Here is a 144,179-nt window from a genome sequence, read left to right as displayed (position 1 = left end):
CTCCAGAGCCACTCTGTCCTCCACGGAATTTCCCCCTCAAGTCTCTAGGAAAGATATCTCCTCCCTGGTCATCTTGCAAAGACTGAAAAGGTTTCGTGTTCTTGCAAAGGGTTTTGTGTTCTGTCTTTGGTGCTCAATCCTCTTGTACTCTGTAGCTTGTGGGTCTAACTTAGTCTGTAAATTACACTATAAGCAGAACATGTAACAGGAAGGTGCTACCATAATTCAAATAATAAGGCTGAAATCTTCTTGAGGAGTTATCTCAAAACATAATTTTACTCTTTTTTTTTTCTTCTTTTCTTTTTTTTTTTTTTTTTATAGGAATGCCTAGTTTTCTAATACCAAAGATTCATAACTGCAAAACCTAATTTGTTTTTTGAACTGGTGATGTTGACATAGTTTAGTTTTCTAAATTAGCCTAAGCTGAAGTCTATAGCATGAATCCTCCCTTTTCTCAAATCATCCAGAGTACCATAGAACCAGTCCAACAAAACTGAACAGTCAGCAGCAAGGTTTAACCCCATGCAAAGGACTAGCAAAGCATGTACAGTACTGCAGGATTTGTTATCAAAGACAGGTCATCTCCTTCTAATCCAGCCTTTTTGCTCTGTTTCCTTCTACTGCACTATTGTCTCTCTCTTCAGAATGTGATAAAGAAAAAGAGTTAGAGCAGCTATCCTCTATAAGCTTATTTCCTTTCTAGTTTAAAAAAAGAACAACCCTATTTTACTTTCCTTTTAGCTCAGAATAGCAGCCTCAGGCTCCACTACTTTGTCATGCTATTCTCTAGCAGTATAAATACTAAAAACCACATTTATTCTAAAAATTATTTTAGAGCTTGATCTTCATTTTAATAAAGAGCATGGTTTGGTTCCTATTTTTCACATAAATCAACTGTTATGATTTCCAAGTTTAATTTTATTTGGTATATTTATTTTTGAAAATACCACAGTGAAAGCAGATCAGATATCAGAAACTGCATTCTGTTTCATCACCTTACAAATGCCAACTGCACATATGGATGTTCCATAAGCTGCTATCACCAAAGCAATCATCTGTAATGAGTTGCCTTGTAAACACAAGTTGTGTTGTGTGTATTTTCCTTTCTGAAGTCAGGTGAAGTTCTTTCATCTCAGTTCAGATGTGATTTACTGTAAATAACTCTGATGTTGCTAAGAGACAAATCTTAAAACAAGTCCCAACTACAAAAGGATTAATATTAAAAACCTTAAATAGGTGTTCATAGTGTGTAGAACACACATTTACATCCTTTGATAAGGCCAAGTAACTTTTTATGGGTGGGAAGCTGACTTGCCAACACTGGCGGGTCAGAGGGCAATAGGTCTGACATGTTCCATACTGTACCTGTCACACACTCCAGGGATCCCCGCACTCCAGGAGCTGTTTCTCTGTAAGCCTCAGAGTGTGGGCTGCTCAAATCCAGAGCACTAGTGCACTTGAGAGGTCTAGGGGAGGAACTTTTCTTACACGTAAAAATTGCTCTGTCTTCAAAAGACAAGATCATTCTCACTATTAATGTGGAGGATGATTTCTGCAACAAGGTTGTTTAACAGGAAATATGGGAATTAGACACTAAAAATACATTGTAAGAATCTGTCTGGTGCAAGGAGAAAAATGACACTATAACTTCCAGATGGGGGCATTATATTCTGGTTTTTGGTAAACAATCTAAAAACAATCCTCCCTCATTTTAGCCTTTCCTCCTTTTCCAGTATGTGTGTAGCTTTGCCTGACCTGGGTAGGGAATAAGGAACCACCCTTTGACTACCTTATGGTGACAATGTAGATGCTATTCAGGAAGAAACAACTCTTTAACTCTTGAATAAGATGCATAGTGACACACTGATGGGAAAGACAAGAAAAAGATGAGTAAACTTTCTAGGTGTCTGTGTGAGAGTCTTCCAGTGATAGGTGCTTTATCTAACACCATTATAATATGTATCCATTTTTTTTTCATGTATCCATTTAGCACTTATTGAATTGCAGTTTCACAAGACACTCCTTTTAATTCATCCAAAGGTCATAATTGGCTCTTGAGAGAATGAAAAATTAACTTATCACCAAGAATTTGAGAGGGCACTGAGGAAACAGAGTGCTGAGAACCAAGGGAGGTTCCTGAAATCAGGCTGTGGGCACTCCGAAACTTAACAATCCTGTTGTGCCTCAGTTCTTTTTGGAAGTTGTTGTTCATGCTTGACCTAAATTACAGACACAATTCACTTCACCATGTTACCTTCTTTACAGATTATAGAATTTGAACTTCTAAAAGGCAAACAGACACTTTAAAATCAACATTTTTATTAGTGTTGGGGCCAGGCAGATAATATGGATGCTGGCCAAGGGAGGGTGCAGCTGCAGCCAGGAGATCTGGAAAGACTTGGTTCCCCTGTCGTCAGAACAAGCACATGGAAAAGGATGTATAGAAGATGAAGGGTTCAAAGTGATGAGAAGGAAAAAATTACAAGAAAGATAAAAAGAGGAGGAATGGGAGGGTCAGACAATGTTGCCATGATTTTAATTACACTGTCTATGGTAACAGTAAAATTAATTGGCACTGCATGCAATTTGTGACTTTGGATTGTCTTATGCCTAGAGACAATGAAGCAGAGGAAGAAAAAGTGTATGCAATTTTGGAGTGCTCAAATATCACTACAAAAAGTACCTGGAAATACATGAGAGGCCAGAAAGATTCTCCACTTTTTACTGTGGCAACAAACTTCAATTATAGTGTTCAAGTCAGCTGTGAAAAATGAGAATCAAATTAACCCAAGTTAATAATATTGGACAGACCTGCTCTGAGAGACATTCCTGAGCTTTAACAAATTTTGGTGAGCAAGTACTTGCAGCCACAGTGATAGAATGCTAACCACACCGAAGTCTGGTGTATCCTTTGGCAAGTGCTCCTCTACCATATGAAATGTTCAGGCTGTTTTTGAATGAGCAAGATTTCATGACAATCAGAGTGAAACTAATTGCATCTGTTTGATGGTAGGACCTACTTTAAGATAATTTGCAACAAGCACCCTAGGAGAGTTTTCCCCTTTGAAGTGCTTCTTACTCCAGGGTTGCCTTTTGAAGTAGCTCCCCCTTTGGATTGCTTTTGAAGTGCTACTTTTTCCTTTCTTAGGTCTTTGAGTTCTGCTGTGTTGCACCTTTCACATTGGAGGTTAACAGCTGAAGATCACTGAGTAGAAAGAGAGACTTTGATTTAGACCAGTTTCTCTCTCACACCATGCAGGAAGACCTGCCTTCATCTCTCCAGAAGTAGCCATACAGGGAGGATTAAGAAAGCTATTCTTTCTCCTCCTCACTGGCACCAGCTTCATATGTAAACTGGCCATCATCCAAACCAAGGCACAGAAATGTCTCCAGCTATCTGAAATGCCTGTTTTGCATGATTGCAGAAAAAAAATCTTCTTTTTATTTCTTTCCTTTCTCCCATCAGCTTAGATATCTGATTTTCTCCTCTACTTCCTTATGTGATATAAATCTTCACTGGCCACCTGGAAAGCCCTTAATTCTCAGTGAGTTTGTAAAGCCAGAAGCTGTGAGGAATTATTTGGAAACAACACTTTACTCTAGCAGTGAGACATTCCCATCACTAGAAAGATATCAGCTCCCACACCTTCATCCTGACTTGAGGGTTTGGAAATGCTATGAACAGAGAGAAGGAAGCAAAGATTTGAGGCTGCAGAAGGTTTTTAGGTCAGATAAGGCTGAGATAAGGCTGAGTTTAGGAGACCTTTAGCAGAAACACGTGAGATATACCAGTGACCTTTGAGGAGCCTCTCTATCCCTCCCAAGTACCCTATCACACTTCACTACGTGCTATACACAGTACTGTGGGGACAGATTGAAAAAGGGGAAATTTAGGTTAGATATTAGGAAGAAATACTTTACTCTGAGTATGGTTAGGCACTGGAGCAGATTGCCCTGTGAGGGATGTAGTGACTGCCCCAACCCTGGCAGTGTTCAAAGCCAGGTTGGATAAGGCCTTGAGCAACCTGGTCTAGTGGGAGGTGTCTCTGTCTATGGTGGCAGTGTTTCAGACTAGATGATCTTTAAGGACCATTCCCACCCCTTAACATTTTATGATTCAATGGTTCTATGCTGCAGCAGGAGCTCACAATGTTTATGTTATTCTGCACGGTGTATCCCAACCAATTCTTATCCCAGCCTTTATGCCCCAGTGGTTTTGGTTTTCATAGTTTGGAAATCCCTTTTGTCTCCAGATAAGATATGATGGTGGGCAGTTTAGAAGCCTGTGTCTACTTTCCTCTCGCAGAGTAGAAACCAGCTGTGGAAACTGCTGCTTCCCTCTGTGACCAGACATGACCCCTGGATACCACTGAAACTGGCCTGGGTCTGGAAGCGCTTGACACTGCTGCTTGACACTTGACACCCCAAGGCCAGAGGAAATGGGATATTTTTGACATGGCCAGAGATATTTCCTAGGCAGGAATTGAGGACAGTTCCTCACGGTTGTGATCCCTCCCTTGTTCATCTCAGGAAATCAAGGGTAGGTAAGAAGGCATAGATGCTGTGTGGGGATAGATCTTAGATAGCTGTCCCCTAAGGCATCACTTCCCCTCTTCCTCCCACCAGTCCTGTACTGCAACCTCCTGAGCCATTTCTCTCTCTTGTCTGCAGGGGCACCAGTGTATGGTGTACTGACCACCCAACCCTCCACCCACAGCCAGCACTGATGTGAGGGAAAAGTCTCTGACCATGCCAGTACAGAAGGGCAAGGTTAACCATGGAATTGGACCAACACTGCTGACATCAGGCACTTTGCAATCTGGTCAGAAAACCAGTATGGAAGAGCAATGCACTTCTAAAAGAAAAACTTCTCTTTGAATGAGACAGTGAAGTGACCACCTGTCAAAACAGCAAATGTTTTAGGGATTCACTAATAACACTTTGCCCAAGTAATTTAGAAGATATGAAATTGGGCTCAGCAGTCTAGGTTGTAGGTGTAAGAACACGAAAAGCTGCCTAATGTTAATTTAAGAACATGGTGCTGTCTAAACCAGATTTTTACAAGTTACAAAATGTTTTCATTTTAACAAGGTCATAATTGAAACAGAAACAAATGCGCCCCATGAGCAAAGCAGTCCAAAAGAAGTGAGAACTGGAAATTTTTTTGGCTCTGCAGAAAAATCAGGTTAAATTAAATCATCATAGGTGAAAATACTGAAATAAATGGCAAAGAGAAAGATTAAGTATTATTTAAAATGACATGAGATCAGTGGAAATTCCTCTGCATCACTGTCATTCGCATTATTATACTAGTAAAACACTATTCATGGAAGTGCCAGGGCCTTTGAAACACAGAAGGATGCTAACAGCACCACACTGTGCCTCAGTCAAGGCAGCCTTCCCTTTTCTGCTACACTGCTATCTTCCATAACTCAGAACTGAGAATCTTCTAATTCATCTTATCAGACACCATAATTAGGACCAGTATAAAATTGTAGATAAGTTGTTATCTTTCTACCATCATAATGACTATTTATTAAGGTGTTTCTGTGCATGTGTCATAGAAAGATTAATCATTAAGACTTCTGTATTTAAACTGTAAAGCTTTAGTTTCATGTTATGTTTTCCCAGTACTAGTGCTAACATGAGGAGACTATCTCCTCCTGTCACTGCTACTGCCCATGCCTTTATACACTCTCACTAAGCTGAATGAAATATTTGCAGGTCCACAAGAAAGTCAGTGAAGTAAACTGATGCTTTTGAGTTGGGGTAAATCTGAAAAGCTTATCACTCTGACAATGCCTCCAGGGAAAACTTCCTACAAATCCATAGCCTCAGAGATTATTCAACACTCTCCATCAGCATTTGTCAAGCAGGGATATGTGTGTGTATAATGAATGAATTATCTATTGTCAGGGAAATTATAACACTTTATGGGCCACCCAGGTTGAGGTAGAGTTTCAAAAGCATTTTTACATATCAAAAGCTAACATTGAATCAAGCAGCTTTTCACTAGCAAGATCATAAATTGATATAATAATTAAATGAATTATTGAGTCTTTAGGCTACAGGAAATTCCCAGTGTGGCATTTATACTCTGTTGAATTCCCAGGGAAATCATGAGTTCACTGAGCTTTGCTCCAAGTCCAGGGGGATGACATTAGAGGGACAAGACTGCTCAGGGGCATGGTTGCAAGTGCCTCTGGGCTGAGCAGAGGAAGGCAGAAGGCAGGCTTTGCCACCCTGCATCCTGTGTCCACCACCATCCCTCTCTGCTCCCTTCCGCAGCTCTGATAACCTCCGGACATCCTGCCAAGCCAAATGACCTAACTGAAACTTCAGACAACTGTTTACTCCCTTTCCTCCTTCTGGGATTAGTTTTCTGCTGTTTTAGTGAGTTGGCTCATGAAAAGCTCAAGGAAGGTCCAGAGCTTGTGAAAGAGATGCACAGATGAGTGGCCAGGGGCAGACATGGGGATGGGCTGTGTGAGGTCAGAGCAGGATATGCTCCCTGATTCTTTTTTGCACCTGCTTTCCAAATCTAGAATGCTTTTAAGAACTCTTTCTAGCATAGCACAATAAAAATTGTTTTATTTTTTCACCTTAGCAGGATAAGCAGTGAAATGCTGCAGTGTCACCTTGCACCAGGAGTGAAGTGCAAAGAGGAATCCTCTTAGGAGTGTAAGACATGTATTCAGGAATTTTCCTGCCACTGGGCTGACAGGATCTCCTTAGAGGTCTTCAACACTGACAGCCAAGTTGTGGGGAGCAGACCATCACTGAGATTGCTTAGGCAAACTCGGTGGCATGAAATCAAATTACAGGGATGAGTAGCAACACAGAGCATAAGGATCCACCTACTCAATTGTGACACTACCTGATCAGCTGACAGATGGCTCAAAATGCTGCTGTTGGCCCTCGTGCATCCTGTCCTTGCTGTTACCTATACATGTGATGCTGGAGCAGTAACAGCAGCAGGAAGCCTTAAGTTAAACATTTTTCAGATTCTGTGCTACCTAGGTGTGTAGTTCTGAGTCTCATATTAAGTGTTAGTAAGCTCTCTTCACAGAGTAGATAGACAAAACAATCCTTTTCCAGCTTGAGACCAAGGACAACTGTTACAAGTTTTCAGGCCCAAAAGCATAAACAACAGTGGATTGAAGAGAGAAAACAAGGGACTTCATAAGCTGAAGCTGTAATTGAACAATTAACCCCAATACGCAAATGGACCAAAAAGTGTGAGACCACAAATGGTCGTCCATTTTGTAAACATTTTGGTTCCATCTTAGGTCTAGCCCGGGCCAGGCTCTTGTACTGCCCAAGCTGTATCCTGAAGGCTTTTCAAAAAATATCTACTTTATTCTTTTAGCTCTGTTCAGTCTCTGTTCCAGGTCAGCCTTCCCAAGGCATCAGTTGGACTGCAAATCTTTCTGACTGAGTGGAACTCACCTTAATTTCAGCCCATCTGGGGTTAAGCACCAATTTCTTTGACTTCCTCAGTCACTGATCCATGGGCTCTTGCATTAACTGCTGAGGGGGCCTTGGGAGGCAGATCAGACTAGAGATCTGCCAGAGGTCCCAAGGAGAAGAGATGTTTCCTGCTGATTTTTACATGTATTCCCATTCTGCATCTTCAGAACATCTGCACTGCAACACAACACAGCAAAATTTGCTTTCTTCTTTTTACAATCATTGACACAGAAGCTGAAGCAAGTTGCAGTCATCCCTTGGACTAAGCACTAGTTAAAAGCAGAGAGTTTCAAAGCCAAACAAAAAGATCCTGAATCTTTTCCTGATGATGAAATTATTTGAATTTATGAATTTGAGTTATTTCACAAAATGGTTCCAAATGTATTTGTTATTTATCTCAAGATATTGTGAACCAGTGAGCTGCTGACACAGACCCTGTGAGACATCACTCACCCTGGCCATAAAAAGCTGCAGAACAAACAGCAGCGCTCATAAAGCATATCCACTGGGCTCAGGCCAAGCAGTGACTGTGATAAGGGAGGTGACTGAGTGGGAAAATTAGTCTGATTAACTTTATCAGCAGGAAGGTGAGGAGTGGAAAATCCCTAAGCAGGAGAACAAAGGGGCAGAGGTGATAGAGCAGCAACTTGAAGAGCAAGGCGGCTTTGGGCAAACAAGAGGAACAAAGGCGGGTGCCTTCATGGAGAGGATTTTCCTCCTCTCCACCATCAGCCAAAGAAACAAGGAACAAGCTGGAGGAGATTTTCTCCATGGGAAATCACCATGTGGAGGCTGGGGAGAAGGAGTGGATAAAGGGAGATGAGGGCTACTGGCCTTGGTTGGTTTTCAAACACATCTCTGGATTTTCCCAGGCATGCCCACTTTCACTCATTACCCAGAAACTTTTTCAGGAGAAAGGGTGAGCTTTTTGATCTATTAAACGTCTGGCCATGTAAAGAGAAGGACATAGGTAAATAATGTTAATGGAGTTGCCAGGTGTGTGTAAGTCTCAGACACAGGGCCATCACACAGGCCAGATTGACTACACAGAACATAAAATGTGGCACTGCGGTCTCCCAGACAGGATGAACTTCAGAGATAGGCTCTGTATGGTTACTCTGTAAATGAACTCACCACCAGCTCAGCTCATGCTCCAGAGTGTGGAGGTATCGAGTATTGTCCCGGCAGATGCTTGGAGGCTGTTTTACAGGATGCTCCAGGGAGATGCAGAATTCCAGGGGTTGAGATCTGTTTCTCCTGAGCAGTCTACAGTTAAGTCAGATTGTGTCAGAGTCCTTCAGAGAGCCTGGGTGCCATCAATTATTTCAATTTTCTTCAAATACTGTACTTCTTTACCCATCAAATTAGAAGTTTATAAATTAAAATTCTAATGCTATTTCTTTGGTAATTAATGTTTTTCTGTCAAGAGTATATGGTGGGATTTAGGATGAACAGAGTGTTATGGTCCATTTTTATGAAGACTAGGAGCATGAAGACTTTGCTAAAGAAGTATAAGAGAGAGGTTAAGAAAAACAAAAATAAATAGTGCCTCAGTGCACCTGCAAGCATGAGAGCACATAGCTTGAACATTCTCTCAGCAGATAGCAGGCTGACAGATAATTAGGAGAGGAAATTGTGTTACAGCTTAGCTAATTGCTTTTCATCAAGAAATATTAAATATCTCTTCTGACATATGAGGAGAGTGAAGCATGGAACAGAGAACAAACTCCTCCAAGGTGACCCACTAAGTGAGATAAGAATAGACTCCTCATTCCAAATTCTCACACAGACTGACCTGCAAAAATCCATCATGTGTGCAGTCACCTAAGCAAGGCTAAGGACACATTAAGGTCACTGTGGGAAACTAAAGGTTCAAGGGGACTTGAAAGGTAAGTGTGACTGTGACTACTGAGGCATCAGGCTCATGGATTTTTTCAGACATTGCCATGGAAAAGGAGATCTCAAAATAACCATAATTAAAACAAGAGTGGACTATAGTGCACTAGCAAAAGAAATAAATAGAAGCACACAGAACAAATACACTGGAGAGCATGAACTTGTGTTGTGATGACTTAACCTGCTATGGGGAAAAGTGTTTCACTGTCTAAGGCAAACTGCTGCTATGACAGATGTGCTCTGTCTCAAAAAAATAATTTCCCAGGCATAGTCCCCTTCTGAGGAGGATACTGGTATGTGGTCAGTGATGTTGCTAGGTTTTTTCAGCCAGTTGCCAGGAAATTTTGTCTTTCATCTTGTAGAAATGACCACAGCACTGCAGTCACCTGATTTCAGTACTTTTGAAAAGACATTTCACTCCTGAGTAGTTCTTAACTGACCATGCACATACCTCACATCCATTCCAGCCTGCATGTTTTTCTCTAAAGAGAGCTTTATTCAGCATAGTTCTGGTTATACAGGAAAATAAATTCTGTTCTCTGCCACTGCTGAATCTTGGCTTTGGGGACAGCAAGTTGCAGATAATTGGCACAGAATGTGATAGAACAAGCAGTAAAAGCAAGAATACATTCAAGACCAGGATGAAAACGAGAAAGACACAGCAAGCAACAGGCCAGAGAAATACAGAGGGATATGGTGCAGTTTACATCTCTGTGGCTCCTGATTTGTATGAAGACATCTAAAATACATACAGTTCCTCTCTGGTTTTGACAAAATGAGTGTTAGAGGAATGTTAAAGCAACAGTGGATTGTAAAGGAAGGTCCCAGGCTGGACCTTAAAGAGAACAAGGAGAGCAGAATGACAGAGACAAATCAGAATAGTAAATGACTGGGTGAAGCTGGGGCCTCCATCAGCTCACAAGAGAAGGAGATGGGGTTCGCAGTCTCATACTGCTCATCAGATGTGGTGTGCACTGACCTGCAGTTCTGATCTCTTTTTGTAAATGGGTTGCTCAGAGAGATTGGGAACACTTACTGCAGAAAAGGAGTGAGATCATTTATTCCTGCAATGCCATTGCATGACACCACAAGGATAGTGTTCCTGCAGCACAGCCTCTTTGCAATACTATTCTGCTATCAAACACCATAAATCTTTTTGATGAAATTCAAGATATTAAATGTGTGGAGCTTAGCTAGAAATGCACTAGAAGTATATAAATGGGTGGTGTTCCCTGCTTCCTGAGTTCTTTCCTGGGATGCCTGTGTAACCTTTCCTGGTGTCAGTTTTCCTTCAACCTTACGGTATCTTAGCAGTAAAATGAAATATTGTGTAGTGACTTCATTCATTGCCTTTTACCTTTGGGAGTCTCCAGTGAATTTCTCTCAAGTCTAAATATGGCCTTCTTGGGGGATGGATGGAGAACAGGTGTACTAAACCCACCCTATTCTCCTTTACGTGCTTTTTCCTAGAGCTGAAAGTGTTCAGCTTGGAGCTGTATGTCAACATCTCAAACCACGAAAATCTGACAGTCTGGGAATCACACATGCTTCCAGAATAATTGGTTAGCCATGGTGATTATGCATGTGCTGTGGCTGGGAAAGGGACTTACAGGGACAGAATTTGGGAAGTGCAGATGATTTTCTAGGAATCTCTCAAATGCACAGCATTTTGTTTCGGGTAGCAGAGCTGGTGCTGAGAAAGGAAGTAATTTTAATGCAAGCATTGGCTTCTGAGACTGTTCAAATAATCAGTCCAGAACCTTGGCCAATGCATCACTTGAATTACTCTGGCTTTGTCCAAGTGAGTAAGTACACTGTTGAGAATGAGGTCTTACCAAGAAGGATGGAAAAAACCTATTTTAAAGTAGTTCTTTCAACCTCTTTCATTCTTGTGCAAAGCCAAATGTGTTAACATAAATTTATTAGCAAATGTATTAGCCAAATGTATTAGCATAAATATGGACTTTCCATATTGATTCCTTCAGCTTTGCACTGGGCTGAAATAGATACAACTGAAAAGAGTTTTCAGAGAAAATTTCTGCCCCATGGCTACTACTGAGCTTTAGCACTCCTTGCTGTCCAGACTGCACACAGGAAGTTCTCCTGTAAAGGTTGGCATTTTGCTGGTGCTTGGCTCATGCTTGCTTAGCAGGCACCATGAAAGCATGTGGCAGAATTGCAGTTCAGAGGTTGAGGAGTTTGTTTGGGTTCAAATCAGCAGCTAAGCTGGGGCTTAACCAAGACTGTGGGCACCCCTTTAGCTTCCTTTAGTGGCCTACAGGTGTGTGTCATTAACAGGGATATGTGTGAGAGAGTTGGGCTCTTGCAAATGGAAATGGAAATAAATAACTTAAAGTAAATTTTAGCCAAATGTAAAATAACACAACAGAGTTCAGGAAATCCTGCTTAGAGATCATCTGTTTATTTTCTTCTGTAAAAATTAAAGAAGATGCAATGGGTCCTTCAGAGAATTCTCTCATAAATGTAGCTTTAAAATTACTTTCCCTGAACTATCTGAAAGAGGTCTGTACCTTCACAGTGGGCCAGCTCTTGCCTGACTGACAGTGAATAAGCTGTGTGGCTCTGCAGGAGTGGGAAAAGAAGGATGGCTCTAAGCCTTCAAGATCAGCTCAATTTTCAGTATAGATCAGAGAAGCCTGTTCTGATCCTGCTTAGTGGATCACCAGGGCACAGAAGTGACACATGTTTTTAATCTTGAAACTGCACTGACTGTGGGGATGCAGTTTATTTGAGGAGAGGTAGAAAGCCACCACCCTTGTGGTGTTTAGAGGCCTCTAGATAAATTTACCTGTCTAGATAAATAATTTAGCTTGCTAGGTAAAATAATTTAGAGATTTACCTGGAGTAAAACCATCTGCTCATGTCTGATAAGGTCACACACATTTGCCTCATCAATTTGGACAGTATATTTGTTTTGAAGAGCCACACAAAAATTTTCATTTTGAGCCAGCCACATTTAATGAAAGACTTAATTACTTACTTAAAAAATTTTAAATGGGAGCACTCATATTAAGTAATCTTTTGAATGTTAATTTTCAAGTAAACTGAACTGCTATGCAACATTGCAATTGTGCAAAAAGGAAGTTGGTTAAAAATAGCTGTAGCACTATATCTGTAAATAAAAACCATGTGGTTACCACCTCCATGTCCAGCATGACTGTGCCATTTTAGCCACATCATTTCAATGCCAGATGGTCTGTGCAAGCACATGCTTGTGCTGAATGAGGGCTAGAGTCCCAGAGGTAAGGGAATCCCACAGCTGAGGGTGGGAATTCCACTGCAGGAATTTGAGAGGTGTGATTTGTGCAGGGAAAATGCCACTGGGAGAGCAGAGATCGGCGACTGTCAGGGAGTAAAGACAGTCACACAGAGGTGGGGAAGGCAGTGCTCACCTACCACAGGTCTGATTGGGAAAAGGATGACTGAACAGCTTTACCGTCTGTTCCCATGGTAGATCCTCCACATGCCTGAGGTCTTACACAACTTTGGGATGTAAAACTCCGTGTTGAGGTGGCTCAGTATCTCACAAAACAAGACTAGGCTTTGTCCAGCATCAATAGTCACCACACCATTCTCCTCCTCTACAACAAGAGCTAACAGTTATTTCTTGCTTCACAGCACTCTTAAGTAATTGAATTTTTTAGCAGATGCTCACATTCTAGCATCAAGAATGTTCACACACATGTAGAAACAGAGGAAGATAGAATTGTGTTCATTACAGTGTTTGGATTATATGCTCTTTTGATGGGAAAACTATTTGACTTCAGTTTTATTTTCATGTTTCCTTCTCTTATTGCTCACTGTTCAGGACATGCCAAAGCCACCACACTGTTTAAAATACTAAAGTCTTGCATGTCATATCTAATGATCTAGTTAATAATCTAACAAATAGACAATTAAAAAACTCTACTGTACACATTTGTGTTAAGGAGATAGAAATTGCAAGCACCATCATTTTCATTTTTTGTTTTGTCTGAACTGAAAGCATTCCACCTTCTCCCTCCTCTTTAAACACCAAAGGAAAAAAACCACATCTCATCGTGTACCTCAAAAGTCCCAATACCAGAGAGTAAGGGAAGTTAGCTTCTGGTCAAAAGCAGCTTAAAAGATTTATGTCATCAAATACATAAAGAGGGATCTTGGGGCAAGAAAATGATGGGTTGTAAGAAAATGTTGGTTGTAAGAAAGTGTTAACACATTTATTATAGCTCTGGGGAAAGGTGTGCTTTACATTCTTATCAGACCAGCTGTTAAACTGCAAAGCACTAAATTTTGCAACCGGTTTTGAGTATCCAGACAGAGTCACATGACTGACGCAATACTGAGTTGATCAGATATATTTTTAACTATCAAAGGCCTTGTTATATTAGACACAAAACTGAGGAGTGTGGTCATTATGTGGTCATTACGCACAACAGTGGAATTTCGGCTTGTATTAATTTCATTGTCAAAGATACAGCTGTTGTAGGAAATATTTTGAATTTTTAGTACCATCTGGTGTGCTGAAAGAAGAAGAATTGCTTTAAACTTGGCATAAATCCATTTTCTAAGTGGGTAATACTGATGCTTTAAGAAAGGAGCTGTCAGAGCAGTAGATGAGACGAGTTGTTTATTGGGGGCTGTTTTCATTGCTCTATTGCACTACAAACCCTACCCCACCTCAATTAAAACAAACATGTTTATGACTCTTACAGGGTCCTCAGAATGACTTGTCATTGCTAACTGAATTTGCATTATCAAGCCTTTTTTTCCAGGGTACAGCATTTAGCTATCTTGGGAAATGACAGACATGGGGATTGCAGAAGGCAGAAAATGGAGAAAGCTGAGACCTTACACTGGTGCAGTTTTTGCAGCCTTCCTGTGACAGGAACTTGATGGTCCCTCTGTAGTGCCTGTACCTCTATTTGCCTCTACACACTGTCAAGACAAGCAAAAATCTTACCTCTTTAACCTCCTTTTGCTGTGCAGATAACTGATAGTGAGATTTACCTTTGCCATACGTAGTTCTATCAGAGAGAAATAACTGAGCATCTGTAGGAATGTTAGATGTGTGTCTCTGTGTAACATCTCCTGCCCAGAGGAGTCTCCAATGGGGATGACTTGGCTCAGAGGAAGAGCAGCAGCTCCGACGCAATAGCACATTTCCTCATGGGAGCCCTGAACTCTTCATTCACAGATTCCCCAGGGTAACTAGGAACATTGAGACAATATTATAACCACAGAAACTGAAGGCAACAAAAGTTAAGCAATTTGTTCCAGAGAAAAAAAATGAGATGAAAAGTCCTATGCACAAATATTTTCATACAGTCCTCAAAAGTCCTTTTGAGCAAAACACAGACCTGTGTTTCCAGGTGATTAAATCTCTAGAGTGACATTATAAACGTCAGTTCAGTAAGGGAGATTTGGCAGCTGCAGACTGTCAGTGTTGCATAAATCCTACAGAGTTTTGGGGAAAGTTGCTATAAACTCATGGAGATCAGGAGCCATGTGCATGTATGCTGCAGCTCCATTGTGGGCTGCATGTCTGTCTGTCCTGGGGGACACTCAGAAGTCGTGTCACCCAGAGCAAGGGGAGTTACTGAGATCTGGCTGCTTCTCTGTAAAAAAAACAAACCTCAAAACAAAACAAAACTACACCAAACAAAACCAAACCCCAATCCAATTAGCTTTTTTTTTGAGAATCATGCAAAAATTAAGTTTTCTTTCTTGCTTACCATAAACAACTAGTTTTGTATAATATCACCTTGTTGCACCATTAATCTTGCCAAAATATTACTTTATTTTTTTTTTTCTGAAATGCTACAAGAACCTGTTAGCATCATCTCTTGGCATTCCACAAAAGATTCTTTGTGCAGACAACTGGTTTCCTGAGACCAGACTTAACATCCTGCCTCTCTGTGGGATACTTTCTCCTTCACCAATACTGGGCTGTAATTTAACTTTATTGAGTCTACAGTTCAGAAGAGCTTCAACACTTAATGGTAAGCATATATTTTATTTTCATTTCTATTCTCCTCATTTACCAAGCTATACTTTGGAAACACATCCTTTTCACACAAATTGCTACAGTGGGGGCAGAGATGTTTTGAATACCACTTCTAATAAGCATTAGACCTGGATGTTCTTTGTCTCAGTGTTCAGTAATTTTTTAAAGACTACCCAAATGAGAGCTCACCACACCACAGAGTGGAAACCAAGGCCCCAAAAACAGGGCTGAGGCTCATCATAATTATCTCTCCTTGGAACAATATTTTGTCTTGCTCTGGCATTTTGTAGCAGCAGGAGACCATTTTGTGATGATATGCCCTTCCACCAGCATTATCACTTAATTCCTTTTTTTTTGAAGGTTTTTATAGGGATTGGGAGCAGCTGTTTTCCATCACTCCCTTCTTATTAGAATTTCTAAGAATCCTGACTAATTTAAAGCCTATTTCAACTGCTTCTTAAGGAGATTGAACATTTTGGCCTGGTTTCACAATAGCATTTGAAACATTGTGTGCAGTATTACGAATTTCCTTTTGTTGTTTTTGTGCAAATATATTCATAAATGTATTGCTAGTGGAGACCTTTGTCTTATTCTGAGTGGCTTAATTTTTCTTTCTTCTTTCCCATCTTTTAATTTATTAAAATATGTCTTATTTGTAAAAAAAACCCCATTTATTGGGGGAATAAATTTAAGCTCTGAGAGGACTGTTATATACCTAATGCTGGAGATTGAGTAAAACTAAAAAGCGGGTCAGTCACAGTTACTTGCAGGACCTTCTATGGTTTTTCTCCAGCTGGCTGACTGAGTTTTCAGGGATTTAACCTGAAGAAATTCTTAGGGGAAACTGTTTCTACTTCAGCAAATAGTGATTTAGCTATCCTGTGAAGGATTTAAATACCCTTTTTGTGTTACTTCCCTGCCGAAGATATTTTGATCTCTCCCCACTTGAAAATTGTTGTGGTTCTCTTGGTTGCTGCAGCTGAAATGGAGGAATTGTGTCTCAGGGCTACCATCTCCCAGGACCTGAACTTGAGCCTGTGGGCAGTGTTCTGAAAACCTCCTCCTGTTATTCTTGAAGCAAAAGAAGACGGGCACAGCACAGTGAGAGAGATTGCCATAGGCAGAGAGCAAAGCTGCATTGAGTCAAAGCTGCTGGGGAAGGCTGGGGAAGGCTGTACTGATTCTACACTTCTGGTGGCTTTTCAAGCATACACTGCTAGACTCCAGGCAAACCAGAGGGTTTGTGACACCAAGAACATAGCTCTGGTGTTATGGGGATGGAAGGGCAGAGGATGGTGCCTTGAAGACCAGAAAGGCTGTGGCTGAGTGAAAGTGTCAAAGAAAAATCTTAGCAAGTGCTGAAGATAAGATCCTAGAAAGCTAGTTGCCTGAAAGCAGGGACATAAATCCTAAAAGATGCCTGCCTGTGGGTCACAAGCATTTCTAAAATGTCTTTGTTTCAAATGGCAAGTAACTGTCCTTAAAAAAACCCCAAACAAATAAATAAAATATATTGTTATTATGTTGATTTCCTGCAGGTAATTTTAGGGGTAAGGAAAGTACTTTCCCTGTGGAATCTAAAGACTTCTGGTTTGGTCCTCTTTTGGTTTCTTAACCTCATGCCATAGATATGTTTCGACAGATGTAAATTCTCTTCTCCAGAAATCCTCCTGATTGCTTAGCATGGCCTGACCTTGTTCTCCCATAAAGTCTTTTGATGCATTCTCCCCAAGACCTTAAGAAGATGGTTTTTAAGCTAGTAGGCTCCTGAACTGAGTGAATTCTTCCTGAACTGAGGAGCAAGTTCACTCCTAGAATGCCTGGAAAAAATAATTCACAGAAGTGTTTCAAATACCGTGTTTTTTGTAATGAATGACATTTCTGCTATTATTTACTGTGGTTTCAAGGCAATGGGAGTTTACAGCAATAACAATGAAATTAATATCTAACTGTTAGATAAAATGGAGAAATAGCTTAATTATTAATTAGATTATATGAAAGAGCTTGTATGCCTTAACCTAGTTGTCTTCTATTGTAAAAATGCTGTATATTGCATAACCCTTCTAACAGTTTATTGGGGGAAAAGGGTGAATTAAGGATAGAACAGTTTTCTTCTTAGATTACTGTAAAGGTTATACACAACCACCACAAGATTCTTGTTTTAAATACTGTTTATGGTTTCCCTGAGTGATTCATATGTTTGGTAACTTCTTAGTTTTACGCAGGGTATCTAATCAGTCCCACACAGCAAATGTATTATACGGAGAATACAAATTGTCTCCAAAATAGGAATAGGACCATGGGACTTGAGGTTCTGTATCCTTGTTGGACACATTTGGAGTTTCTAACTCTCAGTGATATAATTTCTGCTTGACTTTTCTCCCCTAATAGGAGTCTATCTATTTTTTAAAGTGAATGCCCCATATGTCTCGGTGTTACTACAACGCTTTCATTTTCGCATTGGATTGCTCTCCCATTTTCACACTCCTGTGGAAGTTCCCCTAATAGTCACAGAAATGTGTAATACTCAATTTAACAATACATTTCCAAACCCGTCTTGTTAAAATAGGTCAGAAATCTACTAAATTAAGACTGATATTTTTCCCTTTTCAAAAGGGAGAATGTGACCCTTGAGGACGTTAACACATTTGTAGCTAGGAGGTTCCAGGGAAAAATCTGCAGTAGGACTTTATTTTCAACATTGAAGGAGTTCAATGAAAAATCCATTCCCATATGGCCAGTAAGAAAATTCAGAACTATAATGTTATTACATCTATGCTGTACAACATTTCCTTATCTAACCCAATTTCACCCTCAGGTAGTGAGTTGATTCAGATGTCTAAAGTGACCGGTGAAACTCACTTGCTTAGAAAATCCCAGTCTTAGTTTTAATGGGCAGTCTACAAAGTTGTAGCGAGGAATGGATGATTTTTGGAAGTCACAATTCAGGTTTCCTTGTGAAGCAAATACACAGGTACAATACAGAAACTGGTGTCCATAAACATGTACCTACTCCAGACAATTACCTTATTTTGATTTCACTTACTTAGTTGTAACAACAGGAGTTCTTCGTTTTTACAGCAGAGTAAAAGTGTTGAAGAGCCTGGTGCAATGATGAGACCAAAGGGAGAAGCCTACAAGAGGCACAAGAGACACAGCATGGCTCAATTTGCTGGTTCAAAATGAAGTTGAAGAGACCCTAATGGTGAGTGAAGGGCAGAGAATGGAAGTTCACTGAGCAGGCAGAACTTTTGATTGACTGATACTTCACTTAACTGAGCAAATGAATTGAGTCTTTAATAAAACAGTTGTGTTTCTGATAAAACCATTCTCTAGTAATTTAGTTAAACTATGTTAGTTAGAAGTTAATCCACAGTTACTTGATTCCACAGTTTGCAGCAGGGATATGGTTCAGCTCCAGGTGGGTGCTGGTGGAGTGATACAGGCAGCAAAAGGGACTGGTGGGGGCACAGCAAACACTGTGAGGTTTGTCCTTGCTGTCGTAACACACTCTCTGCTCCTTCCAGCCTTTGGCAGCCAAGGCTGTTAGACCATATTTATAATGCATGGTAAACTTTATTTGTCTATCTAGGTAGCTTGGGATTTTCTGCTGCTAAAAACAAAGAGGGACCATAGATGCAGGGCTAAGTTACTAACAGGATGTTTATTCTCCCTCCATCTTGTTTTACTTTGCTATCAAAACATATTTTGTTTCTGCTAATGTAGAAAATTAAGCCGCAGTAATCTAAAGCCATTTACCCTGAATGAAACCATTCACATGCAGCTTGAATATGCTACAACTTACATAAATTGACTTCACACCTTTAGCTGATTGATTTATTTAACTTTCCCAAGTGACCCTGTGTAGGCAATCCAAAACGTAATTAGTAAAATAAGGACTGCCCTGCAAGCTGTATCTCTTACAGCTTCTCTCAGCCCCATCCTGCACTTTTTCATTACTGTGCAGATGTAAATTCTTGCTAGGGGCCTGAGGCCAGCTTTAGCTCACTGCTTGGACAACACTTTGGACCCAGCCTTTTTCTCACTGCCATAGGATCTTGCTTCCAGCCCTGTTCCTGCAGCACTCAGTCCTCCCACACAGGCAGATTTATGGGGTCAGGGCTTCTGGGGTGGAACGCCAGGGTGTCTTCCTACAATACCCACCCACCCCTATTGTTTTTCTTTCTCTTTCTAACAAATTTTTCTGCTTCTTTATGGTGTTATGTTAATTTAGTATTTTTCCTGGAACCTTTTCCAACAAGGGCTCTCTAAAATACATTTCCTACGAACACAGCATAAAACAAAGCCCTGATGTAGGAAATCTATGAGTGCCCCCTCTCGTCTGCTTTCCAGTGAAACAGCTCTGACATCTTTTCCATGGAGGGAGAGTAGAGAAACAATAATTTGGCTCAATCAGTCCATTTGCATTTCTTTACAGACTGAAATGGAATAAAATAGAGAAGTTCACAGCATGATAAATGTGGATGCCTGCACATACTTGCAGACTGAAAGGCTGGGCTGTCCCTTTTCAGTGTGAAGGAGATTCAAAAGGCACGTGTAATATTAGTTTTTCTGCCTACTCCACATTCCTCAGCTTTTTCTCTGCAGACGAAGAAATGCTTTTGGTATTGCTTTGATCAGAAAGATCACAGATGATAAAATATTCCCTTTTTTCTCAGCCCTGCTTGAACCTTGGGATTCGCTTTTCCTTGAAACAGGATCTTCAAAATGTATGCACCACAACATGAAGTCTGATTTTCCAGCTAGTCAGACCCATACATATTAACATTCTTACAGCCCCTCTAGAATAATATAGGGGGAAAAAAAATAAATCTATCCTTCTGAAATGTCCTAGGTGATGAGAATGGAAGTGGCAAATGAAGGCCACAAGAACTAGGAGGAGAATGGATCCCCTGTGATTACTATAGCTGGGCTGTCATCTTCAGAGCCAAGTCTGCAGGGCAGAGCTCTGTCAGGGCACTGTGCTGCAGGATGCCTCTGGACAGAGAAGGCCGTGGGGTAGGACCCACTGGGAGGTGGATTTGCGCAATCTTCATGCTTGAGAACAGCTTCTGGCTGGGGAATCATCAGCTCCTTGCAGTTAGATTAATATGGAGGGCTTGAATACAAAACCCTAATCTGAAGGTTTAAATATTTCCCCCCAAAACCCCTGAATTTTTTTTTTATCATTAATTGAAAGTCTGCAACACAACGTGATTTTTGTTCTCTCTTTGCCTTGTTTTCATCCTCCTGCACAGCTTTTTGTTTGCTGGTTGGAAAGTGACCCCTGGAGACAAAGTTAATCTTATTTCAGGAACTGTGCCCACAAAACTGGGAGATGGCTGTTGAGTTCTGGATAATATTACATTGCTAAAAAACTGCAATGCAGCACTGAAGTCTGTGTGAAGGCACTGCTTGGGAGGAGGGCCACACTAACAGTAACAGGGAGGGAATAGAGGCTCTGATTTACCCAGGTAACATGCAAGTCCAATGCTCTGTTTTCACTCTAGCACATCTAGATGTCAGGACTTATTTTTACTATCTAATCAATATGGTGCTGTGGCTGGCCTAATTAGCTCCAGTTCTTTAATTAGGCCAGCCAGGATGCTATGCTGATGTGACCAGGCTGTGTTGGGACTTCAGCAAATGTCTGTGCACATCTTTGCACTGCACAGACCTGTCAGTTTGACGGGATTTGAGAGGCCACCCTGCACTGTGAGGGATGTGGACATTGCACTCGTGGTGTTTGTTTGTTGTTCAGCTCTTGCTGAACCCCCAGGCTTGGTCTAACTGAGCAGCTTATGTGCTTTGTTCGTGCTGGAGTTCTCTCCTGGGGAAGTGAATGATCCTGTAGCAATTGGCAGGACCAAAACATATTGCAGGGCTTTGCCTTAGTAATCTCCAAATAATTGACTCCTCAGTCACAGTTTCTGTCTCCTGGGTGGGTTCCACTGAGGAGAGAGTTCATGTCTCACTCTTATTACAACTGAGTTTAAAATCAGTCATCTATGAAAGGTGAGTCCACAAGAAATGGAGTTTGATGAGTTCCAGAGGCTTGAGAGAGGACACCTCTCCTGGGCCCACAGGATGGGCTGACACCAGCCTCCTCCTCCTCCACCTTGTCCACATCACCCAGTGAGGTGATTTCACTTGTCTCTAATCTAGTCCAGTTTTTTTTCAATGCTAACATTGTTTTTTTAAATTTTCTTTGCAGCTTTGCAATATTTACACTTTCCTAGGGTACTCTTCCCAGATGAGACTGCACTGTATTGCCTCGGATCTCTGCCAAAAAGAATTAGAGATGTTTCAAAGGAAATGTGCAGAAACCATGTGGCTGAAACAGAATAAATTATGCTTAAAATGAAGGAAATGTCCTAATAAGTGAGAAATGCACAAATTTCTCTGAGAGCTTTTTTCCCTGCCTCTACCACCTGTGTTTATTTTTGGGTTTTTTTTACTTTACTGTGTGGTACAGCAGATGGTTCTTTCACATGAAAAAGTCTGCAGTGAGGCCAGGGTGGGAGAGGATTTTTAGAATTTCTGAAATTTTCTAACTTCAGAGTACTTTATTAAAATTTGCAGATGTTTTTCTTTGTACAACCAGAAAACATGGTTCTGGAGCAGCTCTTAGAATTGCAAGTCCTCCCTGACAAACTACAGACCCAGTCATCAAGCAGAGCCTTATGTATTGGCAGAAGGGTCATCACCTTGAATCAGCAGAGTGAAATGAGTTCCTGAACTCACCTGGATGGCACATCTCATTCTCCATCTGCAACAGGCTGTAAGAGACTGAAATATTAAGGGTTATAATGACTCAAATGATTGACCTTTGCAAAAGCAGGAGAGATTTGCTGACAACGTGAGAGGTAACAGCCCAAGTGCAGGGGGTATGAGCACCCACCACCAAAGGCTGCACGATGCAGTTTGAGCCAGGTAAGGAAAGAAGCAGATCCTTCCTGGAGGGATAGTGCTTTTACCATGCCGATGTTCTCCATTGCACAACTGGCTTAGAGGTTAAAACTCCCCTCTGGGGAAGTATCAGGGCATTCCCACGTAGACCTAGACCCTCTGATGGGGCATAACTGGCTTGACTACACTGGTGCGAGAGGCAGCTCTCATGTCATGTCATGTCTCAAAGACCCCCAAAGTGCCCCCAGACTCATTTCTGAGGCCTTCAACCAGAGGACTGAATGTGATGCACCGTGTTGCATCAGATGGTATAAAACTCTCTACCCTTGCCCAGTGAGGGTACCTGGACATTCCATAAACATAAACTTATATAAACCCATTGAACTCCTGTGTTTTGTGGGCTTTCCCCACTCCTGTTGGATCAATACTGGGACCATCATTTCTACCTACAGAATTTGAAATTGCAGCAATCTCATTGCTGGGTCCACAGGTGGTGATATCTTTGGACTCTTATCTTCTTTTTCTCTTCCTTTCTTTTCCCTATAAATTTTCTTCGGTGTTATTTTTTATGCTTTTAAATCTCTGTATTTCTACAGATAATAAGCAAAATGGCTAAATACCTCTTTTCCATTTCAATCAAATCATTCTGAAATAAAGCTGCTGATCATTTCTCTCTAATCTACCCCAAAGGATCTATTATGAACAAGGACCTCAGTTACCCCTACTTCAGGGCAGGTTGTAGTACACACTGCGTTCAGAGAGGAACATTACTCATTTTTGGTCTTTCTGTAGCTGCATCCCGGGAGAAAATGCAAACTTGAGTGATGTCTCGTCTCCTTGCTTTCCAATGAGCTTTTCCCTTACTTAGCAATGACCATAGCCTGCACATATATGTACTCCAACAGTGCAAAATACTTCTGGTCAGCTATTTTTAGACTTTTCCTTTCTTAACTCTACTTGAGAAGCCTGGCCCAAAGCTTCAGAAAACCTGATTCAACAGAAGATGCCAGATTTTTACACCTTCCTTGCCAAACCACGGCTACGAATCAAATCTGATGGTATCACCATGCCATTCTGGAGAAAAGGCATTTCCACCCATTTCAGTCAGGAAAATACTCTTTAGATTAAAGTTTATCTGAAGAGGAGGAAGGTATTTTTCTACACATTTCTACTCTCTAATGGATTTTCTTCTATGTTTGGCTTATTTAATTTATCATATGCTCATACTATCAAAGCTCAGGGTCCCTGAACCATGAGAGTCACAGTAATAACATTCATGAGATGAGGTCATCTGCCCTGTTATGGAAGAAAGCTGTAATTCCACTGGAATTTCATTGTAATTTAGCATGCATTCGTGTCTGCTTATTTGAAAGTTTTTCTGGATAATGAATTGCATCCCTTAGGCATTCCATAATAGTTCTTATTTTTGTAACATTATATCTTCTATGCATTTCTAATACCCAAAAAGTCCATGTCAAGCAAAGTGATCAAAACTGAATGTAGTTTTCTCAGTGTAATTTAGCCCAAATTTGAATTCCTTTCTAGCTATGTATTTTAATTATGCAAACTAGGCACTCAAAGTGATTTTGTCATGTTAACAGAAAGGACAACTGATTTTCCCAATGTGAAAAAATGCAAATCTCTTCAGCCTTTGCTTGGTTCCCAGACTTACTATATTTTGATGCATCTTAGAACTCTGTTGTACCATGTGCATAGAGTCACCTCTCAGGATCTCACTGTCCTGAGCGTGGGTTGTAAGTATGTGGTTTGTTTTTTTGTAGTTCATGAGTAAGCTATAGGTTGCACATTGGAGTTTTTTTGGTAACATGTGATCCCTGATTGTCTGGTCTGTATTTGGGAAGAGGTTGAACTTTTTCTCCCAGAAATATATGAAACCACAGAGTGGGAATGAATCCTGAGCCTGCTCTTAATGCTCCCCACCCACCCTGTAACACTAAACAGTGTGCCCAGTTAGGGCTCTTACACTGCTGGGATCTGCACATGCTATCCTGTGTCACTTCACACACTGCAGCTTTTGTCTCCCCATGTTCCCCTCAGCAGCCACAATCATACCTTCCCTGGCTCTGCTATCACAGCCACATGGATTGTTTTCCTTCAGACTCCAATAATAAGTCAATTAGGGCAGGATTAGCCTCTGGGAAGTGAAACCAGTTACTCTCTCCCAGAACAAGGACCTTAAATGATCTTCTTGAACATTTTGATTCCTTTCCTTTTGCTTTTTTTTCCCTGCAATCTGTTGAATCCCTTCTCACTAGCTGCCAGAAGCCATCTTTCAAGCATTTCTCTAATTTAGTTACAGACAAAAGAGTCCTCTGTAGCATGTTGTCAGGCTACAGCCAAGTTTTGTGCCTGGTAGAGCTGGAAAACAAACAAACAACCCATCCCACCTCCAAAAATACTCTGCCTGATTCTGTGCTAAGTTTTCACACTGGATTTTCCTCCCTGGTTGACACTCTCATTTCACTCCTCTAGCAGTTGGGAAGAATCATGGTGGAGATTTTTTTTTTATAAACACCAGGATACCAGTGTTTAGAGAAGGGGACAAATTTCTGGTCATGATTTTCACTTCCTGGATTAAGACAGGCAGAAAAAAATGTGGTTAGCCAATATAAATGAGTTTTGGCCTTTTTCTGTGTTAAAAGGTAAGCAAATTGGAAATATCAGCCAGTTTACTGTGGCTAGAATTTAAAGGATCAGCACTGACTCCCCGAAATCACATCCAAGCCTTGCTGCAATGTCAGGAAAATCCAACCCTCCTCCTGTTCTCCAGGCTGATTTATGAAGGCAATTGTTCCAATAGACTGTCATTTGCTCTGAAAGAGTTATGAATTTGCCCACTTGTAGTTTCCCAGAGCCTCTGCTCCCCCAGGAACAGCAGCTGAGACCAGGAGTGGCAACTAGAGGAAAGGCATGGAAAGAGGCAGGGAAGCACTCCAGCTGTGACCACAGCTGTGTGAGGTCTCTCTGCATCCCCTGCCACTGCCCCAAGCCATGGTGTTTGGGATTTTTGCACTAAGTTTCATACGATATGCACGATGCAGGTTTTGCTGCAGGGCCTCAACCATTAGTAAGGAAGAAGAGGAGGCAGAGCATGAGCATGACGACCAAATCTGCTGGCAAATGAGTTTCTGCAGAGCTACTAAGGAAAAAACCTGCAAGGACCCTGGAGCTTGGCTGTGGACCTTTTTTAGATGTTTCCTCAGAGCCATAGAAAAATGCATCTTGTTTCCAAACAAATCACTGTAATTTCAATCTGGCTATAGCATGGGCCTTGATTTATCAAAGAGCATATCAGGAAAATTTAAGTGAATGATGGCATGGATTTTCTTCAAGCAAACTTTTTGAGAAAAGCTAGTTGTTCTCAAATCTGGAAATGCAGCTTCTGCTTTTGGCTTTTCTACCTGCTGGGTGCAAGGAGCCTGCAGATAAAGCGGGATGCTCTGGGTGCTTTGCTTGAGCCTATGTTCTGAATTGCAGTCATGAATCTTCATCTTCTGAACTGCAAAATGCATCCTATATTTTAAAGTTAATAAAGAAAATATCTGTTGACAGGGAGTGAGATGCTAATGCCAGGTGGAGCCAGTAAGAGAGACAAATGTAGAGATGTGCAGGCAGAAAACATCCAGGCAGTTGCCAAGCACCACTTAATCCAATCTGCTGGCAGCTTTGCACAGAGTGTTTAGCAGCACCAGTGCCTGCCATGGCTCTCCCTACCAAAGCAGTCCCAGTCATCCAGGCTGGACTGCCCATGCAACAGGCTCTTCTCAGCGTCCTCCTCCTGGCACTGGAGCTGTGATTAACAGCCCAGCCAGGCTAGGCCAGGGGCCTCTTGATATATTTGGTATTTTAGAACAAAGCCATCATTCTCCAGGGCAGTTGAATGTGCCATAATGAACTGAAATAAGGCAGAATGTAAAGGCTGGGAGATACAGGCACTCTGCTGGAAAGCAGTCATTAAAAATAATGAGCAGTCTTTCACTTCCTTCTTTTTATTAACTTTCTGCAGAGGACAACCTGGCGCTTTATTTTTAACACAGTCTCCACTTTACTAATATCTGTCAGACAGATGGCTAATTTTTTTTTTCTGTAACATGCTCCACAATATTTAGAAAAACTTTAAATAAAAAAAAGAAAACAACAACAACAACAAAAAAGAAAACCTGAGCTTCCCCCTCCCAGCTTCTTCTTCTCTATATACCTCAGAGGGTTTTTTTCCAATAACCTCTCTGAATTCAGCAGCTCCTGATTTGCTTTGTGGTGATCACATGAAAAGCAATGCAAAAGGATGACACGTCCAGCAACATTTGAATCATGTGTGTATCAACCATCAGTAACAATCGGTGAAAATTTGAATGGATAAAGTTTTTCAATCTCCTCCTTGGGACAGAGGCAGGTCTGTAGCCACAGAAAGAGCCCTGGCTTCCTGACTGGGTCTTGGTAAATCAGTCCTGCTCTGCAGAGCAGAACTGAAACAGTTGACAGGATCCACCAAGCATTGCGTGTCTTGGGTTACTTTTGAAGTTGTTGCTCAGACACAACCCCACAGCCCTTAGAAAGGTCTGATCATCAGAAACCAGGCTGTAAATCCCTCTAGCAGCTCTCTCTTCTCCTGTAACCACAGAAACCTACAGCCCTAGCTTGGAACCATAAGGTCAGATCCTTATCCCATTCCCTGGACTAACATCCTTGGGCTCCTCTGCCCATGCACACTGCCCAGGATTGTAGCCCTTTGTAAACACTGAAGTACCAACTACACTGAAGGGTTAAGCTTAGCAACAAGCAATGCTAGAACATTCCATTGCTGTAATCAGGCATGTGGGTCAATTCATTGCTCTAGATCTAAAGAACTGTAGAGTAGGATTTAGGCTTCTAATTTACACCTGCAATTTTTCTTTGTTGCAGATTTAAACTGGGGTGGTTTTTAAAATTTATTACCGCAATCCTACCATCCTGGCCAAGGCCTCCTGGAATCCTAGAAACCAAAGCCTCTCCCCAGACCCCCTTGGGTCAGATTTGTCCCTGCTCTCCTCTTAGATGGGTTCTTAATTTCTACACTCACACACGGCACTTTTGTGCTTGGATCACAAAAAATTTGCAGAGAGGCCAGAAATGAATATTTCAGAAGAGTGCAAGGGAAACTGAATGAAACATCAAAATGAATAAGCAATGTATTTGCATCAGGCTTGAGAAGCAGGTGGGTGGGAAGGGAGAGGGAGCTTGCTGAAGATAGACAACAATATCACACAGCCCTGAACTACCTGCTGGCTACGGCCTGAAGTGTTGGGAGAGCTTCAGATGTAGAGCCATGAGCAGCATTAAGTGCTCTTCTGGTCTGCTCAAGCACGTTCAACCCCTTGCACAACCTCCGATTGAGTTTAGCTTCAGGGGATGACACCCTGAGACACAGGGGCCCAAATCATTTTTTACAAGCACCCTCACAAGCTGCTGCATGGTGATTTGGGGTCTACAGTATAAAGGTCTAACAAATTTGTATAGGCATTTTCCTACATGACTGTAGAAAAGCTCCTACAGTTCATGTCAGCCACGTTAGTCAGGATTTACAGGGCTGTCATGATAACCTACTGCTGACCCCCTGATAAGAGAACAAATATTTAAGTCTGGGTTGGTTGCAAATATTTGCACTGGAGTTATGCTTCCCAGTTATAACTGATAAAATGAGAGCTGCTGTTTCTGTCGAGGAAGGTCTGGTGACATTTTCACAATACCTTCCAGAGGGATAGCTCTCTGAGTTTGCAATCCATACTCTGGGTAGTTTTCTAGTCACTTCCAGCAGCAGCAGAATGGACAAGACCATACACCGGCAGCAGGTCTGCCTTTCATATTGGATGTTAAATTTTCCAAGTTAAATATTTTTAGAATTTCCTATTTGTGTCTGTGTTTATACATACAGCTATGTGTAAAAATATGTCTGTCCTGGTTGGGACTGAGTCAAATTTTCAAAAAACCTAAACTTTTCATGAGCAGCGTGAAACAGCAAAGCCTTTGTTTCAGTCAATTCACTACAGAAGGGCAGAGGAAATTCAGTTAAGAGAAAAATATTCCTTGTGCTTATGTATCATCATGTATTAATCGTCCTCCTCCTGTTCCACAAATTGCTTTGGGCTGTACTGGTATACAAGGTATACACCAGCTGAGGATTTGTTTTTGAAATCCCTTTTGGGTTTGCACTCCAGCAGGGCCTGTGCCAGAGACTATCTCTGACAGCTCAGAAGAGATATGAACTGTAATTGATTGTGCCCCTGAGAGCTTTTCTTCCTGTTTGTCTGTGTGTGTGCATGAGAGAGAGAGGGAGAGGGAGAGAGAGACTGTCTTTTATCTTTTGCCAAAAGTGGCTTTAATCCAGCACTGAGCTTTTCTTCTTCACTCATGTTCTGAAATGCTTAACATTATGTGTTTTCAGGGTGGGATCAGAAAAAGGCAGCTTCCAGGGAACATCTTGCTCCAGAAATTTCAGAAAGAAGCCCTTTTTCTTTAGTTGAGAGGCATAGGAGGCAGCAGCAGTGATGACAGAGTTCAGTTTGAAGACATGGAGGGAACGGTATTGCCACACCACACCAGCCCTCTGTCACACTGAAGGACTCCCTCAGCAGAGCACTGCCAGATTCTGCTGGGCAGTCAGAGGGGTCACAGCTTGTCCCTTCTCTGCCCCCTTACATCCCCTTCCCCTGCCCATGGGGATGCTGTGGCATGGAGGGCTGCAGTGAGGAGAAGGCTGATCTTTTCACCAGGCTGGTCTTTTCACCAGGCTCTGATAGAAAGTGGAAGGACATGAACCACTTTCCCTGCTGCTGCATCTGCTCATATTAATGCCTGTAAATCAGAATCATAGATTCATATGAAGTTGGAAAGAACCTTAAATGATCATTTGGTTCATTTTGTGGGAAAGGGAGATTATAGATGGTAGCAGCATCCTGACCAATCACATATTGAAGTTCTCCAATGACAGGGGATTCTACCTTGTCCTGGTGAGATTATTCCAGTGAACGATTACTCTCACTGAAATAATTTCTTCTGCATACCAAGATAAAACATCTCTTAGTGCAACTTGTACCTGGTGTCTCTTGTCTTCCCTATGTGCCTCCTTGTGAAGAGAGAGACTCCATCCTCTTTGTAGCTGCCTTTTAAGTACTGGAAGGTTATGAAGCCATTCCTTCTGGAAGACATTCCAAAGAACATAAAAGATGGGAAATGTTTGGGCATAGCCAGATGGAGTCAGTGATGAACAGCCGGCTAGTCCTCTGTACTGAGGTGACTGGGAATCAGACATAGGGAAAACAGATTCATTGGATGGTGACCAGCAGAGCTTGTTTGGCCCAGAGAAGATGTGTCTTTGGAGGGACATTATTCCTGTCTGCAAAAATTTATTGGGGTGGTAGACAAGAAGAAACCATATCCTATTTGGAAGTGTGTGTGGCAACAGACATAAATTGTAACACAAAAAATTTGAATTAGATAGCAAGATAGATTTTTTTTCCTCAGTTTGAGGGTGGTCAAACACTGGAAGAGGGTTCTCAGAGACTGTGATATATCTCCATTGTTGAAGATATTCAACTCTTAAATATCCAATGGGATCCTGAGCAACCTGATCTACTTGGCCTTCTAGTTGGAAACCAACTAGGAATGAAGGGGTGGGGCTCTGCATATTGTGTAGTAATTTTCATTCACATCTTAATTATTTTTGCCCCTCATTCTTGTATAGAGCCAAGAACTAGTCCTTGTGGGTCTGAAAAAAAAAAAAAGAGTCATCTGTGGATGTTTTCTACAGTTACATTTTCCTTGCTTCTGTGAATGAAGAATCCCATAATGATTGTGCTAAATGGCCTATAGAAGCCTAAATAACTTTATAATCTTAAAACCTCTATTAACCAATCTTATTTTGATAAACCTTCTGTGTTAAAATAGCTTGAAGTATGTTCTATGTGAGCCTGATGAACTGTTTTCCGTAAGGCCAGAACAAGTGGCACGGCTGATAGCATTGAGTTGCAAAGAGAACTTTTCATCAGTAACTCTGATGTTTGGCCCAAGATTGATGGCAAGCCCAGAAGCCTGCTTTCAGATCACTGCACTTATGCCTTTAAAATAATGGCACACATTAAGGACTTTCTTACAGGCCTCTGGAAACATAAGCCAAAACCTTCCCAGCTGGATGCCAAAGACTGCGCATTTAAATGATGTTTGCAAAGACCATGGGAATGGCAGATGCTTAAATGTAGAGCATGTTTATTTATGTGTTGAACATGGGTTTAGGGATCTAGCTTCTTATATGAAAATTACGCAAGTGTGAATAGCCCACTTCCAGACAAGCGTGGTTATGCTTGTGATCATCCTCTTTGCTCATATGCAAAAACATGCTAAAAGTGGGTGTAGACAGCAGGAACTCATACAGCATGGTTGTGCCAGCAGGGGAAGGCTGGATTTCCTCCACCATGAGGTATCAAATGCAGCATCAAACAACAGCAGAGGTGTGGAATGTACAACATGAGGATGCACCTGTGTGGGAATTTGCCATGGAACAGGTATGGGATTAAGATTATGTGGTATTTGAGGAAAAAGATACAGAGATGCAAGGAGAGGGAGGGAGGGAGAGAGAGAGAGAGAGAGGGAGAGAATAATCCATAAAATTAGAGTTAAAGTGGGAAAATGATAAGTCCTGCCAAGTCCTACTAAGCTACTGCTCCTGACGACAGGACGGTCCCCAAGTTCAAACCATTGTACTTGCTGCCACTTACACTGCCATCAAAGTGTGCTTTTTCAACTGGCTGCATTCCATCTCCCAGACCAGGAGTTACATATTGCTACAAAAAAATCCGATTGAAACTCATATGTAGTGTTAAAAGAATCATGAGCATATCACAATCAGCCTGTGTTAGTTGTGGCCAAAATCCACAGGGAAGAAATTCACAGCAAATGTCTTTGCAGTGCAGAGGGTGGGAGGCGAGATTTTGGAGGTGATCTAAGTACATGCCTCAGCAGGGATGGTTTTCCTGGACAGGCTCACGTGGGTGCATCATGTCTGATAGTCAAACAAGCTTGTTTGGAACAAGCTGAGCCTCTCTGCACACCCCTGTTTTATCACAAAAGCTTTGGCTCCTGAATGCATAAATAATTTTAAGTGGTACTTCTGGCCAGAAACGGAATATATTTAGAGACCAAGTTCATACGTAAATCACGAGAATTAGATGACTGAATACCTTTGAAAATCTGGTCATGTGGCTTTCAAGTCACTGAAATCCCTCTCTAAGTCTCAGCCCAAGGACTGATATGATATTGTCACCTATTGATAGAAACTCACAGGTACAGCTGGGAATGCATTGTCTTCACAATCTTTTTCAGGTACCTGAAAGGCTGGAGCTGTTCAGTGTGTTAAACTCAGCTACCACCTTGACAAAAATAAAGAGTGTGTATTTACATTGTCCCTTGAGAATGTAATTTTTATTGTTTCCAAAACAATAGGATCCTGGGAAACAACTGTTTCTTGTTATAAATGGGCAGAGATAATATTTTTCTCTTTAAAATGCCTTTATTAATCAGCTCTTACAATGGTGGCTCGAGGGGTCTTGGCAGCCCAGTTCGCCCTTGAGGAGGAGGGTCCTGGTCAGCTCTGCAGCAGGAAGTTCAGCAGGGCTGGAGAACTCTTCCCTCGTTGGGAGTCTCTGAAAAGTTCTGAATTCTGTTGGTTTGCCTCGGGGTCTCACTCTTGGTTTGGTACTTCTAAGTTACAGTGAGTTACAAAAACTGGACTAATCAGTTCCACTGATGCTCTAGGGTATACATGGCCCAGTATTGGTACTTGTGGGTTTAAATTTTACTTAGGTTTATTTTTATAAGAGGTTTTTGGTGTTAAAAAGGGTCCCAAGATGCACCTGGGATTTCTAATCTGCATGTACGGGGTCGCCCCAGGGGCGCAGGGGCTGCAGAGGCTCTAACAGCCTCATGGCAGTTTCGCAACAGTTATTGGCGAGCTGGTTGTGCTCGGGGAGCAGGCGTCTCGGAGGTTTTGATGGTGGCGGGGTGGGGGGGTGTATGTTTTTGGCGGCTCCGCAGTGGGAGCGGTGTGGGAGCAGGGCGGGGCTGGGAGTTGGGCGGCTGCGGGGGCACATGGCATGGCTCAGGCGGCGGTGGCAGCGGCGGGGAGGCTGGGAGCGTGGCTCCAGCAGCGGTGGGGCAGCCCGGGGCAGACCCACGATGGTGGCCACTGCAGGTGGGGATCGCGGGGGCGCCGGGAGCCAGGAGCCCGCGGCGGCGGTGAGCGGGGGTCGGGGCCGGGGCGGCCCCACTCACTCTCAGCTTCTTTGGCAGCTGGGGTCTCCGCGGTGGGCATGGAGGAGCGGCAGCGCCGGGGAGCCAAGTGGGAGCCGCGCAGCACGCCAGCAGCCACGGGGGCTCTCCTGTGGCTTTGGTGGCGGGCGGGCAAGCTCCCCCTCCCACGGCCCCGGCAGCAGGCGGCCCGCTCCGGTGTCTGGGGAGGGGGGGCAGGCTCCCCTGATGACAGGCGAGCCTGCTTTGGCGTTGGGGGTGGGGGTCGCAGGCGGTCTCCAGCAACCAAGCAGGCCCCCCCCCACTGCCCCTCCAGGGGGACCACAGAGGTGGCTCTTTACTGTTACATTACAATTTTACAATTTAGGATTATTACATTTAAATATTAATACACTTATTTTATGACAAGCAAGGGTTTCAACCCTTCAAATCTTTAACATTTCTAATTTTCATTTTTATCATTTCTAATACTGGACAATACTTGTACTCTTCAAAGACCAGCAGTTTGTAATGTGGAATACTTTTTCCATCTCCAGTACCCAGTTTGATGGCACAACATCCAAGAGGCAAATTGCAGTTCAGGCCCCATGCAGGTTCCTCTGCTTGGTTGTTCAAAGAAGCAACTATCCCCAACTGACCATAGTTAAATATAAAAAGAGAGTCTAATAAAATATTTTGTGACTAAGTGTAAGGGAGAATATTTCCAACCCTCCCTAGCACCTCACTTCTAGAACCTCACTTCTTCCCCACCGTATTTGCTCCTGGTCTTGCCTCTAGAGAGCACTGCTCTTCAGTGGCTACCTTCCTTATGCCTATTGGCAGGCCTAAACCATGCCACTTTTTCATGCTTAATTCAGAAAGGAAGGAATTTATGGACCAAAAGACGTCATGCAAAAAAAGAAAAAAAAATCACAGAGGGAGGGAGGGAGGGGGGGAAAGGAAGCAGTCTGGCAAAGGGATGAATCAGAAGCAATAAAAGTACGTTTCCTTCTCCAGCATCTACAGAACTTGTAATTCCTAATGTGGAAGGACTGAAACTTGCCCTGTAGCCCTGAAGTTAATTTAAACTACAATTAACAAGGTTCTTAAAAATAATGAACATTTACCAAATGAGTAAGCCATTAAAAAATGCCCAAAGTATATTATATAAGCAGACTTTAATGCGACTGCATGGTAAGAAAATATTTGGAGTGGCTAAGTCTGTACATAGCACAAATCAAAATGTTGTGTTATTAGAATTGTTTTGTCACCACCTTGTGTGACATTAGGGTAACATCTGGCTTGCTCCTGATTTCAGTTTTTGGGTTCAATGTGTGGTGAAGAAAATGGTGAGAAAGTGAGTGCTCTAATGTTACAGTGGTGTAATATATGGAAACCATACTGCAAAATTTCAGATTACTTCAAGTGCACTTTAGGGCTCCTGTAGCTTTATTTTGCTGCTGAACAAACTTTCCAATTTGCAGGTCAAATACTTCTCTCAAAGGATGTGTGCAGATTTTTATAAAAGTTGCACAATAAAGAGAAATCAGATTGCTAACATAAACAGCTATGTCTTCTCAGAGAATGTCTCTGTTTCAGCCATCTGATTCCAAATGGTTTCCTTGAGCCCTAATTTATTACTTCAAATTCAGAAACTGTGCCTAGTCTGAAGATGCTTAAGAAATATGCTCCTTCTCTCCATTGGTCCAAGCAATTGGTGTCTGATGCAAACTTTTCTGGCTAAATGGGAACCAGATGTTTCCCAACCCTAATTTGTGAACTTCTGTCCCAGGTTTCTATGCTGAGGCAGTGCAAGAGAGCTGCACACCAGTAATGGGCTGTCTTGGTAAGTGCACTGCTCCAGACACCCTTCAGTGTTGCAGCACTTTTCTTCTTGTGCTTGGCCACCAAAACACAAATCTCTCTCTTTCTAGGGCCACTGAACAGCCCCCAGCATAGCAAAATATATTTGTAGGAACACATACACCATACTGTGTGTTTGTAGGAGAGGTGCCAAGCCTGTGTGGGCTCATTATGGCAATGCCTCTGTGCCAGCTCTGCCCGTGGACAACCACCCCACCACAGCCAGCCTCTTGCTGCTGCTGCGATAGCCAAGGACATCGTATCTGAGAGGTCAGGGATAGAGAAATCTGGAGTCACGTTGTATTTCACAATTATTAATAAAACTTCGCTTGAAATAAAAGTAGAGTATCTGGCACCAAATTGTGTTATGCAAAACCATGAATTCCCCCTCTCCCCACAGTCTGCCAGAATTACAGACTCTTCTGAAACGTCTTAAAAATTTGAAATGTTTTCATCAAGTGAGCATCCTCCCCCTTTAAAGTGCACCCAGGGAAGATTAGTGTCCCAGTTTAGCATTGCTGTTTATGAGAGAGGGAAGGGTGATATTGACACAGAACAACACTATGACAGCTTCAGGGCTGCCCATCAGCTAGCTCTGCCCTGGCCATGATATGATGGAGGTTTTGGCAGGTCTGGAATCCAGGCAGGAGTGTGATCAGCGGTGTGGAAGAAAGAGTGGACTCTTGCTTAGGTTTTACCAGGCTTTATTCCTGTCCTGACTCAGCCTCCTGTAAGTGACGGGTCTGGGCTTCAGGTTTCCCCTTTTTACTGGAGGGGCATCCCCCAGGAGAGGGGAGAACCCAGAGCCAACGGCAAGGGAGGGGGGTGTGACCCAGAATAGGAGAACTTAATAGAACAAAAGAAAAAGGTGTTGACCTCTCCCTTAGATCGAATCCCATGGCTTTCTGCCCTGAATCTTCCAGATCTAACAGGGTGATTGACAGTGTCCTACAGGGAGAAGACCATCAGGGGGTATGGGAAAGGTGTGTTGGGAATAAACCATTTTTGAACAAATATAAAACCTAACAAAAAAACCATACAGAACTACAAAAAACTCGAATTCACACCACCACACAACACCATACATTGGAAACATATTACCAAGAGTTTCATCACTACATTTATCCCACCTTTTGCAGCAAATGTCTCTAGGAGTGATGCTCTGTGGCCAAGGTGAAGAGTATAAGCTGTCTATGAGGGGAACAAGGAGAATCTCTTTACTGTTATCCTCAGGGCTGCTCCTGGGCCAGCAAATGAAACGGAGCTGGAACATGGGGTCACCTCTGTCTTGCTGGTTCTGGCACTAAATTAATGACGCATTTCTTGGTGCTATTTTGGCCTCTACTGTTCTCCGGACAGTGTGTGGGCACATTTTGGAGCAGCATGTGCCAGAGGCTCCCTGCAGCAAGCAGGGACCCTGCCTGTGAGGACTGGGGATTCATACCTATAGACACACAGAGATGAACTGTGTTGTGCTGTGTTGTGCTACTACTTAGTAGGGCAGATGCAGCCATTCACGAAGGCAAGAGTTGAAGTGATGCCTGGCAAGACCTGTTCAGTATTTCTTGTCTGTACTGACTCACATTTTCTTGTTAAGAAATACCTTTGACTCTAATGCAGGTATGCAGAGAGCTGGATGGGAAATCATCAGATCATTTCCCAGATTTTAACAGCATGACTACCTTATGTCTTTCATTGCTCAGTGTTTTACAGTTCTCCTGTCCCAAAACCTCTGGCTATATAAAATAGACCACTGACATCAGATGGAGCATCTTGTTATTACAGTAATGAGCTGGTTAAATCTGTTATATATTATATATTTTGAGCAGTCAAGGATCCTAAATCACCCAACTCAAGATTTGAAGATGGCATCTTTCATGTTTAATGTGTCTTTCTCTTTCCAAGGATCTGAAAGACTGCTGACTCCTGACCTTCAGCAGGGCAGAATGAGCAGGACACAGCAACCACCCCAGTGCTGAGCCTTGGAGCTGCACACAGGACACCTGGGCTCCTTTCCTGCACCTGCAGGAAAAACTATGAGATTGATTATAGAGAACCAGCTACCACAGTGCTCCTTGGTGATGTGGAGGCATGAAGTCTGTGCTGACTGCTGAAGCCCAGGCTGGAAACAAGCAGCTTTCTGCCTCCCACCTCGTGGCCAAGCACTCATGATGACAAAGAATCAGCACATTATCACTGGAGAAAGGACAGGGTCAATGAGCTGAGTGAGGATCGCTTCCCGGTTGAACAAGAAGGGATTTTATATATGCAAAGGAGATTCTTGGACATATTCTGTAATTCAGTAAATGGGATCACGCTGTTTCTTAGGAAGAAGATATAGATTTGAGACTCTCATCTGCTAGTTGAAGCTATCTAGGGATGACAACCTGTATCCTGCATGTCAAGAGGTCATTTTAATGTCCTCATATTTATTGTTCTGATATCTTTAGCACATACTTGCCATTGCATGATTTAGCTTTGGCTCGTATGGTAAAGGCAGCGTGAAGTAGCAGCACAGTATACAGTCAGTTCTTTAAAGCAAAATATGCCCTCAGATTTGCATGAAATTTCTGCTTTCAAAGCAAGCGATTCTTGTAGAGCTACTGGGAATTTAATTGGCAACCTTTCAAATAAGACAGAAGTTTCAAACAGCAACTTCCAATTAAAAAAAATAACACAAGTGTTAACTGTGTTACACCATTTAGCCTGTATTTCTATCAGCAATAGCACATTTTGAAAAATAACAATTTTGAAAAATAACCACATGCTTTATCTTCAACAAAATGCTAGAGGAAGGCATATGGCCAGAAACAAGCACCCAAAAAAACACCCAAACCCTGAGGTATCAACACAGGGAACTGGATCCTCATACAACATCTGTGCACCAGTGCAGAATTACATGGGTATTTTTGGGATTCAGTGAAGGGCTAGAAGTATGGCCTGCTATGCTGACCTGTGGAATCAGACCCAGAAATCTTTTCTTATACTGAAGAGTGGTCATGCCAATTCACATACTTTTTTTTTTTTTTTTTTTGTAATATACCATGTTACAAAGAAACCCAAACAACTTTGCCAGATTGGTTCTCATGCTTGTGCTGGTTTATGCCTTTTGATATGGAAAATGCCACTGGCTTGATCAAGAATGTAAATATGGGGGTGGGTAAAAATATTTAAATACTAAAATATCTGTTTGGTTGAATGTGTGTTTCTAGGGCAATATAATTAAAATAAGAGATCTTACTTTTTACTGTGAGTAAAGCAAAAAGAAAAAAATTTAAGAATTAATGTCTCTGGAAGAATTATTTTTTGGTTGGAAAAGTCAAGCACATTCAAGAGGTATGAAATAATGTTTGCAGTGTACAGAACAAAACAGAGAGAAAAAGTCGCTGAGCAGTACACAATTGCCTGTAGATACATTTTTTTTAATTAAAATTTTATAGTTCTTACAGCTTATATATAATTTAGTACGGCAGTAAAAATACAACACTGGTAACAATGGTGAGGGGGTTGGTTGCATATGGGCTAGGTAAGATTTTCAGGTAGCCAGAAGCACATTTCCTTATTAAAGTCCTCTCTCTGCCTCTGCTTAAGCAGGGTGTAAGTTAATGCTGGAAACAGTGCTTCACACTTCACTTCCTTTGCTGCTTGGGAAATACTCTGAACATTGAATTTCATATGAGGCAATGCTGTCGACAGCTGGTCAGACAAACACATTGCAGGAGGCTGAGCTTCCAGCCCAAAGAATATTTCTCTTTTTCATAGCTGCCTATCTGCATTCTCCAGAGACCTGTCTCAAAATAATCTCTCAGTAAATATTTGGCAGCATGATACCAAAAATTCACTTGTCCACAAAAGAAAAGGCAGCAATGACTCTCTAATCCTGCCTTGGAAAAGGGGCTTCTAGAAGCAAAATAATATCATTCTTTGCTGTGCACTTTCTGGTTCTGCTTTTATGCCAGCATACAGCTTATGTGGTTTCCCTTTGAGGTAGCAGCTATGAATTTACTTCTTTTCCCTTCTTTCTCAGAAGTTAGAAGTGGAAATTTAGTTAAGGAACTGGAGACACTTTTCCAGCAAAGGTAGAAATAAACCCAAGACAGAAAACAATAATTGATGGGCAAAAGAATTTGTAGTTAAATATCTTGTAAACCTTGATGAAAGGGGCTACTGGTGGCAGCCTTCTTAGCCCTGTCTGATTTGCAGAGCTTCCAGGAATACAAATGCTAGCATGTGTGCTGTTTTCTTTACTGAGGTGCAAAATAAATGTTTTTACAATAAGCTTTTCTGCAAGATGTTTTAAATACAAAACACTAAAAAAAAAATTAAAAAAAGTTTAAAACTGATTTTACAAGCACAAATTTTTGTGTTCTGTGCAACCACATTTTAAATTATTCTATCTTCCAGAAATTCATGGAGAATTATGAACTGACCATGAATGCCATTAACATAATCAATAAATGACTGCCAGAGACAGCTGAAGTGCAAAAACGGATTTCATCCCACAAGGTGTAAATATATGCTGCTGCTATGAATCACTCTAGTCTTCTGCAACGAGAAAATTCATGAGCTCTCCTTGAATGTTTCTTGCTTCTGTAAACCAGACTGCAAAATAAGCCCATACAGTTATTTCAAAAAAAGCCTTTCAGTATTCATAACTGAGAGGTTTTGCTTTCCAAAACAAAATAGTAATGATGAGCAAGACAGAAATAGCTTGTTTTATTTCAGCTCTTCAAAGAAAGTCATTTGCTACCATTTACAGCATGGATTCTCCATGTTGCATGCTTTGTTTAATTATGCAAATAAGATTTGAAAAACATATGTGGACAAGAAAGTTTTGTTGCAGAACAGAGATAAAACACACACACAGATTAAAGGGGGAAACAGTTGTTTATTGAAAAGGAAAAGGTTCTGGATGGCAGCACAGAGTCAGACATGAGACAGATGAACGCATGCACAGCTGTTCATGTTTAAAGGCAGAATATAGACATAAATACAGTTAGATCTTTGCTCTGCTCTGCTGCTACAGTATTTTCAAACAATCAACTCAAATATCTATTATAACTGAACACAAGGAGAAATTTATCAGAAACAGAGCACAGATTGTTTCTTTAAAGCCAGGATAAAAAAAGCTCAGAAAAGCCTCTCAAGCTATAGTATTGCAAAATAAACTTAACTGTGCAAAAGCAAACCACCTTCTTTGGATGGCAACATTAAATGTCAGGTCCAACTCCAAGTCAGATAGTTTGTATTTCTGTTTGAACAAATGCAGGTAGTTTACCCCTACTATCACAGTTCTGCTCTGTCTGAAGGAAAGCCAGTACTGTGAAACAGGAACACCCTTTAAAAGCAGTACCTAATTTCTGTGATCTATAAAGCTTATTTTCAAAGCACACCAGAAAAATAGAGGGCCTCCCTCCACATTTTAATGATTAGATAATGAGTAGTGAAACCATTCTGAAAAATTATAAATGCTCAGGACACAATGGCCAAATACTACAGGAGAGCAAAACAGGCCATACAAGAGGGACCATAAGCACATCTATAGGATACAAATACTTCCCCAGAGTTGCTGCTTTCTAGCCTTTAGAGGATATTATTTCATATTGGTTCTGCTGTGGTGACCCCCAGTCATACTTTACCTCCTTCAAATAAGATACCACATAACTATGCAAGGCATTTAAGTGCAGCCTTTAGAACTAGATGGTTCAATTTCTACAAAAGTAGAAGCATGGAAGCCTATCGTATCCTTTAAATTAATTCTTGAAAAATGCTTTGACAGGTTCCTTTGGTGTGCAGTAGGAAATTGTTTCAATTTATAAATAAGCCCAACATGGATTAACTGCCAACATGGATTACTTTGAAATCTCAGCTGTGATGTTTATATACAATGTTCATTTTAATGTTCCTTATTTAAATATTCAATTCTCTTCCTTCAAAGTTATTTTTGTAAATAGTTTTCCTTTATATTTTTAGTTAAAGTTAAAATATTACAGCATATTTCTGATCCACTTACAATTCAAGTTCAGTTTTGATAGCACAGAACACCAACTTTCACGTATCTGTTTCTTTATGGAAACCATAAAAACAATCCCACATACTCCTTCCTAATCTTATTTAAAGCTTTGCAAGATGTAGAAAGCACTTGCAAGACAGCAGTATTTTATTCATACTCTGAACTTCCCAGGAATCTCATGTTTTACTGCAACAAAAATGCAAAGACACAAACCCCCTTCCTCCCCTGCTACATGTAACTTTCATTTCAAATAGCCAACAAAACAGAGAAGTTATGCTGAACATATTCCAGGCTACAGAAGTGGAAGAAAACCCCAGACTGTTCCTTCATCTTGTCAAATATGTCTTGGATATTACAGCCTTTCAGTTAGATGAGAAAACACATGACTGTCCATCAGAAACCTGCACAGACACATACATATGCTGAAATCACTCAGTCACAACTCTGCCCATGAACATAGGATTGACTGATTGTACAACACGTGTTCCAAATCCAACACCAGGGCACATACTGCTTTTCTGCAGAGGGAGAGTGGCACAACAGACCAGGATGAATTCTGCTAGAACAGAGACCTCTTAGTGTACCCAGAGCCAAAGTTTGTATCTCCTCTGCCACCTCTCACATATAACCTTTGGGGAAATACAAGTAGAAGACATCTAGAGGATGAATTCATCAAGAGAAGGCACAGGTACTGTCACATGACACATCAAGTGACATTTTTTCAGAGAAATGTGAGAAACAAGGTTTTTCACATCTAGCCCCTTTTTGGCACTTAATATTCAGATAAGCATTAAATGTGTGTGTGTGCACACACAAGCAAGTTAAGTGCAGTTCTGACACCTAATATGGAATGCTGCCATTGATGGATTGAAAAGATCCTAGAAGCCATCTAACAAAGTATTGTTAAAATCCTCTTTAGCTATTACCATTTATTATTTTTTTTCTCTCTATGGAATAGTGATAGGGCAGTTAAGCATTTAATTTCCTAAGCATGAACCCAAGCAGAAAAGCTGAGTGACTGTGACCAGGCATGGGCCGCTCAGCACACACAGACCCAGGAGGTGGAGCTCACAGCACTGTCACGGAGCACCCTGCCACTCTGGCAAGCATCTTGGTTGCCCAGTGGAATGGAAATACAGAGCAATTTCAATTAAAGGATATGGAAACATCTTAGTGCAAGTACAACCTATGATCTGCTTTTTTGTTTGCATGGCCCCCTAACATGTCAGCATCATCAAGTCTCCAATTTCTTCAGAGCAGATCTTCAGGCCTATGTTTTCCTAAATTGTCCTCAGGATAAAAAGCTAAAAAGTGAAAATGGGGTGACTGATTAAGCCCTTTTTAATCACCCAAAAACCCCCCAAAAGATCCTTATGCAGGGAAGTCACAAATGTCAGAACATAATGATTACTTTTTCCCTACAGCAGGGCTGAAACTCTAAATCAAGGGTATAAGAAAGAAAAGATGGAAAAAACTACAATACAACATAGTGCTGTTTTATGCAGAAGTTGGACCACATGATATGCTAAAATGTAGAAAATAAATTTTTACTCAAAAATAATTTTTATTATCCAAGAAAAGGATGATGTACTAAATATTGCATTAAAAGTCACTTTGTTTGGCAGTGGATTTTCAGAGTGACTGTGGCATGGCAGCAGAGCCTTTGTAGCCTTTAAATGAACTGAAAAGAAAAATTCCTCTTGGTGATAGAGATGAACTGCAGTTGCCCTTCTACCAAAGCAGGCAACGGACCACGGACCACAAAGGGAGGAAAAGTATTTCAGATTTCTACATTATTTCAGTTGACAATTTACAGGACAAGCCCCCCAAAAATATAGCTAAATGCGAGAGGAAAGAGCAGACAGACATGGAGTTTTTCCCTCTGAAGCAGGATTTGCTTCTATAGAAGTTGTTCCTGTTACTATAACCTGCAGTTATTCCGGTACAAGCCAATGTACTGTAAAGAACTATTAAGAATGTAATTATTCTGTGCATAAAGAAGCTGAAGTGTTTTTTGCAACATTTTGTACATAGAATACAACACCAAAAAGAATCCAAACAAGTACCCTGGTACCATTCACACGAGCATATTTATTATATAAATATTTTATAAATTACAAGATTTTAATTGCAAATGTAAACACTTCTAGGAAAATAACGTTTTATAGTCTTATTAATGTTTACAACTATTTTAAGGCACATAGTGCAAAAATACATGTCTGATGCAGAGATCACAAAATAATTACCTATATGTGTTATCTTTAAAGAAGCTGCATACACTTCTGTGGTACAGTATTGCTTTTAATTAATACATATTGCTAATTCATGGTTAACTCTTTGTGGGTAAAAACATGATATAGCTGCCACTTGATCTACCAATTGTACTGGCATGCAAAATAAATATTTGGTTTACAGAATGCGTATAGTCAGAAAAAGCATATATAGTGATCTGGTACATTATACTTATCTGGTACAATAAAATACATTATTATGCAGGTAGAAAAATTTATTCTGAATACCTGAGAGTTGGCCCTAAAACATATTATCTGTATATGCATATATTTCTACAATTCTGGACTGTAAAGTAATGCAAGCCAACAAATCAAAGAGCTAGATCATTTTTTAAGCCTTGCAACTCTTCTTGAAATAGCTGATATTAGAACTGTATTTGCAAACATTGAAAAATCAATCTTAGTCAAAGATGGACAGCAAAACAACTGTGGGGCTTGATGCTGCCTTTGTCCAGATTTTTCACTAAGGTTATTGAAAATTATGGTAAATCAGACTTTGAAGGACTCACACTACAGCCTTTACTAATGTGCCATTGGCCAGGGTATAGGAGTAAAGTGGATATGGAAAGTGTTTAAACAAATATATATTTGTGCAATTATACACAAGATCCTATGGTAAACAGAATACACTGCTTTCACAGTATACTTGGATGAGAGGTGAGGATTTAAAATAAGGTTTTGAAGCAATTTGTTTCCCTTTTTTTTTCCTGTAACCACAGTAAACCTAAGACCTGATGTTTAACATGTGCTACAGAAACTACAAAGGTCAAACCACACTTCTCAGTATTACTGCTAGGATTTGAGCACCACAAAGAATATAATAATGAAAGGGATGGGGAAAATGCTTTCACTGACAGAGAAATACACAGATTTATAAAACTATCTCAAGCATTTTGTCTATGTACTTTTCTGCTGTTAGTTGACAGATAATCCCTACAAGTTTGAACAAAATTGGAAGTATTTGAAATTACCTGTCTCTTTATATAACAGTAAAGCTTTCCTTTCAATATTTCAGCACAAACTATCAAAAAATATCAGTAGAGTACAAATTTTACTGAATACTGCATAAAGCATTATACTGGGAAGTTACAGGTAAAGAATTACAATTATGATAAAATTTAGAGTGTTACCCATGGGAGTAATGCCAGTGCAATTTACTTGCTAGTATATACTGTACTTTGAATAAATGCTTCTCCTTTAAAACCTGAAGATTTCTGATTGTGATTTATGCACTTGCTAGCCCACAAACAGATAATACAACATTGAGTAAATCCTGAAGAAAACAGGTATTCTTACTAGTGAACATTACACTAATGAGCACTACAGACATGAAAAAAAATTAATATACAGAGCACCTACAATTTGAACCTCAATGGCAAATGTCTCTGCTTTGATGCTCCTAGTATATCAGAGTTCTCACTGTATTTGAAGCTGGAGACCAATAATTGTGCTAGGAACACATTTTCCACAAAATCCTCCACATCTTCCATATATTTTAGTACCATCCTGGGAATTAGACAAAGAGAAGAGTCAATCAAGAGAAGTGATTTAAATCACAGTTGCACAAAAGGCATCTTAAGGTTTGCACACAACAGACTTTTTGACAAATCATACCTAGAAACACTAAATCAAGAGACAGCAGCACCTTTATCACTACCACTCTACACCTTGTTGCCAGGCTTACCATCCAATGTTGTATTAAACTGTGCACACTTACTGCTCTTGTTTAACTGGTCTTTTGGTTTCCTATGATAATAAAGTTGGGAGCATGCAACAAAAAGGATAATCTGCAGTAGGATGATCTTGAACAAAATGTGGAGAGTTGGCTGTTGTGTTTGGGTTTTTTAACAGCATCTTTAAAACTTCTAATAAACCAAATTAATACAACAATAACCTCTTTAAATCAGCTAAGAGAATGGTGGGCAGGGAGTGCTGATCTGAATTAGATACTGGACAGTGTGATTGAACATTGCTGAAGATGACTTAAATAGGTCAGAGACTTTGAATGCTATTTCTCATTCAGAAAAATCACTGTAGCTTTCACTATAGTCAACACTTGCACCTCTTATCCAAGCTGTAAGAGCAAGTAAAGGAAAACAGCATTGACTCACGTGGGATTTGTGTATGTCAGCAGTTGCATAGTTGCCCTGAGCAATCCACCTCACTGTACTGGATAATCTCAGACCTGTACCAGCCAAGTTAATGCTGAACTGCCCCTAGGAAAAAAAAAAAAAAACAACAAGGAAAAGAAAGGAAAATACAGAGCTGATAAACAGAGTTCAAAACACTAAAAGAATTTACGTATTTTCACGTATCACTTAGGATATGTCTAAACATGAAGTACTCAAAGGTGCGTACAAAACATGGGCTGGTTATGCTGCATTTTGGCCTTTTTGTGGACAGACATCCACAACAAAAAACCAAGTTATTCTGCAATAAGCACCAGCTGTGCATCTGCTGATCTGTAGCATCTGAGTACAAAGACAAAACTAGCATCAGACAACTGAAATTATTTTTGCCCTTCTACAAATGAAATTTTAATTTACAAGACATACAGACTTGCAATAGGCAAGAATGAAGCTGGTTTTTTGAAAGACTATTTTTTTTAAGTTCCTGAATTTTTTGGAAATAACTTCATCAAAATATACTGTTGTCTCTAAAGACAAATCCCTTCTTGGACATCTGATTTTCAATATTTGCACACTGTCTAAACATCATCATCCTGTCATGTTCCATTGCTTTTTCAGTATAACAAATAACACAATTGAATGAGAACATAAGTGGATGCTAAAATAAATAACTATATTTTTAAAGTAGAATGTTTTGCAACACAAACCATTCATAACAGATATAGAAGCTATTGATTCTAAAACATTTTGCCTACACAAATACAGACTCTGAAAATTAGCTTCAATCAGTTCTTATGAGAATAGGAAATATATTAAAAGTAACAAATTGCACTACCTTGGTAAACAAACTGGGATACAGAAAATTATTAAATTGCATTCATAGAGAAGTGCAATATGCTACAAAGAAGTACTACCTCCACAAAGAAACTAATGATTAGTTCAGGCTGCACTACAATCAGACAACTGCACACCTCCGCATGATTCACTGAAAGCCTGGATTTCTGTATTCAGACCTAGTAATTTTTATTGCAAATGGTAGCTTCTGTGTTTTATTGCTTAATAATGTCATACATATATAAATATATATCGCTTTTATTATGATAATTCACTTAAATTCTTTTGCAAAAAATCAGTTATAATGCTCTTTATATTATGGCAGATTTATTTTGAGAGCACTTCTGTGTGAAGTTGCTGTGCTTACAGCAGTAATGTAACTCAGGATGAGCTAATAAAAACTCATATTGGTAGGGCAGATTGTTCTTCAAGTATCCACAAAGTGGAAGACTTCCATTTAATGAAGGAGGAAATTCATACAAATGGTATGGAGTGATTTCCACAATTAACAATTAAATGTCATGGTGACATCATTTTGCAAAAATAAATGAGAAATGCTTTTACAATTATAATGACAGCTCAAGAGCTGCAGCATATGCAAGGCCAGGAACACATTTCAGGGACTAAAAGTACAGGAATGGGACTGCATCAAAAGTGCTAGCTTCAGTCAGAACTTATAGATGGAAATGTGTCAGTGCCAAGCTATGTAAGCAGAATGACCTCACAACAGAAACCAAACATGGCAAACAGATTTGTATCCTACTGCACCCAAAGGATTCGCAGGTTGAGGCCATCCATGACTGTAATGAACTTCAACAGTTTTCTTGTCAGACGTTTAAGTCTGCCAAGCCTAGGCACTTCATTTGTACATAAGTTGCACATAAATTGTCTCTAGCTGTGTCCTTCCACAAAGCTGGTCCCAAGGCTTAAGTTTAGGCAACTGCGAGAGATGGACAACAGGGATTCACTTCCTAGCAAGTGTGAGCCAGTTGCTCTTAACTCCTTTACAATCAGTGAAAAGAAATTCACTTCCAGAGGACAGCTGGCCTCATCCTAAATTGTCTAATACAGTAAGATAAGCTGAAGTGTTTTCTAAGGGATCTTGTTTCTCTCAGTAGGCTCCAAAAGTTGATTAGTCCAGACTAGGGCTACATCTGCATCATCAAGAAGGGCAATGCAGTATAAGCAGTCCTGTAAATTAAAATTTGGCACAGAGAGCCCAATGTCTGTAGACAGTGCACAAATCAGAGGTTTACTTTGGACTAACTCTCCCCTAGTCCTGTAGATTGAATCCTCAATAGCATTAGAGTGTATTAAGATCCCTTCTCTGAAGCTCATTGTTGGCTTTGGTTTCATCCAGAAGGGATCCTGTTCATGGCTTTCAAAACTACTCTGATGTGAAACAACAAACAGCAAACTGGGACAATATAGAGATTAATCTAAAAAGCACCACCCAATACAACTAGAACACTAATGTAGACACAATAATGCAAACATGATTGATTTCCTCTGGTAGTCTTCAAAGACATGAAGCATCAGGAGAGAAACTGAGAAAAGATAAGGAAAATTATGCAGGATTATAGAAAAGTCACTAGAGGAGAGCAAAGAATGAGAAAGCATTAGGGGAAACAAAGGGTACATCACATCCAGAGGGAGGCAGAGCCATACATGAAACACACAGAAAGCTGAATACACATACATGCAGCCTACAGGGAAAGTGTGTAGTAAACAATTTGAGGGAGAAATTATGAGGGAAGGAATGGTGGAACAGGAGAGAAGAGAGTAAGAAAAAACCCCAATTTATTAATGTTGTATGCTGACCTTACAGAATAGGAGATTGGTTTAGAACCTTACAGATCTAAACAAGTCACACATTTTTTACCCTTCTTATGTAAACATTTCAAGGGAGTAAGAAATCATAAATACCTGTGGACACCTGGCTGCACTGTAGCAATCTCCAGCTGTAGCAAATGGTACTGCTCTCCCAAGTATAGTCTGAGCAAAAAGAAAATCTGTGGCTAGAAAACAGAAAATTACACAAACTGCTGCATTTGAAGTTCAGGGTGAAACAGTGAAAAGTGTGAACATGGGTGTTTCATTGTTTGCATTGGGTGGGGGTTTTTGTCTGTTGTTTGTTTGGAAGGGAAGGCTGTGTGTTTTGATTTGAGAAACAATGGTTTGACTTTTGGTTATTGCACCACAGTCCAACCTACAAGTCCAGATTTCTCTCTGAGATATGAGTGGCTAGGAGGAAGATGGATGTGCATCTGGACACTGCACCAAGTGACCTGGCTGTGGGCCAACTTTCCAGCTTCAGGCAGGGGCTCAAAGCACTGCAAGATTCCCTGTCCATTTATTTAGTGTCTGCCAAGGTCTGAGAAGGGACTAAGCAGAGCATAGAAATGAAGACTTCCATAAGAAAAATAAGCCATGGACTAAAATAAAATTAAATGGGAACAAAACCTTAGAAAATGAAGGTAGCTCACATACAAAATATGAATCTATGAGATCCATGCCACTTGACCACATGGGACAGATTAACAAGGTGAGTCGTGATTTTTTTGTTGTTGTTGGTTTTTTGTTGTTGTTTTTGTTTGTTTGTTTGTTTGTTTGTTTTGCTTTGTTTTTTGGTTTTGGTTTGGTTTGGGTTGGGTTTTTTTTAAGTTTTCTTTTCTTTCTTTCTTTTGAAATTGATATTGAATTCTTAAATTAAATAAAAATTTTGTTTGCCCCAAGATGGCACAGCTGGATCTGTAAATGGGTGAAAATAGTAATTTGGTAATTGTGACCAAATAAATTTCAATAGAACACTCAAATTGGCTGAAACTAAAAACAGATGCTTACTTTTAATTTGCATAGAAGCTACATCAAATCTTATTTTGCTAAAAACTGTGAAGCCAGCTGCAAGGTAATCATTTCGACAGGCACAGTCTTGCCTTCTGCTTCCATTGAAAGGACATTCATATGGATTCTGCAATCTAAAGAATAGCAAATATTTAGTTTTCTTTTTGAGATTTTTCCTCAACATAATATCATAGTGAAAAATATATGTATTGCACTATGCCACAGAAAAAATATTAAACAATCTTTACTGAACCAAAAGCACAACTTTTAATCCTGGCTCAACTGAAACACTAATGTGGATCAAAGCCATTTCAACTAAAGTCAAGACAGAAAAAAATGATAACCATTTAGTACAACTAACATAATTTCAGGCTGGAATTATCTACATTTCTGTATGTGTGCTCAAATGCCAGGATATTTAAACCAAAAAATCAGGGAAAAAAGCTCCTACTCATATTTCTCACAAAAATTAAGTATTATTTTATTCTTTTATTATGGAAGGAATAAATGCACTTCATAAAGTTACAAAATCAGTTCTGTACCTGTATCCATATACTTCAGAAAAGTTTTCTGCTTCACCTTTTACCAATGTCAAATATTCTTTGGGACTCTCTAAGTGCATGCCCGAGCAATAAATCTGGAAGAGAAAATGCAACCCTTTAGCAAAATTTTTATTAGAAAAATGCTATTTCATAAAAATATGTATTCATAAAAACTCATAAATATTAACAGTACCTTTATCATCCTTCCCTTAATGTTAAGTAGGTATTCACCATCCTTTCTAATCCCTTTTTTAATCTGCATATCTTTGCAGGTGGTAAGAATTTCACCTTCAAAATGAATGATTAAATCATATTAATATTTCAGGGACAGATATTAGCTTTAGGACTTAATTTTGCATAATTGCACTCCAAATATATTTATATCTTTAATATAAGTAACCTGGAAAAACACTAACTGCATAAAATCACAGCTATCACTTACATTTTTTCTCGTGGCAGATCTTTCTAGCATCTGGTTTTAAATGCGGCAGGCACAAGTCACTAGATAAGCCATTTTCAGTCATACATTCTACTCTTCTCTGCTTTATCCCCACTCCACAAGATGCTGAGCACTAGACAGAGATAGCCATTAAGACTTAGCTTAGAAAGAAGCAAATAATTAACATCATTATGTCAGCAAGTTATTCTTGGCATTCATTCATTTTAGAGGCTATAAAAAATGATCTTGCATATCTGTACTCACTTTGCTCCACTTCCCCACTGTCCAGGTGGCTGCTTGTGAACATCCTTTGACATGACATTTATAAATGTAGGGGGATGGCTGTACTGGGCATTCTCGGTACGCTACAGTCCAAAGGCCTTGGGCGTGCCGGCTTTGAACAGAACGGATCCCAACACAGTATGTGATCCTCTGCTGGTAACCAAACCCACAGCTTCCTGAGCACTAAAATAAAATCCCCAAGCACAGACATTATTTCTGTGAAAATTTCTGTGACATTTCTGCAGAATTGCATTACAGGTAAGGCAGCTCTGACCCTTGCTCTGGCAGAAGCCTGTCACTGGAGGCGTGCCACCTTGGGCTGGAACATCAGCATGCAGAAGTGAAAGTCTGCAATAGTTACATGTGCAAGGAGCCTCAAAGCCCCATGGTGCCCTTTCCTCAGAGGTTCCCGAGTCATTCCCTCTCAGCTGTGATACATGCACAGACATGCACACACAGGCAGTGCAGATGTGCAAGGGAAACAAAGCACTGATCAATCACTTCACTGAAATCAAGGAAAAGCTTTTTGGCTACTTCAGCAAGGTCAGCTTGCAATAGAGTTTCCTGGAAACCAGGAATCCTGTGGTAGGGGCAGCTCTCCTCTAGTTGGTGATCACAGGTCCTGGGGGATTACGAGAAAACTCATAACAGCCTCTACAACAAACCATGGTTGACTCGGAAGGTCAATGTAGAGAAAGTTTGGACAGCTATGTACAAATGCAAATCTGCTTCTTTTTTTCTCCACACATGTAACCTACATTTTACAGAAATATAACATTCTTAAATGTAAAGATATATAAAAGATGTGTGAGCAGTACAATTAGCGTACCTGTGACAGTTCTCCTGTGAGCACAACATATTTAGAGGGAGATACCCTGCAGGTTTTGGATGATGGAGGCTTTGTGGCAGGATCACAGAAGTTTTCATCCACTTGGAGCTGGTTTTCATTCACACATTTAACTTTCCGGTATATTTCCTTTCTTCTAAGTGATGCTGAGCACTAAAAGTGAGAAAATCAATCACAGTTTAACTAGATATTTACAGAATGAAGTTACCTACTGTTTGCTACACACCAGTAAAACCCAGACAGCAATACCTTTTGACATTTGCTATCAATGTCAGACTAAATTATTCACTGAATCAGAGTCTTTTACTTTGTTTTCAAAGTTCAGGTACTTCTAATCAGCTGAAAGAAACAACAGCATATAATAACAATGACACTGTAACTGTTGGGTGAGACAGAGAAAAAAATGAAAATGTCAAGCCAAGATGATAGGTTGAGTGTATAAGCCTTTCCATATGAAAAGGAAAGAGACAGAAAATTATTTCAGTGAAAGATTAATAAGTTGGTCCTGAAAACAAAACAAGTTGATCTTGAAAACAAAATGAGGGAGAGGGAGAGGGAGAGGGAGAGGGAGAGGGAGAGGGAGAGGGAGAGGGAGAGAATATTGCCTATTAATCTAGGCAGTGCCAGTGCCAACTTAGAGCAGCAGTAGTTGTAAAGCCCGTGTCTTTGCCCTGAGGGTCCTCAGACCTCCCCACATGGCAAGCTGGTGGAATGATGAGCCATCACAGCTCTGCCAGGACAGGATAAGAACCTTGCTGCCACCAGAATCCAGAAAAGTGGAGGTACAGGCCAAGTAATATATATCAACAGCACATCCTCAGCTATGGGTACCTGACCTAAGGCAACTTTTAATGGCATAGAGCAGCTCAGAATATTAGGCATATAAAGAATAATCCAGTTACAAGGTAACGGGGACAGGCAGAAGGTTTCTTTTCATGATGCTTTATATCTTAACCTTGTATGTATTCTTCTCCCTAGGATAAAAACACTTCATCCAGTCTATTGGCTACAAACTGGAGTGTTGGGAAAGATGGGACAGGAAGGACTTATGGATATGATTGTACAGTAAGAAATACTGCAGATGTAAAACTTGCAAATGAAATAGAAATGAAAGCCAGCTTTGAGATGTAGGCATAGGAGGCAGGAAAACAGTGATTAGCCGGAGATGGGTTGAAGGACAAGAAAACAAAAGGACTCAGGAATGTAGCCCTTCCACCTGCCAAGGCATCAGGGAGAAACCAGATAAGAAAGTAGTTTAGAATATAAAATGACATGGTAATATAGTAGTTCTTATAAGCTGCATGCAAAGTCTGTAGGTTTTGTATTTTGCGCCAGTTGGTCACTGTAAATTAGAATATTCAACACAAAAAGAGATACAATGTATTGTAACAAGGTGCTCTCTCTCTCTTGCCCTCGCTCTCTTGCTTTTTCCCCCACTCTCTTGCTCTTGCTCTCACTTTCTTGCTCTTTCCCCCCTGCTCTTTCTGCCCTCTTTTCCCTGCTCTCTTACTCTCCTACCCTGCTTCTACCCCTTAAATCTACCCTATCTCTCTCTCTCCCCTTTCTCTTTTAGGGCTTTGCATCAGCCGAGGCTGGTGGCTGAAGGCAAAGCCCTCTTTACCCACAATCCTTGTAATAAAACCACGTGTTTCTAGAATATCTCAGGTCTGCAGAGTTCCTTGTCCCTGCAGTCTACAGAAGCTACTACACTGGAGAAATGTTAGATCTGGATATTTTTCTGCTGTGCTGTGACTGGTGAGGTAAGGAAATGGCACACAAGCACCCAGAGCTAAGACAGTTGGGCAAAACATTACAAGTTTGGTGAAGGGCATCCTGCACTGGGAATGGCACGCAGATGGATAAACACTTGAACTACTAACACTACATGTACAGGGCTGTGTATGAATGTGGTAAGAGAAGAGAACAGAACACAGAAATTTCAAGAAAACAGTAATATAAATGTGGAAGAAATTATGAAATAGCTGGAGAACGTACTGAAACACAATGTGTTTGTAGTGGAAAGCTCAAAACACCCAGCTGGAATACACAAATGTTTGCTGGCAAAGGAAAATTCACCCTCATTCTTTTAAAGTGTATATTTGTGCTAAAAGTGCATTCTGAACCACTTCCCCTTATTCCTGATTTTGACAGCTACATATGAGAATAGAACACTTGAAAGAAACGTGTACTTGTCAGCTTTCCCTCAATATAGATTAACAAAGGAATATATATGTCTGAACTGCATTAATATAATCCAAGTTTTGCAGAGCACCAGCCAATGTTCTACATATTAACAGTTGTCACTTCTATAGTTCTGTGTCCCTGAGACTTCAGTCTTCAAATTCAAGGAGGGCTGGCCTAGAAAATTTAGCGTGGCAGATTATTAATATGACAAAAATGCACAAAATGTTTTTTTGTTTAATGTTAGAGAAAGGCTCTTCTGCACCATTTCAGGTATACATTTTTTCTCTCTTCCCCATCTTTATATGTTTGCATATTTGAAAAAATAGCAAAAGTTATTACACTTTCAGCATGTAGAAAATAGTAATTACACCTTTAGAAATGACAGCTCTCTCCTGAAGATATCTGCAGATTTTCTTAAATACGAAAAACCATACTTGGTAAGAGAATGCTGAGTTTTATTTCCTTACTTCCTTCCTCTTTGGTAGGAGAATAATGAGATTTATTTTGCTTCTTATCTTTTCTTTAACAAGAAAAGATGCTTCAAGTTTTTAAGATGCTTTAAATCTTCCATACAGAACTTCTAATAAACACTATTGTCCAAAGATTTTATCTCCAAGGTGTTTAATTCCACATGACATTTCTTCTGAATTTCTGCTCTTAAAAAGCTGCTTTTAAAAAAGATATTTCATATTAAGGATTTATTAAATATATGCACTATGTAGAGAAGTATGCAGAGACAGTCCTATCAATAAGTACCTGCTCAGAACCCCACTAGAGCTTTTGTCTACAACAATAGACAAGCAAATCCTGTAGAGATTATAAAAAGAGTATAAATAAAGTATTTTACATTTTTTGTCACATTTTAAGTTTTGCAAGCTTGACCTTCAAAATTTCCAGCATGGTCATTTGTTATTCTGCAGCATAACAGCTACTAGAAAAGCATCCAAACGTGGCGGGGGGGGGGGGGGGGGGGGGGAGAAGAAAAAGAAAAAAAAAGAAAAAGAAAAAAAGAGAAGAAAAAGAAAGAAAAAGAAAAAAATCCAGAAAAACCTAAACTTATTAAGCTATATTACATAACTCAATTAAGTCACACAAGTTAAAAACCTTACTTACATTTTCCCACTGCTGTGCCAGCCACTGGTAGGACAGGCAGGTGGGCAGGCGGCAGTGCCTCGAGGCCACGGGGCGCAGGTCACGGCTGCACAGGGCGTCACTCACCCGCCCCAGGCCTGCCACCTGGCAGGAGACGTCCCTCTGCTGAGTCCCCACTCCACAGGATACAGAACACTAAAATTGATCAAAATTATTTGTGGCACTCTGAAATGAGACAGTCCCCGGAAGGGAGTACAGCTCCTCATTAGAAGTTCTTGGGATATTATTTAAAATATACTTCACAGCCCTTGTGATATGAGTACAGTACCTAAAGAAACTTACATTAAAAATGCAAAAACACAATTAAAATGTTTTAAAAATATGGAAAATAATTGCATCTGAGGTACCTAACTGAGCTCTCTGCCTACCTTAATTCACAGTAGGGACAATCAGTATAGGCATATGCAAAGCAAAAATTTACATTTTTGCAAGATCAACACTTGCTCTGAGTTTACATCTTGTCTTTATTAGAGACTGACAGTCTTTCCTGTTGTTTTAAAATGCAAATACTACAATAAAGGAGAAAAAATCTCAGTGTTTTTGCAAAGTAGAAAATTTTGGGAAAAGTGTAACATTCTGAGGACACTATCTTTTGCAGGCATTACTAAGGTATTAGTAAGGTAATTACTAAGGTATTTGAACCTTGAAGAGCTTAAATGCCAAATTACCCCTTTTCTTTCTTCCTGTCCAAAGGAATTTCACTATACCACTAATGCCTACTGAGATACACAGTCCCTTTTTACCCTAGGCAGAAGCACGATTAAATCCCAAAACTTACCTGAAGGCCCAAGCTCAATCCTAAAGTTCATATTGTTCTATCAAGTGTGGCCAAAACGTGGAGAGTGGTACTGTGCCTTTACCAATGTGGGGAATCATGTGTTGAAGGAGCGAGCAAAATGCAAAATATTGCAATGTGTTCAGTTATACACAATTTTACAACAAGCTGAGAGAAGTTTTATAAGACTAAGCCCAGGAAAAGGCCAGTATTTGTGCACAGAAGTCCTTTTTCTTGTCCTTTTCCCACAAATCTGGCTCCATTTCACTGGGGAAAGCCCTAAGTAGCTATTCAGTACAAAATTCAGATTACCAAATAATTTCAGTTTTCATAGACATTTATTTTTCATTTCTCTTAAAAGAAAGAAAAAGAAAATACAATTAAGTACTTGCTAATTCATAAATTTCATTGCAATGTGGGTACTGACAATTATTCCCACTGAAGCAATGTGTCATGACTATGATCTTGTCTTGCATTTTCACAGAGAACATCATTATGGAAGCTTTTACATACCTCTTTCCATCTGCTGACCTTCCAAGAAGGACACCTTCCAGCTCTGCATGTTTTGTATGTTCGTGGTTTTTTCAAATGTTTGCAGTTTTCCTCTTCTATTTTCGTTTGGAAGCTGTTAATACAATGCACATCACGAAACTTCAAACCTTTTCCACAGGAAACAGAACACTGAAAAGAGAAGTGTTATTTCACCACTTTGTTAAAAATCTCAAAGCAATAAGAAAACCAGAAGAAGCTGTGGCCTCACCCAAAATGGACTCAGCCATTATAGGAGTTTCTGTATTATGACACAACATTCGCTGTACGTGTATGAAATTTCTCTGTGAGCTCTCTTGTACTGAGCATTACTGACCAAGTGCCAAATATCTCTCACATTTTGTTCATTCATTGATGTCATCATTGAGAAATACTTGTGCTCAGACATCTATATCCATGCAGGAGACAACTTGATAATATGATCTCACAAGAACACGCTCTAGCAGCTGCCTGTTTCCAGCATGTGTACTGCTATTTTCATGTAGGCATGATGCTTATCACAAGCACCAAAAAAGGAAAATGCAATATCATGACTATGTGTGTTTCTACCTAGTGGGCTACAAAGTCATGTTTGCTTGGCAATTCCCCTCCATGAGCTTTGGGTATCATCTTATGGTATGTAGCAAAGAGGCAAGAGAAGAGCTATGAAGTAGACACCTCCAGTTAAAGTGCAGTCCTTGGACTTGCCCCACCACTCCAGTATCCCATTTTCTCCAGAAAGCTACTGCACATACACAGCTGGTTCTAGGACCTGCCTTCCTCCCTCCAGTGTCAATCTGATGGGGCTGCAGGTTCATTCTGTGAAACCCCCCCAGGCAGTGAACCCTGGCCGAGACTACAGTACACCGGATGGATCAGGCTCCTCTGGAGAAATGGCCATTCCTCTGCTAAATTGCTGGACTGCTGCCAGACTTCAGTGAGGTTTGATTTTAATTTATTGCATCAGGGCTGTCCTGTACACCTACAGAGTAGGGTTACAGGACCTTGGGAGCTTTTAATCAAACAAAGAAGTCAAACATCAGAACTTCTTCCACATTAGGTGGCTACTCAGTTGATTCCTCTTGAATCATGAATAACATGAATATAAGTACTTTCGTATTTTCTTCTTAAATATTGGAATGAATCCTATTTTACTTCTCCTATTAAAAAGTTTAGATCAATGTAGATGATTGTTTTCTGTCTGGAAAGAGAACATGCTTAATTTGTTCTAGAATTTTATCCATGATTTATTTTATGCTTGAAAAAGCACTTCCTACAGGAAGAAAATTAATTCAGGTAGAAAAATAATAGTCAAATAAAAATGGAATGTTTTAATGGATATGAAAAAAAAAATTAATATAGACTTTCCTCAAAAGCAATAAAGATATTTCTCTTCCCTTTATGTTACATCAGCATCATCTACATCATTAGCATTGCATGCTAACTTAACAAAGCATTTTTGAATACACATGTCTTGGATTTTCAGGAAATTAAGTTCAGGTCATTCAGCTTTCAGTACAAAACCTGGTAAATATTTGCCTGAGAACAACAGCTGGATGAAAGTTTTTAAAATAGAGAACAAGCAGCTGCAATAACTTAATCTACTAGGTAAGAAACATTTTCCTTTAACAGTTTGTTAAACAGAATCTCAGATTACTTATTTGTCCTCAATATCACATGGATTTCTATGCCTTTAAACATTTATGTATATAATCTTAAAGGTTTAATTGAAATTGCCACTGTGTTTGAAATTAAATCTTTGCAGAATGAAACAATACCTTTATCACACAAAACAATGGGTGGCATATTTCTCTTATGCAAATATATTTACAAAAAAGATAAAGGCACTGATTTGGCCACAGTTTGCCTTTTGTCCACTCTAAAATCTCCATAAAAGAATGCTTGCTTCTAAATTAAATTATTTTGCTCTCAGCAAATATTCTTTCAATTTGTCTTTTTAAAAGAATGTTCTTGTAGGTTTAGAATTTATGTTTTACTAATTTGGAAAATACTTTAAGATAGAAAAATAACAAAAAATGCCTGAAATCTTAATATATGACTAACGTAGGTCAGAAAACTTAAAATGCTCAAATAATATAATTATAAAACTCTTTCAGAAAACTTAGCTCTGAATTCAGAGGATTTATTTATCAAAACAGGAATGATAACTTATATGCATAATAACTAAAATACGGTTACTATCTGAAAATTGACTCTACCTTCCCTTAAAGCTCTTTTTCAAGAATTTCAGACATAAACTATAGACATAAAGGACCCCTAAACTCTAAAGGTTCTCCACTCTAATTCTTTAGTAGGAAGTGAATTTCAGCACAGGGTTACTTAACCTCCTCCTATGATTTGTTAGAAAAATACTGCATGTCCCTCCTTCCTCAATGGCCTCCACAGAATAAATCAGGCTCCAGAAAGGTCCCAGGAGAGGCCTTGTGGGGACAGCACTCCAGGCTGAAAGCTGCAATCAAAGAAACTCTCCTAAGAAGTCTCCTTCAGGAGGTGAGGCTACCACAGCACAGAATAATACCACAGCACAGCAAAGTCTCACTCTAATTTTTTGTTGCCCTCAACATTAAGTACTAAGACAACACTTTTCAGCAGATGTGCATCTTTGTTTATACACCTTGTATATCTTATATTCAACAGAAGTTTTATTTATTGTACAGACCACATGGCTGCTAAGAGCAGTAGGCTATGAAAAGAAATGTATTATCCTGCATCTCTGCCTTAGAAAGATCTTCCCATTTCTCTACTCACTAGGTACAGCATTACATGTTGACTTCTACACAGGTGAGAACTTGATCAGAATTTTTGTGAGATTTGCCTGGGTTTTTTCTCTTTGTTGGTTCAAATTCAACTGAATTATATCTCTGTTATATTTAAATGCCCTAATTTGATCTTTAGAATTTGTGCTATTACTTCTAAAGAAAAAACTAAATATTTGTATGTTAATTTATTAGTAGGCATTATTAGCAGTTCCAGAGCAATGCCTGCTTCTATTTTATAAAGATGTTCTACTTACTTTTGTAACTAGAATACAATTACACAAGAATTAAGAGAGGAAGTTTAGAAAGGAAAATACCAGTTTAGATGCTAAAAATAACAGAGGCTTTTTGAACAGTCATTTCAAGTATTTCACTCAAATACTGTTTAGCTTTGATGACTAATCGTAGCTGAAACCTAGGTATCTTAATGTAAAAATGCAGAAACACAGATGAAAGATATCTAAAATCTGAAGGCAGAAATTACTTTCAATTATTTTAGGAATGTTTGTATTAAAAAAAATAAATTAGGGTACATGGTTTATCTTTTCAGTAATGTAACTTGTATTAAGTCATCTGATTTATTTTTTTCTTTGCTGTAAAAGACAATAAGTTACAAAATATTGCCAACTCAGACCATGTAATATCCACATTTAAATAACTCTTTCCAGGGAGATTGTCACTCCTTATTAATTTTATTTTATTTTATTTTATTTATTTATTTATTTATTTATTTATTTATGTTGAAAACTTAAAAAGATATGTTTGACATGTTGGGACTCTATCAAAAAATATTAAATGCATTAAATACTTAAAAGTGTACAGAGACAGCATTCCTGCATATAGATTTGCTATCTTATTTTTTCTCATATTCATCAAGAACTGAATCTCTGTTTATATGTATCCAAATCTTCTGTTGAATGGACTTTACACTGAACAAAAGGACCATCAGTCTGCAGGAAGTGATTTACTTGTATCCTCTTATGGGTTTCAACTTAGGAGCTTTTCAACTGGGGATTTTTTGTGGGTTTGTTTGGTTTTGCTGTTGTTTTCTGGTTTGTTTGTTTATTTGTTTACTTAATTAATGAAAGAATGCTGATGTTTAATTAATTATATTAATGTGGTTTTGCTCCAAAGGAATGAAACTCCTGATCCTTTCAAAAGATAGAAAACCCCACAGATATTATGCATCTGTAAAACTTCTGCTTAAACATAATTGTCAAAACTTAAAAACAAATAAAGCACTAAACTAAGATGTGTCTCTAAGCAGCTTTGCTACAACCAAGTGCTTGGGGCACTGCATCTGCTGGAATTTCATGGAGCTGCTCCTGCCCACTTCAGAGTGGTTCCACAGTGCCAGATTCTTACATCTGCTGCTGTGACCATCTCCCACCAATCATAGTTTGAGGAATAGAAACCTAAATATCTCTAAGGACCAGATCCTTTACAATTTCACTGGGACCTCAATAAAATTTAGGCAATTGATTTGAGGATTGTAATTCTTAAAGCCTTGCAAACATATCAGTTATAGAAACATCTAGATTTCCCTGAGCCACAGCCAAGGACCTTTAAAAAGTTCTCTTAAGAAGTGCTAACAGTCTAATTCTACATGCATGCACAATCTTTTTACCAGATTGGCTGGCCTAGTGCTTTACAAACCCATAAGGACAATAAACATCCTGAAAACATATTTTCCTCTATTTCTAATAACAAGTTAAAGAAAGAAATTGCTCTAAGTGTACGCTGAGTGCACAGCAGGTGAGTGAAGCACATTGCAAAACACAGTGATAGATGATATTTAGTGCAACTGAAGAAAAAGAAATGGTCCAATTTTATTTTTTTTTCAACACATGAAAAAGCTAATACACTTGCCATGGATGATCCAGAATCATCAGTGGAAAGTGGAGAGGATATATTACTCTGCATGTACAGTATTCTCCTGAAATTTGGTATATTCTATCTTCATTCCTTAGATAATATATTTTAAAAGTTCTTTAAAGGATCACTTCCTCCCAAAGTGCTTTGGCATCATATGCAGGCAGGCTCAGGTGTGTTCTTTACTGCATAGTGACCCACCTTCAGCAAGAGAAGACTATTCCAGTCCAAAACATTTCTCATGGGAGATTCCTGACAAGTAGGTAAGTATTGCCTGTCCTCCCTTACAGAGAAAAAATAGCAAAGACAGAACTTCAAATCACTCAAATGCTGAATAAAAACATCTCATCACTATCAAGTGGGGACTTTACATTACTGCAAGGACAGAGCATAGATCCTGCTCAGTTCCTTGAATAAAAATATAGATTCCATGGAAGATATGAGTGGGATTTTGAAGTGCCTAAAGGCATCTAAATGCAGCTTACAGGGAGATGTCTTGCATTGACTCCTATCCCACCAGACAGTGTTTCTTTAGAGAGCTGCATACAGAACACTAACCTAAGAGACCTGCCTGCCTGGTTTTCCTTCAGCTCTATAACATCAGTATGAAGTGTCAAATTCTCACTGGTGCAGGAACAAAGCCTTGTTCTGTGCTCAGGAAGCCACTCCTGTTCTCTCAGTGCATTGAGCCCACAGAGCATTTCCTACAGGGCTGAGCTTTACCCTCCAGGAGCCTGTGCTCCTTCATGAAGCTCCTAACATGTTATTACATGCTCTCCTTGGAATACAGTCCTCTCACTGCTTGGTGCCCACCCTGCTGTGGTAGTGATCTTCCCAAGGCTTAACTCTCCTGAGCAGGGAAAGTACAGCTGCAGTAATTCTGGCTGCTTGACTCCCTCCACTCACACTTGAACATGGTCCTTGACTACTTGAGCATGGTCCTGCCGGCTCAATTTGTCTACAGTGGCATTTCATTTATATGACATTCCACACAACTGGAGGTTTATGGAGACAGAGCACAATTTTCTATATATTTTCTGCAGATTAACCATGTAGGAAGAAAAAATCCATAAGAATATCTCAGAAGAAATATGAATATTTCCGAAAAAAAAAAAAATGAATGGAAAAAAACCCCATCCTGTAGCCATTTTACACAGAAATTCTAGCACTTGTCTCAACACTGGATAAAATAATATTTCCCATATGTCATGTTCTTTTAAAAACATAAATCTGAAATAAAAATCTGGATTTCATTACCATTGTTCAAAGCCATTCCATAACACTGGTAACTAGGATTCATCTGTTTGTGTTTTCTTCATAGCAATAAAGTTCTGTAGGGATCAGCCTGACAGAACTTATGCTTTCTGTGGCACAGATGGACTCTCAGACAGGCATACCATCAATTCCTACCAAATTAGGGCTTTTTCTGAAGCAGACACGCAACTTCACTAAAAGAGTTTTGATTATTTGCTATTATTATTCCATTGAAAATTTGAAGACTTGTATTATTTGGTAGATTCTGTACCAAATTTCCTTAACCTTTTCTTTAAAGGAAGTGCTTTGTGTAGTTTAGCTGGTAGCCTAGTGGGCTTCTGGATATTGAAAAACAGACCAGTAAATGAAAAGCATATAATAGTTTCTCTTTGTATTCATATTAGATATACAGACTTAAAATATAAATGAGTGACTAGAAGATGATAGAGGTAATTTTCTTCATAGTAGCTAGTGCAACCTTTTGGATTTGTGACCAAAACAATGTCAAAAACACATGGATAATTTAGTTATTGCTGAACAGTGTCACACAGCATCAAGGCCAGTGAAGATGCTGGAGGTGCAAAAGTTTTGAGGAGATACAGCCCAGAACAAGTAATGTTGTGGTCAGCAATAAAAGCTGTGGGGAAGGAGGAGGAAGGAGAGGCATGTGGAGTGATGGCATTTGTCTTTCCCAAGAATGATAATGGATGATGAAGCCCTGCTTTTCTGGGGATGGCTGAACACCTGCCTGTCCATGGGAAGTGGTGAATGAATCCCTTGGTTTGTTTTGCTTGTTGGTACAGCTTTTGATTTACTCAGAAAAATTACTTTTCTTAACCCATGAGTTTTTCTACTTTTATCCTTCCAATTCTCTTCCCCATCCCGCCAACAGGGAAGGAGAGAGTGGTTGTGTGGTGTTCAATGCCACAACAGCAGTGTTGAAAAAGGATAAAACATATTTCAAATGTTAAAAGGTATTTTCTTCCCTTTTTTCTGCCTTTGTTTTGGTCAGAAACTTTTGTGACTGGTCAGGATGTTCAGTTTAAAACAGGATTAAACATGGTGTTTGCTTGAGTTGTCTGGCAAACTGCATTTTGATGATCTCTAATTGGTCCAAAAGCTTGTTTGGACTCTTTTAATATTCTAGAAGTAGAGTGGAATCACAACTGCACAAGACATTAATAAAACAACACTTCGAACATCACTTAGTTGAGAATTACTTTCAACTTTTCATTTGCTGTATGAGAACTAGATCTTGTGTCTGCCTCCTCTGCTTGCATCTCCCCAGGGGGTTTTGTGATGCTTGAACAAAATACGCATTTTTCAGATAAAAAGCACTCAGAGTTGTTTGTTCCTTTAAGTATGTTGACAACTGTCAAGAATCAACACAGACTCTGTAATTAGATCCTAATGAATTCTTTGATTCAGAGTCAGTAATTCTTTGCTAAAACAAGTACAAACACTTATGCCATTAGCTCATGCACCCAGAAAGAACCGAGGATCAAACATTCCATCACTCCTGAGAAACAGTGGGTTGACCTCTAAGAAGTGTGTGTATTATTTACCGTCACATCTAAGTTATATCTATGTCAACTACAGAAGTTACACTGAAGATATTTTTAAGTTCTTTCCTTGAGTATGGCTTGATTCCAAAAGTTCAGTGTTGTATCACATTCCTCTGATGTTCACAAGATACCTTGATTTGATTAAGTTCTTCTTCCATCTTCAATTTCTAAGTCTCCTTTGCCACTTTTCTGACTGTGCTTTTGCAGCTATAGAAACAGAAGGGAAGAAGGCTAGGCTAAGAAGGACAGACATCAGCCAACCCATGATGCTGCTCAGTTTGAACCAGCTCTACATGGATCATTTCTGACAGCAATTTGTCTGTCTTGTCTTCAGTGACAGGGATGCTACATATTCACTTGCATGAAGTTAATATTTTTTTTCTTTCTCAGGCTTTAGGCAGAAACAGGTCAAAAATGTGGATATTCTGTTCGAGCTCTACAGTGAGACTTCACAGTTCAAGTTGCCAGTTCTATGCCACAAAAAAGGCATAATTTTTACCTGTTGCAAGTACTATCACCTGAAAAATACAGATTTGTATTTTCTGTCCAAGATTCAATGTACTTTTTAGACCTGATGTTCCTTTCTGAATCCTTGCTAAACCTGGATTATGGTTCCACAATCACCATGCCTCAGCTTAACTATAAAGAAAAAAAATTATAGGCTCTGAAATTCATTTTTAACCTGGATCCTTATCCATTCAATGTAAGCAACAAATTGCTGTGAGCTCTCAGGATATTTTTACAAGGAAATATGTAGGGAAGCTGAAGAGTCCCAGAGCCACTTTATTCTAACATATGAAGAAAACCTTCCTCTGTGATCTGAGTTATTTATAACTAGATTCCTGCAGATTACAAATGTGTCTTTCTAGTTAATGCTGGCCTAAACTTCATCCAGAAAGTATCACTGGGTATTATTTTTGCATCAGAATTGCAGTACTTATGACAACATCTCTTGTCTTCAGATAGCTTTCAAGTAAGAGTACTGCTCTGAGTTAAATTGATTTATAGTGTTACTTCAAAATCTTATATTTGAAGATCACTTTTCCTCCTCAACAATTTCACTTCAGTTACTTGTGATTAATTTAAAAACTCACAAGTGCGGTGTAGTATACATGACTTTCGTGATGAAAAATACTGTTGAAGATCAGTTCCCATTATTTTTTATGAGGAACATTTTTAACTTTACTTTTCAGAAGCCATTCTCTTCAGCTGAGCAGCTCAGGAAGGACAGGCCTTGTGCAAAGGAACTGCCGTTAGCTACTGCCCTGAGTGGAATGGACCAGAGCACAACCTGCTCTGAGGATTATCATCTAATATTGGAATTTTTAATTCAGAAACAAAAGGCAACAATAACCCTTTTCTCTAGTCAGCCCAAGAGGGACTTTTACTCCCCACCCCTCTTCCCCCTTTCAGTCTAGCTACATATTTTGGCTGTGTAAGAAGCTGAGAAGCAGGCACACGCCAAGTTTCTACCATCCATATTGTTTTCCGGAGCTTCCAGGTGCACACTGGGGATGGTAATTCCAGCGCTGCCCACACAGCCCCAGTGTGTGTGTAGGAGCCCTGGAGTGCACTGCAGTACAACCAAACAGCTGTTTGCAAGTGCCAGCTGAGCACAGAGACTGCACTGACTCTCTAAGGTCATCTGGTCTGGTCGCTGTCCCCAGCCACACCTTTTCTGTCAGGACTGAGCACTGTATGCTCTATTAAAATTGCTGCTTCTCTTGGACTCCTTTTTAGATAATTTTGTTTCCAATTTCATCTTAAGGGTAACAAAAAACTCCTGAATAACCATTTTCCAAGCATGCTGATTGACATATATACATATATATATAAAAATATATATATATAAAACAGCTGGACATAAATGAGAAGCTACATACATCTACAAACAAACACAGAAAAAGCAAGAATGATGGAGGAAAAGAAAATTAAAGACAGATTTTAGGATTGATGTGGATAACAGGAAGGAAAAACTGCTATGAGAGGATATATCCGGCATCTACTAGGAATGTGCTATTCCTCTTAAACATAAAGACATCCTGATTAAAACAAAGTCAGAACCATCAGCATGTACATTAAAAGTAAAAGGATTTCACACCTGAAGAAGCCACACTCTGCTGATGATGCTGAGAAATTTTAGATGATTTTTTTTTTAAGCTGACAGCACATGGTCTAAATTCCAGTGCAGCTGACAGTATCCTTAATGCCAGAAAATGGCAATTTGCCTGGATGTCAAGACGAACAACCATACTCTTTGCAGCTGTTGGAAAAAAATCAAAACCAGAACCCTTGAAATTCCACTTAATGATCATCTACAGAATGCCTTTTATTCAGTCCAGTTAGATTTGTGAGTAAGTCTTAATTTGGCCTACCTTTCTGACATCTCAAATACTATCCATTTCTTCAAGTTCAGGACAAATAAAACAGAAGAACAGGTCCTTCTGTGAAAGCCCTATCATGTCTTTCCCCTTCAGGATGAACAACACTATTCTGCCCATCACTGCCTAAAGCCTGACATCCTTCTTGATGCCAGCTACAGAGCATTTGAAATCCAGACCATGCTCATGGGCAGACCAACTCCCCATGAGTTACTATGCTCAGTTCCCCACCTACTGTGGTACTCAGGCTTCACTGTGCCAAGTATTCCTATGCATGACATGAGACTGAGCTCCTCCAGTCAGCAACCTTCTCTTTGTTTTACCTACATGACTCACATAACACAATTAGATTTTCAAACAAGCTTTTAGCTATTATAATAACACAGGAACAACAGATTATGGAGATGTTAAGGTGAGTGGAAATTTAAAAATAAGAATCCTATTTTCATGAGTTTTCATTCAACTGTGGTGACATACCATATTTGCTATCTCATTTACCTCTTCTTTTATATCTTCCATTTCATCTCTCAATTACAGTAAAAATTGAATCGCCTAGTTATTCTTCCTGCCTTACATGGTCTTGATTTGAGTCCTCTTTGCCTGGTTACCACCTGAGAATCAGGAAACCAAGAGGTATTTCTGCCTCCTTTCAGCAGCCATTTGGCAGGCTCAGCTACCTCATATGCAGTCTTAAATTTGTCACTGAAGGTTCTGCATGTATCTCTGCTAGGAACTTCACCGTCAGCCCTCATTCAAGCAGCATTGAAACTGTCTTTCATGACAGTATATATTTAAAAAATGAAAAGTATGATCAGCTTATTAATTGCTGGGAGTGAGAGAACAGATAAACTGCTGTGTTCAGCCAGCTTTCCTGCAGCGAAGTATCTGGTATGTGTACCTTTTATCATCTTCCAGTTGAATGATATATGCAACAGACAGATGGCTGAGACAAATCACGATTAAAAATAAAGAAACATTAGTAAATTAAAAAACAAAACCAACATCCCCAACAAACAATTCTTCCTTACCTTTCCTTCTGAAATCAGTGGCAATCAGGAACAGAGCTAGACTTTCACTAGAGCTTTTTGAAATCTAATCTAGAAGCATAAATTTGTGTCAAGTTTACAAAACTGCAGTCCTGCCCTGTGCCTTTGATACCTTCTGCAAGAGCTCCATATGGGCACTTTCACCATTATAGCATCACTGACATCAAATTGCTGACTTGGCCAGACTTAGCAAAACTCATCTTTCTGTACCCCACATTCATGTGGCACTAGTAACACTTTTAAGCAATTACATCAAAGCGGCAGCACTGGAGACAGTGAGTAAAGTGCAAGCATCAAGAAATGGAGACAGAAGACCTTAAGGAAATCCACTATGAGAAAAAGAAATGCAGGAGTTTCTCTCTGTTTCAAATAAATGGATACATTTCTGTACACATTTTTCAAACAGAGAACAACATATATATCTGCATCCATCTAGCAGCTGTGTTCAAAAACCTCCATGAAAACCAAACAGCAACCCAAAATTAATTCATTTATTGCTCCCAAAAACTGGACACAGTTTAACAGACTGTATCAGAGGTAGATTAGCCTCCAGCCTCCTGTGATGCTAGGGGAAACCAAACAAATGCACAGGAATGATATAATCTACATTCTCACTGAAAAGTGTCTTTGGCCCCTCGAGAGGGACATTTTGTTCACAGGTCTTCACAATGAAAGTCAGAGCACATTTTTAATATGATGAAAGATCTCTGTTATGAAAGCAACATTTCCACAGAAGGGTTGCACAGTTAAAAAGCCTTTTCTTGTAATATTTTAATTATTTAAAACTTCATTTTATTATCTTAAGGGATAGGGTCTTTTCAATCAACCAGTTACAAAAGTAAGTAGACATAAGACACTTTTACAACAGCAGATGAGTTAGTTTCAGCTGAGTTTGCAGAAATCTAAATATGAGCAAAAGAAATTCTGGATCCCAGCAAGTGCAAGCTCTGATTTATCACTTTTAGTCATATTAGCAACAGCAAAACAGCAGCTCAGAAATTAAAGGAATGACAAATACATGAGCTGTGCATGTCTTTCTGCTCTATAAAAAGTATTACTTCATATCATGTCAATTTTTTTTCATTTGATTAAAATCTAAAATTTTGTATGTGTACTTTAAAAAACTGGAAATACAAAGCAACATATGCTAGCACAATATAGTATTGTCGGATATTTTTTACACTTCTCAGAAACATAGGAAATAAAACTTTTTCTGTGGTACTTAACTAAATATAACTTCAAGAATTATCACCCCCCCGAATTTATGTTAAATATCATTTTAGCATGCAAATATGATGTATTTTGGATGAGAAATGCAACATTTTACCTACCTTCACATCCTTGAAATCCAGTTTCCTTTCAACCTAAACCACTTTTCTGTATATTTTCAGTTTACTAACAATATTTCCAACATTACATTTCCTGTACATAAATATGAGCCGGAATGGAAGTTTCTGAAGGACTGATTCAGCAGGAAATCTAAGTGTTTAATCCTGCTGTCACTGAAGTGAAAGGGCCATAGATAGATGCATGCTAGAACACACACTGATCAATAGAGCAGCCTGTCTTAGGGGAGTCACCAGTCTCCCACAATTACTGGTTTCCAAAGAAAGGACTAGGAACTTCTGCAATACAGAGCTACAGGACATATTATTCATTTCCTTACCCATTCCAGGTAATAAAAACATTTATGTATTGACCCGCACAAATGTTTGGAAATGCTAATACCTTAATATATATTTAATAACTTTTAAATCTGAGCTCCAAAACCACTTTCAACCAACATTTATGAGTTCTGACTGGGGTTTTCAAAGCTGCCACATACATACAGGCAGCTCAGAATGATTTTCACGAGGATCTGACCTCCTAGAACCCTTCAGCTTTTCTGAAAGTTCTAGTAAGTACAACAATAGCTTCACATTCCTTTCATTCTCATTAAGTAACTGTATTTATGGTATCACACATCACCTGCTTCCTTTCCCCTTCCATTATATTCTGGTTTTTGGGGTTTTATGTTTTTTTGTTTGGTTGGTTGGTTTTTTTGGGGGGGTTTTTTTGGGGGTTTTTTTGGTGGTTTTTTTTTGTTTGTTTGTTTGGGGTTTTTTTGGTTTTTTTTGGTTTTTTTTTTTTGTTTTGTTTTTGTTTTTGTTTTTGTTTTGTTTTGGTTTTTTTGTGTGTGTGTGTGTGTGTGATTTTGTTATTATTATTATTTATTGTTTTTATTTTGACTATGTCCTACTCTTACTTGTCCTCCTTCTAAATGGAAGACCTGAAAGTTCTGCAAACCTCTTTCTGCCAAAAGTGTTCTAGGAATGTAAAAATCCATGTTATGTCTTTGAGATTAAGGGTAGAGCATTATATTACAATCCTCATTCTTTGTGTTTTGTAACTCACTAAGTGGGAGGGGACTGGGCCATAAAATTACAGCTCCAGCAAAAGATTCAGGAGCTAGGATCTTTTAGCTTTACCATCAAAGACTACGTGCCAACTATCTATTTCAGTCCAGCTAATCAATGGCATCAACTGCTGCTTTTATCAGTAACAATATTTTTCTTTTTTTTGTGTTTAAATGTAAGAGCTTTCCCCATGAAAACAATGTCACTAAAGTATCATATAAAGTTAATTTCAACACACAGGTTAAAGAAAACCCTCACTTTCAGCAAAAGTTGTTAGTACCTGTCCCACCCGTTTTTTTTTTAAGCGCTTTAAATATTAACATTCCTTAACAAAGAGCACAATAAATATAAACACAAAGCCACACAACATGCACGAAAAAGAAGGGTTAAAATGCAACTGTATTTTCACAGACACAAGTCACAGTCATTAAATTAAATTATTACACATACATTATAACTTATTTATTATTTCAAGCTATACAGGCAACATAGCACCAAACAGGAGAAATTTCCTCTCAATGAACATTACACAAATATTTTGGCTTTGAATTTTAGAAACAAATATTTGCTTTCATTTTTATCAGAATGACATTACATAAAATTCACTATCCCAAGTCTGTTTTATGACATTATTTGGGCAGTGACATCTGCTACCAGTTATCTCTGATAAAGCCTCCCTCCCACTTCCAAAGTTTTAAAAAATGAATAGCAGATGCTAACATCAAGATTTCAGGCAGTGGAATATTAATTTAATGTGCTGTATTGGCAATGAGGTATTTTGAAATTCAACATTAGGCAGCAGCAGAAGTAGAGGTAAAAAATTGAAGGTGGTTTTGAAAACCAAGTTCACTGATTCTGAATTCCCTTTTAATATAAAAGATTATTTTTAAAGATATAAATACTTTTTACACATTAGAAAAAGTGAATGAAGGCACTTATCATACATAGTGAGAATTTTTTGCATTAAAATGAAAACAAATAAATATTTTACTTATGCAAGTCTGGCCTGCTTCTGCTCCTGGGGAAGTCATTGGGATGCCTGGCAGTAACAACACTGGAAGTGAACTGGGACTATTTCTAAAAAATAGATTCATATACATCAAAAGTAATAGCAGATTTCTTCCACTACAGCAAAGACAGAATTACATCTAAATTATTCTGGACCAAGTAAGTACAAAACTGAAGCACTATACAGACAGCCACTTTAAAGAATTATTACATTATGTGTCTGAGGGGCAATAAGAAATGGCAGTAACACATTTCTGAGACTTTAGGGTAAAATTGAAAATAATCCATTATTTTTATGCCTATTTTCTCTGAAATCACAAGTAATACTTATGAATTACATACAAATCCTAAGAGTGAGGAAAAGAAAAATAATTAAAATCTTTATTTTATAAACATTTCACACAAACAAAATATAATTATCTTCTGTAAGGAGCTATCTATTCTTTCTAAAGAAAAAAGAAGGGATGAGAACCAAACAAATTTCAAGTTGAGAAATATCTGGTTAAAATTTTCATGATAAAATTAGGTAACTACCAATGCTCATACAAGAACTGATTGCCCAAATGAAATACAAAGCTTCCAAGGTAACATCAACTGCTACCACCAACTGCCTAAGCAGAAACCTTGCTGTTTGGTGCCTGGATCTTGTAGGGCTTTTGCAGGCACTGAAAAAGTACAGGGGGCCAAAAATGAGATCAAACTCCTAAATTTATCCATATTCTTGTTGTCCAAAAATGTGAACAAACTTTCCTCATTATGCAAAGCCTGAAGGTATTGTCTTCCCATATATGAATAACTTATCTTATTCCTCAACTGTAATTCCTGCCCAAGCTTCCTAAAATCATTAGAAAATATATAGAAGTTAAAGGTACAAACCTTTAGAATTTGAGATTTACTTGCTTCACATCCATTTGGACAACTGCAGAAACCAGGAGCAGAGGAGTACACAGCCTCTAAGCTTTGTGAGGGTCAGCTCCAGCCGCTGACAGACACTATAAAGTGTAACAGCCAACAGCTGCTAAACTTCAGAAGGCATCAACCAAAATTCTGGCTTCAAATCATAAACTGCACCTCCCTTGCAAGGGCCCTTTTGTGCATTTACAAGATATAGTCTATGTTAATTATGTTCTATAACCAATACGTATAACAATAATGAAAAAATGTACTTAGAAGGCATACTCCTAAAAGTCCTCTGTTCTCAAATACATAGTGATAGGTAGTGGAAGAAGTTAGAATCACAGAATTATGAGGGTTGGAAAAGACTTCCAGGATCATCTAGTCTTGCCTCACAGTTTCTGCTTAGGTTTTAACACTGGAATCCCACTAGTAGACACAAAAGCTTGATGCATTGCTCACCTGGCACAGAAATATTACTCAATACTCCTATGAAATATATAAATAGTTATTTGTCTGGTTCTTGATATCCTATAGAGAAGGGAGTAAGTGTAGATGTGACTGGCTTGAGGATTTTAGCAGCCAGAGAGCATCTAGTCATTAACAGTTCCCAATATTAGAGCATATTTTATGCCAGAAATCTGTAAGATAAGCAGGGCTATGATCCATTGCCAAACTAACAAATCACTAGTCAACTATGGCTAAACAAAACTGTTCTGGGCTACAACAGCGTCCCTGCAAGAAAAGCTTTTACTGCTCCTTCCTAATAGTCATCCTTACTGAATAAATTTTGCTCTGGTTAAACAGCAACAAAAAACAAGTAAGTCTCTGTGTTGGCAACATTCAAACTAGCTAAATTATTGAAATGTGACAGCATATTCAATATGGGAGCCTGCTTTTATTTCCTGAATTTGCTATGTTTGTTTCTGCAGCATGAGATAGTATGATGGAATTAAGTCCTTTATGGTTCATCCATACATCTTACAAGCATATATAAAAGAGGCCTCTCCCTCTTATAAATAGAATCCATTCTAAACTTCGCTTTTGAAGGATTAAAATGGCTTTTTATGTTACTTGAGAAACAAACCAACATGAAAATATTTATAAAACTAAGCCATATGCAACATTTACAACATCTTTCAGGTATTCTATTAACGTAGGGCAAACTGAATTACACAGGGAATGAACAGGTTGTGAATACTTGATCTAATAGGAAAACAAACATTGAGTTTAAAGGCAATTGGGTGCTGAACCCTGCTCATCTTCTCAGCACCTGATGAACATTAATTAGCAAGTCACTGCTAATTATTTGGAAAATGGCTAAACAAGATGCTCTGGTGTCTGCTAAACACAAATCCTAAACTCTGCTTTGCGTAGTGGAAGAAAGAGATAACTGTGGTAAACCATTAAAGCAAACTTATATTTTACAGTCTCTTTGCAATAAATTAGAATAGCTTATATAAACATTAGCAATTGTTACAGTTGAAATTGGACAAATTTTTGAAATGCTGCCATATTAATTCCAAGAGACAAATTACATAATTTTATTAATAAAAAAACCCAAATGAGTGTTGTCCCAGACCATCTCCCAAGGATGTCAATGACAGATTTTTTGCTGATTTTGATGGAACCAGAACTGGATCCAATCTCCTTTGATTGCCATGATTCCCCATAGAATTTAGCTCAGTAATCAATATTGTTGACAAATTCACAGCTTGGGAATTATAATGTGCTCTGTATTGCAGAGCTTGCTATGATTACTTCAGTATGCTAATAATCTGCTAGTGGCAATTTTAAAGATTAATGGTGATTACAGTAGGCATTTTTACACATTAATAGACAGTGACATGTAGACAATAACATGTTAGAGTTACATACATAATTATACATAGATAAATTCAATTAGTCCCTGTTTTAAAATCATTAATATAAACTTTTATACACAAATGTACAAGTAATATGAAGTAAAACGTTTGATGACAGAGTATAATATACATGGATGTGAGTTATTTTATACTTAAATATACTACAGGGAAAAAGTTATGCACTCAAAAGTTTAGGGTGTTTTTGCAAATATAAATACTACAACATAATTTACAGCATAAACTTTTAAATTCAAACACATATCAAATTGTAACCCTTCCAAATGGAACACCTATTAGGTACTGTTATCAGTTAGGAAGATTTCAGGTAATTTTCAAAATATTCCCTATGATGTTTTACAGAGCATGATTCTGCTCCCACTGAAGGAACTCATTTAATTCTGTGACTGCAGGAATAATTTTTTTATAAAACTACATAGACTAAATTTCACATGCATTATTATTTCACTGTTATCAGGTAAAATAATGACATAAAATCTTTTAAAAGACAATGGGAAATAGAGTGACAGAACAAGAAAGCAAAAAATATTACTGAATGCTATCGTACCGATTTCCACGGTCCCCGATGCCAAGAAACATCACCAGGGCAAGAATGCACATTACATTGTGCCATGTTAGGTGGCTTGTCTAGAATTTCACAGTTTTGATCACCCAGCATTTGGCCAGTGGGAAGCTGACAAATCACCAGTCTTGTCTTTATTCCATCTCCACAAGTCTGAGTACACTGAAACACAGAATTTTATATGCAATAATTTTATTAGCAGTCATCACATACCATCAAACCAAAAGATGTAGCAATAATCAGTACATCATATTATTTACTATGTATTTTTCCATATTCCCTGGACACTCTATTCAAGAATAAGGAGAAGTTGTGAGAATAAATGTGCATGTATCTCTTCCTCATTTAGTAAGAGGAAAATATGGAAATATGTCTTAAAAGTAGTTTTCCCTGCCAGACAGTGGTAGAAGACTCAGAAAACTCAGATACTGGGCATACTTTTGCACAGTCTAATTTATACAGACTAACTGTAAAATACTAATAGGATGTGTTTTCTGGGTCTCAGTTTGCCTGCAATTCTTCAATACCAGTTCTCATTCCTAATGAGCTCTTAAAACTAACCTATAATAGTTCAGACTTTTTATTGTATTCTCAATGATTCAAAACTAGCAAAAAACTGCATCATCTGCATTAACCATATCTCAATTCTATGGCCATGGACTGAAAAAATATGACATTCAGATAGACCTTGTGAACTGAGTGGCTAAATCTGGCCAAAACAAGGAGAAAAAAGATAAAATAAAGAAATCACTCAACCAATTTTTCTTCTTTTTTCAATTCCAATAACTGATTTTCAAAAGCAAGAAAAGTGAGTAAGAATCACAAGAGGTTAGATTAGAACAAATGCAAAAATAATCAGCTTTAACTCTTTCTATAGCATTTGAGCAGGAATGTGTGGTCAAAATATGACATCACACAGGACAGAGAAACTATCCTTTGTCCAATAACATAAAATGTGTCATCAAAATGTTCTAACCAAGGCAAAACCTTTAGGTGCATGATCCTATCTCCATACTTCTAATTTGTAACAACAACAGAGTAGCTACTACTGCTTGCAGTTACTATTGCTAGTACCTATGAAATTACATGGAATAAAGTTTCTATAAGACTTCTTATGCTCTTTTTTTTTTCTTAGACTAGCTACTACACTGTGGTTTTTCTGCATACAATCCAGCCTTTTATAACAGAATTTAATTTTCTATGTCTCAAGATATGTGTTGTGCAACTATATGATTTGTTGATGCATATCCTTAGCCTCACACAATACTTCTTTTGGATGTGTATTTACATTACTCATATTTCCACTACAGTTCTGGATTTGATCAAAGAACAAAGTTTAAATAAACAGGCTGAAACACATTTTTTTAAAATTTTAAACTCTACTAAATAAGGAAAAACAAGGTGTTCAGTTCCACTCACAGTCACATAATTATGTTTCTACTTCTAAGCTTATGTGGAACAATGTTCCCTTTTGTAGGTGAAATGCTCTTACTTCTCCCCAGCTCCCAAAGTTCCACTGTGGGCAGGGTCCAGAATCACAGTGTCTCGACTCCAAAGGTTTTGTTGCCTCATCACAGTTACTGGCACTTCTTCCTTCCTCATCTTGACATACTACAACTCGGCGGTGAAATCCACCTGCGCAAGTACTAGAGCACTACCAAAACAGGTAAACATACATTTTGCCATTGCATAACCAAAGAAATATCAAATATGTTGGTTAAAAAACCTTGGTTTTAAACCTTAAGTTTCAAAACCGAAATTTTCAAATAAAAATGACTACTATGTAGAAGTATTTTAAATTTAAAATCACAGAAAAATTACACCTAGAATTTAATATATTCTGAATAACAGTAAGAACAAGAATAACAATACTTTTTAAAATGAATGTGCTTCTCTTTCGACCAAATCTGTACTGCAATAACACTTCTAGAAATGTTAACACACATGTGACAGAACAAATTAATATATTCTAAAAAATTTCTTACTGCTCCCCAGGGTCCAGTTCTCCATTGATATCCTCTCGCAGAAGGACGGTTCCACTGGTTTAAATTGTCTCGTGAAGGGTGTATTGGGAGGTAACCTACTTCTGGAAAATGGCTTGGATGGTCATGTATTTTTGCAACATGACGATAAACTGGTGGACATGACGGCATGCTACATTCTTGTTCCTTAGCAGGTCGGCCTTCAGGATCACAATAATTCTCATTGATTTGCTGATGATAGTTGACACAGATGACTTGTCTTGTCATTATTCCATGGTCACATGTAACTGTGCACTGACCAAAAGATTAACCCAGTGTTTGTCACAGGACATTGATAATTAATAAACAAATACATTTATATTTACTTTTGACAAGAACAAACATATACTTTGCTTTTCAAGGGATGCAATTTCAATTACACTTGCAAAAAACAAAATGAAATCTCAATTTCTAAACAGAGACTTGGCCAATAATCTAAACACACACATTAAAAAAATGTTACAATTAATACTTACAGGGGACCAATTTCCAACTTTCCACTCTCCACATGGGCTAAAGCAGCTTGAAATTTCAGCTGGTCGTGGTAAATGAGCACACAAAGATTCATCTGCTATCTCTCCATGAGCATCTCTACAACTCACATAGCGAGCACGATCACCCTTCCCACAGGATGCAGAGCACTGTCAGTGAACAATTCAAGGTCATCACACTTCAGGAGACTAAAACAATCTCATGCAAGCATCTAAAACATTAACATAGTTTCTGTTGGCTTGAAACTGAATTGCATGGCCTTAATGCTCATGAAGCATTCCAGTATATATAAGACAGCATTTAAACTATAACATGGAATAATTAATTACACAGTTGCAAGTACCAACAGAAACATCAGTAACTTCCAGAACACTTTAATTGTTACGCAGGGATTGCAATACTTACATCAACTCTTAAAATAAAAACCAATATTAACAATCTATTTGCCATGGTGGTTTGTATTACCAGATTCCACTAGGCCCCTTCTGATGCCCTTATAGCTGACAAGTTCAAGGTGGACTTATAGAAGAACTGATGAGTAGCCTCAGTTTATGCATCCTTTACTGCTATTTAGTTAAAAGAGCTGTGCAAGTATATAACTTCATTATATGCTTTGTTAAATATCTCAAGGGATTAACAGATACATCCACATTTTATAGATAATTTTAAATTTTCATATTGCTATCAAGTAAAACTAATTGTCAACATTATCAAAATAAAAAACATTGCATTGAAGAAAATTAAGGTAGGAACTGTTTTACTAATGCTTATTTTACAAAAAAGTGTTAAATTAGACCTTTAAAGACTAAATACTGTAAAAATACTGTTTAGTATCACTATTCACATAAAAGATTTACATAATATTTTAAAACCAAAGATGTTCTCCATACTTTGAAACTGATCAATTATGTTAGTGCATTGTCACATATAAAAACTCTTTCATTCAGAACTCCAGCTCCTAGAATTCTGCTTTTTTTCCTAATATTTTTCCTGGTTGAATTCAAAGCACACAGTTTGCTGAGAATGTCTATCTGCTTCTTAAGAAATCGTTTCTTTTCTTAAGAAAATATTAGAACTCCTTTTTAATCTATCCCAAGCAGATTTCAGTCTGAAAAATATATTAATGAAACCTTCATGGAAAAATAGGTGAATAAGTGGAGGACTGTTCGGCAAGGTGTGGCTGCTAGATTACATACTGGGGTCCATGATCCATATCTCCATTGGGTCACCTTCCCCACATGAACAGGAGGAAGTGAAGTAGTCCATAATTTTGTATTTTCTGGACAAGAGGGCAATTCACATTCCTTTGGGGAGAGGAAAAAAAAAAAAGCTTTTGAAATATACATTTCGGAAGAGCCAAATGTAAAGCAAATGGTTAGCATTAACATGTAAATACCATCTTTTACATTCTCCCTAGAATTATTCAAAGACCTCTCATTGAATTGCTTTGTTTTGTTTTAAATTGAGTGTCAAAGAAAAATTTTTTGATCTTAAAACAGCATTAGTAATAACTAATAATATTGGCACTTTGAGAAAGAACAGTTTTCGCCAACTTGTTGGCGAGAAGGAGCATAGACATGACAGTGTCCTACTTCAGAGCCGCAGGCAGCACAGAAGGACCTGTGGGAATACTGTGGGAAATAAAAGAGTAGAGGATTTATCCAGCCTTGCAATAAGCTTACATAGATTGAGGTTTGAAACAGAGTTGAATTTTAGGCCTTGAAATATTTGGAGTATAAAAAGTTCTTGAACAATAAGAAATACGAAGCAAGCACCTATTGTAAGATAAAAGGTATACGTGTAGTTTTTAATGATTGGTTTATGCAGATGTCCATAAGCTTTTGACAATTTGCTATTGGTTAGAAAACTTTTAAAAGGCCTTGCAACACAGAGAATTCTGGGTGCTGTTGGCAAGAGCTGAGCTGTCGCCATCTTTCAATTGTCTCACCCTGTACTGAGAATATAAATTTGCCCAGTTTCAGTCAGTAGTCAAACAGGTACCATAATTGAAAATGCAAAGGATACTCAAACCCAGTGTTTTCACATCTAAGCAGAAATAAACTATATCAATTAACTGGCTTTTATATTTAAAAGCTTAATAAAGAAGCTGGTTGGGTAATATTTATTAAGCAGCATGGCAAGCAGTGTCCTTACAATATTCTACATGTTGGAGCTTCCCCCACTGCCAAATTATCACAGGCCTTTGGATTCCTTGAAGTCATATACTCTAATCCTTCAATCACATACCAACTTTCAAACACACAGTCTTAAAATTACCCTTCTTTTACTTAATTCCCTTGGCAAAACATGATGTTCGTGAAAAAAAGCATAGTTTCAATATCTTTTTCTCATTTTAGAAGTGATTTCCTCCAAGTTCCCACACAGGACCAGTAGAAAACAGCTGTATTTAAATGTTTTAGACAGAGGAGCAGAGAGGTACTTTTTAACTTACTTGGCTGTCTGTAGGACGAGTGGCAGCATTGCACTCCCTGTCGTCACCCAGAATAACACGGTACGTCCCAGTAACACACTTGACTGCGCGCACCTGGTACCCGCGTCCACACGTCACAGTGCACTGTGGAAGGCAGGAGTTTCATACACTTGAAATGGTGCTATTTACAATGAAATGTCATTTTTAATCACATTTTCTACTCTAAAACTCTTTCCAGAATGAATAGGAATGACTGCTGAGCAAGTGCTAACCTCCTTTGTGGCAGACCATCAGATACTTAACCAGTGTCCACAGCACATCAATGAACAGTGCTTGTGCAGGACAAAGCCTTTCTCTCTTTCCCCTTTTCTATCCCCTGCAGGTTGGGAGGAGACATTACAGGAGATTGGGAAGGGACACTGCCAGAACAGCTGACCTAACCTGATCAAAGGGACAATCTATAATGTCATGCTCAGCAATAAAAACCAGTGAAGAGATGTCATGCTCAGCAATAAAAACCAGTGAAGAGAAAGTTGGGGAGCGGAAAGGGAGGAGTAAGGAGTAGCTTCAAATGGATCACTAACTGCAGCTGTTGAATGTCTTTCCCTTCCCTATAGAGTTTGACGTGAGTGCACTCAAAGAAGCTTCCTAAAACATAAGATGGCTGAAAACATTATGACACAAATCCTATCCCTATAAATGTTGTGCTTCAAGCACAAGTACTTGTAAAAACCTGGTTGTGAATGGCTGTTACCAGGTGGTACAGCAGAAAAACTGCAATAAAAAGTTTTGTTCCAGTGACATAGATTGGTAAATTACTTGTATAAGCTATTTCAGAGAACTATTTTTTATTCATAAGCATTCTATCATGGGACTGAATTATTTTTTTATTTAACTTTTTCATTTAGCTTCTAGGAATGGAAAGTCATCACCTTGTGATCACAATATTACCCTACATTATGTTAGATAACAGTGTGGTTATCTCTAAGGTTAAAAAGTAAAAGAAATGTCTTAATTTAAAAATATACTCAATTTCCAAAGGTATATTTATTCTGTATTTTAATAACAAGTTGTATGTAAAAACATAAAGATCAGCTGCTATTTGGTTATGATTTCCCAATAACATCCAAGAAACACTGAATAATCTTCTGCTGGTTTGAGTAACCTGATCTTATAAAAGCCACATGAAGCTGAGTACCTTACTTTTTAAAATTAATTCTCATCTATTTACTGACAAAAGTTCCCTTCACAAATTAATACACTTTCTTTTAGCATTTTAAATCCACTCTGGTTTACATTAGATAAGTGTCACACAGGAACGTACTTTTCAACAGCACTTTCAAATAAAGAGATAGCAGATCTTTTATCAAGGTAAAAACAAAACGTAACAATAAAATACTAAGCCCTTTTCCCTGCTAATATTAGCATATACATTTCTGTGATTGATTGAAGTATGTTGTAGATTGAAGACTAATCTATATTAATTGAAGCTACCACTTGAATATGTTCACTTACCTACAAATATTTGGAGTTTTAACTGTCTTGTTCGTCTAAACAGTTTGGTACCCTCATCATCATTATTCTGGTGATGTAATACACTGATGTGCAAAAGCATCTTTGATATTAAGGCTCAGGATCAATTACTATTTTTGGTATTTAATTTATATATGGGTGTTCCTAAATTACAAGTTAGATAGCCAATATGACTCTGCAAACAAATGTGTGAATCAATTCAACTAAAACAACTGCTTAAGATTCAACTGCAATGTTTAAAAAGTATTGATTGCTCATAGGCTGAACTAGAAAACAAGAAGCCAGGAATCCTTATGTACTCACTGATCCCCAAGGCCCTACTTGCCAAGATGCGCATTCATGAAGTTCACACGGTGTTGCTGACTCTGGTCTGTCACTTGAGTTACAGAAATCATCTCTCAGTTGTTCATCATTAAGTTGGCACCTGACTTGACGATGCTTCATTCCTTTGCCACATGTCACAGGACACTGTAAAATTATTATAAACATCAGTTTGCAGAGACGTGGATCTGCATTAAGGGCTTCAATTTCTTTTTAGTAACTTGTTGGATTTTAAAAACCACATAAATAACAAAAATATTCCATGAATGTAAGTAGTCCCCTATTTTTTAATGAACTTTTCATTTACTGTTAAGTTCAACTCAAATGCTAATACAAAGAAATTACTATTCAAATTCTAAAGCTACAAATTATGAAAACTATGCACAGATCATTTATTTCCAATACAATAATAGTGCATATATCACAGTTTTCACTAGAAAAATATTTAAACTGTCTACAATTCTTTTATATCCATCCAACCTATAATAAAATTAATATAATTCTATTAAACAAGTGGCTGTATAGTTCTCATAGCTTCATAAAAAAGGAAGATATGCAAATTACTGCAAATACATTTACTTGACATATCTTCACTACCTCATTTTAATATAACAAAATTAAAGAGAAAAATAAATTCTGGGAGTGTTTTACAGAAGTTCTCATGTCATTCATAGATGTGTGATGTGTATCAGACAAAGCACAGGACTTTGGAATTTTCATAATCACATGGCTCAAGATAAAATAAACCCCCTACACAGTTAATGCATCTTTTTTTAATATCTATGACCAGGACCAAATGTACTTTAAGTTTTGCACAGTTTCATTACCTCACTCCAGTCAGAAACCAACCAGCTTGGGCATAAGAATTCATTGCAACTCTGTGTTACAACTCTTGGAAGTTCCTGGCATTCTCTGTCAGGAAGATGGCGACCCAAGTTGTTCATACAAAAAGCTTCTCTGGTCCTGACACCTCCTGCACAGCTCCTGGAACACTGTGGTGTATAATTACGAAATAGGAAACAGGACACAACAAAAACAGGCCAAAACACACTATCAGTCTTAAAGGTAAAAGACTGTTAAGGTACAATGTTAATGATTGTGCCAGACAAGTGTCCTCCATTTAATCTAAAAACTGCTAGTATGTTCATTTGAGATAAATTCAGCACTTTATGTAAGAGTTCCAAGATAAAACTCTAACAAAGAACAAAACCAAACTTGTACAGAACTAAATTATTAAGACTTGCAAATAAAATATACACCTTTAATTATCAGATCTTCGCTGCTGACATCCAATACCAAGCTGCAAACAAGCTACCTATTCTTACAAAAATATAAGGAAGTTGCTGAAATACAAAGGTTGGTATTAGCTGATTCTACCTATCTGTATTTGTCAAACATTGTTTCCTTTTAGTTATTAAACTAAAAAAATAAATAGAGGAATAAAAATTTGGTATGAATGCTAACCCGAACTACAAAGGTAGAACTATAAAGTTTTAAATCTGCACCTCTGACCATTCTGTGTAGTGCCAACTTCTTAACATACAGTCACCATGGCAAGGCTCTCTGGCTGCTGGTTTTCGCTGATCAGCACAGTACTTATCATCCACTGGAGCACTGAGTCCTCTTGCAGTAGAGTACTTTATGCAGTGGATCTCAATAGACCGATGTCCTGGGCCACACTTTGATGTACAGTCACTTTTGCCAACACTGTGCCACCTAAAATGACAAACTGTTGTAGAAAGCTAAATATGTTTTAAAAAATATGACCATGGTAATTAAAGCATTCAGGGAATGTACCAAGAATTGTAATGTAAATATAGATATGCATTTCAGGGAACAAATAAAACTGTAAATCCTTATCTCATGACTGGATTTTCAAAGCAATATAAAAGAATTTGAATCATAGGCTTAAAAGAACTTTTTAAATTTAAAGGATCTTTTGTCTTAATCTCCTAGGTGACTTTGAAAAATGTAAGCTATAATTCTAACTCTTCATCCTCTGAATATGTCAGTGCAGGCTATCTTGGAGTGCAAAAACACAAGTCTGTTTCAAATTAGTTCCAGTCGTGGGTACGATTCTGGTGGAAAATGTATTTCATGCAGCAATACGAGTTTTTGTGCCAGAATATACAGAACAGATTCACAATTCTAACAAGAGATTTTGTATTTTACCAAAAAAAAAAAAAGAAATAGAAGAGTATCCTAGTTCTATGTGGAGTTGAAGGTGTAAATATCATGCATAAAGCCATTACACCAACAGATTTGAGGAAAACAGGGAGAGATGGGAAGGATGAGGAAGGTAGAGAGGGATGGGGGGACAGAGGATAAAGCAATCTGAATTACCTTGTTTCAATGTCAATCAATAAAACCATATAAGACCACAATAACTCTACCAGTTAGGAACCGTTTTTTACCTTAATTCACACTCTGTATTACACTCCTCAAAGACACTTGGTACAGTGGGTATAAGTTCACATCTTTGATCAGACACTACCATATGATCACTTTTACGTATACATGTCATTCTTCTTCTTCGAATACCTTGAAAAAGCATCAGAAGAAGTAAATAAAGGGCTAAAATAATATTGCCTTATGGATTCCATTCATCATTTAGGGACTGAGATATCCCATTAGCACAAATTGCTGTACACAGCAGATTCTGCACCAACATGCTCCTTTTTGCAGCTCACTACATTCCAGGTGGAGAACAACCTTCCCTAGTCACCTTTTCCACCTCCCAGCTGTCCTACAGTGGTCTCATAGGATATCAAATTCCAGAGAACTACAAAAGTGCAACAGTCCATTTACTCATCAGGCTAAGTATTCCAAACGCATCACGCGTGTCCTGCTAATTAACATATTTCCTAAACCACCATATTAACATAGAAGTTGTGATCCTTTCACTTAAAGAAGCAGGAAATATGATCACAAGGTAAGTAAAAGGTCTGGAGTTCTTGAAGAAATACCACAGTTGACAGCTGTTCTGCTTCTCTAGCACATGAGCATGTACACAGCCTGACTCAAACCCAGAAGAAATTCACCATCACGTATTTTCAGGCTTTTCTAGCACCCACTAATAGGAGTATTTGTCAAAAATCTATGTACATACACTTTTATATATACACATTTCATAAATGCTGTGGCTTTATTTTTTATACTGGAATGGCCTAGAGAGTAACCATTTAAAATAGTCAAATATATCTTTAAACACCTTTGTCCCATGTAGCAGATAATCAAAAAAAGACAAATAAGTGAGTATGAAAGACACCAGACAAATCAGTGACCACCTGGAAATGGTATAATGGAAGCCTAATGAATATTAATAGACATATAATACCACTTTGTAAGAATGTATTAGATTTGATTCACCCTATTTTTAATAAACTGCTCCTATGTCTCCAAATGTAGATTTGAATATAAAATTGTACTGCATAAGTACTAAAAATAGCAAAAAACAAAAAATCAGAAGCTATTCTGTCCTTAAAGGCTCTGTGAACTTAAAGCTTACTGAGGGTAACAAGTTTCTTTTCTTTAAAGTAATGGTGAAATGTCAGAGAACTTAAGATGAGTCCCTTCCTTAATCCCATCAGGTCTTTGGTTCTGGTGAAAAAAATACTTCACAGTACCTTGACACATCCTGCTGCAGTCCTGCCAGGGTCCATAAGGGTCCCATGTAAACAGATCACTTCCATCTTCTACTGGGACATTGAATGAATAACGCACATCAGGGTTGTACAAATTCCCTACACACAAAACCTTGATTGAGATAAAATGATAGCTGTTTTTCAGTGAATTTGAATATAAAATTATGAACATAATGATCGTATAGGAAACTTTCAAACTTATGAAAAAAGTAAACATGCACCTGTAAGGTTAGTTCTTCTTCAACTCTATCAGTGCTGTTAATTCGTTCTATTGTATTGTTTGAACCACTGTATTCGAAAATGGCTCCTTGTATATTGATTTCTCTTTTTGACATGCTTACAACAAAATTTCCATTCAAGATAAAATTTCCATGGGTATCTGATAAAGCTGTAAGTGAAGTAAAATATTGGAAATCTATTTAGTTAAAAGGTTCTATCAGTAAAACTTCACCAACATGTGGCTTTATTTTAGTCAATGTAAAAAATTGTAACAAATAGTTCAAATTAATGAATTCAATCCTAATCATCAGTAGCTTTCACCTGAGCAGTGGTCAAGGATTTTCTAAACCACGGATTTTCTCTGCATTATAGTAATTAAATAATATTTATTCTGCTGGAGAGCCAACTGGAGTCCTGACTTCCAAAATTTTGCTAGGTTCTGCTACTGCAGAAAGAAACAATAATTATTTGTATTTCTGCCCTGTTCTACAGATCACATCCTTGTATTTGCTACAGCTTCCTCTAGTGAAGTGGGTTTTGAAAATAAAAATAAATTATTAAGCATTTGTGATAATAATTTAATACAATTACCTATTTGCAATAATTAAGATTAATGACAAGTTAAACATTTTCAAAATAAGGTAAAATTTGTAGTACAAGATGCTATTCAGGCATGACTACATTTAAAATGGAAGCTAATGTCAGGGGGCTGTTTCTGGGCAACAGGTGACAAGGAAAACATTTTGAGAATTCTGAAGTTTATTGGCTAGGATAACAACAGAAGAAGAGACAGAAGGTAAATATGCTTCTATATTTTTTCAGGCACTTCAGATACCATGTAACTACTGTGAAATAGAACAACCAAGATTTTTGGCCAGATGTACTTATAAATACTTTGTTGCCCACATACACTTGCAAATCTATCAGCATGTGACCACCCTTGTACTCTTTACGTCCCAGACATACTTAGAAAAAGAGATATATGAGACAACTGGCAAGTTTGCTGATGGTTAGACTGCTTTGTTCATAAACGAAGTGTATACTTCCAAGATTTAAAACAAGAAATATCTGCATTATTCCTGAGCTCACTTGTGGCATTCCAACTAACATTGTGACAACAAAGTAAAAAATTGAGAAAATTATGCAAGGTGCTATAATTCCTATTCTCTGATGAATGAACACACTCATCTAAGAACTAGAAACCTTAACATCTCATTGATTTATATATTAGCTTTCTTAAAACTAGTATCTACAGACTCTACCAATTAATATAAAAAAATTAGTTATTTTCTCCAATATGTTTATCAGACATCTCATAATATATATCCAGCGCAGATCTCTGTCAAATGCACAAAACCTATCCATCAGTGTTGTACACTGGAGGCTTTTACCAAGGTAGTTGTCATCTTCTGGTTTCCCTGAGTAGCTGTGCTGTCGAATATCAATGTTTGTTGCTCCTTTGGGAATATTTACTACAACATTGTAACCTGCAAATAAATTACATATAAAATTAGTCAACTATTACATACAAATACTAATATATCCAAAATTAGTCAACTATTACAATTTTATTAGTAAATACGAATATACATTTTTATCCACAAAACCCTATAGTGCACCAGAGACAACCAATACTGAATGCCTTCACGTGTTAGGTGCTGGTTCTGTGTTCAGATATGTGAGTTCAATTCTTTACCACTGACATGAACTCAATCTACTCAGAAAAATCCCTAGAAAGCAGAACTACTCTAGAAAGCAGTGAAGTATATCAAGAGGGACTCAGAAAACACTGTGACTGCTCAACATTTAAACTTTACAGAAATTGGAGTAAGTCACTTAACATGAAACATCTCCGTTCCCTGTTTATGTGACTGAAGTAGCTTTTCTTTCACAGGAGTATTTCAAAACAGCACACTAAAAAATTAGTCTTAAGTACTAAAATATTGCAGTGATGCAGGCCATATGCATAGGTAGATACAGCTGTTAAACTAGCCATGCTTGATCCACCTTCTTCTGCTTAAAATAATGAGTTCACTCCCTTCAAAATACAAATGTTTCACAAATGAGTCATCATTTCTTGTAATATCTCCAAGTAATATTATGGTAGCCTTGCCACCAGGTAACAAAATAAGGTGCATCAAGATCTACTTTTTTAAAAAGTCACGCTGCACATAAACCTAGGTTAAAAAATCCAATTGTGTTTCTCACAGATGCTAACCACAAATTCAAAAGGATACTTATGGCTGAGAAAAACTGAGTATGGCAAACACTGGAAATAAATAATAAATACAAACATGTAAACTGAAGTATTAATAAAAATTTTCATAAATTTTCCACCTATTTCACTGTGTTTAACATTACTGTGGCTTTAGTTGATGCACCTCCATGGGTAAAAATTTAAATGGCACTATCCTTTTAATTTTATACTGGGTTTGACTGGGATAGAGTTACTTCTTTTCATAGTAGCTGGTAGAGGATGTGTTTTGGATTTGTGCTGGAAAATGTGGATAATTCAGGGATATTCTAGTTATCGTGAAGCAGAGCTTACAGAACCAAGGCCTTTTCTGCCTCTCGCCCCACACCTTCAGTGAGGAGGCTGGGGGTAAACAAGGAGTTGTGAGGGGATACAGATGGACTCCAGCTGATCACAGGGATATCCCAGACCATATGGCCTCATGCTGGGCACATAAAACTGAAGAAAGAATGAACGGGGAGATGTTCAGAGTGATGGCATTTGTCTTCCCAATTCGTGTCATGCATGACAGAGCCCTTCTTTCCTGGCTGGACACCTGCCTGCCCATGGGAAGTGGTGAACCAATTCTTGCTTTGCTTTGTGTGCACAGCTTTTGCTTTACCTTTTCAACTCTTTTTATCTGAACCATCTGAGTCTTCTCCCTTTTATTCTTCCAGTTCTCTCTCCCATCCCACTGGGAGGTAGTAAGTGAGCAACTGGCTGTGTGTTTCCAGCTGGGGTTAAGCCATGACAAATTTCATAATTCATTAACTTCCAAGTGCTTTTAATCTATTAAAACCATGCCATGCATTTAAATGAAGATTTAATCTAATTACAGATCCATCACATTTACCAGTTGGGGGCAGCACTGTAATTGCAAATTGACAAGATGAATGCTCTGGATAAATACACGGTTTGTCAATCTTTCAACATACTGGGAAGAAAACCAAAACACAGTTTTAAAAGCCCCTCATCTCACATACTGAAGACCTTGTGGTAATAGAATGAAAAAAGACAAAATACAGCAGGAAACTATAAACAAAATTGCATAGCATGTTGTCAAGGATACACAAAGAGAATTAATCGCATACTAGGACATTGAGAATGACCATTTTCCAGTAAAGCCTCAGATACTCGAATTTGATGCAGTAATAATAGCCAACATAGTAATAATGTGTACATAATCAGATTACTATCTCCTAAAATGGAAGCCAAGTAAATTATTATTTTGCTGTAATAAATTTTTGATTATTTCTTCACTACTGCTTGCACAGTTACTGACAACATCATAACTGCATGAACATAAGCACACACCACAGGCTGCTATTATCAATTCCAATTCCGCTTCAGTAAAATGGCTCATTTCAGTTTGAAAGGGAACCAAATGAAGTTAAAAGAAAAAGATCAAGTGCACATCAGCATACTCAGCTTGTGATCCTAACTCGGGATTTTTTTGGAAAATAGTATCTCCTCAGACAATGGCTTTAGCCATTAGCCCAGGGATGACTTAGACCTCCCACGGACATCAGCTAAGTACAATTTCTTGTTTGCATGGCTGTATTCCTACTTGAGCACACCCTGTTATAATCCCAAATGTTCAGCATACTGCTCATTGATATAGCTCAGTATTATCTCTTATATAGTATAATTCAAGCATTTGAACATAATTTACCATTCCACTAACTATAAAACCAAATAATAACTCAAGATTTTCCTCATCCCAAAACATGGGGATTTTTTTTCCCCTCCAAATTCAATTCAAAGCAAGTAAGTCTGTCATCATGGAAAGTCATTAAATAGGAGAGGAGAGTGACAGTCTCGACCATATTTGCATAATGGCAGTTTCACATAATGGTCACTTGACTTGCAACAAATGTGTGTGGGACAAAGTTCATGTGTTATCTCTAACCAACTTCTTAGGATAGACAGAAGAAAAAATACATGTATCTGTATGGGAAGGGTAGCTGTATCTTTTTTTTTGGTAATTTTTGATCGGTGTGTGCCTTCTGCCAGGAGAAAAGAAAATCCAACAGGATACTTTTCTCTTCAGCAACAACCCCTTTATTCTATGAAGATCCTATTTGGTAGCTCTCCAGTGCCACTTTCACTTCACCTGTGGTCTCTTTCAATCAGTGAAGTGGCTGATATTAACCTGGAGACTTCTGTTCTTATGTTCTATGCTCTAACTACTTAACTGCACTGCTACACACATACAGTAGTCTCTCCATACTCCACAGAAAAGTCTACACATAGAAGAACTATCAGTAGCTCTATCAGAGAAACTAAATCAAATAAATAAGAAATACCAGGGTTATTCAGAACTTTCTCATTCACTACCTGTCAATGAGGAGGAAAAGCCATAAATATTGCTACCCCTGTTCTCTGGAAGGAGGAAGCTCACATTTCATAGGCTGTATTTTTCACTCAAGGAGAAAACGGACCTGTTCGGCTGTTCACAACACAAACTTCTTGCTATCTCTTCACACAACCCAAACGAGACATTGGAATATTCAAAGTTTCAGACCAGATAATGCAAAGCAAAAAGCAGGAAGCATGCATCCTTTTAAAGTACTTTTACTCTCATGATTTCTTTTATTTTTGGCTTTGACCCATGATAAGATTGACTTTTTTTCACTTGAATGAGTTAGTATGTCATAGTGTTTGCCTCTGCATCCTTGAGAGGGAATGTGACTGAAAACTAAAAATATTTTTTGTTGATAGACGCCCTAAAGACCATACACTGAAATGCTTCTTCCTTAAATATAAAGAATTATTTCTAAGCCATAGTGAAGTGTGCATTAAGATTTAAAAAAAAACAAAACAAACATACCATAATGAGCACTGTTGAAAGTACCTGCAAGTGTCTTACATGAAGAATTATCACCGCCACAGATTCCACATTTGTCTCTCCTTGCCTTCGAATTCAAAACATGATCACAGCCTGCTTGCTACAAAAAATAACAAAAATAAAAATTCCCTGTGTCACTCAGCCCAATGGAAAACAATGAAAGTAAGTAATGTAAGCTTCCCACTACCCCAAAATACTGTTGTTCACGGTATATATCATTAAAAGCCATCAATGGTTTTGGATTCTGCAACGTGAGGCCAAAATAGAATGGTGCAACCCCAATACACTCCATGTGTCAAGAACTGCATAAGAATACATAACAGTACATAAAGATTTTATATTTTAAAAATCAACATAATTTATGAATTTTAATTTATATTTACATTAAAAGACTTGGAAGTCTAAAAGCAGTATGTATATATACATGGCCATCAATTCATTCAAAATCTGTCATTAGTGAAAAGAAGCAAAGGAATATACATAGACTGTGCTGGTTAAACTAATATAAGCACAATTTTTTTTAATGTATCTTTACTTAAACTTCCAGGGTTTTTTGAACTATGATAAGCAGAACAATTATTTGGCATTTCCTCTTTATTCAACCATAGAAAAATAAGCTATATTTTCTCCTCATTCTGAATTTGCTCAGTTTCACTGCAATCAGCAAAATCTCAACAAGGCTTGACAAAAACATCTTGAATTGTTAAAATATAGCTCCTTGCTTCTCCCAGCAAATCTCGTGGCAGTGCCATAGTTGCTACTAGCAAAGAGTGCTGAATAGATTTAAGGGTCAGTTCCCCCTGATTTTACAGTACAGTAATGATTACATCATTCATCTACCATTGGATTTTCTACTATTTACTTCTTTGGTAGCAGAAATACAATGTAATAATCACACAGCATGCTTCTTTCCTCTGTTTATGCTCATTTTGGATCTCACTGCTCACTTGAACAATATTAACTCTTTCACATATGAGGCTTAGTGAGGCAAGACTGTGGGTCTTCAGGTTCAACTATATGTTCTTAACTTAATTGCTTCCATGTCCAAATCTTTAATTTGATAGGTAATAAAATTAGCTTAAGTGAACTCAGAACATATTATTATCAATAATGCGTATTTGTATTAATATTTAATATCTACTTTACCACCTGTTAAAATTGATTTTAATAATTAATAAGTTTAGATTTAAATACCCTGCATAAGCCTTGAACACAAAGGTCATTGGTTTCTGCTCCACAGGGAGTACCATCAGCAACTCTGTCCTTCAGCTGATAGTAGGAAGTTGTTCCAGAAACTCGGCAAAAAAGTTTACAGCGATCTTTCATAGAAACTGGAAAGAAAATCCAAAAGGTTTCTTGTCTGTTTTAAAACTTTATTTAAAGTAGCATTTTCATAGTTTTAACTGAAAATACGTGTAATTACTTACTACCACTGTATTTTGGAAGCCAGCGAACAGCAGAGGTCAGACCATTGATATTGAAGTGTTTGCCATCAAATTCAGAGCACTGTTGCTCCCGAAAATCTTTTTTGCCTTTTGGACATGAATCAGTATTACATGACCGAAATTTCATCCTGCGACCAACACAGTACTTTCCTCCATTTTTTGGCCTAAAAAAAGTAAATATAAAACATACTAATTTTCTAAAACTGCTGTTTTCCATGAAAAGCAGCCTCAGCCATTGATCTAAAGAGGAAAATCTCACACAGCAATCTATCAGCTTGCACACACACTCAGCTTCTACTGTGCATTCAATTTCACCCAAGATAAACCCAATCCTTGTAAAAATACTCTTGGTGAGGTGGTAATCTCGCTACAGATGTTTATTAATGCATTATTATTTTTACTTCTCTTACAGCTATAATTATTTTGCCTAGGTAAAAGCATTAATAATTTTAATGCTTTTATCAATTTAGCTGAGATTACACAAGCAGCACCTCTCTCAGAAATTTGAAATTTTTATTTTTCGGAGTGACAAAGAAAGAAGACAGTTAGGAGCTGGCACAATCTTTTCTGTAGTCCTAATATTGGTTTCACTTAGGGGATCAAAAGAATAAAAAGGGAAAATTGTGGAATATCCCATTTACTGTAAAGTTTAAAATACATTTTAACAGTTATAAACCCTGACACAAAATAAGTCAGTATTAGTATGTTCTTGGGGAAGAAAAAAGAATAAATCAACAGCACATCAATACTATCAATCACTACAGAGTGAAAGAGGCATAATCTAATGGCAATCTAGTCTACTGCCTCTTACTTAACAGAGAAAATAAAATAATCTTGGCCATTTGATTGAAGTATTATCCTACTGATAATATCAAGCTGACATGACTTCCTAGAAAAAACCCTGAAACTACTCAGGCACCAGCTGTGGTTCTGCTTCTGAACAAGTTAAAGTTCTCCTTGACTTTTATTACTGAAACCCACATGGAATTATTCAGTAATGTACTGAATTATTCAGTTAATGTACTTTCCTAGTTATAAAGGTAAGTTTTAAATGCCTCTGTTATAACCAGTGCTCCTTGGGGTTTGTTACTGGTGGCGATGTTGTGGAAAAGCCTTAAAGCAAAGCAAATCAAGCGTTTCACTGAAGAGATTAATAGGGAATATATATATTTATTTTTGCAGTAAGAACTGCAAAGAAAGCATCTAATTTTTAAAGAAACCTAAGCAGTTAGAGTAAACCTAGGAAAAAAGACCCTGCCAAACTAAGTTTTTAGAAACATCTGCAAGAATGGATAATATTGTTGAAAGATATGAATAATCTAAAAGTCCGCTGCAGATTACAGTCAGCAAGCTTCTCTCTTTCCCAACATGGCTGAAACGAGCATTTTTTGTTGGTGCCTCAAACTGATCTGCACAGCCCACAATACCCCTATTTTATTTTGAGTCAATCCATAGTTTTTTAATATCTTCATTATGTAAATGTAAAACACATTAAAACATTATAAAAAATGTAAAACACAGTAAAAAACATACTCTGGTCGATTACACAGCCTAGTGGAGCTCTTGATTCCACCTCCACAAGTTCTTGAACATGAGCTATAAGGTCCCCAAGGTCCCCATTCTCCATCTACAGGACGCAGCTCCATTTCTCTGCTCACACAAATTCCATGGCGGCAGTGCTGCACAGTTGACAAACAAAATAAAAATTCATAAATCAAGCAAAAGGTTACTGTATATTTTTGGTACAAAACCCCCAAAATTTAAGTGTTCACTACTCTTATGTGGATATTTTCTAAAATATTCAATTTCCTTTAAGATAACTTACCTAGTAGTCATGTTTTCAAAAATGCTACCTAAAATTCTTTGTTAGGAAATCTACTGAATATTGGATATTTATTTATCTTGCCACTTTATTCAAATATCTCTAAAAGATTTTGAATTCCTGATACAATTTCATACATAAAGTTCAAAAATAGATTTACAACTGTCATTTATGTACAATATTTTTCAGTTTAATTTTGGATTCATGCTGATACAAAAAGTGCAAAGTTATAAGGAATCACAAAGAAATTCAGGGTGTTTTCAACACCTCAAAAGCTAACTATCTAGTGGGAATGTTTGGAAAAAGCAGACAAGCATTTAAGACCTTAATTATGTAAAGCAAGATGATGCCATAGATTCATTCTTGAGTTCAGACTTTCACACCTATTAGAAAAGGTGCAAAATAGTCTACTTTATTTATATTTTATGATTTTTATTTACTATTAATTTAACAAAGCTCTTACCATTAAAATGGAATTAATAGTTAAATTTTTAAAAATAGTAAAAAAATAATAATTCTTAGAGCAAGATACTACATTGCAATGCCTATTTTTTTACTTTAGATCTTATTCTTGGTGAAGAATGACCAATTTCCATTAAAAAATTACATAAAGGAGGAATTTTCATTATATCTGCTGGGATTTACATGACTAAGAAGACAAAGACCGCGAGACTATTTTGTTGTGGTCATGTTAGTTATGAGACTTCTCCACATTGTAACTGTAAACTTTTATTATTTATAGAAAGTCATTATCTTTTTTTTTTTTTACCCAGAAGGATCAGTCTCTTGCTTTTAAGTGTTTACTATCTCTGTTCCTGATTGCAAATATGTATCCACTTCAGTGGTTATTCAAGAAGTACATGACCAAAAAGTTTAAATAAGAATCTTATGATTGGTGCATGTGTGACTTTTTCCAAAGAATCTGCAGGAATTACCAGGACTAATCCTATCGATGACTTATGGAAGTTGGAATTCTAATTCACTTGCATCCTTTATAAAATCCCAAGCAGTATGTTTGATCACAACATAGTGGAATAGTTTACATACTAAAATAGATTATGAGATACTGTAATTTCAGCACTATATATCCTGCTGACTTCTATGGGGAAAATGTGTCAACTTTGTCCTTGACTTCAAACACCTTCTGAGGCATCAAAGACTGCCCTCCTCTGGAGACAAGACACCAGCCAGGACTGAATACTTGAGGTCAGTGCTCATACATAATAGAGAGAATTTATTATTTTAGATGCCTGTTTGCAGACTCAGGATTGGACTATCCACTAATTAGGTTTGTTATCAGGAAGGATTCTGCTAGTCGTATTGGCAGGGAGTGGCTCATTCCATCTTTCTCTGCAGGAAATACAGTATGTGGATCAGTCACTAGAGCAGGCTACATCAACTCAACTTCTTGTTATTTCTGAAGCCTAGGCTTTGCCTCTCTGCAAGACAAAATAGCCTCAATTACACTAGAAGAATTTTGATAAATAAAGTCTCTGGTACATAAAACAATTTAAGAACCTCTGATACACAAAAGATTAAACAATAAAGCAAATATGAAACCTCCTTTTTTACAATTAATTTAAATGTTACATAGAATTTCTTAAGAGTTATTAAATTTATTGTAGAAATTATCAAGAGAAACCAACTTCATTAAACACACAAAAAATTGTGTGCAGTCTTTCTGAATACAGCTGACTGGCACAAAAATCTTGTTTAGTGGTTTTATCACTGCCTAAAATAACTCTTAGATACAATTTTTTCCTAAATAGTATATGCTTTTGTTATGTTGATACTTATGTTCAAATGCTATCAGCCATTTTGTTCTCAAAAAAGGAATTTATCACAGAATCAGGTTTTCTTTCCAGGCTTCTGCCTGATTTCCTAGTCCAATTTGATGATAAAATTGTCCGCCTGCATAAATCCTTGTCACACCAACTCTTGCACATAGGCTGTATCTTTTAAGCTCTGAGTGCCTCCCCCTAAGAAAATGATCATTCCATCTGATTCTCAAAACCAAAGCAAATGCAAAACAAAAGCTAGATCTAGGGATAGAACTGTTTAAATCCAGTCAATTGCCAGATCATCACTTAACACTAAAACAAATGCTTAAAACAAAAAAGCCACCATTATTTCACTGCATATGAATTCTCACTGGAGTGCTTACTGTTATTTTGTATTATATTTTTTCAAGACGGCCTTCAGGTATCCTTACATCCAAGCCTTGTAGTAGCTAACATCAAATTCCTAGCAATCAAAGGCAGACTTTCTACATAGTCCATCCATAAGGAAAATGAGGAACATTAAGAACTGCCTTTCCAAGAACTGTTCTTAGCATCTTAGGAAATAATTTTTTACACTATAGACTGAAGAGTCTAAATCCTCCTTCACAAAATGAATATTGCATTCTAATATAGACAGTGACCTAGAATTTAGGTTCTTCCTCCACCCAGAAAACCATTTACAATAACTTGAAGTGGGATTTCAAGAAAAGAGTTGTAAAATGAAATTTTATACCCACAACAGTATAATTTTGATCCATAAAAATGCAAAGCATATGCTCACATCTGGGATTTTAATAGCTTATTCAACAAACTTGTCTCAGCTATTATTCTGCTGCATTCCTACAGAAGCAGCATGATGAAGTCACGGTAGAAAACTCCAGCACCAGACATGTTCCAGATGTTCCTCTGTGTTCACTTGAATCATTGTTTCACTGAGAATAGTATGATATTCAGAGCTTTCATAAATATAAATATAATTGCTAACAATATTTTTCTATATTTTTTAATGGCAAATATAGCACATAACATCATGTAAAGTGGGTATCACCCATAATTCCAAACATACAGATTGCATGCAAGTGGCAAGGGTGCTCTAGTCAAGATCAACAGTTGGTTTTCTGTCAAAAAACCTAGAAATGCTTCAAATTTGGAATCAATAAACCTATGGGTACCCTAATTTTTTTAATTAATAATCTCCTTATAATAAGCACTTTGAGTCCTTCCTATGGATTAACCTATGACTTGATAAATTGATTTTGAGAGCTTCCAATTTATCTCTTACTGAACTTGCTAAATTTCCAGGAAAGCAACCTTGAAAGAAATTATTAAAGTGTTGACAGACTACGTTCAACTTTGACTGACTCTGGGAGAGTGGTAGATGCATGCAGAACAGGACTAGAGCTCCTTTGAAATCAAGCACTCCCCACACAGCCCATCCAGATGAGAAGGGGACCCTAAGGCACATAAAAGAAGCTAAGTCAGAGCAGTTAATGAAATGAGCATACAAGGCAGAAGAAATGGAGCTCGGAAAGACGTCTAACTGAAGGTGTAACCACAGCATTTCAGGTCTTTATCTCTGTGGCATGGATTCTCAGGTGAGTCTACATTTATTACTCAAATGACATTATCTACAAAACCCACACTATTTGATTTTTTCAATGTTTTCAATTTTTTCTGGCAAAAAATCTGCATACTTTATTTCTCCCTTAAAACTTCTAAGTTTTCTGAAATTACAGCTCATAGAAAAAAAAATTCACAGAAATCCCGCTTACAGAAAAAATTTATGGTTTGAGCCCATACTTTACTCTGTTCTTGCAGTTCAAAAGATCTGCTGCTGCTTTCCAGATGGTGAAAATATTCCCCTATCCCCAACTCTGATAAAATCCACCTTTTTATACTTACTTTACATATATACACTAAAATTATTTATTCTTTAAGATTCAATATCTTCCTGTATTACATTCATGTGTAACAATTTTTAATAGTAATCAATAAATGGGTACTACCTACAAGTGAAGAACACCAAACATACTTCAGAATTAGATGGGTATTTCTTCTACTGTTCAAAGCAATTCTTTTTTTCTCTGCATCCCCATTCTCAGTTGTCCCTGTTATCCCTATTTTTTATGCCAAAAGGGCTAGGATGAAATCCTAATTTACCTGATAGCTATTCTGAATATTTTTAGATGCTAGCTCAATATAAATTACATATCTACAGTGAATAGAATTACCACGTCTCTAAAATACAAAAAGCCACATGTTTTTCACTCCAACTGTTATCTGTATCATGTGAATTCCTTCTTGCTGTTAAAGAGATTTTTTAAAACTTCAGTGACAGGTTTTTTTTTTTCAATGTTTAAGTAGCAAACTTTCATTATGTAGAACACTGGGATATCCCCAGGACATGGAAAAGTTTTGGTCAGAATCATATAGTTACCTCCTACCTCTCCATTCCAATGCTCAAGGAATCAAGAGAATATAGGCACATTTCTATATTCCTCAGGAATCCAGGAAGGATCAGAGTGCAACCTTTTGGAGTGCCTCAAAAAAATAATAATAAACTACTTACACTATAGAGTATTTTTGCTGTTATTTTCATTGGAATAAAGGCTTGTTCTGAGAATGCCACTCCGGGAAGATGGGTGGTTTCAACAACTTTTCTTCTTTGGAGGTGGGGTTTATTTTGACTCAGATATGCTTCACTAAATCCAATTGTTAGAGCAGTCCATAGAGCAAGATCCATTATGACATGGCATTTGAAATCTGAGCTTGAAAGGTTGATACTAAAATCACAAATGTCTTAAATGGATCTTTTCTGCATTCATCACAGCAATAATGTCACAAATGTATCAATTTAGCTTGCTGGAAAATATTAATCAGAATTAATAGTCACCATGTCTTATGCCAATTAACATCAGCAGGCACTTGCAGTCTGAGCTTGAGAAGAGCTGTTCCTTAGTCAGGAACAGATGACAATTTGTCAGATTAATTAATTGCTGTTCTTTCTTACATCTATCAGAGGTAATGACTGTAATTAGCTCCTTACTTCCTAGAGAAAAATTGTTCCACTGCACTAATTACATAAAATAGGTTTTTGTATTCTTATATAAAAGAAATCCTCTGATGTTGGCAAATTAGTCAATTCAACTGAAGATGACAAATGAAGTCTACGTAAAAGATGAACTTCCTTTCTGATGAGTGACTCACTGAAAAATGAGTTAAACATTGTAACACCAACACCATGCATAGGCTATAATCAAGCAAAACTTCCACTACAGCCTTCAAGTAGCTTTTTCTAATCTTGCAAGACAGAAAGAAGGCATTTGAGACAGTTTATCCACTAAATTTGTTACCAAACATAGAATCTTTAAAGATTAAAAGTTATTGGGGGAAATTCAGGAATAACTAAGTGAAATGTAGCAGCTTATTATACATAGAATTTAGAGTTTTTAATCATTTTTGAACATATAAAGGTTCCTAACATAACATAAAAATACTTTTTTAAAAATTAACACTGCTCCCACAGCCCTGAAGCTGCCAAAGCACACTACCATATAAAAGCAGCTCAACATAAAAACCACCCACATTTAAGATAATCACTGCCATACTTGGCCATGTATAAAATCTCAAAAATATTTATTATCACAATACCCTGACAAGTAAAAAAACTTCTGTTTGATGGTGGTGAAGTGAGACATGAAGAACCCAAATACTAGACCAGTAAAGAACTTAAGCACCTAACTTCTGTTCACTTCCCAAACTACATACAAATCCAAAACTAAAAGCCTCAGATCTTCACTGGCAACTGGATGCAAGTAGCCTCCACCATTACTTCTGTTTCTATCAATTCTATCAATGCTCTATAAGTGCCTTGACTAGATCTACTAATTAGATATTTATGACCCTTATGGACAGCCCAAGGAAGGTTATGTTGTCCAAGTTTACAGATCAGAATCTGCATTCAAAAACTTGCAAATGAGGAAGAAGTGAGTGGCACCCTTATCACCCAAAAACTCTTTACCAAATAAACCAATGTGTGAATAGAGGAAATGCAGTTTCCCCTTTTTTTTTTTTTTTTTTTCTTATCATTCAAAGCATTCAATCCATACTTTAAGCAGCCAGACAGTCTTACACATTGGAGTATAAATGAGAAGAGAGATCCTGTTCTTAGCACTAAACAAACCCAAGTATGCTGAATTATGTTAACAACAGGCAAGACAGAAAGGGAATACAAATTATGTGTGCTTAAGGCACTTCCTGGAGTGGGTGAAGGAGGACTGAGACATGATTTCATATTTTCTCTGAAACAGGTACAACAGATACAAATAACTAATGAGACCAGATGCTAATCCAAAAGACTCCCTCTTTCCAGAAAAGCACACACCCGTACCTAAGTGCCTCATTCCTAATTTTTTCTCTTTCAATAAACAGCCTCAACAAGATGAACTGGGGGAAACACATTCTAGGGATGTCATATTTCAGATAATTCTACTTTGGACACTATTGATGAGGAAAAAACAACTTATTATGCATGAGCTGAACACTGCAAACAGAAGGAAAGATGTCAACTTTTCCCTAACTTCTTTCACCTATTTTTAACCAGTGTAGCATGTGTAAACTTTATTATTCTGAACAGACAAACTGTGGGGTTTTATGTCACAAGATTACAGAACTAAGAGAAACTGCAGGTATAGTCAAAAATTTTCACACAATCAATATTCTATAGGCACAGTATTGCCAAACAGCAAGCACTAATCTTTCTTACCTACATCCAAAACTGCAAGTACTGAGAAACAAAACAAGGCTTACCATTCCTACACCACAAACTGTTCCATCAGCCAAAGGCATGTGCTGAGTACGACAACCCTTGTGAACACCTTCTGTGCTGGTGCACCATAAACGTTTGCATTGTTTCTAAAAATAAAACCAGGTTACTTTTGTTGCACTTGCAGTACCATTTTAGACATTAGCTGTTATTATTTTTATTTTCTCACATTGTGCAGGCTTAGTGTTTTCTATTGCACTACCATTTTTCACAGCTAAAATCCCACAAAACCAAAATAAATTTTGCTTAAAGCCAGGCAGGAATGTGGAATATCTGAAATTGATCCCATCAGATTAATAACTTCATTTTCTACTTTAGTATAAAATTTTATTTAAAAATATGTAAGAGTTTACAGTTAATACTACACAGCACCGTTTCCATATAATTCCCCAGAAAAAGACTCAAAGTGAATTTAACAGGAATTAAATGTACTGACTAGAAAATTAAGGAGAAAGCCTCATTTTCAAATTGCTAAAAGACACTTAACACACAAATAAACCTCTATGGATTACAAGATTTACAAAGCAGTCTTCAGACCATTTTCAGGTGTTTGAAGTGCCCTGCTCCTTTTCTTTAACATTTCCATAAAGCTTGACTCTTCTTAAACAACATTTGACCTCAACAAAAAGCTCCACTTAATTCAGTCTGAATCTTAAATGCTCTTCAGCTCCAACAAGACATACAATACTGGTAGAGAAATTTTACAAGTTAGTCCAGAATCTAACTCTACATGAAATCCTGTCAGCAGTGAATAAAGTCATAATGTTGTATTTGTATTTATATTGCAATGGCCAGATTAAGTTTACAAAATACAAACTTAGGTTTCACTACTAATCTGGTCAAGTTTTCTTTCCATATCTCAGTTTTGTATACAAAATATACAATCTGTGAGGCATGAAAGTATTTTTGACTCTGAGAAAATAGAGGGAATCTACATTTTGGAACAAACATTTAGAAAAATATTTGAGATAGTTTCTTTTTAAATTATAAGCCTCTAACAGGTATTAAAAGAAGCAGAGAAGCAAGATGTGCTAACGTAAGATATAACCTATACTGTGAAAACACTTGCAGGAAGTGCTGAAATAAATCCCTTTCAGTTGTTGCAGGAAACCTTGGTTTATCCAGCTTTAGAGAACTTAAAGGAATTATCACATTCACAGATATGGAAATCAAAATGAATGCAACCTACTTTCTACAGCTATAGATTTGCCACATGTAAAACTGCAATGCTGTCTACTGAACTCTTCCACTTCAAAACAGTGTAACCTGAAATTTTACTTATTTCAGGATAAAATTATTCCCAAACCAGTAATTTTCAGTTATTTTCTAGTATACATTAAGCATGAATTTGTCTGGTTTTCACTCACCAGGTAAGGGCATACTTGTGACCCAATACCAAATGTAAGCTCACACTGCTTGTTGACATCATACACTGAGCCAGGCAGCTGAGAGGAAAGATCATATGTTCCTCCACTAGGTTTGTCTAGGAGGCATTCACCATAACCAGTACTGTTGTAAAACAGGAACAAAATGTGAATAGATCACTCAATTCATTGGGAACCTTCTCACTATTCATACAACACTTACACATGCATATCTCAATGGAGTTATGAGTTTGCATGCCTACTTACCTATATACTGACCTTAATTGAATTAATAAATTATGAAATGTACCAGGTCACTTGATTTTCCTTTTTTGTATTTTGCATTTAGAGCCACAAAACAAAACTAAGTGAGTTTATAATTTCTTTTTAAAAGGAAAAAAAATAGTACTGCCTAAATTGTACTCATCACTTATTTTTAACATAGAGGCTTTAGGAAAAAAAGGGCGCCTATTCTAACCTACTAAAATAATCCTAAGGGTATTTTCAATAAACAATACCATTACATTTAAAAAAAAAGTCTTCTAAGCTTTGCATGATCAGTGCAACTTTAATGAAGTTATAATTCACAGAAAAAGTTAAATACATGTATTTTTCTGGAGGACTGACACCCTGCAAGTCAGTGATTAAACCAAAGAATAATGCAAAAACTATATTTATGCAATACCTTTAAAATACTTCTCAGAAATAAATTAAATTGGTAAGAGAAAAAAACACAAAAACAAAACAACAACAACAGCAAAAAAAAAAACCCAAACCCCCCAAAACAAAACAAAACAAAACAAACAAACAAAATAAATAAATAAAAAACCACGTCGCTCTAAACCACATCACAGCATTGCATTGACACTCACTCAAGAAATTCAGTGATATATTTTTGACTGCATTTTGACCAGGTCCATGGACTTGTATGATAATTTAAAGTTGGAGCCATCACATGGTATTGGTGTTTAATTCCAGCTTCTTTACATTTAAAACTGTCATCATGAGGCACATTAAACCTAAAAAGCAAAACAGACAAACTCCAAAACAAATTCAGCAATAATTAACTGAAACTCTCTATGCTGTAGCAGAAAAAGCTTGCGTTATTGGTTTGAAAATGTTTTAAAATTGAATGGGACTCACTACATACATCTATCTGACCTTTTGGCAATAGGTATCTTAAAAATGCCTTACATAACTATCCCCTTATCCAAATGTTCCTAGTTATACAGTGGTGAGTACAGGAAGAATTTTACAATTAACACAATCTTTTAGCTCACCAGAAAAATTCCAGAGTTTTAAGAGTGTGCCACTTTAAAGGAACAACTCATCACCTCAACTGAATACACAGGCCATGTCTGGTCTGTCCACAACATGCAACCCCAATACTCAGATCATAACTCTTACTATTCAGCAACAAAAACTGTAGAGCACATCAATATCATACTTAATGCAACTAACACATCATCTTATTTTACTATCTCAGTTTAAGCACCAAGACAGATAGTGTGTGTCTAAGTGGACTTGAAGGGACACGAAAATGAACGAGCTAGCTACTCAGCTCTGTAACATTGTTGTTACCTACACTGTGGCATGCTCATGGAGCTAGAATATAGCACCTTTCTGCCATCACTGATGAGGTATGCTTCATAAAATAAAATGCTGTCATCTCCTCTTATTTTTCAGTGTAAAGTATTTCTCTTTGTGTTACTCTACTGTATTCTGAAAGGATCAAACACAAGGAAGAATATTTCTGTGTTATATTAACAGTTGTCTTTTCTTAAAGGTAAATTCCAAACAGGGCTAGAATACACTTAGAGTTAACAAGACTATGTTGAACTACCTAGGGTATGTCCCAGTGTCCCAAACAGTTCATATGACAAAAGGACAGAATTCATCTCTTTGGACAGTTTTTCCCAAAATTCAGGATACCAACCAAGTTATGAAATTCACAATTTCTTTACCTGGCTTACTGCAAGGAGGAAAAATAATGACTTTTCTAAAAGGATATCAGACTTCACACTCTTAGAAACAAAATGCCCACTGCCAAAAATTGGTCACATTTAAAAAGAAATTAAAAAAAACAAAAATAAAATTACCTGCCAGGAAATAGGTACTTACACATGTCCAAGCTCATGTGCTATAGTAAAAGCAGCACTCAATCCATTTTCTTCACTTACAGAGCAACTGCGCAGTGGGTCGCACATTGTACCTAGCTCTGCTAAACCTGTAAAATTGAATCCTTGAATAAAAGCTTAAGAGAATGAATTTTCACCTATTGCCACGTATTAAAGTGAATGCTATGGCACTCAACTTAGAAGGCATGCCTCAAGAATGCAGCAAAATTACACAAAATGAAAATCCACCTCGCACCAAAGTACATGCCAGGAGAGAACAGCAATAAGAAATGTGAAACCATTATTTTTGTCTGCATAGCTTGAATTTTGTATCTATTTTCTGACTGATTGCTAACAGATTTTTTCTCCTCACAGTGATATTCTCATATATAAAAACATACTGATGAAAAAAGAGTAACTCACCAAGAGTATCACACTTCTCTCTAGCTCTGCAGATATCTTCCCTTGAAAGAAAAGATTTATTTCAAATCATTACAGCATATAAAAGAATATTTTAAAAGTATTTCACTGCTGCTATACTAGTTACAGCAATTGCAAATCTGATTCTCAATTTTTAATGTTACAAGCATCAAACCATCTGTATTCTAGTGAAAGAAGTAATTTAAATTCAGCAGGATAAGCCCACAGTGTTGTTTTTTTTTTTTATCTAGCATGCAAAGAATAAAAATTCATTACATTTTTTCTCTACAATGCAGAAGGCAGATCAGGTATGAAATTGTGTTGAAAAACATGGTGATTGCAGTATACTTGAAATTTGAACACTAGGGGGAAAATTAGTGAAAAAAAGAAGAGTGAAAAAGAGACTATTCAAATGAATGAACATCAGAACCCTCACTGAGGTGATTAGTGTACAGGAAGAAAACATACTAATATTTATATGCTTTCCATTTTAAGTTTTTGATACTTCTGATTACATCTGGGCTATCAGGAGCTGTCTGCCACTGCATCCTTCAGCTGACTCTATTACATACAACACTCCTCCCCTATCACATGAATGTACTATAGCTAAAGATTTAATTTCCTTGCAATACTTTCAGGTCTAATTAATTCCTTCACCTTTAATGTAAGGATCATCAGATGCTTATCTATCAACATAGCAATGTCAGAGTAATTGCTCACCTATTGATAACCAGTATTTTGGAAGGGCAAGGTAGTGTTATTCACTTATCTTTGAACAATGTCAATGGAATGGTTAAAAGATTGCATTGTAAAAACAAAACTGAAGCATTTGTCTCACCTAGCTGTACTATTTTAGATACTGTACCTAGTGATGAGAACAGCAGTATCATGATGAGAAGGGTGAGTATCATCCAAAACGTTTTGTGCTTGCTGCCATAAGCAAAAATTACGAAGAGTGGTAGCTGCATTAAAAGTGATAGCTGGTCCTTCCTGCGTAAAAAATGGCCAAAAGCATCAAATAAGGGCTTTAATATTTATGCACTTGCACTTACTGCATTGTCATTTGTGCTGCTAATCTGCAAAGCAATGACTTGCACATGGAAAGAAAGTCAGCAGGACTCTACATAAGAATTCCCTCAGCAGATTTGTTTAAAAGGGTCAGATCTGAATTTAGCTACAAGTCATCAGTCACAAGAATCCATTATTCTAAACAATGTACATGAGCATTTACCATGTGTTAAATATTAGAAAAACACAGTGACAAGACATTTATGATAAATAAATATGAACTCCATGTATTTGAAAAGCAAAAGTACTTCTTACAATCTTAAAATATTACAGCTGTTAGGGCTGAAAGCCTTCCATCAAAACCGTCTATAAAAATTGCCATTCTCCTGCCATGTTTCCATGAGCATAACTACACTTCAGTTAGTTCTGACATAAGCTTCCACATACTATCTGATTTATGTCAGTATAGGTCGATTGGACACGCTAATACAGACAGGAAAATAGAAGCATTAAACACATGCCCTGATGTTAACCTTGCATTTCACATATTTTTTTCCTATTTTAAAGCAAAATTACGTAGTTTAAGAAAATATTTTATATTTAAACTAAAAAAAAATTAAATTTTGTAATTGCAATGCAAGTTCATGCATTTTGTTTCTTATATAAGAATGAAATCTTTTAAATAATTCTCTCTTACCTGTTCATTGTGAATCACAATTAATTTGACAATAACTATATTTATAAGATTTCCAATAGTTGCATCTTTATAGATTGCTGCAACCTAAAGAGAAAAAAAAAGAAGATTACAGTATTAAACTCACCTAGTAAACTATTTCTTTTAAAGAAATAAACAAATTGCCAAAGAAAACCAAGCCACTACACAACAGGTATCTCATGCATCCAATTGTACCTTCTACCCAAGGGCATGATGACAAAAAAAGTTTCTCAGTTTTTAATATCTGAAGAGCTTCAATTTTATATTAATTTCCAAACAGACACCATGTTGAAACGCTAATGTTAAAAGTACATTTTATACAGTTTATTGATATCAAGAAAGGAAAAAAGTAATGTTACTGTGACTCTGAGGCATAAACTGTTTTATCTGGATGATTTGTAGAATCAATACCTGAAATATTAAAGAGTTTTAAAAAACAACTTCGAACAAACAGGGTTTTACCTTGCTTTCAATGGAAGCTGGACTGAGTTGTAAAACTATATTGAAAATATATGACACATACGAAGGCATCTTTCCACAGTCGTAAAATTTGGTTTTATATACCCAACAGGCATTTTTATACATACTCTTGCAGACAGATAGTAAAAATCATGAGTCAATTCCATACACCAAAGTGAACTACCTTGAAAGTTATTTTTTCATAAAAGCAGTAAAAAAGTTTATACATTACAAGTAACAGCTTCAGATATTTAATTCCTGTGAATTCTGGCTTAAAGCAGTAGTTGAATGACAGCCTTATGTAAACAAGAATTGCCATCAAACACAGAAATACTGCCTTTCCTCCCTTCAAGCTTGTGCTAGGGCTGCAAGGCTATGAAAGTGATCAAGGAACTGATCCAGCTGCAAAATAGGTTTTTTAAATAATCACATTATACTGGTTAATATGCTCTCCTTTCTGGTGCAGTCTCCAACACAAGTGATGGCTGAGGGAAAGGGGAAGAAGAACAGACTTATTTCAGAAGACTTCTGAGCCACTTGAATTGGCTCAAATTGCTTGTGAAACCACAGCCTTGTAGTATATAAATTCTAATTATTCTAATTTAATTCTAATTCTATTATATGTATTCTAATGAGGTCAAGCAATACTGCTAAAACTTAGAACTGACAAAGCACTGGCTCCCAGCTCATGCCCCACCTTTCTCTAAACTGGAGAAAACACAATATGCAGCACTGTCCCTCATTTCTTTGTCGACAAACAAGCTGGAAGTAGAGAATTCAATAAGAGTAGAGAGGAGCCAGAGCTTCAGAACCCATGTGAACACATTTCAGAGCAGTACAGCTATTGTCTGTCTCTTTTCATATGGACTCCTTTCTTGGTTACTAACCAAGTATCCAATTGTTCTTAGGTGGGAATAAGGAACATCTCTCAAATACTCACTGAAGTGCTGAATCCACTGGGCATGGACAAACTTAAAAGCCTTTACAAAAGGTATCTGAAATGCTCAAGCACAATTTAGGCAGAACCTGAGTGGAATAAACTACTATTTTTCTAATATCTAAATTACTTTACCTTCATCAAACTCATAATATGTTCTTATACTTTGAGATCCACTTTGATAAACTTAGAAAGGATATTTCTGGACATTTATCCTCCCCACAGTCAAGGAATGTTCCTGTAGGAACTGTTGTCTTACAATAAGACAATTATTGCATCCATCTCAACTCATATAAATAAAAGGGAGCAAATTCCATCCATGGTCAATTGAGAAGGAGAAGGGATGAACTGTTCTGTAGGCATGACTTTGTCGAGATATGTATTTAAAATATTTTTTCATACAAGACAGGAAGAGCAGCTAGTTCACTTCTTCATCCCTTTACTATGGAAGGAGACAAGATGCCTAATTTTCAGATGTATGAGACTAAGGCAGATTAATTCCAGCCTAGCTCTTTCAAGTTTTATTTCTCTTCAGCAAAGAAAAAACAGAATATGCGTTCATATGGCATTCCAAAATCATGTTAGGGAGGAATGTGAAATGAGATCTGTGAGGATCTTTGGCTTATTCCAAGGATTGGAAGACACTTGTTCCAAGGATTGATTCTAATACAATTTAAGCTGATATAAGAGGCACTTACAACTGACAATGTGTTACAGCATAAACCTATACAAGAAGATTACATGTGTATAGCATTAACACAGACTTCTTTCACTGGACATGGTTGTTGCACTTGGTCTTGTAGACCTTCATGAGATTCACACAGGCCCACTCCTCAAGCCTCTCAAGGTCACTCTGGATGGCATGCCTTCCCTCAAGCAACTCAGCTCAATCACTGAACTTGGTGTCATCTGAAAACTTGCTGAGGGTGCGCACAATTACACTGCCAGTGTCATTGATGAAGATATTAAAAAGTGTTGGTTCCAATATAGGTCCTTGAGGGACACCACTCATTACTGGTTTCAGTTTAGACATTGGGCCATTGATGATAACTCTTTGAACAGGCCATGCAGTCAATTCCTTATCCATCTAACAGTCCATGCATCAAATCCATATCTTTCCAATTTACTGGCCAGATTGTAGTGGAAGGCTGTATCAAAGGCTTTATAGATGACCAGGCAGAGCTCTTTCCTTGCCCCTGATGTAGTTACTCCATCACAGAATGCCACTGCATTAGCCAGAAACATCTCTTAATTAACTTGTAAATCAGTCTAGTTAATGTCTGGTTTTGGAACAGAAAGCTCTGAAACCTAGGAACCAGATGCATTTCACTGGCTGTCAAGTAAACAAAAACCAATACATGAGTTGTCCAGTACTCTAAGGCTATATATATCAGGTAGTAAAGGAAAGGGATTGAGAACTAAATGGGAGAGTTAAATAAGTTCAGCTGAAACCAAATAATGCCTGAGTGCCTAAACTGTGACTTTCAACCTTTAGTGCAAAACTTGCCTTAAGTTTCCCAAATGCGTTGTCTGCTATAGTAGAGACAATTTCTGCTCCTGAGCGATTAGAACAATCCAGGCAAGGGGTTGAGGCTGGAGCTTTCTTGCAACTAAAACTTAGTGGTTCTTGTTCATGGTTGTAGTAGTACTTATTACTGTGGTATTACTTAGTTGATGGATGTTCCCTCACACACACTAATAGTTCCTTGAAAAAAATCTTTTACTGCTGTGCAAGTGCTTTCTGCCAATGTAATCCTGCTAACAAAATCTGGAAACACAGAGGAGGCAAAGAAACCAACACAAAACACAGAGTCAAGAGTCCTCCTTCCTGCCTGTTGACCCAATGTCCATTTAAAATACTTGGGCAAAAGCGTATCTTCAAAACACAAAACTAATGACTCGTACCTCAGAGGAGATGCATTAGACTGAGTAAGTATAGGAGAGAAAAATATCTCATTGCATTCCTGAAGAGAATCTGTTGCAGGACTTTCAACACTGTATCTATGCACCATCTGAATTATGTACTGGTTATCTTTCTGGAGAATAGCTGAGGACTGAAATAATGTCATGTAGATGCCAGAGGTCAGCAGCTCCTGCCAAAATCTGAAACATACCTGTTTTCATTATGAGAGCAAGTAAGTTCATGCTAAATGTAAAATAACACTGCTCTGATTAACCCTGTTTGCATCAAACTTTGGATCCTTTGCCTCATGAGCACTTTCATGACCTCCAAGCATTTAGTTATTACCACTACTTTCAGAAGATCAAAAAGCAAGACTTTATGCTAATAACAAGATGCCCTTACCAGTAAAGTTCGGTATACATTCTCAGCATGGTTGAACATGTGAAAAGTCCTGAAAACTGATAACCACAAATCAAGGCAGACCAAAATAATCCACTGAGACTTGAAATGATATAATGATGCAGGGAACTATCAAAGCTCTGGAATATAAGATTCTTATTTTTAGAGGAAAAAAAATTAAGAGGTAAGTACTCCCTGCTCCTGTATTATATGGATATGCCTCTCAATCATCTCTTTTAGGAAGCATTCATGAAAAAGGATGATGAAAGGGGATAGGAATTTAATAGACTACACCATTTCTTTACAATTTCCAGATCTACTTGCTTTACAGTGATCTAAATACTTCAGAGAAGTAGGAGGTAATAGCCAAGAAAAAGTGAAATAAGTTTCAAGAGATTTTTCAAACTCTTAAAACCAACAGAGGCAACAAAGAATGAAAAGAAAATATATATAAATGAAAGCAGTTGCACTTTAGTGGAAGGATCACAGTTTTTATTTTCATGGAATTTTGAAAGATTAAGTCAGACAGCTGTGGCTGCCAGTTGACTGGAAGCAACTTGGTCACAAAGTTTAGCTTCTCTTGACAACCCTGCTGCAACTGTCCATGAAAGTGTGACTGTGAATAGTGGCAAAATGCCCTATTTAGAAAAGGTGCTCATAAACAAGTAAGTATACCTAGAGACTGGAAGGTAATAAATTATATATCCAAATCCAATTATATATATCTTGTTCAGCTCCTTTTTTCCTTTCTTTTTTCCCCCTAAACATTGTACCACAAGAACTCTTTTTCTTTCCTCACCTGTTACACACAACCATAGTACCAAGAAAATACAAACATTCATGTTCCCTGAAAAACACACGTTACCACTTCATAGCTTGTATGTCTTTTTCAGGCTCCAAAATCTCTTATGTATGACCATAGTGCTGAAAGCATGTAAGATATCCAGGATCTGGGAGATTTCTCCTTCACCTTTTCCAGTGTCATACCAATTCCATCATATATTTCTAAAGACCCAAAACTTGTCTGAAGTAACGGGATATATGAACAATTACTGCTTCAGCAAAAGAGAAAGAGCCATGTTATTTCTGTTGGCACTATTCCTAATCTCTTGCATGCATATTTCTGTACAAAATTGTCTTCCACAATTGGACCTAATGGCAGCAAAGATGTCTCATGCAAACTTGCACAAGTATACCTATGCCTCAGATTTATCATTTTTTTCCCCTGTAAGTTTTAGGTCATCTACTGCTCCCTCATCCAAGTCCTCTTCGATCTACTATCCCCTGAGTTAATGAAGCAGAGGTTCCATGTCACCTAGTGGAGTGCTATAGTGGAGGCAAAATGAAAGAATACACCCCTTTTAAAGACTGAGTTGCCTTTTGTGTTGGTTTTGGCTAGGGTAGAACTAATTGTCTTCATAGTAGCTGGTATGGGGCTATGTTTTAGATTTGTGCTGACCACAGGGTTGATAATACAGAGATGTTTTTGTTATTGTTGAACAGGGCTTACACAGAGCCAAGGCCTTTCCTGCTTCTCATACTGCCACACTGGGGAGGAGACTGGGGGTGCCTGGGGGGCTGGGAGGAGACACAGCCAGGACAGGTGACCCCAACTGACCAAGGGATATTCCAGACCATGTGACATCATGCTCAGTGTATTCCCTGGGGGGAAGGAGGAGGAAGAGAGGAACGTTTGGAGTGATGGCCTTTGTCTTCACCAGTAATCATTACATATTTGTGATAATTGAACAAGTACCAAGACTTCACCTTAGGATCACTTCTTGAATGATTACTACTGAAGAGAATGTCATGGAGACAAGTCTAATCATTGAATATCTAATCGACAACCACGACCTAAACAAAAATAGTAGTAAATAGTACAGCAGTGAAGTGTAAAGACAGGCAAGTATGTGCCTGCCTACATACTGCAAAATAGAATCACTTAAGTAGGAAAAGACCCTTAAAATCACTGAGTTCAACCAAACACTGTCAAGTCCACTCTGAAACTCTATCCCTAAGCACCATATATGCATATCTTTTACTTTCCTCCAGGGATGGTGACTCCTCTGCTTCCCAGGGCAGCCTGTTACAATGCTTCACAACCCTACCCATGACATAATTTTTTTCTAAACCTTCCTGGCGCAACTTGAAACCATTTTCTCTGGTCCTTCACTTGTTACTTGGGAGACAAAACTGACCCCTAACTCACTACAATCTCCTGACAGGTAGTTGTACACAGTCATAAGGTTCCCTCGAGCCCCCTTTTTTCCAGGTTAAACACCCCCAGCTTCCTCAGCCACTCCCTCAGCCACTTGTGCTCCAGATCCTTCATCAGCCTTGTTGCCTTTCTCTGGCCATGCTCCAGCACCTCAATGTTTTGGAGTGAAGGGCCCAGAACTGGACACAGCACTCAGGTGCAGCCTCACCAGTGCTGAGTACAAGGGAACAATCATTGCCCTGGTGCTGCTGGCCACACCATTTCTCATACAAGACAGGATGCCATTGGCCTTCTTGGCTACCTGGACACAGTAACACCTCTGTACTAGTTGGTGGATCTCAAGATACAGTGAGGTTAAATGTCATTATGACATTTAATATACAGGCACCCTGGAGTTGCAATACAAAGACAGTCACAATTAAAATAGTAGGATTTTATACCCCTACAGATATCCATATGTCAAGATAAGTAAGAAGGCCGCTCAGAGAATTTATATGAATGATACTTTGCAAATAATTGTTTCCAGCTATGTATATTCATTGGTGCATAAACAAACACCCACTTTCATTTTAACCATGCCAAATGCATAAGATCATGGGGTTTTATACACACAGAAAAAAACATAACAAGGTATAATCTTGGCTTACACCAAGAAAAATACGCCTTGTCCTGGTCTTCTAGATTTTACTAGATGAGAGATAAAAAGCACTGAACATTCCTGTAGCTTTAATACTAATACAATGATCTGAATGAGAAATGGCCAAAATAGACTACTGAGGTTCTAAGAAACAGATACAAGGAACAATCTATTCACTTCTAAATTTTGAATGTAACTATATTTACTGCCTTTCAGATGGTAGTCATACAAATTAAATTATTAACCTAAATCTATTTAGGTCTACTGCCTATTTTTAAATGATGACTACAGGCAAAATCAGTAATTCCAACATTTGTAAAGGCCAGGATGCATCTATGTTTTCCCAGTGTGTTCTGGAAAGATGAAATGTTAACTATTGCATAGTATGAACAGCAAAGAAAGTATAAAAAAAGTCTTTAAATTCACCCTATATATATTAAGATAAAATAATTTGTCTGGTTTTAAAGACGGGGCACATTGGTGCACATATAGAAAATACTTCATTATCAATGTTCATGATGACAATGGGAAAAAAAAAACAACTATAAACAAGACTCTAAATGGAAAAATTTTTTGCTGTTAAGAGCTACTACCCATTACCTTCCATTTCATAGGTCAGTAAAAGATGATAGCCGTAAAACTTTACTAAAGTTTTTGTTTTAATGAAAATCAAAAGCACCAGCTTTTAACACTATATTATAATAGCACTGTTTTACCATGATCCAACACCACTTTATGGTTTCATAGTCTCACTGCAAGTTAAATAATCTAAATTGATGATGCCTCAATCCTCTCTTTGAATGCATGGCTGCCCTCCTCACACGCTCCCCTTTGCACTGACATGACTTGGCAGTCAGCCAAGTTCACAATCTGAGCTGGCCATCATAGCCCTACCCCAGGTGGGTTTACATGTCATGATTTCTTTTCAGAAAGGCAAGATTACAAAGTTTTTGCTGCAAGCAGACTAAGAACAGACCAAGTAGTTTTTTACTACCAAACAAACTATATAAGCAGTACAGTACTTAAAAGGATGTCAATAATGAGGTTCTTTATCAAGAAAATGAGGACAGTACCTCAAAATGTTTCATGGAATCAAATTTCAGGCGGTTTTGAATTTTATATAGTAAACTCCAATGTCTTAATGAATATTTCAGTTGCTAAGATCAAGCCTTCATGCTCAGGGCTTTGAACTTTCAGAACATAGTCTAAGATAAAGTCCTCCAGTTACTGAATCTATTAAGACAGTGCCTACTGCCTGCTCTGTTGATACAATGTTTTGGAGGAACAAGAAGAAACAGTGCAAGTTAAGCAATTACAGTATTCTAATCATTTTATTTATTGTTTCACATTAAATAATACCACTCTTTGTGTTGAAATACAATAAAGTTTTTTATAAAATCCTATGGCAAAGGTACTACCTCTATCCTGAAGTACATATTTCATTCAGAATGAGTAAGTATTTCCAAGACATAATATAAGTAATGTGAATACTCATATTGCCAACATTTATGCAGTTTTAAAGAAATGAGAAAATGCATTCCAGTTCCAGTTCAATGGGATTACTTGCATGCTGAGAACTAAGCCTTTTCAGGTTGAATTGGATGAGTGACAAGACACTTATAACCCTAAAAATATTTTGCAGTATATTTCAGTTCTTATTTTCCACTCATAAAACAGCAGTAAGTTTACTTTGGTGGCATTGTTGATGCTAAAAAAAGCCCCAAAGAAAATAAAAGAAAAATGGGCCAGGATTTCAAAGGTTCTTTGGGGAGCTAGATGTCTAAGTTTCATTAAAATTTAATGCGATTTATATGCTTAACGTTTTTAGGTTTCTTTAAAATCCAAACCAGAACTGAATAACCTTAAAAGTTTCAGAATTATTGCAAGAGTAAAGTATAATGCTTGATTCACTTAAAAGGTCAGCAATCTGACAATTTCCCATAACAGAAGTTGCTTGACCAGACACAAGCACCAGTAAAATTTAATAATCAAAGCTATCTGTATAATGGCAGAAAGGATAAAACTTAAAGTTTCATTTCTTTCCTTTACAGGCAATCAAATCAGACTAAAAATGGTTCTATTTCAGACACCAAGAAGCTGTGGGTCAAGAAATGACCCACCAGCATACTGATAAATTCTAATGCAGATTACATATCAAAGAATAGTAGTCATTTGTTTTCCTACTCTTCATATTTTTTTTACTAATTTACTGAAAAATAACTGTTATGGAGAAGAAGTGACTGAAGGCTGTGTATTCATACACATTATTTGTTAGACAAGTCATATATTTGTCATGAGAGGGTTGGATCAGATGACTTCCACTTGTTCTGTGATTCCAAGCCATTGCTGAAATGCTTCAAGGAGAAGGGATACAAGCTGGGATATGTATTCTGTGGAGGAAACGGAGGCAGGGGAAGGGAGAGTGCATGGAATTAACCGAACTATAAAGAAATTATTTTAAAATTAAGATCTGAATTTATATTTTTTACATCTGCCTATATAAAAGCTCAACATTATTTGTAATAACATCTTACAAAATTTTTGTTTCAAGATTACCTTTTACAAATACATATATGGAATAGAGCTGCCATCAGATGCAGGCACCACCTACAGCGGTATTCAGAGATATCAAACTCACATTAAAGATGCAGTGGCTTATTGAAGGCTATTACCCAAACCCAGCAATAAGTGTAAAACTCTGGTTTTACACTACAGATAGGAAAGCACAAGAAAGAAATGACAAGTTTTTTAGAAAAGAACTGGTATTTTTTCACTCATACAGTATATGTTAAATACTGTATCTTAAAAACAGTTCATATATAGGTTCTCATTAAAAGCAATTGTACAATGCTTATTTACCTACAAGTCCAGTGGTGTAAGTAAAAAGACAAATATTGAACTGTAAGGAACAATATTTGAATGTACAACATCTATAGATGCAGGAATAATGTTTTCTTCTTAAAAAAAATCAGGAATTACATTACCTATAATCATAACAAGACCTCATGAAAAAGATATAATAAATGTTCCATTTCATCTTATTGTAAAGTTCTGTAAAAAAAAAAGCCTCTATTTTAAAGTGACATCTTTATCACTTTTTTTCTTAGCACACCTCTTTAATAAAGGAAGTAACTGTAATAAAATGGCATCATAGGCATCAATTGTTTCGAAAGGAATTCCAAACTGAGACTGTAATATACGAGAAAAAACAACTTTTGGTATGGATGTTATTTCAGCAATACATGAACTTTCATACCTTCACTAAAAGTAGAAAAATTCAGAAGACACAATAATCACGATGAAAACTAGAGTGCTATTCTGTTCATCCAAAAGTAGATATCTGCAACTGGTCAAGTTAATAGCCACCTAAAAAGCAGATGCCTCTATAGATACCTATGTGATAGGTGCTTTAATCTGCTAGCCCCCAAGCTAGATGCAGTTTCACCTAAATTAAGCTTCTTGAAGAGATGTAAGGACAGAAATCTAGAAATAATTACAAGGAGGAATATGTTAGCATGCCCTTTCCTAACAATGGTTCAACTGATGTCATGGTAAAACTTTTGACTTTAGAGCTTCCTATACTGTATTCTGAATTGATACAAGTAGTGAATTTTGGTTCGCTAAAGAATTTACCACATAAAGATCACAAATAAATGATACCAACTCAAAGTCTGACCCATATTAATCTGAAGTTTCCTGAGAAATTGAAAAACTAGGATTACTATAACCAAACTTTTTTTTTCCACAATGCCATTTTAACGTCTGCTGTAATTAATCTGTATTTTTCACTCCCTGAAGCTTAAGAATTCTTCTAAAGCAACAGAAAATCAGGAAATGGATCTCACCATTTCATCTACACACCATACACTGCATTAAACTGAAAAGATCCATAATCTTAACTTTTCACCCAGCTTTTTTATTTATGTTTATGCAATCTCTTTTTATTCTACAGAATTTGATCAAACCAGAATACAGGAAAGTTGCAGAAAAGAAAACAGAACAGAAATAATTAAAATTCCTCACACTTAAGAACTTACTTACTATTGACATCAGTGTTAGAACATAGTGCTGTAAATTCTGCCCATGGTGACGAACCATTTTGGTGTCAGCTGTGACCATCACTTCTACATATCTTGGATAGGAAAGAAAACGTTTCTTCCTGGAATGTGGATTGCCACCATCCTCTATAGACAGGTTACTTAAAGCATACTCTAAACTGAGGGACTTCTGTAAAACTCTGCTCTCTTCATTTAAGCTGCTGAAGGTTGGATGTAATAAAGTGCTCTTCTTCAACTCTTTCTCTATAAAGTAAAAAAATTATTTACTGTTGAATGGAGTTGATAAATAGCAAAAAGGCAAAAGGCTGCCCATAATAGAAAAGTTGTATTTATGATCTTTTTCCCAAGTGAAACGGAGCAAGAATAAAAAAAAACAAAACAAACCCCACCAAACCAACCAAAAAAACAACCACAGAAGACAGTAATAGGAACATCAAATGAGGTGTCTTGTATATTTTTATATAGTTCTATCATAAATGGATTATTTGCTACAAATTAGTTAGGAGACAGCAATATTACACAGTTCCTAGAATGCAGTATAATCCAAACAGGAAGCCTGGAAAGAGATAAGCACTACAGCTTCATCAGTATAACAAAGGACACAAGTTAGTTAAACAAAACATGTTTTTACATGCAAACTTTTGGCACCAGCAGAACAAATAAAAACAAACTAGGTCCAACTCCTGAATTCAAGTCCCTACTGACTTTCAGACTTACATAACATTATATTTAAACAAATATGGAGTTTAACTACATAAGCAAGTACATATCAAAAACTTTAAGTGACCTCTTTAATAGTTTTGTAAATACACATAATGAAGAATCAGGGTCTAAAAGAAATACACAATCTACTCAGATATCTCCAAACTAATTACTGTAATACTTCCAATTACACTGTATAGTCCAGCCACCAGAAGCTTCTGATGCCTGATAGAGAAAAACCAATGCCTTTACCAGAGTCATCTTAGCTCACATAAAAAATACTTAACAGAGAAGCATATCTGAACTCTCACTACTCTCTAGAACTTAAGCTGCTAACTGGACACTCCAGCTCCTTTAGAATAAACCTCCACCGTCTTTCTGGAAACTAGATTTCTCTCTTAAAAAGTAGCAGCCAAAGGATACATCTCCTAGTAATTTTATTCTTGTGACTTACTGACTACAGCACTGACCCAAGAATTCAGAGATCACACTTCTGTCACCCTCAGCTTGAGAGAATTTAAATTTACGCATTCCATTATTCACGGGAAGAGCTCTCATGTGTAAACTTAAAGCCACTCTTGAGAGATCCATAGTCTGTCTTGCCTAAACACAGGATGGCCAGAAAGAGAAACAGTAGAGACAACAGCAAGCACTTTACTGAGTAATTGTTTAAAAATCAATCACAATATAAAGCTATACTAATTGTGAAACCATTAGCACTAACAATAACAGGCAGAGACTGGCTCTGAAAACGAACTAGTGATATAAGTTGTTCCTCTGTGAAGAAAGGATATGAATATGAATGGATATTAATAACCAAGCAAGACTAGCATTAAAGGAGAAACATATCTTCTTTAGAAGAACAGAAACGTAAAAGCTTTTCTTCCTGAGTATTTCTGCAACTTCACTCTCCCCAAAATGACAGTAAGCCCCATCTCACAATCTTATGCAATTGTTCCAAAAAAATAAAAAAGGAGAAAACTACTATGTTCTTAATGCTTGAAGCCTTTTTGTCACACTAACTTGTTTAGATTAAAGAAAAAGACACAAAACAAACTGAAAGACCTCTAATTTGGTTCAGCACATACTATTTATCATTTTTAAGAAAGGCATAGGCATAGGAACATTTGCTTGACATAATGGTTATTTTCTAGTCTTAGCATCTACGGAAAAGCAGAATTCTCAAAATGTTTCCTAATATAACATTTCCAAAATTAATAACACTAGTCATCCAAGCTTTTTTTTTTATCTTTGTATTTTTAACCATGTACATAGATATTCCTCAAGAAGAGTTCCAGTGAAAGTTTCCTGTTCAACCCAGGAACTGATCAGGGTGCTGGTCTTCCCTGCTCATTTTTCAGCACATAGGGATGGTGCTCCCCTACACCTGTAAAATTTCTTTCTTAAGTTATGTCCAGCCTTCCTGGACTCCTCTGTTATTAAGGACTATTTCCCAAGGGACACTTTGAACCAGTGCCCTGAACAGGCCAAAGTCCACCCTCTGAAAATCCAAGGCAGATGTTCTGTTGACCCCCTTCCTTTAACCGTAACTAAACAAAAATATTATTAATATGTAGCATGAATAAATTATTAAAATACTCATAAGGATAAACATTTACATTAGATTATACTAAATTAATGGGTAATATTAGATACTACCATCATTAAGGAAGACAGATGTCATGTATTATCTGCTAGACTTGCAGTAAGTTCATTATCTTTTGTGAATATAAGCAACAGCTCCTGTGGATCTACAGGAGTGTTTACATATGGGACAATGTAGATGTAAAAGCAAACCCACACTGAAGTTCTCGCAATATCATGGATTTTTTTATATGCACGTTCTATCCTACTTTTGAATTTAACACTGTCACAAAAATAAGGAACAGCTGACAAGCCTATGTGAAAGTAATGTGTAGGTTCTAATAGCATGCTGTGGAGGAAAAATATTTATGAAATAAAACCTTGCTTTTTTTTCCTTTAGAACACCTGAACACATTTGAAAAAGGCACAATGAAATTTAAAGGATGACCATACCTGAAACTTCACAAGGTTTATGGGATTTCTGATACTCTTTTTTAAGTTCATCTTGCCTGTATATAAGATGTGGTTTGTTATGTTCATCTTCATGTTCACCTCCATCCACTTTCATCAGAGGTTCTAAAATGTATTCACCATCATGTGCCTTGAAGGTGCCCATCTGAAAGTAAGAGAAGTAATTGAACTATTTTCCACTGAAAATACTGATCTAAAAAAAATTCTCATTGAAATAAAAGCTATTTATGATAATATTTTGAAGTTAATGATCATACACATGCATGTGAGATGGGGGAAATTTCAGTGAAACCTGGAAGGTAAGCAAGAGAAGTTTGCTTTCAGGAAGTTGCCCTACCAGAATAACTCAGACTACCTTGCATATTACCAATGCATCAAAGTAATTACTATAAGAGTTATGAAACAAAGGAAATCACAAAAATAAAGAGAAACTAGGTATAACCAAGCAGGACCAGTTGGGAACTATGCAAAGGAGAGCAGATGCCACCAAGAACTTCAGAATTTCTTGATGTCCAAATTCTGGACTGATTTGTTGCCTTCTGCCCTTCACATAATTTATGTAATATTCTTCTTCTAAAATTACATTTTCCCCATAGATTAGAAACAGTGTTAACATGATATTCTTTTTGAAGATTTTTGACTGGAACACCAGAAATTCAAAGTTGACACCATAAAAGCGTTTTTCTCCTTGATTCTCCCAACACACCCCCTGTCCCCAGCCACCACAGACACACATGGGTAACTATGTAATGAGAACCACAGTAACTTGATTACCAACAAAAGCACTGGCACATACACAAAGAACAAAAATTAAGCTCCTTTCCTCCAGCCCCCTGCTCCATAATCCTTTCAATTATGAAATCCTAAAGCAGACTCTCTTCTTTCTCACCACGCTTCTAACTAAATTCATAATTTCCTATGGCTTAAGTACTCCACCTCAGGAAACTATGAGGAGGAAAATACATGTAAAAATTTCATCAAATTATTTTCAAACTTTTTAGCAACTTCCTCGCTCCAGGCAATTAAACATACCAAGTGAGTAGGTACACTGCACCCTGATAAATGTTTTGCCAGCAAGGCATAAGATTGACCAATAAGACAATAGCAATAATCTACATAATATGGTTTAAGAGATTAAATGTTCACGTCAACCTTGAAAACTCAAGATTACAGAGAGTGGCAGAGCAGGATAAATGAGAACAGAAGCAAGAAGAATGCTTTTTCAAACAACAATCTTTTAAAAACTGCTGCAGACTACTTCAGTGTCCAGTGTTTTATGCTGGAATTACAATATCCCCTTGAATTTGGGATTCTTCTAAGCAGTTATCAGTTGTCAATCTGTAACAGCCTGCTAGTCTGACACAAGCCTGAAGCCCATCTGCAATCTTCCCTGACACATAACATCAATAGAGCTATTGCCAACACCTTGTGGATGAATCCTCTGCACCAGCTTTGTCACGGAACAAGGAAAAAAAAAAAAAAGACACAGCTAAATAGTATTTTCATTCCAAGACTGTTTAAACCTAACTCACAGAAGCACTTTCCCCCCGCAGTTTCATTTAAATTCTTTGCAAGTAGTCTTCATGCTGGATCCTTTATACATTCAGTTTAGCCTTCTCACATCCAGTGTTTCCAGGGCATGTAATTTGTAGAGGACAGCAGATCAAGTGTACCAGGAACAGCCTGGAAAGGGCTTCAGGAAAACAGACATGCCATAGCTTGTCAGCTAGTCTTAAGGTACAACCTTTTGGGTAAATGACAGGGACAGACAAGAGCCCGTCACTCAGGGACAAAGCATCAATTCTTCTTGTTAAAATTCATGTTTTATCACATATATTATTAAAGTCTCAGTTAACACAACATAATAAATCTCGCTCCATACTATTTGTCAACACTAACATGCTAATTAGTTCTTTTCTCTTGATATATCAAAACCCATATTTCTACATAATACATATTTGAAGTATGTTCTTCTAGTTCAAGCAAGAACTTTATTGTTCCTGCTTTATTTCTCACACACATTTTACTTTCCTCCTATTCTTTCAAACAGGTGGACCAGATAATCTGGGTTTGTTTCTTCAAGGGCTTTTCCAAAAAACAGACTTTCAGATTTTACAAAGGAATGGTTCCAGTTACAACACACATAAGATTATAAGAACAATACCCCAGAATTAATAAGGAAAGTGTTTGTACTACATTTTAAATTAAACTTACCAGAATATCAGACATCCACTGGAAAAGATTAACTGCAAGAACAAGGCTATGTTCTTTTTCTAGGATTTTATTCTAAAAAAAACCAAAAAACCTGTATGTCCTTGACTGAGTCTCCTCACTTCAAAACTTCACAGTAACAGACCCCAAATTCACAGGCCAAAAAGCTAGGACAGACAGCTGGAAGGGCAGAATCCTCTATTATGATTCATGACCTCAGAATTATTCTTTGCATTTTTAATTAAATCAAAAGATTAAACAAGATGGTACAGTCGTGTCCTTCAAACTGGAGAATCCACCCCTACAGATACTTGGGACAACCATTTTTAAAAATTGGAATCAAGCTGCCAAGCTTCCTTTTGTTCATTCTTTGGCCCACTGATTTTCACACAGTATCCCAGGATCAATGACCTGTTTAGATATGGAAGGAATACCTGAGCAAAAAATCTATAATGCAAAAAGCTTTCTTTCTACACTGAATTCTCTCCTCTTCAGTAATGTATGAGTAAAGATGCAACTACTACCACTGAGTAGCTATGAAGGCCTTCTACCAGCAGTCTATGACAAATTTTTGCACATCTATTTCAACTGAAAAGAACTCACTATGTTGTATGTGAGAAAGAGCAAAACTTAAGAGATGCAAACAGTGCTCTGTCTTAAGAAAGGCATTTGATATTTGTCATCCAAAGCCAAAGGAGACATTGAACCTGTAGCAATACATTCCAATCCTTTAAATCCTCTATGAGAACACACAGTTAATGCCTCATTTTCCTAACACACCTACAGAAACTCAGTCACCAGTGACACTGTCTGTTTAGAGTACTCCAGTCAGGAAAGTGATACTCCACGTGGTGACAGATTCTGTTGATACAAATAGAGCTATTGCTGCATCTTGGACACACAAGGAAAAGAGCTGTGAGATCCAAACAAAGAATACTTTCGGTAAAATGAAATAAAGTCACTTAGATGTACAGAGGTAGGCTGCTAAAACAGGAGCCCAAGAATTTGCAGGAAATTAAATCAGAAATTAATCAGATCTATTTATCGTCTACAGATGCCTCTCAAATCATCTAACAAGAAATCTGCCTGAAACATTCTATTTCTGTTCTTCAGATAAAGAGATAAAAGTACATTTAAAAGATCTCTTCAATAGAAGTAGAGTACAAAATTGAAAACAGTCTCTTGCACATCATAAATAAGAAGTCCAAAGGAGGAGTGCTACCCAGAACCATGCATATGCATAGATTTGAGAAAATTTATGAGAAAGCCTACATGAGAATGATAATTTATTTTTTGGATTTAAAATATTATGGATGATCTCAACCAAGGTTCAGGGGATCAACACAGCTACTCACTATATGGTATGACTTAGTGGTTTAAAGTGGCTTAAAACTGTAGAGTCTTAACCAATATTAACTCTATTGCAAGAGTTATAGAAGTAAATATTGCAAAATTATGGTTAAAGAATGTACCATCCCCATATACAAATTATATCTTTGTCTATAAAGTTTGCAGAACACATGGAAAACATAAGAGATACATAGCAGATTTCAGAAATGAGGAATTAATCTTAATATGTCCAACAGCACAACTGGAACAGTTTCATAAAAAACTCTAAAAGAACAACTGAAGCTCTGGAAAATTTCACTCTAAACTGCCTGACTCCCTCCTAGGTAAGCTCCACTCCTGTGGTCAAGTACTTCTCATGCCCTTAAAGTATGGCTTCTTAACTCACCTAAAAACCTGCAAGAGCACTTTAACAGACAAAGTAAATTTAAATCCCTTCCTTTTATATTATTCTCTTCCCCTCTATTATCCCTCCTCTTTTGTTTATTCAAAGCTCTTGAATCATGAAAGAATCCCTTCCCATTTTTCCTCCTGCTTCACTGTCACAATATTTTATGATGAAAGACTTCAGAAGCATTGCCTAATTAAAGAAAAAAGTATTAAAGTGATCATAGTACACTGCCAACATCTGGAAAAAGTATTTCTACTAGAAGATAATTCAGCTAGAAACACAGTAAGAGATAGCAGTTCAAGCTAATGTATTAAGATCAGAGCTAATATAACAGAAATAAGAAAATAGTACTAAAATCATAAATAATAACAATAATATAATAATCATAAATAATAACAATCTAAGCTAATCATAAACAATAACATAAGCTAAGCTAAAACATCTAGTAACAAATGTTTTTTGGTAGAATATATTTTCAGAAGTGATTGAAAGCAATATTACTTTTGAAATTCTTAGAGAATAAAATGCTAAAAGTTTGTTATAGGAATCTAATTGCATCTTACAAATTCTGTGGTGTTAAGATTGCATGAGCTGACCAGAATCACACCATAAAAAGCACTGACGGGGCATTCACCTACGGCTGGAAGTGTCCTGGCCTGCAAAGACACCTAATCATTGCTTAGATAAAATTTCTTCATTCCAGATGGAAATTTAAGTTCCATGTAAATGCTTAAAGAGATTTTACCTATTTTTATGTTTAGACCACACCTTACCAATAATCACATGATAACCATAGCACTGGATCCAGTGTCCTTACTGCCAAGCTACTTTCACTCAGGAACAAGGAACATATAGAAGAAAGATCATTCTTGCAGGAAGTATAGGCACTAGCTATCCTGAGGATTCCTTTGTGAAGCTATTCTAGGCAGTCTGGCTGAAGACTGGTGAAAATTGTACTCAGGAGTTTCTAAATAAACTTTGTAGCAAAAACAGAGGGGCTAAACAGCAGACAATTTGTGAGAATGTTAAAAAATCTCAAAACCAGCTGGAAGGAGTGGAAGTTCATGGAAATTAACAATATTCAATGGAGTGGAAGGAAGAGAGAGGGGTCATTTACTTATTTTTACCTTTATATACAATTCACAGTGAACAAGCTAGACAAGTCAACTAAAAATATGCATGACATTTTAAAATAGATATATACATAGAGATTCCATTAGAGAAAAGCAGGTATCTTGCAATACCTGTTGAAATTAGCAAAACAAAATGTATACATACATGAAGGGATTTTCTTGTTTGTTTGGGGGTTACTTTGGGAGGAAGTGGGTTGTTGGCTTTTATTTTTGAGTTTTAGGGGATTTGGTTTTAATATCTAAACTATTCTGACAGAACACAGACCTAGAAGATCCATACACTTTATATGGGAGAAAAGTGCATCATATCATCTTGCCTGTCTCAGAAAATGTCAAGCAAATTTACATTTACAATTTATCTCTATTTAAAGAGAACTTCCTAGTTTCGACATTTTTAAGTAAATGCAGAACCACTTTTTTCTCTCACTGGAAGATGAATAACTCTATACAGTCCTTTTGACCTCATAAGTACCATCACAGGCAGTTATCACTCAAGAGCACACAAGCTATGGTTATTTTCACTTTAGTCAGTCATACAGTAAGTTACCTTGAGTACTTCTGTCAATATGTGCATTCCCAGAAGGTATTAACTGTTCTCAGTGCCTGCTTTTGCTACCTTAATCTTGACATTTTCTACATGAGCATATGTCGGAAACAGAATGAGAACTGAGACTATTGCAGATACACTATCTCATGTGGGAAGTCTATTCCCCAAGAGTACATAGTTTCCTGAGATCCATGACAGCTAACTGTTGACTGCCACCTAGGACTGGAAGCATTAAGTTCAGACAAAAAAAGAAAACCTCCACACACAACCCCCCCTCTCCAAACCCACACCTATTTGCATACCAGTAATTTAGCTTAGTGACAGCAAAGGGCCACATGTTGTGTACTCTGCCCTCCCCTGACACAGAAACTTCTGTGTACTTCCTCCAAGTTTAATGAACACGTGTGTGTGTGTGTGTATATATATATACACAGATGAAAGGAAATCAAAGTTCCTTTGGCTGCCCAGAGCATACCAGCAAATTCACCTGTGTCACGTAGATCTAAACAATAAAAGCAGCAGTTGAGAACAAGCTGCAGCCATCAAAACAATTTATTTAGCAAACATATGGGCAAAGAATGTGCCCAAGCAGCCATCAGGGAAAGGGCACTAGACACAGGACATGGGCAAAAGGCAGGCCAACAATGGCTGAGCACTCTTGATATAAAATGTTACATAGACATGCTCAGTCTGTTGAAAGGATAACTTCTGCAGAATTTGGCTGGTGTACAGGTAAACACATACTCAGGTCCTACTGCTTTTGCTAAAACATTTTCTGTGACAGACCATCAGCCACACAATCCGCAACTCCACTTATCTTCTCAGTTTACAACTGCAATTTCCACCTTTATCTGCCGATCTGTGCTGGCCCATGTGTGAAGGTATAGCATCTGTGGAAATATGTCCAGGAAAAGTTGAGATGTAAAGAGCCTGAGGAACACATACTGGAGAAGTTTCAGGGTTTTTAAAACAGCTGTAGGGGGGGATCTGAATTGTTTTACTATTTTATAACAAGCTAAAAAGAAAGAACATTTTATCTTAAACTTAGTAAAGTAAAACCTTTTACTTAAAACCACTTTGTGCTTATCAGAGACAGAGAAAATGCCCAAGATTATAATGAAAGCACCAAAACTCTTCCTTTTTTTGCAGATCCGGAGTCTCAGCTTATATATGTGTATGACACAAGAAACTAGAACTAAGTGGAAGTCTTCACATCACCCAGCCAGTAGCAGTAAGACTTTGTTTGCTCAAGCAAGAATCAATTGTTTTCCCAGCTTAAGATGGAACTGGCACATTAAGATAAAAACTATGAAATCCAGCATGTGCCTTATGGATGCTCATAGCATCATAAATGTAACTGAAATGCTGAAACTATCCTGTCTTCCAGATTTAGACAGTAACTTTTTTTAAGTGAAAGCTTAGAATTAAAGTATTAAATTACATCAAGGTATGCATATTTTTCAGTTACGAGTGTTAAAGTTTCTTGGAAGAAACAATGTTGTTTCACTCATTGGGGTTGTTAGTACTAAGGAGCACAAAACCAGGGAGCAAGTATCTTGAGTTTCCTTACCTGCACTAGACCTCCACAAGAAACTAGATCCTTGCTATGCTAGCAGTAGCTTCTAGCAAGTTTTTGGGCTTTGGATTTTTGGTTTTTTTAACTAAATTAAAAATCACAGTTTTTTAAGACAAATTCCAGGACTGCTTACTTTTCCTTAAAAGCAGCCACTTTACTCATTCATAGCACCAGACAGAGCTGTTTTCAAAACCTCTCAGAAAGGTGATTCACTGACCTGTATTGACAAAAAATAAACACAACCTCCTGTACTGAGGATTGTGAAGATCCACACTTAGGTTCGTTCGTACTCCTACCATTCTCCAGACAAAGTGTCTGATGTGCAGTAAGGGAGCACTACCAAAGGGCCTCCTTAAACTGCTGAAGAAGAAACTTGTCACACTCCAAAGCTACAATAGAACAAAGTGGTCTTGCCTTCCTGGACTGCAGGAAGCTGACAGCTGAAAAATCCATGCAAGAAGAGATTTATATGCACTTTTCTACTCCTAGCTTCTGCCAGTCAGTGAGCACGTGAAATTGCTCTACACACTAGAGACCAGACACCCAAAAGAATGTACTTTTTCCTTCTTGCTTACCTTTTCCTCTCTCACAGCAGTCACATAAAACACCTTGGGCACTTAAGCATCCTTCTAGCTCAGAAAAACTGATTTTAACTATCCTCAGCATCAGCTAACACTCTCCTAAACTCTGAAGAAAACCCCCAGGTTTCTCAAAAGACTCAACAAACTGTTTCTATAGCATCCATTCAGGACGATGAAAAAAAAAAAAAAACCCAACCTACCAAACCCAACCAAAAAATGCTCCTTTCTTTAGATGAGTCCTGCTAGGAATCAAAGGTGCATTCTAACTAAAATAAGGGTGCTATCATCATTTATAAGACACTTCATTCACTGGCATTAGTTTGTATTTGTCATTAAATTCATAAGTGACATGTTCTAAAAAGTTAAATGATTTTTAACTATATGGGGTATTACCTCTTTGATTTTGCTGTCTGCATAACATTTGAAAAGTCTCTTTAGTCTAATTGCATCCAGGGACATCCTCTGCAGATCCCGTTCCCTACGTTTGTGGGAACTGACTAATGCAGTAAAAGTAAAAAAGATGGAACTTAAGAAAATAAAGTGAAATTAGGCATGAAATATCAAAAATTACTCTAAAGATGCAAGAAATATGCCTGTATGTGATCAGATGTTCAGCTAGGCATCCAGGCCATCACTCCAAATGACCTTCTGCCTTTGATGGATCCCAAAGTTCCCTAATTATACACTCCCTCCTTGCAATTACTACAGACTCCCTGCTGACTTCCTAACCTCCCTGTGCCATTTGTACCCCTGAACCCAGGGCATGCTCTGAAATGTAACACAACAAAACTGCATACAGGGTGTCAGGAGCCATTAAGCAATGCTCCATGGGTACTGTGGGTTGTAGGTGCTCTTAGCACATGAAGGAAAAGGCTTAATGAAGGTTGAAATGGCAAAGCAGAGTGGAGGGGGACAACACACTCAACCTAAGAAGGCAAAAAAAAAGAAAAGGAATTTGAGGAGGAATGAAGCTGTGAATGAATGCAGTCAGACCTTGAGGATAGATGCCTACATGATAAAGTGAACACAAGTACCTGGTTTCACCTCACGTGACTCAGGCACATAACCAGAGCAATTTTTAAAACTCCATTATTACACTTCCTGTACCTTTATAACTAAGTATAAGTCATTTTTTCCTCCCTAGCTTTTGCAGCATTGGTCAAATACAAGCAATTCCCTTATATATGCAAAGCTGGAAGATAAAATTACACCTAGTAGTTCAAAGCAGTATCTTAACTTCCATACACTAAGCTCAAGTTCAGCGATCCTACAAAGAGAAAGGATTTTACTTAAAATAAATATAACGCAAAGCTACTGAGTCACTAGCATGGTTTCTACTCTCCTGCTCCCAATAAATAGTATCTTACCTCAGCAGCTGTCAGACTTTAAAGGTTTGGATGCATTCATGAAGCATGGCACTGTTCATTAAAAGAGCAGCAACTGATCAATGTATTTTTGCAGGTACATTTACTGAATGCACAAACCCATGACATTTTAAAAACTTTGAGGATAAAAACATCTTTTTACTAATTTTTGAGGGTAGTCCCATCTAGGAATAGGGAATGTATTCAGGGAGAACAAGATCTCACAGGACAATTCCACCTGGTATGTAGTTCCATCTTTTCACATTCATTCTTCTCTCAACTCCCAACAAGTTTTTTCTTTTGGCAGTCACACAATGCAGAAAACATTTGCTTTGAATCTATGAGGATGAGGAAGAACATTAGCTTGAAGGTTCTGAGTCAGATTGGAGGACACTCTATGCAGTTACAGGCAACCAGCTATGAACATAAAACAATCCCTCCCTGGAAAACTACATCCCACAGAAGTGCAACAGCATCCATGGAGGCTCTGCCTCCTCTTCTGAAAACCTCCACCACGGAGGGGAAAGCAGACACAACACTGGCTATGCTACGTTCCTTCCAAGGCTGTATGTGCCTGGGCAGAAAGTGCAATGAGAAGCGAGAGAAAGTTCTAAGAGCAGTGAGACAGAAAGGTCTTTGCTGGTGGCTCAGACCGGGCACTCTGTGAGCCAGGCAATGACTGAGGATATGAAGTACAGCTGGAAGCTGCAGTGAAAAGTTCACAAGGCTCATCTAGATCAGAAGACCTAACTTAAAGGTGCTCAGGGATTTCTGACCATACACATACAGGATGATACATGAATCTATCAGAAAGGAGAAGGCAGGGAGAAGTAAGAATTGAGACGTTCAGCTTGATGGAAGTAAGAAGATGGTCTTGTGATGTAGAATTTGAGAACTGATAAATAAGGCAGTTGAGACAACTTTCAACAGCAGTAAGTAGGTTTTGCATAAAAGTTATTTTCAATGCACATGGTCCCTTCAAATATTGCAAAGTAACAGTTTACAGGAATAGAATTCAAACAGGCAGCAAAGGTTATGAAAGCAAAAATTTTTAGAACTTCTTGTATATATTCTGTATAAAGTATGCCACTATTCTCAATGACATGGCATTTGAGCATCTATTAAAACATGGAAGAAATTAACTAAAACCAACCATATTTGTGATATCTCATCTTTCCCTCTCTTACGAAACATATTAAGGTATTTGGTATAGTTTTGAATTGGGTTTTGGATAATGTAGTCAAGAACCAATGACAGTTGTTTGTAAAGCAAGATATATAGGCAAAACCTAGGATGAATATAGAATTACTGTTTTCAAATGCTTGCTTCTCCTATTTCCTATTTCCTTTTAGCAGAAATGTGTTTAGAGAGCTCTGCTGCACACTTATTAGGATATAACATACCTTGACAGTATCATTGAAGCTGAGGAAGAGACTGATCAACACCAGCTCCTCTCGCACTATCTCAGCTACCATTACTCCTCACTCACAACCACAGTATCTATCAAGCTACAAACACATAACTGATGCCAACTGGCAGCATCATTTCATCAAGTCAATAGCTTACTGTGTTTCTAAGGCATGCTTTTTCCTCTGTTTTAATGCTCTTCGTGTCAGGAGTTACATCAACCATCTGTATTACTGGCCAGCAACAGATCCTTTGAAAGTGGCATTTGTATATCCCACCAGAGAAGTATCATCATGACTGCACACTGCTGATGCCAAGACATTTCATGACCAACTACTTGGAATGACGCCCAAGAATTTCCAGCTTAGCTCTCCAGCAAAGGCATCCCACTACACTTCTTTGAGCGAGCAGAATATGAATGGAGACAGGAAGCAGTGACCAATAGGCTTACCAAACCACCGCAGATGCTGAAGACAGCCATGTGCGTCTCCTGGGCATTGACGTGCCCGCGATAGAAGCAGTGGCGCAAGTCAGGGGAGGGCTGCTCCTGCGGGGCCCCGACGTGCAGCACCGTGTACTGAGCAGCAAGGAAGCCTGCATCAGCACTCAGGTTGAGCTGGAAGACCTGCCCGTACGCTCTGAGCTGGTAATGTGTTCGGAAAGCAGCGGGCTCCAGCGGCTCCTCCAAGCTCCTCTTCCTCCTTCTGAAGTGATTCGTGTGCGGGAAAACCTCTCCAAACTCATTCACTCGGACAGGTGTGATGATTTCATAAGAGGAGAGCCGCTTCAACAAGGTCTCTGCAACAGAAGGCAGTAGGCTGAGCCTGACCCAGCAGCGGCCACCCCTCGCTGGCACCCGCACGGCTCCTGGCAGGGCACTGGTGGCGCCAGCCCGGGGCGCGGTGACAGCCGGGGTGGGGGATGCCGCCAGCCCGCCCGGCGAGACCCCCCGGCTGGCCGCCCCCGGAGCGAGCGCTGCCCCCTCCCTCCCTCCTGCCCGCCCGGCGGGGAGCGGCGGCTGCCCCCGAGGGCACGGAGCCCGCCGCAGGGCCGGCACCCCCGGGCCGGCCGCCGCCTTTGTTGCCGCCAGCCTACCTTGTCCGGGGTGGAAGCGGACTGCGCACGCCGCGGTGAGGAGCAGGGAGAGGGGGCACAGCAGAGCCGCCAGCCGCCTCGCCCCCCGCATGGCTCGCTGCGCCCCCGGGCCGCCGCCGCCTCAGCGCCCGCCGCCCGCCCGGGCCGGCCCCGCGCCGCGCCGCGCCCCCATGCGCCCCGCGGGAGCCGCTCCTCGCCCGCCTCACGCCGCCCCCCGCCGCCCCGCGATCCCTCTCCGCCCGCCCCTCGCCTCCGCTCCCCCAGCTCGCTCTCTGCCGCCGGGGTGGGCGAGGGCGGCCCTTCCCTTCCCTTCCCGTCCCTGCCCCCGCCTCCCGAGCCGCTGCCCCCGCGGCCGGCGGGGCGGCGCGGAGAGAGATGCCCGCTGCCCTCAGGCGGGGCCACCCCGCCCTTCGCAGCGCCCCGGGGCGCACGGGCCGCCCTAAGGCGGGGAGCGGAGCGGGGGCCGCCCGGGGGGCTCGGCCCGTCTCGGCCCCGGGGCAGGCGGCGTTACCGCGGGCGAGAGGCGTCGCTCCAGCCAGAGTTCGGGCTTCCGAGAAGCCTGGCAACGCCGCGTTCCCACCGGGAGCGGCGGCGGCCGTGCCGTGAAACCCGGCGGTGTCGGTGTCCCGCAGATTGAGGATCCCCCACCGCAGCCCCCGCCCATCACCTGCCCCCGCAGGCAGCTCTCGGGGAAGCCCTTTCCCCGCGCGGCTCCGAAGGACGGCGATGTCCGGGCACAGCCTGGCACCGCGGTGTGGGCAGACAGGAATTGTTCTAGCCCCGGGCCCCCTGCTTAGGTCGTTCTCTCTGGGCTGGGTCTTGATAAAGCTGCTTGTCCCGGCGTTCAGGGAGCCCCGCATCCTGCGCATGGAGTGTGTGGATTATCTGTTTTACTTGAAAATGTTTTTACTGAAATGATGGAATGGGCTCATCGGGCCTTGAGTGAAGCTGTGTAGTCCTGAAACAGCCTTCACTGCTAGAATAAAATCATACACCCCTTGTCAAGAGTCCAGGATTGTAGAACGAATACCTGGATTGTTCCAATGTGTATGGATACCCAGCATAATCTTGAGAATATTGAGGTTTGTTGGGAATACCATATTTCTTCTTGAATACTCAGAAGACAGAAGCTCTCAGATGGATATTAAACTGTTTTCTCTGTCTGGGGTCACTGATAAGCACAGTTATATGGAAAGAAAAAAAATGTTTGAAATCTGAATAGTTCTGCAAAGTGAAAGCAAACTAAAAGTTTATTTCTCCAAATACCATGAATATCAAAGAAATCCAACAAGAACCAAGAATTTCCAACTATTTCTTTTGAACTGCCTACACCAGAGAAAACTGCTCATGATAGGTAAACAGAACCCCTGAGAATTGGATGTGAGAAAGGAGGTGGGAGGAGAGAGGTCCATTCTGCCAACCACAGAGGCACGAAGATACAAGATCCATTTCAGTACCCTGAGATGTCCTGTTGCAGAACACACATGGGGAGAGTAGAGCAAAACTAGAGCAAAGTTTAAGGATGAGTGCTTTGATTTTATTAGCATAAAATGTAAACAGTAGTAAGATGTTAAATTGAGAGGAACAATTGTTGTACATGCCTCCGATTTCTCCAGTAAATTAGAATTTTCCTGTTTCTTGGATTTTACTCGTTGCAGCAGTTATCAGAATGCAGTAAGTTATCTCCTTCCCAGCCAACTTAAATGATTGTCAGTGATGAAGCAAATGGGTACTACTTCATTAAATGGAAGCAAATACCCACTGATTCAGATGTGATATTTCACTTGTTTATGATTTGCAAAATTTTTGTAAAAATAAACAGAAGCACAAAGCACCAGGAAAGTCAAAGGTTCAGTGATCCCAATTCAAGCACAAAGCTTTGTTGTGGACCGCTTCAAAGTAAATATGACTGAATTTTTTTACAATGTATGTATTTTTATTATTTTAGGAAAGACATTTGCTTCAAATGCAAATATTTTAAAAGCAATAAAATTACTTCTCTTAAATCTCATTTTAATGTGTTTAAATTTCCCTGTATTCTTTGTGAGAATGGAACCCCAGCTCTTCTGTGGTAAACATTGAAGGTCTATCTCTCCCTTGAAGATCAACTGTTTAGAACAATTTAAAATTGACAACCTTCATTAAGGTTGACACATGTTCCAGTAGCTCCTGTCAGTGCCATGGACAAAAACCAGTGCCAGCTACGGTACTTTTTTTCCAAATTTTCAACTGAAACAAAAAGTAAATTTCCAAACATGAATCTGGCAATTCAGGCAATGGGAGGCCTGACATTTGAACACTTTTTTATCCTTAGCAGCCATTATTCCTTCAAAAACTACTGAAGCTCTACAGGTATTAAGTACAAGTCTGATTTTCAAATGGAAGATGGGTTAGCTGTGCCAGAGCAAAGGACAATAGGGCAGGGGATTAAGGCATTTCCAGTAGTGTTCATGTTACCTGAATGGCTTTGGGCAATAGGCTGCGGTCATTCATTTGACCTCTACCCATATGGCATCAGTTTGAATGTTGTGAGGAGCAAATATAACCCCGTATATCAAAGCAAGAGGTACATTTCTATTACAAAGAAATATAAGAACATCAGAAAATTCAGAAATCAGGGAAATAGTATGTTTACTACAACTCTTAGAGGTATAAGGCTAGAGGCAGGCATAAGGATGAAATGAAGATGAAGAATTATGGAAGTTATTCAAAGAAGCAGAGCTGCAAAAAAACCATAATGAAATATTAAAAGCTAAATTTAAAAAAGGGGGGTAAGTACAGAAACAAGGACACAGAGAGGTTGTGCAGTCTCCTTCCTTCTATATACTCAAAACTCATCTGGCCAGGAAGCTCTGAGCAATCTGAATTAACTTTTAAATTAGTCCCGCTTGGAGCAGGAGACTGGCTGAGGTGACCTCCAGAGCCTCTTTCCAGCCCAGGTTATTCTATGAAACAAAAATTTAAAAAAGGTTATTGGAGAAAGCTGAAAAGACTGGAGAGGAAAAAGGAAAGGAAAATACCGATTAAAAGATTAGAGATGTAGGGGGAAAATCAGGAGAAAATAGTCTTCAGCTACAAAGAAACAGAAGAAGAAAGAAAACACAATTGAGGATATTTAGTAAGATTTTTCAACACTAGAACTTACATACTGGTGAAGCTCCAGCTAAGGCAGTGGAACTATGCTGGTTTACATCTGCAAATGCAGTCCTCAGAGATGTAATGTATTCTGACTTCATTAAATCTGCATTGACATTAAAGCTTGCTATTGAATAGTTGTCTTTAAAATGCCTCCTACATTAGTGAATTGAATCCATCTATTTACAGTATTTATTCTTTTCACTCATCTATTCCAGTTGATATGTTTGGAGTTAAGTATGTTGCAGCAGTTATTTTGCAAGTCAATGAAATAGAAGGATAGTCTGTCCTCCTGGGGGTTTCTCTAGGATTTCATGGACAGAATGAACTGCAATTAGGTCATGATTACTCAAATATTTTTATTTTACACTTAAAATGATGCAGTAGAAAAGGTTTACCAGATAAAACAGTAGGATTTGTAAAAACGCATACTGAAAAACTAATAAATTTCTTCCTTAGAACCACAGATTAACTGTTAAATCCTTTCACCTGTTTTTGGCTCCTTTTTTTTTATTTAATTAGCCTTTTGTAAGTAGCTTTGCCTGAAAACCGCGGTGGAAAATAGTTATAAATGTCAATCATTCAGAAAAGGCAAAGACAACATTTCACAAGTAAGTGAAATTGTTAAAAAAAAGTAAGACTTATGAACTAATTTTACTTTAAAAAGACTGTATGAAATATATATTTTATTTCTTTATTATTATAACTTGGCATTTTTCTGTCTTGTGGAATGCAATTTAAATCAGACCTTCAGGCTCTTATTTACTGTTCTTGACAGGACACTAAGCACATTGCACAAATCTGCCCAGTTCGCAAATCACTTCTCTCATTCATCCACTTATCTCACACTTATCCTGAGATATTAATTATATAGATACAGATAGATATAGATAGATATAGATATAGATATAGATATAGATATAGATATAGATATAGATATCTCATGGAGCCACCTGACCTCCAGCACAGAGACAAGAGTGGCCCAAGGTGCCCAAGGCCACTGTTGTCAGGAGCAGGCTGGCCCCGTCCAGACGCTGAGCCTTGCATGAGCCTGGCTTGCTGCCTGTCCCGTAGCCCTTCCCATCTGTGCCCGCCATGCCTCCTGCACAATTCCATCTGCAGTGAGCCGTGGGAGCTGGGCTTGTTGGAGGGAGGTGTTCAGCTGGGTCAGACAGTATTCTCTGTGTGTTGGCAGCTGGGCTGTTCCTGCATGACCAGACGTGATTTTGATACATACTGTGGAGAATAAAATGTTAATTTTTTTCCCCACCGTATGTATACATTTCTGCTACTATCTGCATTCACACTATAGTAGTTTTTCAACAGCAGTGACTTACTCTAAGCTTAATGTCTGTAAATTTACTTTTTCCTTAATCAAAAGTAACAGAAAGTTCCTAACTTTTATATTATTTAACATGAAGTTGTCAAGTTTGTCCTGTGAAATATAGGTTTACATAGGCAGTGAAAGGTACTGAACCATACCATGTAATACCATACCATGTAATTTAAACTTGCTTCACTTAGTTTTATTGAGATCCTTTTATATTAATCATTTTGTAACATTGTCTATTAAATACTCACTTACTAGTATTATTTGCAAACAGATATATACCAGGCAGTAATAAGTACTAATTTAAGAAGCTTATGATTGATTAGTATTATTTCCTTGTGTTACAAGTGAAGACAAGCACTTTGATATCATCACAAATTCCTCGAGAGGGAAAGCCAAGATGCGCATGCCAGCTACAGAGTATTGCACCCAGTATTGTGCAAGTAAGTACCAAGGATGTACTGGGGCTCAGTGATCCAGGACAGAAGCAGACTCATTTGTACCTCCTGCTAACCCTGGGTCAGAAATCCTGCTCTAAACTTCGCTGTCTTTGTGCTCCATCAGTAGAGCACCTGTTGAATTGGATGGGAGAATTTCAAGGAGAGGCAAATGTAGGTCACCACAAACTCCTAGAGAAGCATGCATCAGAAAAAAAACCCCTTCTAACCTGACACGTATAAGTAATTTCATACAAGTAATTCAGAAAAATAAGAATTACTGTAGTGTGAAGCCAAAGATGTGCACTCACTGGCAAAAAACATGCCTTTTTTTTTTTTTTTTTTTTTAGTGCAAGCACAGTGCAGCTGTTACTCTGGTTGGAGAGAAAGTAAAGAGACATAGGGTCCAATTCATCTCTCATATCAACACTGTTAGTTATGCCATGGATATTTTGGCTCACATAGCATTCTCCTAGCTACCAGCCTTTTTCAGAGTCCCACTCTGATTAGGACCTAAAATTAGTCTACAAGAGAGTATAAATTTAACATTCCAAGACACTAACAGCAGTCATAAAATTGGGCATCAAATTATTAATAGCAAGTGAAATGATCCCTAATTATTCCAACTCAGTGTTTGCCCAGTGGTACACTGTGCCATTTAGAAATGCTGGCTTTAGCAGGAATTAGACTCCTCAAAACCAGATATTTGTATTAAAATATATGTCCATGTGGTGAACTGCACAAAGACTGGGGAGATCCAGAGGTATCTGAACTCCAAACACTCTGCTAGGTGTGGTTCTATAGCATCATGGAAAGGATTTCCTAGAGCACAACGCATCGTTATATCCCAGTGCTGTGTTTCAAAAGGAGATGCGAGCTTGTTTTGCATTAATTTCACTGGTCTGACATTATAGTCATATGACACAAGTGTGGGAACATCAAAAATTCATGGATCATTAGAGTATCTTACTTGACCATATATTGTTATTCATTGTTAGAATACTATTCATGTGTTAGAACTCATAACTCTGACTACGAAATTGCTGAAGACAAAAGAAGAAAATCATGTATAGTACTAACAGGCTTTCCTGGAGTTAGTATATGCTTCATGTCTTGCAAGAAACTTCTAGGAAAAGAGTTGTCACTCTTTGCCAGCTGATAGTCACTGAATTAGCACACCAGAAACTACCATCTTCATTCTGGGTTTTTCTCTGGATTTCTCTGGGTTTTTAAAAATGAGATATTTTTATCTTCCTTCAGATGCTATTTTTCCCAGCTAGGAGACTCACAAGAAAAATACAGAACTGATCACCAAGAGACAGGATGAGTGAGGGCTTCCATGGCAAAGCAGTACAAGGCTGTGTGTAAAGAGCTACGTTGTGTTTCCATCTTTAGTAATTCTGAAAGATTGTCTCCTGATAGCCAAATTGAAAATGCTGACAGTGCAGAAAGTTGTGATGCCATATCTACACAAGGAGATTACAGAGAAATTGTTATTCTGATAAATAAATACAAGTTCAGGAGATTATTTAATCTGAATTTAGTTTTGGATTTACAAAACTAATTAAGGAGAGTTGTTTTATCCCATCCAGCAATTACAGAATTCATTCAGTAGAAAATCCATGTTCAATTCTATTTCTTCCAAAGGAAATTTGATCTTGTGTTTCCATTAACTGTATGAGTTAGAGTAAACTGGGCATGCCTGTTGCTTGTTTTCTTAATGATGTTCCTCATACAGTAAAAACTCAACATTTCACTATCAGAAGATCTGTATAACAGATATATGCTGTATAGCTGTTAGATCTGCTTTCTGTTGCATTGTCTCATATCTCATTAAGACACCAAAAAGAAATGAATGCAAGGATCCCACATCATTCTTCTTGAGGTCTCTAAGTCAAAGTTGTTGGGCAAAACTTCTTTTTCAAAAGCTTGAAAGAAATGGAATCAAGCTGAAAGCTTTTCCAGTTCTTTTATATTCTCTAGTCAAACATTTTGAGGACAAAAATATTTAGATTAAGTTTGAACAAAGGAACTAAAATAAAAAATTGGTTCAGCCACTGAACAAAAAGGTAATAACTTTATATAGTGCCAAGCAGGACCTAAAATATATATCTTGAGTACTTATTGTCCTGAACAGATTTGAAGTTCATACTGCTGAATGGACAAGTCACCAAGTCATTTATAAGTTGTGGGAATTCAGTATGGCAGTACAAGTATACTTTCCTCAGTGCTTTAAAAACCGATTTAATAAGTTTGCAGTGCTTTCCTGAGATGCCACTGTTTCCCTTTATGTAAGACCCATAAAGTGACTTTCAGCCAGTGAAAGATACAAAACGGAGGCATTTGTCTAAAACCAGTACTGAGAGAGAACGTGTGTGTTTTCTGTAACCTAGGACAGGAAGTTTCATGTTACTAGCAAAATTCAAATAACTATTATTAACAACCCAAAGACTTTTCTGCCAAGCAAAAGATGTTGTGTTGTAGACCTCACTTGCTAAATGCTGAAGTAAAATCATCTGGTCATTTGATTTCAGACCCTGGAGAGTCATGAGATGGACAACGTTTAAATAACAGTAATTTAAACAAAAATTCTCTGAAATTGAGTCAGTAAGACAGTTTCATTCCCTCTTTTTTCTTCCCAAGACTAATTCCCTCTTCTTTGAAGCATTTTCATTTCTAAAACCAGAGAAGTATTACACTTCTGTACTCAATAATGCATTTACTACTAAAGAATGGGAAACCCTTAGTTCCACTGTAATTTTAACATGTCTCCCACACATGCATAAAGATAAGCTCTCTCATTACACTTTGAGGCAATAATGAGCACTTTTATTTGGTACCTAATAAAATTGCAAGACTGTTCCATAGGCACAGGATAACCTAGAGGCCTCAAAGGGACTTACATGGTTGTCAGACCTCTTGGGGGAATACGTGTACTTTGCTCACATGCACATTTCTTCCTGAAAAGTGCTGCTATAAAGCAAGAAATTGTAAATAACTGTATATATTGTGAGTTACCTAGAAATCAGCCATTCTTTAAAACTGGCAATGTCAAATCAGGTCTCACAGGGAGAAACTACACATGGCTCTATCAGGTTTGCATTCCTTTGAAACTGTTCAGGCAAAAATACTTATGGTAATTTCGGAATGGCTGCCTCTTTCTGTTTCTAGAAGGTGTGGGCAATCTACATCTTAATTTGTACATCATGAAATGTTATTACAGATACTATGCCATCTTCCATGGCTTGGCATCTTATTGGTAATTAGCCTTATACAAACCAAGCACAAATTGAGTGAAAAAGGTAAAAGATCTACAGTAAATTCAGTCCTTTTATGTAGTATGGAACCAAACTGAATTATAAGTAAGAAAAGTATAATTCTTAAAACCAGAGCCACCAGGTTCCAATTTTTTTAATTCATAATTTTAAATTCATAATTGCAGAATTTTTAACTGATTAACATTAGCAGAATATTCCAGAGGAAATGCCTAGATTAAAACACAGACATTGTTTGTCAAATGTCAAAACATCAGCTGGATTCCATCTCTTCCATACAGCAGGTGGTAGAAGGAAATCATCTGATACAATGATCCCAAGTTAGCAGGTGGTGGCATCAGTCAGGCTTTTCATAAAAAGCAAATTGTCCTCATCAGAAAGTTTAACAGAGAAAAAGACAGTTCCACTTTAACTTGTGTTTCAGTAAGTAATTTCAGAAATAATTTAACTAGCTATGGTGGCTCAAAAATATACAAGTAATCTTTAAATTCAGAAAGTTGTCACTATACATATCAGTGTTGTTTAGCTACTTTGTTTAAGATTTTCTTCTAATAGTGAAACTATTATTTGCTCTTTAAATTAGTATAAAGGCTGCCTAATGACCACTGCCCTGTGATCATTTTCTCATTAGACTTGGTGGATCTGTGTGTACACACTATCTGTGCCTGCAAATTTCTCTGCTCTCAGATTGCGATAAAGGACCATACTGGTAACTCTCCTCTTCCTACAGGCATTGCAACATGGTGTTTTTTGTTTTTTTTAATATCCAATCATATTTCACCAACGAAGTAATGTCAACTGCTCTGTAATCCCTATTTTCTAAACAATCTTTTTACTTATACTATTGTATTGTTTATATTTATATTTATTTAGACCTTTTTCTCCTTTCTTGCAGTTCATGTACTTATCTATTCAGTAAACATACAAATAAAAAGATTTTTTAAATGCAATAGATATACCACTATGAGTTCTCTTTCTCTATTTTTTCTGAAAAATATAACTTTGTTTTCAATAATGAATTTCTTTTAAACTTCTGTTTCTAAAGGATTTTGCAGATAAGTGTACTCTTATTGGATTTTTAGCAAGTACACACACACACATTGTTCTAATAGTTTACTCAAGGCTGAACACTAGGTTTACTTTTTGTTTTTCTTTTACTCATAAATCATGGCTCTTAGTTACAGTCATTCTGATTTTTGAAGCATTTTGCATCCAATTTTCTCAAAAGCATACTAATGAGAACTATGTTCTCCATTTGCTAAAAGATCATTTTTAATAGCATATGGAAACATTTTCTAGAGATTTTAGCACTCTGCTTGGACACAGATAGCTTACATTAGTGAATGCCCTAACAATATGGTCTTGTCTTCACTCAATAATGAATTATATAATATTTCAGGTATAGACTGAAAAAAGACTCACTCAGGAATATGGCAAGCACATTATCTATCTTGAAGTAGAAACTAAATTGTGTTGCTTGCATAATACTACTATTATTACTGCATCTTATTCCAATTTGGAAAATACTTATCTCCTTCCACATTTAGAGAACATCGAGGTCTAAACCTTTCTGTGAATTGCACCATACCTGCCTAGTAAGCTCAGCAACCTTTGTCTGATATAATTTTTATTTACAGATATCTGATACCTTGCAGAGGAGCACTTAAATATAATTATATGTAACCTTATTAAAGTGTCTTAGAGGTGGAAACTATTAGCTGCCAAGACTGACTGTGGCAGACTGTTGGACAATCAAAAAACCTACCTCACTTGAGCCATTCCTTTTAGTAAGCAATAAAATAGCTAGAATGTGATCTCTGTAACCATGGGAAAAAATCTACAGGGCAGCAGATGCATCCTTGAACTACTGAATCTGTATATGCTGAGAAGATCTCTTATGGTATAGTAATTATCATTAAAAACTGTTTCTCATACACATAGCAGTATAGTATTACGGATCATGTTACTTCAGCTTTCCTTAGCTTATTCCCTGTACTTTTCCATTTTCTGTTATAAAATCTTCCAGTTTCTGAAAATGCCTCTGCTTATAGAGAGGCTTTGCAACACTGGCAAGTTGCAATCACCTCTTTTTAATATATCCATTTGCATATCCATTTATATATCCATTTATATATCCATGTCTATGTATTTTTAATATCTTAATGATTTTAGGCTTGTGTAACACATAAAAATATAAAATAAATTTTTTAAAGATTTGTGAAAAAAATTATGTGAAATTTATTTTTAAATAAGAGTATTTTCTAGGTAACATTATGGTATTAAATACTCTAGACCTCAGGTACATGTTATATAAGTGGGTGTTATAAAAATGGACGTTGCAGCAGAAAGCTTCAAATTTGAATGAAACAGAAAGGTCCTAAAATTAGAGAATTGGAAAGCGGTGTCCTTTTACGAGCAGTCTAAAAGTAAAAGTAGACCAAATGTCATGTATCCAACATGGGTTCTTGCCAACAAAATAGCCTGGCAGGAGATTAGAGGGATCAGCAGTTACCCCAGAGACCTGACAGAAGGCTGGTAAGGTGGATTGGCATAAGGGTGGAGGTGAAAATCAGGCACAGAGCCACTGACCATCCATGTCAGAGGCAAGAGGGCAGGGGGCCAGGCAGGATGACAGCATACTGTTCTTGCCCTTATTAGAAGGCAGAGCAGGCTGAATGCAGTGAATGTTTCTTTCCACATTCTCAGATACCTGAAATCAATGTTTTCACTTTTTTTCTCATTTGGAACTTCCTTGATTTGCTGTAGGGAAATATGCAGAAAGGTAAGTCTCTTGTGGTGAAATCCTTTGTGCAAAAGTGAAGGACCAGTAAGTATGCATCAAAGAAAATACTTAAGAGTTATTTTTGCCCTGAAAAACTCCTGCTGGTACTTTGAAAGTTCTCTCTTTATATGTCATGATAGAGGAATGACATGACTAACTCTCTACTGGAGCAGTTAATTCCAACAGTTTTGCCAAACTGAAGGACTTTGTTCTCCTCTCAAACATCCTCCTGTACACAGAAAAAATGGAGGGAGAATCTAGAGAGATCTCCAGTCTGGTGCCACCAAAAAGAGCAGCAGCCAGAAGGATTGCAGTATGGCATGTTCCTCTCAGTGCACAGAAAGGTGTGACAGACAGTAAGCTGTAGTGCCAACTAAAAGCAGTGACAGTGAGCAGCAGCCGAGATCCTGCCAGAAGGGGTAAGGTTATTTAATCAAGTCAGTTTTAGGTTGGTGCACAGCATCATGACTCACAGCACTGCTAAAGAACATGCTTACAGTTCCTACTTTACAGCACTTCTAGAACAATGACAGCAGACTTTTCTCAGCATCTAGGAAGAAATATTGATGAGATGATCTTCACGTAGGGTGAATAAGTACATTTTCCTACATCACTGCTAGGTTTTTTAAATTATAGACTTTCAATCAATCAAGAGAGCTTTACCATATAAAATAGACATTAAACAACTACTTTATTAATATCTGTTTTTACCTGGCCTTTTTACTTCAGAGAAAGGGATGATCTTATTTTTGGTAGTGGCTCATCTGTATCAAAATCTGTCCTGCAAGTCAAGACTGCTCCTCTTGGAATGTGCCAAAAAGCAGTTTGATAGGAGGAGATGAAATACAAGACTTGGAAATTAAGCATTTCATCAAAAACTGCCATCCACTAACCAATGCAAAAGCGAGACTGATTGAATGTGAAACATCAAGTGACAGTGGGCAGTGGGGGTGGACTGCAACGAGTCCCCACCTCATTTCAGGTGGTCTGTTGCAGACTCAAGCACTGTCTCTCTCTCTCTTAGTAGCCCAGGCTGTGCTCACTTTTTGTCTTCTCTAAAGGTTACAACCACCAAACCAGACAGATGTATCCCATTTCACTCTCTGCTTGCTCTCACAGAGCAAGAGAAGCTATAAATAGGTATTACTGTAAGCCTCACCCCTTGCTCTGTGCCTTGGGTAGTGCGACAGATCCACACGAGAAACCACACAAAAAGAAATTTTATGGGCTCAGTGCTGCTCCTTTGCCAGGAGCAGCAGTTCTGCAACTAACATCATGGACTATGGGATTGAATAAAGTGGGAAAGAATCCTAAAAATACTCACATGTTTTGCAGAGTGATAATGAGTTTTTGCTTGAACAGAATTAGTATTGAATTTACCAGTTTACATAAGTAAGTATAGTTTCACTGAAACAGTAAATTTTGATCATTGTTTAAAAATTAACTCTATTACTGATTAAATATCATTGAAATATCAGCAATGTATTTGAGCACAAAATTCACCATGTGCATCAGAGTGCATGAGAGGCTTAGACCTCCAAGTTCCCAGATACTCCTGGTTCAACTGACCACATCTGCGATTCCATTTACCTTGAAACCTACCAATCTCAGCAGGGTTTGGGGATGAATTTTTCTGTGAAAGCCATAGCACCTTGCAATTTAAAGTGGGAAAATTTGTGATGATGCTTATCCATGTTAAAGTCATGTAAGAGCTTAAAGTACTTTTCAGATCTAATTAAACTTTTTGGGAGCAAGAGCCACCACTATAGCTATGTATTAAAACAGCGTACAGATGTTGGACAGGGCTTGTACAAACCTGTGCCTATGAACAAATGAAAAGCTTTTAAGATCACAGAGGAATGTTTGAAGTCAAAAATTAGCCATGATTATGTACACAACAACCTGTCACTTCTTTTACACTTCTGTAAAATAAAACACACTCAAGAAGAAAGAAAGTGTCCTGAAGAAATGCCAGAACATAATTTTACACTTGCTTAAAATGTATTTCCAAAGCTGCTAAAACTTCATTATTGAAGCATATGTCTTATTTTAAAATATCTATTTGTTGTTGTTTTGTATTGACACAAAAAAGCATAAGACACAAAATTACTTACAGCAAAAAAGCTTTTTCAAACTTTTGTGTTGTTAGTAAACCAAATGCTAGAAGGAGTTAACTAGCATCCTTTTAGGAAAAGTGAGGATGGTGTGCTTGCAATTTAATCAGCACAGAAGCTGCAAAGAAATAATGCAAATTCTATTTGGCAAAGCCTGTAAAGGATCTAGGTTGTATATTGTGCAAGTCTAGTGCAGTCTGAATTTTCAGAAGTTTCTAATTTACCAAAATCTGGGACAATGCAAAGGCCAATGCACTATGATATATCAAACTTCTTTGCTCCAAGAAAGTTTCTTTTAGGTGAGCAGCTCTTCATCAGCAGGTGCAAAACAACTTACTGTTTGCATAATCAAAGTATCAGAGATGGCTACAATTTTAATTTGAAATTTTTCAAATATAATCAGCCCAAAGTCTGGTAAAGTTAAGAATAATGACAACAGGATCTTGCAAACTTTGCCTTGTACAGTCTCAACACTAAGTAATCATAGAAGTCTACCTACCACAGCTATGTACATTACTAGGAAGTAAATAAATATTTGATACTTTGGAACTTTAGACTGACAGAAGCTCTAGGGAAAGTGACAAAAATAAAGACATGGCTGTCTGTATTTTTTTTAAAACTTGTGCTAGCTGGTTATTTTCCCCTTCTTATGAAAGGACATAAAAATCGGACCTGTCTCTCTTTTCATCTTCACAAACCAAAAGACTGATTTGATCTGTCAAAAACAAGACACTGAAAAGCTTTGTGTATTAGTCTGACTGCTGGGACTGACCTTCCTCTGCTAAGGCCTCACCAAAGCAACAGAGTAGATGTAGGATATATGGGGAAAAAAGACCACACTAGTTAATTATTAAAGTTATTATAGCTAAACTTATATTGTTCTAGCTTGTGATGTAGAAACAGCTTTTTAATGCAAGCCAAAAAAAACCGCAAGAACTCTTGTTTTCTCTTGTAAGGAGAATATACTTCTTTATGAAAAAGATAACTGAATTTGGATCTTAAACTATCTTTAATAAAGCAGCAGTTCATGATGGCAGTTACTGCACATGCATACTAGAAGCCAAGTGCCAAATACTGCTCAATTTCTTTAACGGCTAAAGAATTTTTTATTATTATTATTATTTTAATTTCTGATAACAACGGAATGGCATGCCTTCAAGTTTCCTTGTTAAGGTAGATAGGGTTTGCAGTCCAAGATAGTCAGGAAGAGATGTAAGGTATAAAGTAGCATCTAAACTATAACTGTAGCATCCCCTGAGAGTAAATAAATTACCCAGTTACAACAATAATCATTTCATACTTATATATCAAGTTCCATCTAGACATTCCAAAATGATTCAGTAAATTATTAATCATCACAACCTTCCTGATGAACAGGGGTCATTATCTTTATTTCAGCGATCAAAACATTGTAACACTTCATGATTTAAATGACTGCTTAGCTTCACTCAAGAAACCTGTAGCAGAGCCATGAAATGTGTTTAGATATGAGGACTTCACATTTTAAACTGTCAGTTCAAAGTCTTACACTTTCAATGCAACATGGTTTTGCATTTGATCTTTGTCCAGAACTTCAAACCTAATTTAAACTCCCTTTTGAAGCCTTACCGTTTGTATGCTATGTGGCCTGCAGGAAAACTGTTCACATAGTTGAAGACTTTGTTTGAACATAAGAGGAACATACCTTTCCCACAAATGTCTTTAGCTAAATCATCAACACCTTGTTATTATAGCACTTACTACAGTATGCATGGATCTCAGAAATGGTGTTAAAGTGAAGAGGGAGTGAGGTATGTGGCTTTACATTCTTTAGAGAGATGTATTTGTACTTCCAGCCTGAGCAAGACAACTTTCACACCCCTCTTTGAATTCACTACAGGTTATGTGGGGCATGCATGATGGGGAGGAATGTGCTTCAGTGAGATC

At 37.9% G+C, this 144,179-nt stretch overlaps 1 protein-coding gene across 1 annotated transcript; it reads right to left on the bottom strand.

Annotated features, from left to right (window-relative positions):
* Positions 1 to 44,087: 44,087 nt before the first annotated feature.
* On the bottom strand, positions 44,088 to 129,271 carry ADAMTS20 (ADAM metallopeptidase with thrombospondin type 1 motif 20; the record flags this gene model as incomplete). The annotated part of the gene is made up of 39 exons (XM_083860418.1): positions 44,088 to 44,233; positions 44,839 to 44,943; positions 47,617 to 47,708; positions 48,535 to 48,668; positions 49,077 to 49,171; positions 49,270 to 49,364; positions 49,519 to 49,648; positions 49,780 to 49,980; positions 50,627 to 50,797; positions 53,942 to 54,115; positions 55,269 to 55,436; positions 72,907 to 73,083; positions 74,414 to 74,575; positions 74,907 to 75,197; positions 75,419 to 75,583; positions 76,631 to 76,738; positions 77,887 to 78,009; positions 79,702 to 79,866; positions 80,547 to 80,711; positions 81,225 to 81,435; positions 82,134 to 82,260; positions 83,346 to 83,475; positions 83,585 to 83,751; positions 84,974 to 85,069; positions 88,646 to 88,763; positions 89,858 to 89,994; positions 90,091 to 90,272; positions 91,642 to 91,787; positions 98,521 to 98,625; positions 99,904 to 100,045; positions 100,773 to 100,919; positions 102,022 to 102,127; positions 102,441 to 102,481; positions 103,303 to 103,427; positions 104,143 to 104,226; positions 114,755 to 115,014; positions 117,511 to 117,673; positions 128,537 to 128,883; positions 129,181 to 129,271. The coding sequence occupies 39 exons, from the start codon at positions 129,269 to 129,271 to the stop codon at positions 44,144 to 44,146; spliced, it is 5,736 nt and encodes a 1,911-aa protein (XP_083716544.1). The 3' UTR covers positions 44,088 to 44,143.
* Positions 129,272 to 144,179: the final 14,908 nt, after the last annotated feature.

This window comes from Zosterops lateralis (genome assembly GCF_965231275.1).
Source record: "Zosterops lateralis genome assembly, chromosome: 4".
NCBI classification, from domain to species: domain Eukaryota; kingdom Metazoa; phylum Chordata; class Aves; order Passeriformes; family Zosteropidae; genus Zosterops; species Zosterops lateralis.
This window is presented reverse-complemented; position numbering and strand designations above follow the sequence as displayed.